This window comes from Pelobates fuscus, chromosome 5 (genome assembly GCF_036172605.1).
Source record: "Pelobates fuscus isolate aPelFus1 chromosome 5, aPelFus1.pri, whole genome shotgun sequence".
NCBI lineage: Eukaryota > Metazoa > Chordata > Amphibia > Anura > Pelobatidae > Pelobates > Pelobates fuscus.
The window spans coordinates 1,700,775-1,844,953 of NC_086321.1; the positions used below are offsets into that span (position 1 = coordinate 1,700,775).

The window sequence follows — 144,179 nt, forward strand, 5'->3', positions numbered from 1 at the left end:
TTTCATTGAGGCGTACGAACACCGGTCAGTTCGGGAGTTTCTATAATTCGTATGGACTTTACCCAGGTAGCCGTCCCATGGAGTCATTCGTATACCAAAGAACTTGTGAGAGACTTTGACTCCATGGCGATTGAACTATGCGTACTCCTTTTTTCTTTTTGTAACACGTGAGTAAGCACTATAATAAGTGGTAATACGTGAGTAAGCATTATAATAAATGGTAATACGTGAGTAAGCATTATAATAAATGGTAATACGTGAGTAAGCATTATAATAAGTGGTAATATGTGAGTAAGCACTATAATAAGTGGTAATACGTGAGTAAGCATTATAATAAATGGTAATACGTGAGTAAGCATTATTGTTACGACACTCACCGCCAGGTAAACGGAGCCGCCGTTTAGTAGATAACCCCCTTTCTCCAGAAATGCAGTTTTAGTCCAACCGATCGTAAAACTCCCGAACGGAGCATACGAATGCGGCAACTCCCGATCAGCAATCCATCGGAAATCCTTCCACAGCTAGAAATAAACGAAAACGCTGTCCCAATAGTAAATCCCTCCACAAACGAGACAAAGCTCTGTCTTGAAGGTCAAACAGGAATGTGTTTAATGGGGGCTACCTGCCCGGTATTTATGCGGGTCTCCACAAGGTGGACACTCCCCTAGGGGACCTTGTGGAAGACTGTAGAATATATTATAGAATTATATTTCAGTGTAATAGTTGCTTTGCATTTGTTTCACGTTCCACTTTTTGGAGGTTTGGTTGTTGTTTAATCTGTAGACAGTTCTCTATCTTGCGGCAGGAGATTGTATTTTTGAAGTCTGAGATTTGTAAATTATCTGGTAAACAAATTCAGGCTGGAACTGCTGCAAAGCCATTGCCGCAGAGACATACTAGGAATGGCAGATGGATTACTGTAGGATCTGGTAGACTTGGAGTTGTGGATAAAAGGCATATTGCACAGTCTGTTGTTCTACATAATTCATTTTCTGCACTTTCAGAGTGTAGTGGTGTCCTGGAGATAGGCACTGAGGCTAGTGGTGTTGTGCAGAGAGGTACTGAGGCTAGTGGTGTTGTGCAGAGAGGCACTGAGGCTAGTGGTGTTGTGCAGAGAGGCACTGAGGCTAGTGGTGTTGTGCAGAGAGGCACTGAGGCTAGTGGTGTTGTGCAGAGAGGCACTGAGGCTAGTGGTGTTGTGCAGAGAGGCACTGAGGCTAGTGGTGCTGTGCAGAGAGGCACTGAGGCTAGTGGTGTTGTGCAGAGAGGCACTGAGGCTAGTGGTGTTGTGCAGAGAGGCACTGAGGCTAGTGGTGTTGTGCAGAGAGGCACTGAGGCTAGTGGTGTTGTGCAGAGAGGCACTGAGGCTAGTGGTGTTCTGCAGAGAGGCACTGAGGCTAGTGGTGTTGTGCAGAGAGGCACTGAGGCTAGTGGTGTTGTGCAGAGAGGCACTGAGGCTAGTGGTGTTGTGCAGAGAGGCACTGAGGCTAGTGGTGTTGTGCAGAGAGGCACTGAGGCTAGTGGTGATGTGCAGAGAGGCACTGAGGCTCGTGGTGTTGTGCAGAGAGGCACTGAGGCTAGTGGTGTTGTGCAGAGAGGCACTGAGGCTAGTGGTGTTGTGCAGAGAGGCACTGAGGCTAGTGGTGTTGTGCCGAGAGGCACTGAGGCTAGTGGTGTTGTGCAGAGAGGCACTGAGGCTAGTGGTGTTGTGCAGAGAGGCACTGAGGCTAGTGGTGTTGTGCAGAGAGGCTTGAAGACTATGGTGAGGCCTAATAGAAAGCAGTTGTTGTTGGGGGATTCCATCATAAGAGGTGTGGAGATGGACAATGGTGGTCTTGTGAGGTGTCTTTCCGGAGCTACTGCTCACAGAGACAGGAGACGTATCTGTAATATTGTTAAGCAAGCAAAGCAGGAAGGGGAATTGGATGTACTTGTCCATTTAGGGACAAATGACTTGGCTTGCAATGAGGTTTCAGAGGTTAAGGAAGTTTTTAGTGTTTTTGCCAATGATATACGGCAGGTTGCTTCCACACTGTCATTCTCTGAAGTTCTGCCTGTGCATAACACTCAGAACGACAGGTGGATGCGTATTAGGGACTTTAACTTGTGGCTTGGTGAATGGTGTCGGGAGCAAGGATTTGGCTTTATTGCTCATGGTAGCTCTGTTTGGAATGGAAATAAACTGTACAAAAAAGATGGTTTGCATCTTTCTCAAAAGGGAACAAATGTTCTCAGTGAGCAGTTCAGAGGTTTTGCTAGGATGTTTTTAAACTAGGAGGGGGGGGCAAAAGGGTGATAAAACATCAATCCAATTGTCCCCCAAAACAAGGACAGAAGGTGCCTGTAGCAAGTGTGTTAAAAAATGATAAGCTTAGAGTCATGTCTACAAATGGTCGCAGTTTAGGGAATAAGATCCATGAACTTGTGGCAATAATGGCAACTGATAGTGTAGATTTATTCGCTGTTACTGAGACATGGTATAATGAGAAAAATGACTGGGACATAGCAATACCAGGGTACTCTTTATATTTTCAAAGACAGGGAAGGCAAGAAAGGGGGAGGGGTGGCCCTGTATGTAAAGGATAGCATAAAATCTAGCCTAATAAAGGTTAGTGAGGCGAACATAGAGTCCGTTTGGGTTACGTTAGAATTTGGTAATCACACAGTAACTCGTGTAGGTGTGATTTATAGGCCCCCAGGACAAATTGAAGAGTTAGGTAATCTACTAGTTGAAGAAATGGCTAAAATGACAATGAAGGGGGAAGTTATCATCATGGGTGACTTTAATCTTCCTGATGTGAACTGGAAAACAAAAATAGCTACTTGTGCCAGGAGCACACATATTCTAAACTCCCTACTGGGATTGTCTCTAAAACAAGTCGTTGAGGAGCCAACTCGTAAAGAGGCCATACTAGATTTAGTGTTAACAAATGGAGATTTGGTATCAGATATTACTGTAGGTGAAAGTTTAGGATCCAGTGATCATCAGTCAGTGTGGTTTAATATAAGAACAGTGCGAGTCACACCACACAAAAACCAAAGTTCTAGACTTTAGAAAAACAGACTTTTCCAAAATTAGAATATGTGTAAAGGAGTCATTATCAGACTGGAGCAATTTATATGGAGTCCAAAAGAAATGGGATTATTTAAAAGCTGCACTACTGAAGGCAACAGAAAATTGCATTAGGCTTGTCAGTAAAAGCAAAAAATTCAAGAAACCACTGTGGTACTCCGCAGATGTGGCCAAAATAGTAAAAAACAAAAAGTTAGCATTTAGTAATGATAAAAAAACCCAGAGTGAGGAAGACAGAATGACCTATAAGATTAGGCAGAAAGAGGCTAAGCAAGTTATAAGAGCTTCCAAATCCCACACAGAAGAGAAAATAGCACAGTCAGTAAAAAAGGGGGACAAAACTTTTTTTAGATACATAAATGAGAAAAGAAAAGTAAAACAAGGATTAGTTAGATTAAAAACAAAAGAAGGAAGGTATGTAGATGAGGATAAAGGTCTAGCTGACTGCCTCAATGAATATTTTTGTTCGGTATTTACAGATGAAAATGAAGGAAAGGGACCTCAGTTAAGAAAAAGGATAAATGAGTCATTTATTACACGTGAGTTTACAGAGGAAGAGGTTCTATTTCAACTGTCAAAAGTAAAGACAAATAAGTCAATGGGACCTGATGGAATACACCCAAAGCTATTAAAAGAGCTTAGTGGTGTACTAGCAAAACCATTAACAGATTTATTTAACCAATCATTGATAACAGGAGTAGTCCCAGAAGATTGGAAGTTAGCGAATGTTGTGCCCATTCACAAGAAAGGTAATAGGGAGGAGTCGGGCAACTATAGGCCAGTAAGCCTTACTTCAGTAGTGGGGAAAGTGATGGAAACCATGTTAAAGGATAGGATTGTTGAACATCTAAAAACACATGGATTTCAAGACCAGAGACAACATGGGTTTACTTCAGGGAGATCATGCCAAACTAATCTTATTGATTTTTTTGATTGGGTAACTAAAATTATAGATCAGGGTGGTGCAGTAGACATTGCTTACCTAGATTTCAGTAAGGCTTTTGACACTGTTGCACATAGAAGGCTTATCAATAAACTACAATCTTTGAGTTTGGATTCCAATATTGTTGAATGGGTAAGGCAGTGGCTGAGTGACAGGCAACAGAGGGTTGTAGTCAATGGAGTATATTCGAAGCTTGGGCTTGTCACCAGTGGGGTACCTCAGGGATCTGTACTTGGACCCATTCTCTTTAATATTTTTATTAGTGATATTGCAGAAAGTCTTGATGGTAAGGTGTGTCTTTTTGCGGATGATACTAAGATATGTAACAGGGTTGATGTTCCAGGAGGGATAAGCCAAATGGAAAATGATTTAGGTAAACTAGAAAAATGGTCAGAGTTGTGGCAACTGACATTTAATGTGGATAAGTGCAAGATAATGCATCTTGGACGTAAAAACCCAAGGGTAGAGTACTGCAAACAGCGTGGAGCTGGACTTGGGTATAAACTACAATAGAAAAACAATAAAAAACAACAACATAGTGTAAACTGTATAATAAAAAATGTGTAGTAGGTAAGTATGTGACTCTCACTCACATTCTCCAGAGCCGTACCAGGCTCTGTAAAACAGGCTCAGGGGTGCCAGTACTGGCTAACGATCCAGGTGATCCAGATAGATGCGACTCCAGAATTTGGATGCAAAATATATTTATTGTATAAAATTTTTTAAAAAGGTATAGGCACTAATGGGCACTATGGGGGTGGAACCCAAAACAGACAATAGTATATATAACAAAATTGGAGTTCCACTTACCCCTATCTTTTAGCAGCCCAGAGTGTCAAAAATACACATAAAATAACAAATGTAAATATGCAGTAGATTGAAGCAGACGCGTTTCGGCTAACAGCCTTCCTCCAGTGCTTGTCTTCATGTTCTGTTGGGTCTTCTTTTATAAGTCCTATCTGTCCCATTCACCTGGATTCAATTTCGTACCGGCGTCGCGTCACTTCCGGTTTCGCGGGTGACGTCACTTCCGGTTTTTCGGCCGGCTGGAACGCACGCTGAAACGCGGCGTTCAAGATATTGGTTGCTCGTAATTGTTATACTTGAGTCCCCATAGCAACCTTGACCTCCATATTTGCAGGATATCATAACAAAATGAGAAAAATAAAAATTAAAACGATGATCTATAAATGGCTTTCACATTGCAGATATTATATTAGCTGACATCAATCTCTTTGTGTTTAACAGTAGAGCAATGTATTCTTAGAAGAGCTATTTAATTACATATATTGAACAATGCTATGTATGACCTCAGAGACTTTACATTTAGATAGCAATTAAACAGAAAGCCAGTATAGCCTTCTAAACCTAATAATTCAAATAAAAAAGATTAAATAAATTCTAAAAAAATATATATAAAAAATATGTATGTATGAATTTTATAAAAAATGTATAAACTCAAAATCTAAATTTAACCCCTTTGGGGATAGGGTATTAACATCAAAAATCCACTTGCCCTCTATCTTTGCTAGCTCTTTGACATTGTTATCACCCCTCCAATTTTTAAATTTCTTGAAGATGACAGTATATGACAGTAATGAAGAATCACCGCCATGTTTCTCAGTGAAGTGTGCTGATACACTATGTTTCATATACCCCCTCTGGATATTGCCCACATGTTCCGCAACCCTGGTTTTAAATGCTCTGGTGGTCATCCCAATGTATTGCAGACCACATGGGCACCAGAGGAGGTATATGACATTAGTGGAGTTGCATGTTAAAACCTGATGGATTTTGAATATTCGATTAGTAGAGTGGGAAGTAAATTCTGTCTGTTTTTGTTTGCTAAATATTGTTTTCTTACAAGCTGAGCAGGACTTGCATGGATAGAAACCTTTTTCCAGTCCAAAGAGGTTTTTTCCTTCCCCTTTGTCCCTAATGAAGCTTGTAGTTAGATGTTGCTTTAGGTTTTTAGCCCCTCTATAGATAATACGTGGCTTGTCACCAACAATTTCCTTCAGATTCGGATCTGATTTTAGGATCCGCCAATGTTTGTTGATAATATGCTTAATTTGCTTGGCATCTTCACTATAATTTAAAATAATTGGTACTTGGTCTGTACCCTTCCTCCCCTCCCTAGACATCTTTTTCTTCAGAGTCTCATTTCGGTCCATCTTTTTAATAGAATTAATACAACTATCCAATTCCTTGGCGTCATATTTCTTCTCTACAAACCTGTCTCTCAGGCAGACTGCCTGTTCCTCAAACACTTCAGTGTCACTACAATTCCTGAACAGCCTAAGAAACTGGCCCTTAGGGATACTTCGTAGCCAGGATTCATAGTGACAGCTGGACATTTCTATGTACCCATTTACGTCGACCTTCTTAAAGAAAGTCTTGGTTTTAATGGCTTCATTGTCCACATAGATATTTAAGTCCAGGAAGTTGATATTGGATGTACTGTACTCACTTGTCAATTTAATGTCTGGATGTTGAAGGTTTAAGAATTCTAGGAATGGCTGCAGTGATTCTGCATCACCGCGCCAAATAAAAAAGATGTCATCTATAAAACGACGATAAAGGACCAGGTTACGCGCCCAGCTACCTTCCTCCGTTAGGAACGGGTTCTCCCAATGCGCCATAAATAAATTGGCGTAGCTGGGCGCGAACCTGGTCCCCATCGCCGTCCCCTTAAGCTGCAAAAAAAACTTGTGATCAAACCAAAAATAATTGTTACAGAGGATAAGTCTAATTCCATCTAGGATAAAGTCCACCTGTAATTCCTTCAATTCGCTTTGATTTTTAAGGAAATACTCGACTGCTTCGCAGCCGGACAAGTGTGGTATACTCGTATACAGACTTGAAACGTCGCAAGTCACCAATAGCATATTGCTATCCCATTTGATCTTTTCCAGGGAGTCCAACAGCGACATAGAGTCACGTAAATAGGATGGTTGTACAACCACCAAGGGTTGTAATTGCTTGTCTATATACTCTGACAAGTTACTCAGAAGTGACCCCACCCCTGACACTATGGGCCTGCCAGGCGGATTGTCCTCACTTTTATGTATCTTTGGCAGGGTGTAAAATACCGGGGTCCTACCTATGGTGGAGTCCAAGTATTGGAACTCATCCCTATTTAGGATTCCCAGTACCTTACCCCTGCCCAAGAGGGATGCGTACTCCTTTTTTATGGGGTCACCTTTTAGTTCTTTATATGTGTTTAGATCATCCAATTGTCTGTAGATTTCCTTCACATATTGGTCTCTCCTTTGTATAACCACCCCACCCCCTTTATCAGCGGGTTTTATGATTATTTCTTTATTTGTCTGGAGTTCCTTTAGCGCTTTCCTTTGAAGAAAATCCAAATTATTCCTTTTATAATTCCTCTTACTATTATTATTTAAATTCCTCACATCGTCCATCACTAGACGCTCAAATACCTTCATCCCCCCATTTATCAGGTGCCTGGGGAAAAATGTGGATGTCTTCTTGAGCTGGGTATGATGGAACTCTTGGAGGCCTTCTAAGGGCTCTGGAGGGGATATTTTATCAAAAAATAATTTGATACACATTTTCCGAGTAAATTTATTTAAATCAATAAATGTGTCAAATGGTTTATTAAATTCTGATGGAACAAATTTAAATCCCTTTTTTAAAACTTCAATTTGTGGTTTTGTAAGAATCATATCCGTTAGGTTAAAAATACCTATTGATTTAGTATCCTCCCCCTTTTCCTTTCTCTCCAAGATTCTTCCTGCTCTACTCCCTCTCCGATTTCCTGATTTCTCCTTTTTTGGGGAAAAACCCGTCATCTCCCTCCTCAATGTTACCACTTATTATAATGCTAACTCACGTATTACCATTTATTATAATGCTTACTCACGTATTACCATTTATTATAATGCTTACTCACGTATTACCACTTATTATAGTGCTTACTCACGTGTTACCACTTATTATAATGCTTACTCACGTATTACCACTTATTATAGTGCTTACTCACGTATTACCACTTATTATAATGCTTACTCACATATTACCACTTATTATAGTGCTTACTCACGTATTACCACTTATTATAATGCTTACTCACTTATTACCACTTATTATAATGCTTACTCACTTATTACCACTTATTATAGTGCTTACTCACGTATTACCACTTATTATAGTGCTTACTCACGTATTACCACTTATTATAATGCTTACTCACGTATTACCATTTATTATAATGCTTACTCACGTATTACCACTTATTATAGTGCTTACTCACGTGTTACCACTTATTATAATGCTTACTCACGTATTACCACTTATTATAATGCTAACTCACGTATTACCGCTTATTATAATGCTTACTCACTTATTACCATTTATTATAATGCTTACTCACGTGTTACCGCTTATTATAGTGCTTACTCACGTGTTACCACTTATTATAATGCTAACTCACGTATTACCGCTTATTATAATGCTTACTCACGTATTACCATTTATTATAATGCTTACTCACGTGTTACCGCTTATTATAGTGCTTACTCACGTGTTACCACTTATTATAATGCTTACTCACGTGTTACCGCTTATTATAATGCTTACTCACGTATTACCACTTATTATAATGCTAACTCACGTATTACCGCTTATTATAGTGCTTACTCACGTATTACCGCTTATTATAATGCTAACTCACGTATTACCACTTATTATAATGCTTACTCACGTATTACCATTTATTATAATGCTTACTCACTTATTACCACTTATTATAGTGCTTACTCACGTATTACCACTTATTATAATGCTTACTCACGTATTACCATTTATTATAATGCTTACTCACTTATTACCACTTATTATAATGCTTACTCACGTGTTACCACTTATTATAATGCTTACTCACGTGTTACCACTTATTATAATGCTTACTCACGTATTACCACTTATTATAATGCTTACTCACTTATTACCGCTTATTATAATGCTTACTCGCGTATTACCACTTATTATAATGCTTACTCACGTGTTACCACTTATTATAGTGTTTACTCACGTATTACCACTTATTATAATGCTTACTCACGTATTACCACTTATTATAATGCTAACTCACGTATTACCGCTTATTATAATGCTTACTCACTTATTACCACTTATTATAATGCTTACTCACTTATTACCACTTATTATAGTGACGAAAAGTATTTAACCCAGATAGCCTTCCCATGGAGTCAATCGCCTGCCAAAAGACTGTAAGAACTTTGACTCCATGGCGATTGAACTATACGTATGGGATCTGAGCGCTATTCGCCAATAATGTGCCCTCAGATCCCGGCTATCTGGGGATATGTGATGTGGATATAAAATGTACAGTTATTATAAAGTTATGCATTTTTATGTACTTTCTGGTTTTATAGTTAAAATGGCGATGGGTCTTTGTCCTGGAGATAATTGCATTTATTCCCAATTATCTCCAGGGCAGGGAGGAGGGAACCATATTGCATTGTGGGAAAAGTTTATGCCTGTATGTCTGGAATTTCCTCCTGTACTTCTGTAATTTCAGTCTTCCATTTGGTCCCCTAGGGGAGTGTCCACCAAGTGGGAGACCCGCATAAATACGGGCGGGTAGCCCACAGTAAATCCAGATCCTGTTTGACCCTCAATACGGAGCTTCTGTCTTGTTATTGGGGGGATTTATTATTCACGCTTAGAGACTGCTTGTGGGAAACGTATGCCGCTTGGTGGATGTCATGGTTCGGCTAGTAGCGGCAGTTCGTGGAGTTCTGTTCGGGAACCGGAGTCCCTTCACGGATCCCGTTCGGGAGATTACCGCTTCCCCTGGTTATGGTTCGTGGATTACAAATTATACAAACGGAGAATTGATACGGTGAGAGGGGAAGGTGAACTAAACGGCGCTTTTACTTATAGACACGGAGGGTGTCTTAACAATAATGCTAACTCACGTGTTACCACTTATTATAATGCTTACTCACGTATTACCACTTATTATAATGCTAACTCACTTATTACCACTTATTATAGTGCTTACTCACTTATTACCACTTATTATAATGCTTACTCACGTATTACCACTTATTATAAGGCTTACTCACGTATTACCACTTATTATAGTGCTTACTCACGTATTACCACTTATTATAGTGCTTACTCACGTATTACCACTTATTATAATGCTTACTCACGTATTACCACTTATTATAGTGCTTACTCACGTGTTACCACTTATTATAATGCTTACTCACGTATTACCACTTATTATAGTGCTTACTCACGTGTTACCACTTATTATAATGCTTACTCACGTATTACCACTTATTATAATGCTTACTCACATATTACCACTTATTATAGTGCTTACTCACGTATTACCACTTATTATAGTGCTTACTCACGTATTACCGCTTATTATAGTGCTTACTCACGTGTTACCACTTATTATAATGCTTACTCACGTATTACCACTTATTATAATGCTAACTCACGTATTACCGCTTATTATAATGCTTACTCACTTATTACCATTTATTATAATGCTTACTCACTTATTACCACTTATTATAGTGACGAAAAGTATTTAACCCAGATAGCCTTCCCATGGAGTCAATCGCCTGCCAAAAGACTGTAAGAACTTTGACTCCATGGCGATTGAACTATACGTATGGGATCTGAGCGCCATTCGTCAATAATGTGCCCTCAGATCCCGGCTATCTGGGGATATGTGATGTGGATATAAAATGTACAGTTATTATAAAGTTATGCATTTTTATGTACTTTCTGGTTTTATAGTTAAAATGGCGATGGGTCTTTGTCCTGGAGATAATTGCATTTCTTCCCAATTATCTCCAGGGCAGGGAGGAGGGAACCATATTGCATTGTGGGAAAAGTTTATGCCTGTCTATCTGGAATGTCCTCCTGTACTTCTGTAATTTCAGTCTTCCATTTGGTCCCCTAGGGGAGTGTCCACCAAGTGGGAGACCCGCATAAATACGGGCGGGTAGCCCACAGTAAATCCAGATCCTGTTTGACCCTCAATAAGGAGCTTCTGTCTCGTTATTGGGGGGATTTATTATTCACGCTTAGAGACTGCTTGTGGGAAACGTATGCCGCTTGGTGGATGTCGTGGTTCGGCTAGTAGCGGCAGTTCGTGGAGTTCTGTTCGGGAACCGGAGTCCCTTCATGGATCCCGTTCGGGAGATTACCGCTTCCCCTGGTTATGGTTCGTGGATAACAAATTATAAAAAATGGAGAATTGATACGGTGAGAGGGGAAGGTGAACTAAACGGCGCTTTTACTTATAGACACGGAGGGTGTCTTAACAATAATGCTAACTCATGTATTACCATTTATTATAATGCTTACTCACGTATTACCACTTATTATAATGCTTACTCACATATTACCACTTATTATAGTGCTTACTCACGTATTACCACTTATTATAATGCTTACTCACGTATTACCATTTATTATAATGCTTACTCACGTGTTACCACTTATTATAATGCTTACTCACGTATTACCACTTATTATAATGCTTACTCACATATTACCACTTATTATAGTGCTTACTCACGTATTACCACTTATTATAGTGCTTACTCACGTATTACCGCTTATTATAGTGCTTACTCACGTGTTACCACTTATTATAATGCTTACTCACGTATTACCACTTATTATAATGCTAACTCACGTATTACCGCTTATTATAATGCTTACTCACTTATTACCATTTATTATAATGCTTACTCACTTATTACCACTTATTATAGTGACGAAAAGTATTTAACCCAGATAGCCTTCCCATGGAGTCAATCGCCTGCCAAAAGACTGTAAGAACTTTGACTCCATGGCGATTGAACTATACGTATGGGATCTGAGCGCCATTCGTCAATAATGTGCCCTCAGATCCCGGCTATCTGGGGATATGTGATGTGGATATAAAATGTACAGTTATTATAAAGTTATGCATTTTTATGTACTTTCTGGTTTTATAGTTAAAATGGCGATGGGTCTTTGTCCTGGAGATAATTGCATTTCTTCCCAATTATCTCCAGGGCAGGGAGGAGGGAACCATATTGCATTGTGGGAAAAGTTTATGCCTGTCTATCTGGAATGTCCTCCTGTACTTCTGTAATTTCAGTCTTCCATTTGGTCCCCTAGGGGAGTGTCCACCAAGTGGGAGACCCGCATAAATACGGGCGGGTAGCCCACAGTAAATCCAGATCCTGTTTGACCCTCAATAAGGAGCTTCTGTCTCGTTATTGGGGGGATTTATTATTCACGCTTAGAGACTGCTTGTGGGAAACGTATGCCGCTTGGTGGATGTCGTGGTTCGGCTAGTAGCGGCAGTTCGTGGAGTTCTGTTCGGGAACCGGAGTCCCTTCATGGATCCCGTTCGGGAGATTACCGCTTCCCCTGGTTATGGTTCGTGGATAACAAATTATAAAAAATGGAGAATTGATACGGTGAGAGGGGAAGGTGAACTAAACGGCGCTTTTACTTATAGACACGGAGGGTGTCTTAACAATAATGCTAACTCATGTATTACCATTTATTATAATGCTTACTCACGTATTACCACTTATTATAATGCTTACTCACATATTACCACTTATTATAGTGCTTACTCACGTATTACCACTTATTATAATGCTTACTCACGTATTACCATTTATTATAATGCTTACTCACGTGTTACCACTTATTATAATGCTTACTCACGTATTACCACTTATTATAATGCTTACTCACATATTACCACTTATTATAGTGCTTACTCACGTATTACCACTTATTATAGTGCTTACTCACGTATTACCGCTTATTATAGTGCTTACTCACGTGTTACCACTTATTATAATGCTTACTCACGTATTACCACTTATTATAATGCTAACTCACGTATTACCGCTTATTATAATGCTTACTCACTTATTACCATTTATTATAATGCTTACTCACTTATTACCACTTATTATAGTGACGAAAAGTATTTAACCCAGATAGCCTTCCCATGGAGTCAATCGCCTGCCAAAAGACTGTAAGAACTTTGACTCCATGGCGATTGAACTATACGTATGGGATCTGAGCGCCATTCGTCAATAATGTGCCCTCAGATCCCGGCTATCTGGGGATATGTGATGTGGATATAAAATGTACAGTTATTATAAAGTTATGCATTTTTATGTACTTTCTGGTTTTATAGTTAAAATGGCGATGGGTCTTTGTCCTGGAGATAATTGCATTTCTTCCCAATTATCTCCAGGGCAGGGAGGAGGGAACCATATTGCATTGTGGGAAAAGTTTATGCCTGTCTATCTGGAATGTCCTCCTGTACTTCTGTAATTTCAGTCTTCCATTTGGTCCCCTAGGGGAGTGTCCACCAAGTGGGAGACCCGCATAAATACGGGCGGGTAGCCCACAGTAAATCCAGATCCTGTTTGACCCTCAATAAGGAGCTTCTGTCTCGTTATTGGGGGGATTTATTATTCACGCTTAGAGACTGCTTGTGGGAAACGTATGCCGCTTGGTGGATGTCGTGGTTCGGCTAGTAGCGGCAGTTCGTGGAGTTCTGTTCGGGAACCGGAGTCCCTTCATGGATCTCGTTCGGGAGATTACCGCTTCCCCTGGTTATGGTTCGTGGATAACAAATTATAAAAAATGGAGAATTGATACGGTGAGAGGGGAAGGTGAACTAAACGGCGCTTTTACTTATAGACACGGAGGGTGTCTTAACAATAATGCTAACTCATGTATTACCATTTATTATAATGCTTACTCACGTATTACCACTTATTATAATGCTTACTCACATATTACCACTTATTATAGTGCTTACTCACGTATTACCACTTATTATAATGCTTACTCACGTATTACCATTTATTATAATGCTTACTCACGTATTACCACTTATTATCGTGCTTACGCACGTATTGCCACTGTGAGCGTAAAGGTGGCATTGTGGTTGATGGAAGATACATCAGGCCTGATTTGCTAAACTGCGACCTGAGAATTTTCAGTTAAATGCCCCAGGGAAGATGTTAGCGTTTGCAATCTACATTGCTGAGGTTCTGCAAAACATGGTATGGATCCCAGGGGCAGAGTATTTGGAGAGTATGATGGGCCAATGCTCCAACAGCACTAATTACTGTGTAACAAACCACAATTTAGATTTGACTTAAGAGGTAACTAATTGACACTCACCTGTAGCTAGTCAATTAGTAGACAGGCCTTTAAATGAAGAGGGCAGCCTGCTGCAGAGTGAGGGAGAAAAAGACAGCTAGGAGAGTGAATGACAACTGTGTTCATTGCAAAGACATTTCTTTTGTTTGGAAATTGGTAAGTGGGAAAGCCACCCAATTGCAGATAGCAATTTCCTGTCTAGTAAGAGCTCAAGTATTTAAAGCACCTGTTTTCTTATTGAATAAAGAAAAAGGAAAACCGAGCTGACTGTGTCCTGGACTTTATATACCCTAGAAGGTGGTGGTTACTGCAAGATCTGTGACAGCCCTACCTGTAAAAGAGGTGGTTTGTTACATATGGTGGAGAATGCGGGCATAACCACGTAAGCCTGAGGGTAGGAGTCAGTTAAAGCTCAACATGGAGGATGTTATCAAGGCTCTGATCCAGTCCACCTCTGTGCAACAGGAGACTAACAGGAGAGCTGCAGAAAACAGTGCAGCCCTGCAGCAACTGGTGCTGGCCCAGGCAGATGGTGCTAAAGTCCTGGCCAAAACACAATTGGAGTGCACTGAGTCCTTGGTGAAACAGCTTGTTGTGACACAAGCAGAGATGTTTAAAGTAGCCCGTGAGGAGCAGCAAAAAGTCACCCAGGGGCTACAACAGGAAATCCAAGCTATCTTTGGAAAATTGAATGGAGACCCTGATGGAGGATACCAGGGTCAGCCAAAGGCGATTCGGGCGAGCCACTATCTTCAGAAAATGACCACATCCCATGATGTAGAGGCGTACCTTCTGGCATTTGAGCGCACTGCTGAGAGAGAGGGATGGCCGGCTGGTGAGTGGGCAAGCATACTGGCACCGTTCCTAAGTGGAGAGCCACAGAAAGCATATTATGACCTAGAACCAGCCGAGGCAAGTAACTACAGCAAATTGAAAGCTGAAATCTTGGCACGACTGGGTGTAACCTCTGCAGTACGTGCCCAAAGGTTCCACTCATGGTCATATTCTTCAGACAAAGCCGCACGCTCCCAAATGTTTGACCTCATACACCTTGCACGAAAGTGGCTACAACCTGAAATCCATTCAGCTAGCCACATTGTGGAAACCCTAGTTATGGACCGTTTTTTGCGTGGTTTACCAGCTGCCCTGCGTCGCTGGGTCAGCCAAAGTGACCCCCATACCGCTGACCAACTGATTGCCTTGGTAGAAAGATATGTGGCTGCAGGAGAACTGCTATCTCCTACTTCAAAGGAAAACCCGCGCAATCCTAAGCCCCATGATTCGGCAAGACCTGGTAAGACTGTTCAAGGTTTAAGGGGAGCTGAAGAGCGGCAGCTCTATACACAAAACACCAGGGGGGCATCCAGGTCTAATACGCCTGGGAGAGGAACTGATTGGTGGACAGATTTCACTGTCAAATGTTTCAGGTGCAAAGAGGCTGGTCATATGGCTAAAGACTGTCCATTGGGGGATGAACCTATGGAATGCAATATGGGCAAAGATGAGGGAGCCCGTTCATGTTTGTTTAACTGTTATGGTACTGTTACCAAAGACTATGATGATAACCCGCATAAATGCTGTGTAACTGTGAACGGAAAAATGTCTAAAGCATTACTTGATTCAGGCAGTATGGTAACGTTGGTAACAGAGTCTATAATACCTTGGGTAAAACCCGATCATGTACAGAAAATAGGCATTATCTGTGTTCATGGTGATAAAAAAGAATACCCCACTGCGGAAGTAAATATTGGAACCTAGTATGGGGATTTAAAGTACCGAGTGGGTGTTGTACCTAGATTAGACCATGAGGTAGTGATCGGTAGAGACTTTCCTCATTTTCTAGAATTATGGGCAGCTGTACAAAAGAGGAAACAAAATTTATCAGAAATTAGTCAATCGGCCGAGGATAATGTGTTCCCTTTTTCCGATATTGACTTGGGTTTTGACCACTGTGACGGAAAAATGAGAAAAAGGAGAAAGTACTGCCCTAAACCAGTATTAATAGGAGATAACCTAGCTCAAACTAGTGAGGAGTCTACCAATACTACAGACAAGGATAAGGACCTAATTGATATTGGAATTAGTCCAGGTAATTTTAAAAGTGCTCAGTGGGAAGATCCCACTTTAGTGACAGCTAGAAATGATATTAAAGTTGTGAACGGGGTTGCTAATCAGCCAGGAGAAGCCCTACCGTTCCCCTATTTTGAAGTACAAAACGACCTAATGTACCGTGTAGAAAAAAGGGATTCAGACGTTATTAAGCAGCTGTTGGTTCCTCAGGCTTACCAAGATATAGTACTAAAGTTGGCTCACAGCCACGTATTAGGGGGACATTTGGGAGTCGAAAAGACTAGAGAGAGAGTCCTTAGAAGGTTTTACTGGCCTGGAGTGTTTACTGCTATTACAAACTATTGCTCTTCATGCCCAGAGTGCCAGTACAGGGCTCCTTTCAAGACTTTTCGTAGTCCACTTGTACCCTTACCCATAATTGATGTGCCTTTTGAAAGGATCGCTATGGACTTAGTGGGGCCACTGGTAAGGTCTGCTAGGGGACACCAATATATATTAGTCGTCTTGGACTATGCAACTCGCTACCCTGAGGCCATTCCCTTGCGTAATACCTCTTCAAAGGTAATAGCTAAGGAACTTATGTTGATGTTCAGTAGGGTGGGTATCCCTAAAGAAATCCTGACAGATCAAGGGACCCCGTTCATGTCCAGAGTCACAAAAGAGTTGTGCAGGCTCTTACAGGTTAAACATCTTAAGACCTCAGTATATCACCCACAGACTGATGGTTTAGTAGAGAGGTTCAACAAAACCCTTAAGAGTATGCTACGCAAGGTAATTGATGCAGATGGAAGGAACTGGGATTTCTTATTGCCATATCTACTGTTTTCCATTAGGGAAGTTCCACAGGCCTCCACGGGCTTCTCTCCTTTTGAATTGTTATATGGAAGACATCCCAGGGGAATATTAGATATTGCTAAGGAGACCTGGGAACAGGAGACTACTCCCCACAGGAGTGTAATTGCAGGATAGAATGGCCACCATCATGCCTATTGTCAGGGAACACATGCTAGAAGCCCAGCAGGCTCAGAAAAGCAGCTATAACCGTAATGCTAGAGTCAGAGTGTTCCAACCTGGAGACAGGGTATTGGTTCTGGTCCCTACTGTGGAGAATAAGTTCCTTGCGACTTGGCATGGACCCTATGAAGTAATAGAAAAAGTGAGTGATGTCAATTATAAAGTCAGACAACCAGGGAGAAGAAAGCCTGAACAGTTGTATCATATAAATCTGTTAAAGCCATGGAAGGACAGGGAGATCCTGATTGCTTTAAAACCTTCAGACCCCCCTATAGCAGAGCCAGAGGTGAACGTATCTGAGACTCTGTCTGTGCATCAAAAGCAAGAGGTCAGAGATTTCATCAGAAGAAATAGGGATGTTTTCTCGGTAGTTCCAGGAAAGACTTAAGTGATCAAACATGATATAATAACCGAACCGGGGAAAAGAGTTAATCTCAAGCCCTATAGAATTCCTGAGGCCCGGAGGGAGGTTATAAACTTAGAAGTTGAGAGCATGTTAAAACTTGGAGTCATTGAAGAATCCCAGAGTAACTGGAGTAGTCCTATTGTATTGGTGCCAAAACCTGATGGCACATGGAGGTTCTGTAATGACTACCGCAAGTTAAATGCCATCTCAAAATTTGATGCCTACCCAATGCCCAGAGTTGATGAGTTAATAGAAAGACTGGGTAAAGCTCGTTATCTAACAACCTTGGACTTAACCAAGGGTTACTGGCAGGTCCCTCTCACCGAAAGAGCCAAAGAAAAGACAGCCGTTTCAACACCCAGTGGCCTATTTCAGTACACTGTATTGCCATTTGGGTTACATGGGGCACCTGCCACATTCCAACGAATGATGGACAGAATTCTTAGACCTCATGTTCGTTATGCTGCAGCATATTTGGACGATGTCGTCATCCACAGTACAGACTGGGAATCCCACCTCCCCAAAGTTCAAGCGGTGCTTGATGCTGTCCGCTCAGCGGGCTTAACTGCCAACCCTTCCAAGTGTACAATTGGTTTAGAGGAAGTAAAGTACTTAGGTTATTCTATTGGGAGGGGTTTGGTTAAACCACAGGAAGCCAAAGTAGAAGCCATACAAAAATGGCCACAGCCCCTTACAAAGAAACAAGTAAAGGCATTTTTGGGTTTAATTGGATATTATAGGCGGTTCATCCCAGATTTTGCTACCATGGCTGCACCTCTGACAGACCTTATTAAAGCCAAATCCCCGGTCATAGTTAAGTGGTGCCCTGAGGCGGAAGGGGCTTTTAAGAGTCGGAAGGAAGCTATCTGTAGCCACCCTGTCTTGGTGACCCCAGATTTTTCCAGGGACTTTATAGTTCAGACAGATGCTTCTGATATTTGCTTGGGGGCTGTTCTTTCACAGGAATACCAGGGTGAAGAACACCCTGTATTTTTTTTGAGCAGGAAATTAAACCCGCACGAGAAGAACTACTCTATTGTTGAGAAAGAGTGTCTTGCTATTAAGTGGGCATTAGACTCTCTAAAATACTACCTGCTGGGCAGAAAGTTCCGCTTGATAATGGACCATGCACCTCTGACATGGATGTATCAGAACAAAGAAAATAACTCCAGAGTAACCAGGTGGTTTTTGAGTTTACAGTCTTTTAATTTCACTGTGGAACACAGGGCTGGTCTGCGACAGGGTAATGCTGATGGGCTGTCGAGGGTACACTCTCTGATTTCCATGGTCGCTCAAACCAATAGGTATGAGCTGGGGGGGAGGATATGTGAGCGTAAAGGTGGCATTGTGGTTGATGGAAGATACATCATGCCTGATTTGCTAAACTGCGACCTGAGAATTTTCAGTTAAATGCCCCAGGGAAGATGTTAGTGTTTGCAATCTACATTGCTGAGGTTCTGCAAAACATGGTATGGATCCCTGGGGCAGAGTATTTGGAGAGTAGGATGGGCCAATGCTCCAACAGCACTAGTTGCTGTGTAACAAACCACAATTTAGATTTGACTTAAGAGGTAACTAATTGACACTCACCTGTAGCTAGTCAATTAGTAGACAGGCCTTTAAATGAAGAGGGCAGCCTGCTGCAGGGGAGGGAGAAAAAGACAGCTAGGAGAGTGAATGACAACTGTGTTCATTGCAAAGACATTTCTTTTGTTTGGAATTGGTAAGTGGGAAAGCCACCCAATTGCAGATAGCAATTTCCTGTCTAGTAAGAGCTCAAGTAAGAGCACGGGATTTTGTTTGTTTTTTTTATTTAAAGCACCTGTTTTCTTATTGAATAAAGAAAAAGGAAAATCGAGCTGACTGTGTCCTGGACTTTATATACCCTAGAAGGTGGTGGTTACTGCAATATCTGTGACAGCCCTACCTGTAAAAGAGGTGGTTTGTTACACCACTTATTATAGTGCTAACTCACTTATTACCACTTATTATAATGCTCACTCACGTATTACCACTTATTATAGTGATTACTCACTTATTATAGTGATTACTCACGTATTACCACTTATTATAGTGATTACTCACGTATTACCACTTATTATAATGCTTACTCACGTATTACCACTTATTATAGTGCTTACTCACGTATTACCACTTATTATAGTGCTTACTCACGCATTAACACTTATTATGGTGCTTACTCATGTATTACCACTTATTATAATGCTTACTCAGGTATTACCACTTATTATAGTGCTTACTCACGTATTACCACTTATTATAGTGCTTACTCACGTATTACCACTTATTATAGTGCTTACTCACGTATTACCACTTATTATAGTGCTTACTCACGTATTACCACTTATTATAGTGCTTACTCACGTATTACCACTTATTATAGTGCTTACTCACGTATTACCACTTATTATAGTGCTTACTCACGTATTACCACTTATTATAGTGCTTACTCACGTATTACCACTTATTATGGTGCTTACTCATGTATTACCACTTATTATAATGCTTACTCACGTATTACCACTTATTATAATGCTTACGCACGTATTACCATTTATTATAAAGCTAACTTACGTATTACCACTTATTATAGTGCTTACTCACGTATTACCACTTATTATAATGCTAACTCACGTATTACCACTTATTATAATGCTAACTCACGTATTACCACTTATTATAATGCTAACTCACTTATTCCCACTTATTATAGTGCTTGCTTACGTATTACCACTTATTATAGTGCTTACTCACGTATTACCACTTATTATAGTGCTTACTCACGTATTACCACTTATTATAGTGCTTACTCACGTATTACCACTTATTATAATGCTTACTCACTTATTACCACTTATTATAATGCTTACTCACTTATCACCACTTATTATAATGCTTACTCACATATTACCACTTATTATAGTGATTACTCACGTATTACCACTTATTATAATGCTAACTCACGTATTACCACTTATTATAATGCTTACTCACGTATTACCACTTATTATAGTGATTACTCACGTATTACCACTTATTATAGTGCTTACTCACGTATTACCATTTATTATAGTGCTTACTCACGTATTACCACTTATTATAGTGATTACTCACGTATTACCACTTATTATAGTGATTACTCACGTATTACCACTTATTATAGTGATTACTCACGTATTACCACTTATTATAGTGATTACTCACGTATTACCACTTATTATAGTGATTACTCACGTATTACCACTTATTATAGTGATTACTCACGTATTACCATTTATTATAGTGCTTACTCACGTATTACCATTTATTATAGTGCTTACTCACGTATTACCATTTATTATAGTGCTTACTCACGTATTACCATTTATTATAGTGCTTACTCACGTATTACCATTTATTATAGTGCTTACTCACGTATTACCACTTATTTTAATTCTTACTCACGTATTACCACTTATCTCTCTCTCTCACTTTTTACCTTGTTATATTACGCTTCTCTCTCTCATTACCCTCTTATTATCCAGCCTTTTCACTTATTACCCCCTTATTATTTTCTCCCTCTTTTCCCCTATCTCCACCCATTCCTCCTGTGCTGTGTATACCACTCTTCCCCTCTCTCCCCCTATTACTTTCAAATCTCTCCCCCTTTCCCTCTCTCTCCCCCATTCCACCCTCTGTCCCCCTATTTTCTTCCCGGTCTCCCCATTTCCCTCTTTTCCCGTTTCCTCTCTCCCCTCCCATTTCTTCCATCTTTCTATCCCTATTCCCCCTTCTCTCCCATGTTTCCCTCCCTCCCCCTGTTTGTTCCATCTCTCTCCACCTATTCCCCCTCTCTATCCCCTTCTCCACCTATTCTCCCTCTCTATTCCCCTTCTCCACCTATTCTCCCTCTTTATTCCCCTTCTCCACCTATTCCCCCTCTTTATCCCCCTTCTCCACCTATTCCCCCTTCTCCACCTATTCCCCCTCTCTATCCTCCTTCTCCACCTATTCTCCCTTTCTATCCCCCTTCTCCACCTATTCTCCTCTCTTTAACCCCCTTTACCCATCTCTCCCGCTGTCCCCCCTTTCCCCATCTCTATCCCTCTGTTTACCTCCTCTCTACCTATTCTCCTCTCTCTAGCCCATTTTCCCCTTCTCCCATGCATCCCTATCTCTCTTTCCCCCGTTTCTTCCATCTCTCTCCCCCTTTTCTCCCTCTCTAACCCCGTTTCCCCCTCTCCGCCTATTCTCTCTCTCCCCCATTTCCCCCTCTGTGCTGTCTCCCCCCCTTCCCCTATTTCCCTCCTCTCCACCTATTCTCCCCTCCCCCCTGTTCCCCCGTTCTCCCTCCTCTGTGCTGTCTCCACCCTGTGAAGAATCACCCTTTATTCATTCGACTATTTCCCTCCCTGCTACTGTATTCGTTGGATTTATTACTTTTATTACTAGTTCATTCGTTACTTTCTATTCGTCAAAAGCCCTTGTTCGGTAAAATAGCTATTTCACCGAATGAGGACCACCCTGGGTAGCAATTAGAACTTAGAATCTTGTGAAACCGCAAGTTAATTGAGTGCTCCTGGGTGGCCGCCATTACAGGACCCGAACACGTGGCAAGAACAATGAATGGCGGCCATGTTAAACTCCCAAACGGCCGGTCAGCGGGACTTAGGCGTCGAGCGCCTGGAACTATTTCCGGCATGGCCCTCCGGCATGACCTGGTCCCCCATGAAAGTCCCGTCTGACTTATTTCCACGAACGGCGTTCGGGAAATTCAAAGTACCGAATGAGGGGAGCACTTTCCACAAACTCTCTGCATTCTAAACCTGGTAGTTTTCGTGTAAATTGACACGAACGGAGACCGGCTCTTAGCCCCAATTTCATGGAACTCTAAATCGGATACCAACACGCGGTGAAATTTAAGTATGTTGCTCCCCAGACCATCAGCTACCCAGGGATGCAAAACGGAGAAAGACTCTTATAAAGAACGGACATGCCGCCTACAACTCTCAGCCTCCAACTGGATTCACAGCTGCCAGGCTACGACTACAGATGACATATTGCAGCTAATACTCCTGGAGCAGTTCTATGACCACATCCAGGCAGAGGTGAAATACTGGGTAAAGGACCGCAGACCCCTCTCCCTATCCGAGGCAGCCAAGCTGGCGGACGAGTATGCGGATACTCGGAAGACTCCACCGGTTACTCCAAAAGCCCAACCATCTCGTCCTACAGTACCCATCACACCACCAGCACCCAGGTACCAACCTCCTAGTCGACCCCTTAGCTCAACCCCGCTATCCCCGTCCCACTAGCAACGAGCCCCGCTGCTTCCGTTGTAACCAGCTGGGGCATCTCCGCAATAACTGTCCCCTAGAACCTCCCAGGTCCAACTGGACCCGACCAGGGTTCCCTCAACCCCGGGCTGCAGTCCATTGTGTAGACTACCAGGTGCCCTCTGCTTGGGATGCCAAGGAGCTGAGTCGGGCACCCTATATGAAGCCCTTATAGTCCAATCCATCATCGATGACAACAGGAAACATCATTGTCAGCTGGTGATGGTTAATGGGAAGACCGCCAGGGGACTTCGAGACAGTGGCGCTACCATAACTCTGGTGCAACGGCACCTTATTGATAATGCGGAAAGACCGGGGAAGTCTATTGCTGTGCGAGTGGCAGGGGGGTGTACCGGATTCCCACCGCCCAGGTACATCTGGGCTGGGGTGCCGGAGCGGGCAACGTGCAGGTTGGAGTAATGAAAGAGTTGCCCACCGAGGTAGTTCTGGGAAATGATATTGGCTGTTAAGACACTCACCGCTTAAATAGATGAAACCTCCGTTTAGCCGATAATCCCCTTTTATAGAAATGCAAGCTCTGCACGGCCGACCGCCAAACTCCCGAACCGAGTGTGAGGGAATGCGGTAACTTACGAACATAAAATCAGCCGAACTCCTTTCACGGCTAAAACAGACTAAATAAGTCCTTCCAAGTAGCAATCCCCCCAAACACGAGACCAAGCTCCGTCTTGAGGGTAAAACATGATTCTGTTTAATGGGGGCTACCTGCCCGGTATTTATGCAGGTCTCCCACTTGGTGGACACTCCCCTAGGGGACCAGATGGAAGACTGTAACACATATTGGACAGTAGCCAATCGCAGTGGCCCAGGTTAAGCACTCCCCTTTACATGCATAAATCCCTCCTCTCTATCCTGGAGATAATTGGGAAGAAACCTAATTATCTCCAGGGATAGAGGCAAATTGCCATTTTAAATGCAACTAAAAAAACACATAAAAATACATAAGTCTACAAATACCGAATACATGTGCTTCGTGTAACGTATCCCCAGATAGCCTGTATCTGAGTGCATATTTCTACCGAATAGCGCTCAGATCCAATGCGCACAGTTCAATCGCCATGGAGTCAAAGTCTTTCACATGTCTTTCGGTATAGGATCTGGGTTAAGTCCATGCGTACGTTCCAAACTCCCAAACGGACCGGTGTTCGTATGCTTTGACAAAAACGAAGCTTCAGCGGTGTTTGGCAGATAAAGTGTCCGTTTATAGTTCCATAGAATCCTCGCCGAACACCGCTGGTCTTTCGTGGTCGGCATACGAACGACGACCACCCTGAATACGGTTAGAATGGAGAGGTGTCTGCGGTTAGCCACAATGTTCTAATTGGGGCCAAGAGGTTAACCAGCAGCACACTTCTCTCCTGGGTGGCTGTCCGTTCGGTAGTTTCAATCGGTATTTCCTGAAACAAACGAACAGGGGCATACGGACAGGCAAATAAACGAAAAAGGGGCAAACAGACGAACCAGTAATCTGTCTATACAGATAGATCTGTCACATTGGCCCTTTGACTTCAGCTTTTGCGGCCGCTACTCCAAACGAAGTACAAGCGGTGACCACCCGATCCCAGAATCGTGCTGCCGAGAGCCACCCACCACCAACTGAGACCCAGGTAAGTCAACTGCCCCTGCCCCTGACCGCAGAACCCCTTCCCTGGGATAACCCAGAAGAGTTTAGGAAAGAAGTAGAGGGGGACCCCACTCTCAGTCAGTACAGGGAAAGGGCTAAAGGAGGGCTTGTGGGGTTAGAGAAGGAGCAGCTAATATGGGAGAAGGGCCGCTTACACCAACTTAGAGAGACCCGAGTTAATGCCCCCGGGTCCCGTCAAAAATGCCAGCTGGTTATACCGAGGAAATACCGGCGGGAGTTATTACAAGTTGGGCATGATGTCCCGTTAGCTGGACACCTAGGGATACGTAGGAGGTTACATCGGATGACCTAGAACTTCTTCTGGCCTGGGGTATCCGACGATGTCCGAGCGTATTGCAAGACGTGTGAAATATGCCAGAGGGTGGGTAAAAGGGGAGACCACCCGAAAGCTAAATTAGTTCCCCTTCCTATAATAGAGGAACCCTTTACGAGGGTCGCAGTAGACATTGTAGGACCCCTGGCTAAGCCAAGCCGCTCCGGTAAGCGATACATCCTTACTGTAGTGGACTACGCCACCCGCTATCCGGAGGCGGTAGCCCTATCTAATATCCAGGCCGAGACGGTGGCGGATGCTCTGGTCAAGATATTCTCTCGAGTGGGATTTACCAAAGAGATTCTATCAGACCAGGGCACCCAGTTCACTGCCGAGGTAACCCAGCAGCTATGGAAGGTCTGCGGGATTAAACCCCTGACCAGCTCCAGACTAATGGGCTCCGTGAGCGCTTCAACGGAACTCTGAAGCAAATGCAGAAGATGTTCATGGGCGCCTACAGAGACTGGGAGCGGTTCCTGCCGCATCTCCTCTTCGCATAGCGGGAGGTGCCCCAGGAATCCACCGGATTTTCACCCTTTGAACTCCTATACGGGAGGCGGTGAGAGGGCCACTAGACCTCATTAAAGATCACTGGGAGGGCCGCACAGAGATAGAGGGGACCCCGATTGTACCCTACATGCTAGAGCTACGGGACCGCATGGAGGAACTGGCTCAGGCAGTGCAGGAAAACCTCCAGGTGGCCCAACAGCGTCAAAAGGTATGGTATGACCGGAGGGCCAGGTACTGAAGCATTCAAGTCGGACAGAAGGTCATGGTGCTGAGGCCCGTTCACACTGACAAGCTTCAGGCTGCCTGGCAGGGACCCTATAAGGTTATAGGGCAGGTGTGTGATACCACCTACACGATAGCTAGCTGCGAGGATGAGGATGTGAAACGGATGTTTCACATCAACATGCTCAAAGCATACAACGAGAGGGCAGAGGAGGTAACTGCTATATGTGCTCCCGCCGGCGAGGACACAGAAGCTTTGCAATTACCGGATCTGTTAGGGGGTAAGCGGGAGACAAGGACCATAGAATTGGTCCAGTTAAGGGAACAGCTAGCACCCCACGAGAGGGCTCAGGCTATCTGCTTACTGGAGACCAAACACGCCACGTTCTCCCAGGAACCCGGGTAGACCCAGCTGGTTGTCCACAAAGTGGAAACCCCAGGGCAGGCGCCCCTAAGGCAACCACCCTACCGCATTCCCGAAGCTGTTAGAGATGGGATGCGGAAAGAAATAGAGGAAATGCTCCGGCTGGGGGTAATAGAGCATTCCGAAAGTCCTTGGGCTTCACCTGTGGTTCTAGTACTGAAGCGGGATGGTACAACCCGCTTCTGTGTAGACTACAGGCGGATCAATGACAAATCAGTCACATATACCTATCCAATGCCCCGGATGGACGAACTGCTTGACCGCATCTTCAAGGGGAGGTATCTGACCACGATAGACCTATGTAAGGGATACTGGCAGATCCCACTCGCGGAGGATGTAGTCCCCAAATCAGCGTTCATCACCCCGTTCGGCCTCTACCAATTCCGAGTTATGCCGTTCGGGATGAAGAACGCTCCGGCCACCTTCCAACAGATGGTGGACCGCCTACTAGAGGGTCTCCAGGACTATGCATGTGCCTACCTGGACGATATCACCATTTACAGCGTTACCTGGGAGGCACATCTGGAGCACGTAGGGTCAGTGTTAGATAGGATTAGGGGGCCGGTCTAACCTTGAAGCCGGACAAGTGTCACTTGGGTATGGCGGAGGTACAATATTTGGGCCACAGGGTCGGATGTGGTAAGCAACGGCCAGAGCCCGCTAAGATCGAGGCCGTTGCCAATTGGCCCACTCCCCGTACCAAGACACAAGTCATGGCTTTCCTGGGGACAGCCGGCTATTACAGACGCTTTGTGCCAGAATATAGCGCCCTAGCCAAACCCCTGACTGACTTAACCAAAAAGAAATTACCCGACAAGTCCTGTGGTCCCCGGAGTGTGAGGTGGCTTTCCAAGCGTTGAAAAAAGCTCTGATTAATGCTCCTGTGTTGGCTGCCCCAGATCCTAGCAAAAGATTTATTGTCCACACAGACGCCTCAATGTTTGGACTGGGGGCAGTATTAAGTCAGATCGGAGAGGATGGAGGAGAGCACCCGGTAGCATACCTGAGTCGGAAGCTGCTGCCAAGGGAGGTCAGTTATGCAGCTATTGAAAAAGAGTGCTTGGCATTGGACTGGGTGCTCAGAAAACTCACTCCCTATCTCTATGGCCGGGCCTTCACTCTCATTACTGACCACAATCCCTTGGTCTGGCTCAACCGGGTCTCAGGGGATAATGCCCGTTTACTGCACTGGAGTTTGGCTCTTCAGCCATACGATTTCACTATCCACTACCGCCCAGGCAAGCAAAACGGGAATGCGGACGGGCTGTCACGTCAAACTGACTTACTATCAGAATAAACATTGGACTTCCCGTCAGCCCCTACTGGACCAGGAAAGGTCCAACCGTGTCTGCCGGAGCAGGGAGTAAAAGGGGGGCCATTGTGAAGAATCACCCTCTATTCATTCGACTATTTCCCTCCCTGCTGCTGTATTCATTGGACTTATTATTGTATTACTAGTTCATTCGTTACTTTCTATTCGTCAAAAGCCCTTGTTCGGTAAAATAGCTATTTTACCGTATGAGGACCACCCTGGGTAGCGATTAGAACTTAGAATCTTGTGAAACCGCAAGTGCTCCTGGGTGGCCGCCATTACGGGACCCGAACACGTGGCGAGAACAATGAATGGCGGCCATCTTAAACTCCCGAACGGCCGGTCAGCGGGACTTAGGCGTCGAGCGCCTGGAACTATTTTCGGCATGGCCCTCCGGCATGACCTGGTCCCCCATGAAAGTCCCGTCTGACTTATTTTCATGAACTTGACACGAACGGCGTTCAGGAAATTCAAAGTACCGAATGAGGGGAGCACTTTCCACGAACTCTCTGCATTCTAACCCTGGTAGTTTTCGTGTAAATTGACACGAATGGAGACCGTCTCTCCCAATTTCATGGAACTCTAAATCGGATACCAACACGCGGTGAGCCGGTCAAACTTCCACACGACGCGACACAAAAACTACCAAACGGATTTTCGTGAAATTTAAGTATGTTGCTCCCCAGACCATCAGCTAACCAGGGATGTAATTTATATTTATATGTGATATGGAAAGTATTGTTTTAAAAAATTGTAAAACTGTAACATTTCTGGCCAGTAGATAATTGAGTTTAGCATGCTGCTCAAACCCAATGATCTAGCCTGGCCCAGAGGAGGAGTTTTTGTATTGTATAAATTGTGTGCTCTGTGTGCCAGTAAAACAGTCTTGTTCCAGCATTAAGCTTTGGCTCATGTGTGGATTATTTGGCGATACCAGCGATATTTGTTCCTGTGGATTATTGGAGTTATTCTGCTATTGGGAAAAGGAATACTAGACGGTGATACTAATTACTACCGTCACACACCCGTTCTCTCTCTCTCTCTCTCCCCCTGTCCCCCAATTCTCCCTCCTCTGTGCTCTCTCCACCCATTCTCCCCCTTCCCCTATTTCACCCCTTTCTCTCCCCCCTCTCCCCTCTGTGCTGTCTCCACACGTTCTCCCTCTTCCCCAATTTCCCCCCTCTCTCCCCGTTCTCCCCCTCTGTGCTATTTCCCCCTTCTCTCCCCCTCTGTGCTGTCTCCACACATTCTCGCTCTTCCCCAATTTCCCCCCTCTCTCCCCGTTCTCCCCCTCTGTGCTATTTCCCCCTTCTCTCCCCCTCTGTGCTGTCTCCACACGTTCTCCCTCTTCCCCTATTTCCTCCCTTTCTCTCCCCCTCTGTGCTATTTCCCCCCTCACTTCCCCTGTTCCCACCCCTCCCTCCTCTGTGCTGTCTCCACCCGTTCTCCCCCTTCCCCTATTTCCCCCTCACTCCCCCTGTCCCCACCCCTCCCTCCTCTGTGCTGTCTCCACCCGTTCTCCCCCTTCCCCTATTTCCCCCTCTCCCTCTCTGTGCTGTCTCCACCCGTTCTCCCTCTTCCCCTATTTCCCCCCTTTCTCTCCCTCCTCTGTGCTGTCTCCACCCGTTCTCCCCCGTCCCCACCCCTCCCTCCTCTGTGCTGTCTCCACCCATTCTCCCCCTTCCCACTTCTCCCCCCTCACTCCCCCTGTTCCCCATCTACCTCCTCTGTGCGGTCTCCACCCGTTCTCCCCCTTCACCTATTTCCCCTCTCTCCCCTTCTGTGCTATTTCCCCCCTCACTCCCCCTGTTCCTTCCCTCCTTCCTCTGTGCTGTCTCCATCCGTTCTCCCTCTTCCCCTATTTCCCCCCTTTCTCCCTCCTCTGTGCTATTCCCCCTCTCCCCCCTTCCCCTATTTCCCTCCTCTCCACCTATTCTCCTCTCTCCCCTGCCCCCCCTTCTCCCCCTCTGTGCTATTTCACCCTCTCTCCCCCTGCCCCCGTTCTCCCCCTGCCCCCCCGTTCTCCCCCTCTGTGCTATTCCCCCTCTCTCCCCCTGCCCCCGTTCTCTCCCTCTGTGCTATTTCCCCCTCTCTCCCCCTCTGTGCTATTTCCCCCTCTCTCCCCCTGCCCCCCCGTTCTCCCCCTCTGTGCTATTCCCCCCCTCTCTCCCCCTGCCCCCCCGTTCTCCCCCTCTGTGCTATTTCCCCCCTCTCTCCCCCTGCCCCCTGGTTTCCCCCTCTGTGCTATTTTCCCCCTCTCTCCCCCTGCCCCCCGTTCTCCCCCTCTGTGCTATTCCCCCTCTTTCCCCCTGCCCCCCCGTTCTCCCCCTCTGTGCTATTTCCCGACTCTCTCCCCCTGCCCCCCCGTTCTCCCCTCTGTGCTATTCCACCCTCTCTCCCACTGCCCCCCCATTCTCCCCTTCTGTGCTATTCCCCCTCTCTCCCCCTGCCCCCTCCCGTTCTCCCCCTCTGTGCTATCCCCCCTCTCTCCCCCTGCCCCTCGTTCTCCCCTCTCTGTGCTATTTGCCCCCCTCTCCCCCTTTCTCCCCTCTGTGCTATTCCTCCTCTCTCCCCCTGCCCCCCGTTCTCCCCCTCTGTGCTATTCCCCCCTCTCTCCCCCTGCCCCCCGTTCTCCCTTTTTGAGCTATTTCCCCCTCTCTCCCCCTCTGTGCTATTCCCCCCTCTCTCCCCCTGCCCCCCCGTTCTCCCCTTCTGTGCTATTCCCCTATCACCCCCGTTCTCCCCCTCTGTGCTATTCCCCCTCTCTCCCCCTGCCCCACCCCGTTCTCCCCCTCTGTGCTAGTCCCTCCACTCTCCCCCTGCCCCCCCGTTCTCCCCTTCTGTGCTATTCCCCCTCTCTCCCCCCCATTCTCTCCCTCTGTGCTATCCCCCCTCTCTCCCCCTGCCCCCCCCTCTGTGCTATTTCCCCCTCTGTGCTATTTCCCCCTCTGTGCTATTTCCCCCTCTGTGCTATTTCCCCCTCTGTGCTATTCCCCCCCCTCTCTCCCCCTGCCCCCCGTTCTCCCCCTCTGTGCTATTCCTCTCTCTCTCCCCCTGCCCCCCGTTCTCCCCCTCTGTGCTATTCCCCCCTCTGTGCTATTTCCCCCTCTCTCCCCCTGCCCCCCCGTTCTCCCCCTCTGTGCTATTCCCCCCTCTCTCCCCCTGCCCCACCCCGTTCTCCCCCTCTGTGCTATTCCCTCCTCTCTCCCCCTGCCCCCCCGTTCTCCCCCTCTGTGCTATTCCCCCCTCTCTCCCCCTGCCCCCCCGTTCTCCCCCTCTGTGCTATTCCCCCCTCTCTCCCCCTGCCCCCCCGTTCTCCCCCTCTGTGCTATTCCCCCCTCTCTCCCCCTGCCCCACCCCGTTCTCCCCCTCTGTGCTATTCCCCCCTCTCTCCCCCTGCCCCACCCCGTTCTCCCCCTCTGTGCTACCCCCCTCTGCCCCCCCCGTTCTCCCCCTCTGTGCTATCCCCCCTCTCTCCCCCTGCCCCCCGTCCCCCCCTCTGTGCTGCCCCCCCGTTCTCCCCCTCTGTGCTATCCCCCCCTCTCTCCCCCTGCCCCCCGTTCTCCCCCTCTGTGCTCTCTCCCCCTGCCCCCCTCTCCCCCTCTGTGCTATCCCCCCCTCTCTCCCCCTGCCCCCCCGTTCTCCCCCTCTGTGCTATCCCCCCTCTCTCCCCCTGCCCCCCTTCTCCCCCTCTGTGCTATCCCCCCTCTCTCCCCCTGCCCCCCGTTCTCCCCCTCTGTGCTATCCCCCCTCTCTCCCCCTCTGTGCTATCCCCCCTCTCTCCCCCTGCCCCCCCGTTCTCCCCCTCTGTGCTATCCCCCCTCTCTCCCCCTGCCCCCCTCTCCCCCTCTGTGCTATCCCCCCTGCCCCCCGTTCTCCCCCTCTGTGCTATCCCCCCCTCTCTCCCCCTGCCCCCCCGTTCTCACCCTCTGTGCTATCCCCCCTCTCTCCCCCTGCCCCCCTCTCCCCCTCTGTGCTATCCCCCCTCTCTCCCCCTGCCCCCCCGTTCTCCCCCTCTGTGCTATCCCCCCTCTCTCCCCCTGCCCCCCTCTCCCCCTCTGTGCTATCCCCCCTCTCTCCCCCTGCCCCCCGTTCTCCCCCTCTGTGCTATCCCCCCCTCTCTCCCCCTGCCCCCCCGTTCTCCCCCTCTGTGCTATCCCCCCTCTCTCCCCCTGCCCCCCCGTTCTCCCCCTCTGTGCTATCCCCCCCTCTCTCCCCCTGCCCCCCGTTCTCCCCCTCTGTGCTCTCTCCCCCTGCCCCCCTCTCCCCCTCTGTGCTATCCCCCCCTCTCTCCCCCTGCCCCCCCGTTCTCCCCCTCTGTGCTATCCCCCCTCTCTCCCCCTGCCCCCCTTCTCCCCCTCTGTGCTATCCCCCCTCTCTCCCCCTGCCCCCCGTTCTCCCCCTCTGTGCTATCCCCCCTCTCTCCCCCTCTGTGCTATCCCCCCTCTCTCCCCCTGCCCCCCCGTTCTCCCCCTCTGTGCTATCCCCCCTCTCTCCCCCTGCCCCCCTCTCCCCCTCTGTGCTATCCCCCCTCTCTCCCCCTGCCCCCCGTTCTCCCCCTCTGTGCTATCCCCCCCTCTCTCCCCCTGCCCCCCCGTTCTCACCCTCTGTGCTATCCCCCCTCTCTCCCCCTGCCCCCCCGTTCTCCCCCTCTGTGCTATCCCCCCTCTCTCCCCCTGCCCCCCTCTCCCCCTCTGTGCTATCCCCCCTCTCTCCCCCTGCCCCCCCGTTCTCCCCCTCTGTGCTATCCCCCCTCTCTCCCCCTGCCCCCCCGTTCTCCCCCTCTGTGCGGTCTCTCCCCTAGAAGGAGATATTCGGGGCTGGGCGGGGTCGCTGTCCCGGGATATAAAGCTCGGATTTCAGGGAGTTTCTCCTCCAGCTGCCAGTTCCCAACTCACCGACCGCCGAGCTCCAACCTACCGCCGCCCGGACACCTACCGCCGCCATGGACGCCATCAAGAAGAAGATGCAGATGCTGAAACTGGACAAGGAGAATGCGATCGACAGAGCCGAACAGGCGGAGGGGGACAAGAAACAGGCGGAGGATCGCTGCAAGCAGGTAAGTGTCCCCCCAAACTTCGTACTACAGCCCCCACAAACATCTTGCTAGACCCCTCCAAACTTCCTGCTACAGCCTCCCCCCCCAAACCTCTTATTACAGCCCCCCAAACTTCCTGCTACAGCCCCCCCAAACCTCTTATTACAGCCTCCCCCCCAAACCTCTTATTACAGCCCCCAAACTTCTTACTACAGCCCCCACAAACTTCCTCCTACAGCCCCCCAAAATTCCTCCTACCACCCCTCTAATCTTAAAACTACAGCCCCCTCAAACTTCGCACTAAAGCCCCCTCAAACTTCGCACTGCAGCCCCTCAAACTTTCCTTGGGCCCACTATAGCACTATAGCCCCCTCTCGAGACCCCTCTATCTACAACGACAACCATGAACCTGGTGTCATCAGACCATCACCCCTAGACAGAAACCTGGAAAAGAGCTGTACCCCAAAGCATCTAAAGAGTGCTTTAACAACAAGGGCTGCAGCCAAAGTAGAGCAGGGGGCTCTGTGCCCTCACACATGGAGGACAGTTAAATGAAAATAAATTCCTTGTCTGCACACAAACTGTCAATGTCCAACCTTTCAATCCCCCATGGTATCTCTCCAAAGAATCCAGCATAATGGAAATCTCTCCATCCATGCCATGAGGCACCAACTTCTTCTGTAAAACCGGACTCCCCCAACCACCTTTATGTCCTAATGCAATGGACTCTTCTGAACTTTGCTCAGGACAGAAGTCACCAACAGTTTTTGCCATCATCTCCAACTTCAAAACCATAAGGACCTTCATCTGGGTGTTGGGAACTGCACTGAGAACTCGCTCAAAAACCCGCACCCTCTTCCACTCCAGAACAATGAAAAAATGTATGTGTGTTTAATATATTTAGGATTTTTCATGGGCTGTGCTTAGTGAGAGCTGACATATCCTTTAACTAATTGTTGGCATTTTTACTGCAATGTGTTTTTAAAGGTCAGCTCAGTTTAAGATTCACCCCGCTCATTTAATCTGGAACCCTGTTTATTCATGTAGCTAAGCCCCACTCACAAAGCAGAGTTAGGGGACAGGATAATGTATAGTCAAAATCTAGGTGTACTGTCTATCTTTCTTGTAGGGGTACTGTCTATCTTTCTTGTAGGGGTACTGTCTATCTGTGTTATAGGGGTACTGTTTATCTCTCTTAGAGGGGTACTGTTTATCTCTCTTAGAGGGGTACTGTTTATCTCTCTTAGAGGGGTACTGTCTATCTAGCTTAGAGGGGTACTGTCTATCTGTCTTATAGGGGTACTTTTTTATCTAGCTTATAGGAGTACTGTCTATCGGTCCGCCCCCTCTCCGGGAACCTAACGCGGGGAAGGGCTTTGACACTTTGTCTCCAAAAGCCCGCCACCTAAACGTCATCCCATGAGCCTCTGTACCTGGGAGACCAAGCGTGGAAAAAAAGTCTGTCCCTTTGTCTCCCAGGCACCGAGAGCCCTTCTGTGGGAAAATAGCTAGGATTAGTCTTAGTGTGAAACTGGGCCAACTGGCTACTGCCTCAACTTTGGCTGGCTCGTGCTTCTGTGTCTCACACCCTACCTGGTGTCCTAGGTACTGCATTTCGGCTATTCCTAGGTGGCACTTACCGGGTTTTAGTGTTAATCCCGCCTCCCTAATCCAGTCTAGTACAGCTCCTACATGTGCCAGATGCTCCTCACAAGCGTTGCTGTATATGGCGATGTCGTCCAGGTATGTGCAGGCATAGACCTGGAGGCCATCTAACAGCCAGTCCACTATCATCTGGAAAGTTGCCGGGGCATTCTTCATCCCAAATGGCATTACCCTAAATTGGTACAGCCCAAATGGGGTGACGAATGGGGTTTTAGTGTTAATCCCGCCTCCCTAATCCAGTCTAGTACAGCTCCTACATGTGCCAGATGCTCCTCCCAAGCGTTGCTGTATGTGCAGGCATAGTCCTGGAGGCCATCTAACAGCCAGTCCACTATCATCTGGAAAGTGGCCGGGGCGTTCTTCATCCCAAATGGCATTACCCTAAATTGGTACAGCCCAAACGGGGTGACGAAGGCCGATTTAGGAACAGCATCGGCCGCTGGTGGAATCTGCCAGTACCCCTTGCACAAATCTATCGTGGTGAGGTACCGGCCATGAGCCATCCTATCTGGCAGCTCGTCTATACGTGGCATCGGGTACGCATCCGATCCCAGCTTGTCATTTAGCCTCCGGTAGTCTACACAGAACCTTGTGGTTCCGTCTCGTTTCGAGACCAAGACTACTGGGAGGACCAAGAATTTTTGGACGGTTCGAGTCTCCCGAATTATACTCTCCCGCACTGCCTCTGGTACTTGGTATTGGGTCTGCCGCAGAGGTTGTTGGCCCAGTGAGATATACCCGGGCAGGTTGGATAACGTCTCCCTCTTGGCCGACAGCATCTGCTGTGCCTGTGCCTGTGCTCCTTCTCGGTTAGTCGGTCCCCCAGGTGGACCTCATGTATGGATCCTGCTTGAGCTCCATCCTCCAGGAGGTCCAGCAGGGGAAGATTATCAAATTCTTCCAAGGCTGGTGGACAGATGTCCGCTCGTGATAGGACTTCAGCATGTTAACATGTAACTGGGACCCGAGCAAGGACCGATCACACAGGTAGTGTCACACTTCTGTTCCACTACCCGGTATGGGCCCTGCCAGGCAGTCTGTAGCCTGTCGTGTCAGAGGGTTTCAACACCAAAACCTTCTGACCGACTTGAAAACTACTGTTCCTGGCTCCCCGGTCATACCAAGTGCGCTGGCGCCTCTGGGCCGCCTGGAGGTTCCCACGCACCAGGTGAGTGAGTTCCTCCAGTCGGTCCCGAAACTCCAGCACATATGGGACGATGGGGGTCCTTTCCTGCTCCCCCACTTTCTCCCAGTGCTCCCTGATAAGGTCTAGGGGTCCTCTAACACTATGTCCTAACATTAATTAGAACAGAGAGAATCCTGTGGATTCCTGGGGTACCTCCCTATATGCAAACAGGAGATGCGGCACGAATCTTTCCCAATCCTTGCGAGTCGCTGCAAAGGTACAGAGCATCTGCTTCAACGTGCCATTGAGGCGCTCGCACAGTCCATTGGTTTGGGGGTGATAGGGGGAGCTTAGGATCGGTTTAATGCCGCAAAACGTCCACAGTTGGTTAGTCATCTCAGCAGTAAACTGGGAGCCCTGGTTCAAGAGGATCTCCCGGGGAAAACCCATCTGTGAGAATACTCGCATTAGGGCTTCGACCACAGTCTCTGCCTGAATGTTGCTCAGTGCGACTGCCGCGGGATACTAAGTCGCATATTCCTCAATGATCAGAATATACTTCTTCCCAGAGGGGCTAGGCTTACCCAGGGGACATATGATATCGACAGCTACTCTGCCGAAGGGGTCTTGGATGATGGGTAGGTGCCAAAGCAGGGCCTTGCGCCGATCGCCCTGCTTCCCTACTTTCTGGCAGACATCACAGGTCTGGCAATACTGCCTCAGATCCTTCGATATGCCGGGCCAGAAAAAGCTTTGAGTGAGCCGATGCTGCATACGACCCTTCCCCAAATGCCATAAAAGGGGAATATCGAGAGCTATCTTCAATATCTTGGGGGCCACCAAGTGCTTGGTGACAATAGGAGCTGTCCCTGACTTCCCCTTTTCCACTAGGTGGTATAAAAAACGCCTATCCCAGATAAATCGTTCCCCGTTCTTCCCCACCTGACCAGTGGCTGCCATATGCCTATAGGGCTGGAGGGTAGGGTTGGATGCTACCCCCTCCCAAACTCGGCAGGGGTATCCCAAGGCAAGGGGACCACGGGGCACCGGGGGGGTTGATGCGGCTAGCCGAGGTCTACAGGGACAACTGGTCTACGGGGCGCTGAGGCAGGGGGACTTGTGGGGGCGCTGGGGCAGGGGCAATTGTGGGGAACGATGTTATGGGAACGGGTACGTGAGCCTTAGAGTGTGAGCCATGCCGGGTGGTGCGGACTTGCTGTCGGGTCATCACTGGATTGACCTCCGCGCGGGGTCTGGGGTTTCACATAAGTGAAGGTGAGGTGGCCTAGGTCATTGCCGAGCAGCACTACTGCGGACAGTTCATCCATGAGCCCGACTTCCACCCTCTGGTCTCCAGGGCCCCACTCGAGGTGGACGTGGGCTCTGGGTACGTGGTAGATGTTTCCCACGGCTAAGTTCTTCTCTGCCTCTGCAATGAGCCGGCTTTTCACTAGAGTCAGGGTGGCTCCAGAGTCTTGTAGCCCCTGGACGGTGTGGCCGTTCAGCCGGACCGGCTGCCGTGACTGACATTCATTAATTGTTACTCTTGTGGCTTACGGTTTTGACACTTATGTTGCGAGGCGTGAACATTCTAACCTAACATTCTAAATGAGGGATTTGGGTGGTCCCTGTTCGGGAGGTAAATGGATTCCCTTTGTGGAAGACCTCCTGAACAGGGAGCAGGCACAATATATCTCCTCAAATGTTTCTTCTCGAACAAACTGACTACCTACTCCTAGCTGTTAATATTATTCCGAGGAGCTAGCAGTCTGTTAAATTGTTATGTTTTGTTTTTACGGCGGACTGCTAGTCTACCCCAAAGGGATTTCAATCTGATGTCACAAGGAGCTGCCAAGTGGCCAAGTGCTACTGCTGGCCATTGTAGTGTTAGTGAATCCCTCCCTTGGAAGCAGCCCTGACTCTCTGGTGCCATCTTGTGTCATTTATAACCAATGTCAGGTAATATTTTGTTAGATGTGCAGTAGTCAAACATAAAGCATACTTACAATATCTCCAATGTAATGTTTATTTTATTTTTTCAGTTCATGCATATTGACATTTTTGCCTACCTTTTCTCCTGCCCCTTTCTCCTGCCCCATCTTTATGCATCTTGGTTCAGATTGCCTATATCTCACTATTTTGCAATCTTCTGTTGCTTTACAGTTGCCTGGTGGATATTATTGGGACCACAAAGAACACACAATTTGCAACTGGCAGTTATAAACCTGTAAGAATGGGCAGGGATAACTGACAGCCCTCAGAGTGTTAACTGACAGTCTTACCCAGGGTGTATCAAGGGTTACCTGACAGCCCGACCCAGGGTGTATAAAGAGTTAACTGACAGCCCGACCCAGGGTGTATAACGGGTTAACTGTCAGCCCGACCCAGGGTGTATAACGGGTTAACTGTCAGCTCGACCCAGGGTGCATAAAGGGTTAACTGTCAGCCCGACCCAGGGTGCATAAAGGGTTAACTGTCAGCCTGACCAAGGGTGCATGAAGCGTTAACTGACAGTCTTACCCAGGGTGTATCAAGAGTTACCTGACAGCCCGACCCAGGGTGTATAAAGAGTTAACTGACAGCCCGACCCAGTGTGTATCAAGGGTTAACGGTCAGCCCGACCCAGGGTTTATAAAGGGTTAACTGTCAGCCCGACCCAGGGTGCATAAAGGGTTAACTGTCAGCCCGACCCAGGGTGCATAAAGGGTTAACTGTCAGCCTGACCAAGGGTGCATAAAGGGTTAACTGTGAGTCCGATCCAGGGTGTATCGAGGGTTAACTGTCAGCCCGACCCAGGGTGTATAACGGGTTAACTGACAGCCCGACCCAGGGTTTATAAAGGGTTAACTGTCAGCCCGACCCAGGGTTTATAAAGGGTTAACTGTCAGCCCGACCCAGGGTGCATAAAGGGTTAACTGTCAGCCTGACCAAGGGTGCATAAAGGGTTAACTGTGAGTCCGATCCAGGGTGTATCGAGGGTTAACTGTCAGCCTGACCCAGGGTGTATAACGGGTTAACTGACAGCCCGACCCAGGGTTTATAAAGGGTTAACTGTCAGCCCGACCCAGGGTTTATAAAGGGTTAACTCTCACCCCGACCCAGGGTGCATAAAGGGTTAACTGTCAGCCTGACCCAGGGTGTATCGAGGGTTAACTGTCAGCCTGACCCAGGGTTTATAAAGGGTTTACTGTCAGCCCGACCCAGGGTTTATCAAGGGTTTACTGTCAGTCCGACCCAGGGTGTATCAAGGGTTACCTGACAGCCCGACCCAGGGTTTATAAAGGGTTAACTGTCAGCCCGACCCAGGGTTTATAAAGGGTTAACTGTCACCCCGACCCAGGGTGCATAAAGGGTTAACTGTCAGCCTGACCCAGGGTGCATAAAGGGTTAACTGACAGCCCGACCCAGGGTTTATAAAGGGTTAACTGTCAGCCCGACCCAGGGTTTATAAAGGGTTAACTGTCAGCCCAACCCAGGGTTTATAAAGGGTTAACTGTCACCCCGACCCAGGGTGCATAAAGGGTTAACTGTCAGCCCGACCCAGGGTGCATAAAGGGTTACCTGACAGCCCGACCCAGGGTTTATAAAGGGTTAACTGTCACCCCGACCCAGGGTGCATAAAGGGTTAACTGTCACCCCGACCCAGGGTGCATAAAGGGTTAACTGTCAGCCTGACCAAGGGTGCATAAAGGGTTAACTGACAGCCCCACCCAGGGTGTATCAAGCGTTAACGGACAGTCTGACCCAGGGTGTATCAAGGGTTACCTGACAGCCCGACCCAGGGTTTATAAAGAGTTAACTGACAGCCCGACCCAGGGTTTATAAAGAGTTAACTGACAGCCCGACCCAGGGTGCATAAAGGGTTAACTGTCAGCCTGATCCAGGGTGCATAAAGGGTTAACTGTCAGCCTGACCCAGGGTGCATAAAGGGTTAACTGTCAGCCCGACCCAGGGTGTATTGAGGGTTAACTGTCAGCCCGACCCAGGGTGTATCAAGAGACTAACAGACTCATCCAAGGTGTATAGAGAGACCATGACAGACCGACCCAGGGTGTATAGAGAGACTGTAACAGTCTAATCCGAGGTGTATAGAGAGAATTACTGATCCTAGGTGTATAGAGAGACTGTAACAGTCTAATCCGAGGTGTATAGAGAGAATTACTGATCCTAGGTGTATAGAGAGACTGTAACAGTCTAATCCGAGGTGTATAGAGAGAATTACTGATCCTAGGTGTATAGAGAGACCGTGACAGACTGACCCAAGGTGTATAGGCAGACTGACAGACTGACTCAAGGTGTATAGAGTGACCGTGACAGACTGAGCCAAGGCGTATAGAGAGAATTACGTATCCTAGGTGTATAGAGAGACCGTGACAGACTGACCCAAGGTGTAAAGAGAGACCGTGACAGACTGACCCAAGGTGTAAAGAGAGAGCGTGACAGACTGACCCAAGGTGTATAGAGAGACCGTGACAGACTGACCCAAGGTGTAAAGAGAGAACGTGGCAGACTGACAGACTGACTAAAGTTGTATAGAGAGACCGTGACAGACTGACCCAAGGTGTATAGAGAGAGCGTGACAGACTGACCCAAGGCATATGGAGACCGTGACAGACTGACCCAAGGCGTATAGAGAGACCGTGACAGACTGACCCAAGGCGTATAGGGAGACCGTGACAGACTGACCCAAGGCGTATAGGGAGACTGTGACAGACTGACCCAAGGTGTATAGAGAGACCGTGACAGTCTGACCCAAGGTGTATAGAGAGAGCGTGACAGACTGCCCCTTGGTGTATAGAGAGACTGACAGACTGACCCAAGGTGTATAGAGAGACCGTGACAGTCTGACCCAAGGTGTATAGAGAGTGCAGAATTATTAGGCAAGTTGTATTTTTGAGGATTAATTTTATTATTGAACAACAACCATGTTCTCAATGAACCCAAAAAACTCTTAATATCAAAGCTGAATATTTTTGGAAGTAGTTTTTAGTTTTAGCTATTTTAGGGGGATGTCTGTGTGTGCAGGTGACTATTACTGTGCAGAATTATTAGGCAACTTAACAAAAAACAAATATATACCCATTTCAATTATTTATTTTTACCAGTGAAACCAATATAACATCTCAACATTCACAAATATACATTTCTGACATTCAAAAACAAAACAAAAACAAATCAGTGACCAATATAGCCACCTTTCTTTGCAAGGACACTCAAAAGCCTGCCATCCATGGATTCTGTCAGTGTTTTGATCTGTTCACCATCAACATTGCATGCAGCAGCAACCACAGCCTCCCAGACACTGTTCAGAGAGGTGTACTGTTTTCCCTCCTTGTAAATCTCACATTTGATGATGGACCACAGGTTCTCAATGGGGTTCAGATCAGGTGAACAAGGAGGCAATGTCATTAGATTTTCTTCTTTTATACCCTTTCTTGCCAGCCACGCTGTGGAGTACTTGGACGCGTGTGATGGAGCATTGTCCTGCATGAAAATCATGTTTTTCTTGAAGGATGCAGACTTCTTCCTGTACCACTGCTTGAAGAAGGTGTCTTCCAGAAACTGGCAGTAGGACTGGGAGTTGAGCTTGACTCCATCCTCAACCCGAAAAGGCCCCACAAGCTCATCTTTGATGATACCAGCCCAAACCAGTACTCCACCTCCACCTTGCTGGCGTCTGAGTCGGACTGGAGCTCTCTGCCCTTTACCAATCCAGCCACGGGCCCATCCATCTGGCCCATCAAGACTCACTCTCATTTCATCAGTCCATAAAACCTTAGAAAAATCAGTCTTGAGATATTTCTTGGCCCAGTCTTGACGTTTCAGCTTGTGTGTCTTGTTCAGTGGTGGTCGTCTTTCAGCCTTTCTTACCTTGGCCATGTCTCTGAGTATTGCACACCTTGTGCTTTTGGGCACTCCAGTGATGTTGCAGCTCTGAAATATGGCCAAACTGGTGGCAAGTGGCATCTTGGCAGCTGCACGCTTGACTTTTCTCAGTTCATGGGCAGTTATTTTGCGCCTTGGTTTTTCCACACGCTTCTTGCGACCCTGTTGACTATTTTGAATGAAACGCTTGATTGTTCGATGATCACGCTTCAGAAGCTTTGCAATTTTAAGAGTGCTGCATCCCTCTGCAAGATATCTCACTATTTTTGACTTTTCTGAGCCTGTCAAGTCCTTCTTTTGATCCATTTTGCCAAAGGAAAGGAAGTTGCCTAATAATTATGCACACCTGATATAGGGTGTTGATGTCATTAGACCACACCCTTTCTCATTACAGAGATGCACATCACCTAATATGCTTAATTGGTAGTAGGCTTTCGAGCCTATACAGCTTGGAGTAAGACAACATGCATAAAGAGGATGATGTGGTCAAAATACTCATTTGCCTAATAATTCTGCACTCCCTGTATAGAGAGACTCACACTTATTATATACAGGTTACTGTACTCACACTCCTAGATTAGATACGTTCGAACACTCACACTTATTATATACAGGTTACTGTACTCACACTCCTAGAATAGATACGTTCGAACACTCACACTTATTATATACAGGTTACTGTACTCACACTCCTAGAATAGATACGTTCGAACACTCACACTTATTATATACAGGTTACTGTACTCACACTCCTAGATTAGATACGTTCGAACACTCACACTTATTATATACAGGTTACTGTACTCACACTCCTAGAATAGATACGTTCGAACACTCACACTTATTATATACAGGTTACTGTACTCACACTCCTAGAATAGATACGTTCGAACACTCACGCTTATTATATACAGGTTACTGTACTCATACTCCTAGAATAGATACGTTCGAACACTCACGCTTATTATATACAGGTTACTGTACTCACACTCCTAGATTAGATACGTTCGAACACTCACACTTATTATATACAGGTTACTGTACTCACACTCCTAGAATAGATACGTTCGAACACTCACACTTATTATATACAGGTTACTGTACTCACACTCCTAGAATAGATACGTTCGAACACTCACACTTATTATATACAGGTTACTGTACTCACACTCCTAGAATAGATACGTTCGAACGCTCACACTTATTATATACAGGTTACTGTACTCACACTCCTAGAATAGATACGTTCGAACGCTCACACTTATTATATACAGGTTACTGTACTCACACTCCTAGAATAGATACGTTCGGACACTCACACTTATTATATACAGGTTACTGTACTCACACTCCTAGAATAGATACGTTCGAACACTCACACTTATTATATACAGGTTACTGTACTCACACTCCTAGAATAGATACGTTCGAACACTCACACTTATTATATACAGGTTACTGCACTCACACTCCTAGATTAGATACGTTCGAACACTCACACTTATTATATACTGGTTACTGTACTCACACTCCTAGAATAGATACGTTCGAACACTCACACTTATTATATACAGGTTACTGTACTCACACTCCTAGAATAGATACGTTCGAACACTCACACTTATTATATACAGGTTACTGTACTCACACTCCTAGAATAGATACGTTCGAACACTCACACTTATTATATACTGGTTACTGTACTCACACTCCTAGAATAGATACGTTCGAACACTCACACTTATTATATACAGGTTACTGTACTCACACTCCTAGATTAGATACGTTCGAACACTCACACTTATTATATACTGGTTACTGTACTCACACTCCTAGAATAGATACGTTCGAACACTCACACTTATTATATACAGGTTACTGTACTCACACTCCTAGATTAGATACGTTCGAACACTCACACTTATTATATACAGGTTACTGTACTCACACTTGCAATACGTTCCTGCCCCCTTGTACATTTACCTGTATTCTGTTCCCCACTCCCCATACATTTACCTGTATTGCATCCCCTTTCCCCTGTACATTTACCTGTATTACTTCCCCTTTTCCCTGTACATTTACCTGTATTACATCCCCCTTTCCCCTTTTACATTTGTACATTTATCTGTATTACACCCCCTCACCCTGTACATTTACCTATATTACATCACCCTCCCCCATACATTTACCTGTATTATATTCCCATACATCCTATATTACATTCCCTTCCCTGCTGGTGCACTTACCTGTATTATATTCCCCTCCACCCTGTCCATTTACATGTATTACATTACACTCCCCCTGTGCATTTACGTGTATTGTGTTCCCCTCCCCCATGTATGTTTACCTGTATTACATCCCCCTTCACCCTCTCCATTTACGTGTATTACATTCTACTCCCCCTTGTACATTTACCTGTATCACATCTCCCTCCCCGCGTACATTTACCTGTATTACATCTCCTTCCCCCTTGTACATTTACCTTTATTACATCCCCCTCCCCTGTACATTTACCTGTATTACATTCCCCCTTGTACATTTACCTGCATTACATCCCCCTCCCCTGTACATTTACCTGTATTACATCCCCCTCCCCTGTACATTTACCTGTATTACATTCCCCCCTTGTACATTTACCTGTATTACATCCCCCTCCCCTGTACATTTACCTGTATTACATCCCCCTCCCCTGTACATTTACCTGTATTACATCCTTCCCCTGTAAATTTACCTGTATTCTGTTCCCCATCCCCCATACATTTACCTGTATTATATTCCCCTCCTCCTGTACATTTATGTGTTTTGCGTTCCCCTCCCCCTGTACATTTACCTGTGTTACACCCCTTTCCCCTTGAACATTTACCTGTATTACATCCCCCTCCGCCTGTACATTTACCTCTATTACATCCCCTCCCCCTGTACACCCTTTTCCCCCTGTACATTTACCCTTGATTACATCACCCTGTCACGACAGTGACCCCTTCACGCAGAGTGCAACCTAACTATAGAACGTATACCGGACCTTAGAATGGCCGGGCTCACGTTAGAGTAGTCAAATGGGATAGCCAGAGGTCAAGGGATAACAGAAGACGGAATAACGATTAACAAGCCAAAGTACAGGGAACCAGAGAGTAGAATAGTCAAAGAGAGTAGCCAAAAGTCAAATACCAGGAGAGAATACCAATATTACATAAAGAGCACTATGGGAACCAGCAAGAACCACACTAGGGCGTCTTACTGCTGTCAAGACAGCCCTTTTATAGTGTGGTGTGTTTTGCTTTAAAACCACGCCCCCAAAAGGTCCGGGTGCGTGGTTGCGTCATGATCTTGTCGGCTTCCAGCCGACGGCAGTGGTGCGCATGCGCCGAACTTAGAAATTCCGCTCTGAGTGAGCGGCCGGCGTCAGAGGTGCCGTGCCGCTCAGTGAAGGAGGATGCTGTACTGCGTGGGTCCGAGGATGACAGGTAAGGTATCGTGACAGTACCCCCCCCACAAGGACCGCCCCCAGGGCGGTTAGAACGCCTCCTTTCAAATAAACGAATCAGGCGGGGGGCGTGCACATCAGAAGCGTCCACCCACGAACGATCCTCAGGACCATAACCCTTCCAGTCTAAAAGGTATTGAAGTTTACCCCTAGAAAAACGAGAATCCAGAATAGACCTCACCTCATATTCGTTTTGTCCCTCCACAACTTCAGGAAGAGGAGGAGGGGTATTACGAGTAAACCGATTACAAATTAATGGTTTGAGAAGTGAGACATGGAACGAATTCGGTATTTTCATATTAGAGGGCATACGAAGACTGTAACAAACAGGGTTGATACGCTTGAGAACCTGAAATGGACCAATGAATCTGGGAGCGAATTTCATAGATGGGACCTTAAGTCTAATGTTACGGGTACTTAACCACACTTTATCCCCTATCATGAACGTGGGAGCAGGTTTCCGATGCCTATCAGCATTGGCTTTGTACACACTAGCCCTTTGAGTCAATATTTGTTTAACCCCTAACCAAGTCTCCCTCATGTTCCTAACGGTGTCATCTACACTTGGCACTCCGGTAGAATGAATGGAACTCGGTAAAGTTGTAGGATTAAACCCATAATTTATCAAAAACGGGCTGTGTAAAGTGGATTCATGGACATGATGATTGTGAGCAAATTCTGCCCATGGTAACAAGTCCGCCCAGTCATCTTGATGAACCGAAGTGAAACAACGGATGTATTGTTCCAGGCATTGGTTCATCCTTTCTGTAACCCCATTAGATTGGGGATGATAAGAAGAGGAAAGGTTAAGGTTGATACCTAACTGTCCACAAAATGATTTCCAGAAACGAGAAATAAATTGAGGCCCTCTATCAGAGACAATATCATGGGGTACCCCATGTAAACGGATCACTTCTCTTATAAATATATACGCCAGTTCAGATGATGTAGGTAATTTATAAAGAGGAACCAAATGAGACATCTTGGAGAATCTGTCAATTATCGTTAATACGACAGTGTAGTTCTTAGAAGGGGGTAGGTCCACTACGAAATCCATAGCAATACTTGACCATGGAGTCTCTGGAATAGGTAAGGGCATGAGGAGTCCTATAGGACGACCCTTAGGCGATTTTGTAGTGGAACAAATATTACAAGCAAGGACAAACTCACGCACATCCTTCTTGTAGGAAGGCCACCAGAACCGTTCCGCCAGCAATGATGTGGTTTTATGTATCCCTTGATGCCCTGCCATTTTGGAGTCATGCATGAGGGATAGTACTCTATTCCGATAGGTCAATGGCACATATAGTTTTCCTTGTGGAACAGTCAAGGTAGTACGATCTTGGAATGTAGAGATCTCCTCTATTAATCCCGATGAAACTTTTGCATAGACAGTTGCTACAATACGATTATGAGGGATTAAAGAGGACATAACTTCATTGGAGGAAGTAACAGGTTCATATTGGCGGGATAGAGCATCAGCCTTAGTATTTTTTGACCCTGGCCTGTATGTAACAACATAATTGAAACGATTGAGGTATAAAGACCAACGTACTTGTCTGTCAGACATTTTCTTGGCTTCACTGAAGTAAGAGAGGTTTTTATGATCTGTAAAAATGGTAACAGGGATGCAATGGTTGATCATCCGAAGGTCTTTGAGATAGTATTGCTCCTATCCCTGACTCGGATGCATCTACTTCCAGTATGAAAGGACGAGAAGGATCAGGGTGTCTTAATACTGGTGCTGAGGAAAAGGCTTCTTTCAATAAATCAAAAGCTCTTTTAGCTTCAGTACACCATTCCCTGTGATTTCTTCCCTTCTTAGTCATAGCAGTAATAGGGGCTGTTATAGAAGAGAATCCTTTTATGAATTTTCTATAGTAATTTGCAAACCCCAAGAAGCGTTGGATTGCTTTAAGTCCAACTGGTAAGGGCCATTGCTGAATGGCTTCTAACTTTTTCGGCTCCATTTGGAAACCCGTACTAGAAATGATATATCCCAGGAAATGCACTTCTTCCTTGTGGAACAAACATTTCTCCAATTTACAATAGAGACCATTCTCTAATAACCTTGAAAGAACCAATCTGACATGTTCATAGTGTTCGTTCATGTTTTTAGAGTAAATCAGGATATCATCCAAATATACGATTACAAACATTTGTAAAAAGTCTCGCAACACATCATTAATGAAGTCCTGAAAGACTGCTGGGGCGTTGCATAAGCCGAAGGGCATAACTCGATACTCATAATGACCATAACGAGTATTAAAAGCAGTCTTCCATTCATGCCCTTCTTTTATTCTGATTAAATTATATGCTCCCCGCAAATCTAGTTTAGAAAAGACAGTAGCTCCTTTTAACCTGTCAAATAGTTCAGTCACTAAGGGAATAGGATAAGCATTACGGATAGTAATCTTATTCAAACCTCTGTAATCAATACAGGGTCTTAAATCCCCTTCTTTCTTAGATACAAAGAAAAACCCAGCACCCGCGGGCGATGAAGATTTAGTGATAAACCCTTTCTTTAAATTTTCGGCAATGTACTCCTCTAATACTTTATTCTCGGCCATCGACAGGGGATAAACCGTACCTCGTGGAGGCATAGTACCAGGCAACAATTCAATAGGACAATCATAGGGACGATGGGGAGGTAATTTTTCTGCCTCTTTAGGTTCAAAGACATCTTTAAGATCAATATATTGGTTGGGTATTTGGGTGGTCAATGGTTCCATAGTAGGTATATTGATTAAGCCTACTGGTTTAATCGGAGTAATGCATTTACTGTGACAAGAATCTCCCCACTTAATGATCTCCTTCTTTTCCCAGTCAATCGACGGATTATGCTGGACTAACCAAGGAAACCCAAGTATTACAGGAAAAATAGGAGATGTTATCTGTTGCAGAATGATAACCTCCCTATGAAGAAGACCTGTAGATAATACTAGAGGAATGGTCTCCTGGGTAATAAGAGGTATCGATAATGGTCTACCATCTATGGCCTCAACGGCCAAGGGTGCCGATCTTTTTTGGAATGGAAGGGTATTTTTCTGCCCGAATGAGAGATCTACAAAATTCTCAGCAGCCCCAGAATCAATTAAAGCAAGGGTGGATATTTTCTTTCCCTCCCATTCTAAAGTAATAGGTAGAAGAAGCCGGAGATCTTTTTTATCATTGAAGGAGGACATACACATAACACCCAAGGCCTGTCCCCCTTGTGAACTTAGGTGCGAGAGTTTTCCGGCCGGTTAGGACAATTCACTCGTGTATGTCCCTTCCTGCCACAATACAAACATAAACCTTCCCTCCTACGGTATTGTCTCTCTGTCTCAGACAATCTTGTAGCCCCTAATTGCATGGGTTCTGGAGGGGTTTCGGACGAGGGATAGGTTAGAGCAAGACGTTCCGGTACTCTCCTAGGTCTCTCTCTGGTATTCTGCCTATACCTAAGACGTTCATCAATATGAGCTAAATATGTTATTAGCTCCTCTAGAGTATCTGGTAAATCTCTTGTGGCCACTTCATCTAGGATTCTATCAGACACTCCATTCAGGAACACATCTACGAATGCTTGTTCGTTCCATCTGACTTCTGCAGCTAAAGTACGGAATTCCAAGGCATAATCAACTAGAGAACGGGTATTTTGTCTTAGACGCAATAAGGATTTGGCAGCGTTAGTCTTTCTGCCTGGGGTATCAAAAGTTCTCCTGAAAGCTGCAACAAAGTTAGTGTAATTAAAGACTATGGGGTTGTCATTCTCCCACAAGGGATTAGCCCAGGTTAAAGCCTTATCTACTAACAGGGTGATAATATACCCAATCTTAGCTCTATCGGTAGGGTAAGCTCTACGATGGAGTTCAAAATATATGCTTATCTGATTTAGGAACCCCCTGCATCCGTTAGGATCACCCCCATACCTGAGAGGTGCTGTAGCCTGATTGGAAGTGCCTGTAGGTAGCACTTCCATGGGATGTTCTTGGGGTCTCAGACTAGGAGTCTGCTCCTCCGGCTGGAGATAAGCAGTGCGGTTGATTAATGTCTGTACGGCGAGGGCGATCTGGTCCATACGATGGTCCAGCTCCTCAAACCTATTGTCCGCACCAAGCCCAAGAGGGTTAACACCTGCAGGGTCCATGGCCCTAGTGTAATGTCACGACAGTGACCCCTTCACGCAGAGTGCAACCTAACTATAGAACGTATACCGGACCTTAGAATGGCCGGGCTCACGTTAGAGTAGTCAAATGGGATAGCCAGAGGTCAAGGGATAACAGAAGACGGAATAACGATTAACAAGCCAAAGTACAGGGAACCAGAGAGTAGAATAGTCAAAGAGAGTAGCCAAAAGTCAAATACCAGGAGAGAATACCAATATTACATAAAGAGCACTATGGGAACCAGCAAGAACCACACTAGGGCGTCTTACTGCTGTCAAGACAGCCCTTTTATAGTGTGGTGTGTTTTGCTTTAAAACCACGCCCCCAAAAGGTCCGGGTGCGTGGTTGCGTCATGATCTTGTCGGCTTCCAGCCGACGGCAGTGGTGCGCATGCGCCGAACTTAGAAATTCCGCTCTGAGTGAGCGGCCGGCGTCAGAGGTGCCGTGCCGCTCAGTGAAGGAGGATGCTGTACTGCGTGGGTCCGAGGATGACCGGTAAGGTATCGTGACACACCCTCCACCTTGTACATTTACCTCTATTACATTCCCCTCCCCCTGTACATTTACCTGTATTACATTCCCCTCCCCCTGTACATTTATTACATTCCCCTCCCCCTGTACATTTACCTGTATTGCATTCCCCCTGTATTAAATTACCCTCCCCCTGTACATTTACCTGTATTACATTCCCCTCCCCCTTGTACATTTTCCTGTATTACATTCCCCCCTTGTACATTTCCCTGTATTACATTCCCCTCCCCCTGTACATTTACCTGTATTACATTCCCCTCCCCCTGTACATTTACCTGTATTACATTCCCCCTTGTACATTTCCCTGTATTACATTCCCCTCCCCCTGTACCTTTACCTGTATTACATTCCCCTCCCCCTTGTACATTTACCTGTATTACATTCCCCCTTGTACATTTCCCTGTATTACATTCCCCTCCCCCTGTACATTTCCCTGTATTACATTCCCCTCCCCCTGTACATTTATCTGTATTACATTCCCCTCCCCCTGTAATTTACCTGTATTACATTCCCCTCCCCCTGTAATTTACCTGTATTACATCCCCTCCCCCTGTAATTTACCTGTATTACATTTCCCTCCCCCTGTACATTTCCCTGTATTACATCCCCTCCCCCTGTAATTTACCTGTATTACATCCCCCCCTTGTACATTTCCCTGTATTACATTCCCCTCCCCCTGTAATTTACCTGTATTACATCCCCTCCCCCTGTAATTTACCTGTATTACATTTCCCTCCCCCTGTACATTTCCCTGTATTACATCCCCTCCCCCTGTAATTTACCTGTATTACATCCCCCCCTTGTACATTTCCCTGTATTACATTCCCCTCCCCCTGTAATTTACCTGTATTACATTTCCCTGTATTACATTCCCCCTTTTACATTTACCTGTATTACATTCCCCCCTTGTACATTTACCTGTATTATATTCCCCTCCCCCTGTAATTGACCTGTATTACATTTACTTGTATTATATTCCTCTTCCCCCCCATGCATTGTTTCCTTTTTCTCTATCCTATTTTATATTTCCCCATCTCTCCATTTTTTCTCTCTCTCCAGCTAGAGGAAGAGGTTATGGGTCTGCAGAAAAAGATGAAAGGCACAGAGGATGAGGTGGAGAAATATTCAGAATCGGTCAAGGATGCTCAGGAGAAGCTGGAAATGGCAGAGAAGAAAGCAGCAGATGTGAGTGAGCCTCGAGTTCAATATATTTAATTCTTACCATATCATCAACATTAGTGCCCCGTATCTGCAATGTACTAATAATGTAATCTATCACCGAGCTGTTACACTAGTGAACTCCCTCTCCAATGTACTACTAATGTAATCTATCACCGAGCTGTTACACTAGTTAACTCCCTCTCCAATGTACTACTAATGTAATCTATCACCGAGCCGTTACACTAGTGAACTCCCTCTCCAATATACTACTAATGTAATCTATCACCGAGCTGTTACACTAGTGAACTCCCTCTCCAATGTACTAATAATGTAATCTATCACCGAGCCGTTACACTAGTGAACTCCCTCTCCAATGTACTAATAATGTAATCTATCACCGAGCTGTTACACTAGTGAACTCCCTCTCCAATGTACTAATAATGTAATCTATCACCGAGCTGTTACACTAGTGAACTCCCTCTCCAATGTACTAATAATGTAATCTATCACCGAGCCGTTACACTAGTGAACTCCCTCTCCAATGTACTAATATTGTAATATATCACCAAACTGTTACACTAGTGAACTCCCTCTCCAATGTACTAATAATGTAATCTATCACCGAGCCGTTACACTAGTGAACTCCCTCTCCAATGTACTAATAATGTAATCTATCACCGAGCTGTTACACTAGTGAACTCCCTCTCCAATGTACTAATAATGTAATCTATCACAGAGCTGTTACACTAGTGAACTCCCTCTCCAATGTACTAATAATGTAATATATCACCGAGCTGTTACACTAGTGAACTCCCTCTCCAATGTACTAATAATGTAATATATCACCGAGCTGTTACACTAGTGAACTCCCTCTCCAATGTACTAATAATGTAATCTATCACCGAGCCGTTACACTAGTGAACTCCCTCTCCAATGTACTAATAATGTAATCTATCACCGAGCTGTTACACTAGTGAACTCCCTCTCCAATGTACTAATAATGTAATATATCACCAAACTGTTACACTAGTGAACTCCCTCTCCAATATACTAATAATGTAATCTATCACCGAGCTGTTACACTAGTGAACTCCCTCTCCAATGTACTAATAATGTAATCTATCACCGAGCTGTTACACTAGTGAACTCCCTCTCCAATGTACTAATAATGTAATCTATCACCGAGCTGTTACACTAGTGAACACCCTCACCAATGTACTAATAATGTAATCTATCACCGAGCCGTTACACTAGTGAACTCCCTCTCCAATGTACTAATAATGTAATCTATCACCGAGCTGTTACACTAGTGAACTCCCTCTCCAATGTACTAATAATGTAATCTATCACCGAGCTGTTACACTAGTGAACTCCCTCTCCAATGTACTAATAATGTAATCTATCACCGAGCCGTTACACTAGTGAACTCCCTCTCCAATGTACTAATAATGTAATCTATCACCGAGCTGTTACACTAGTGAACTCCCTCTCCAATGTACTAATAATGTAATCTATCACCGAGCCGTTACACTAGTGAACTCCCTCTCCAATGTACTAATAATGTAATCTATCACCGGGCTGTTACACTAGTGAACTCCCTCTCCAATGTACTAATAATGTAATCTATCACCGAGCTGTTACACTAGTGAACTCCCTCTCCAATGTACTACTAATGTAATCTATCACCGAGCTGTTACACTAGTGAACTCCCTCTCCAATGTACTACTAATGTAATCTATCACCGAGCTGTTACACTAGTGAACTCCCTCTCCAATGTACTAATAGTGTAATACATCACCGAGCTGTTACACTAGTGAACTCCCCATTTCACACTCCCCATGCTGTGTGTATTGTCGATCATTCGCACTCCCTATGCTGTGTGTATTGTCGATCATTCGCACTCCCTATGCTGTGTGTATTGTCGATCGCTCACACTCCCTATGCTGTGTGTATTGTCGATCACTCACACTCCCTATGCTGTGTGTATTGTCGATCACTCACACTCCCTATGCTGTGTGTATTGTCGATCACTCACACTCCCTATGCTGTGTGTATTGTCGATCACTCACACTCCCCATGCTGTGTGTATTGTCGATCGCTCACACTCCCCATGCTGTGTGTATTGTCGATCACTCACACTCCCCATGCTGTGTGTATTGTCGATCGCTCACACTCCCCATGCTGTGTGTATTGTCGATCGCTCACACTCCCCATGCTGTGTGTATTGTCGATCGCTCACACTCCCCATGCTGTGTGTATTGTCGATCGCTCACACTCCCCATGCTGTGTGTATTGTCGATCACTCACACTCCCCATGCTGTGTGTATTGTCGATCACTCACACTCCCCATGCTGTGTGTATTGTCGATCACTCACACTCCCCATGCTGTGTGTATTGTCGATCACTCACACTCCCTATGCTGTGTGTATTGCCGATTGCTTACACTCCCCATGCTGTGTGTATTGTCGACCACTCACACTCCCTATGCTGTGTGTATTGTCGATCACTCACACTCCCCATGCTGTGTGTATTGTGGATCACTCACACTCCCTATGCTGTGTGTATTGTCGATCACTCACACTCCCCATGCTGTGTGTATTGTGGATCACTCATGTTAAGACACCTTCCGTGTCTACAAGTAAAAGCGCCGTTAAGTTCACCTTCCCCTCTCACCGTATCAATTCTCTGTTCGTATACTTTGTAATCCACGAACCATAACCAGGGGAAGCGGTAATCTCCCGAACAGGATCCGTGAAGGGACTCCGGTTCCCGAACAGAACTCCACGAACTGCCGCTAACAGCCGAACCATGACATCCACCAAGCGGCATACGTTTCCCATAAGCAGTCTCTAAGCGTGAATAATAAATCCCCCCAATAACGAGACAGAAGCTCCGTATTGAGGGTCAAACAGGATCTGGATTTACTGTGGGCTACCCGCCCGTATTTATGCGGGTCTCCCACTTGGTGGACACTCCCCTAGGGGACCAAATGGAAGACTGAAATTACAGAAGTACAGGAGGACATTCCAGACATACAGTTACAGACTTTTCCCACAATGCAATATGGTTTCCTCCTTCCTGCCCTGGTGATACTTGGGAAGAAATGCAATTATCTCCAGGACAAAGACCCATCGCCATTTTAAATATAAAACCAGAAAATACATAAAAATACATAACTTTATAATAACTGTACATTTTATATCCACATCACATATCCCCAGATAGCCGGGATCTGAGGGCACATTATTGACGAATAGCGCTCAGATCCCATACGTATAGTTCAATCGCCATGGAGTCAAAGTTCTTACAGTCTTTTGGCAGGCGATTGACTCCATGGGAAGGCTATCTGGGTTAAATACTTTTCGTCGACGGTAAAACTCCCGAACAGCTGGTGTTCGTACGGATTTGTCGAGACAGCCAGGTGACCCATGGTTTCAGCGGTGTTCGGCAGAAAGAGTGTCCGTTTTTAGTTCCATGGAATCAGAGCCGAACACCGCTGGGCTTTCGTACGGTTTAAAATGGCCGCTGCCTCGTGGTCGACATACGAACGACGGCCACCCTGAAGTCGGTTTAATTGAGAAGTGTCTGCGGTTAACCACAACGTTCTAATTGGGATCAAAAGGTTAACCAGCAGCACACTTCTCTTCTGGGTGGCCATCCGTTCGGTAGCTTTATTCGTGACAAACAGTCATTCGTATGGCTATGATACTGGAAACAGTCATTTGGACGGACGGAATAAAATAGACGAATCCACCAAAAATAGACAGATGGATGGTTCTGTCACAACTCACATTCCCTATGCTGTGTGTATTGTTGATCACTCACACTCCCTATGCTGTGTGTATTGTCGATCACTCACACTCCCTATGCTGTGTGTATTGTCGATCACTCACACTCACCATGCTGTGTGTATTGTCGATCGCTCACACTCCCTATGCTATGTGTATTGTTGATCGCTCACACTCCCTATGCTGTGTGTATTGTCGATCACTCACACTCCCCATGCTGTGTGTATTGTCGATCGCTCACACTCCCTATGCTATGTGTATTGTTGATCGCTCACACTCCCCATGCTGTGTGTATTGTCGATCACTCACACTCCCTATGCTGTGTGTATTGTTGATCACTCACACTCCCCATGCTGTGTGTATTGTCGATCACTCACACTCCCCATGCTGTGTGTATTGTCGATCGCTCACACTCCCTATGCTGTGTGTATTGTCGATCACTCACACTCCCTATGCTGTGTGTATTGTCGATCACTCACACTCCCTATGCTGTGTGTATTGTCGATCACTCACACTCCCTATGCTGTGTGTATTGTCGATCACTCACACTCCCCATGCTGTGTGTATTGTCGATCACTCACACTCCCTATGCTGTGTGTATTGTCGATCACTCACACTCCCTATGCTATGGGCATTGTCGATCACTCACACTCCCCATGCTGTGTGTATTGTGGATCACTCACACTCCCTATGCTGTGTGTATTGTGGATCACTCACACTCCCTATGCTGTGTGTATTGTCGATCACTCACACTCCCTATGCTATGGGCATTGTCGATCACTCACACTCCCCATGCTGTGTGTATTGTGGATCACTCACACTCCCTATGCTGTGTGTATTGTCGATCACTCACACTCCCCATGCTGTGTGTATTGTCGATCACTCACACTCCCTATGCTGTGTGTATTGTCGATCACTCACACTCCCTATGCTGTGGGTATTGTCGATCACTCACACTCCCCATGCTGTGTGTATTGTGGATCAATCACACTCCCTATGCTATGGGCATTGTCGATCACTCACACTCCCCATGCTGTGTGTATTGTGGATCACTCACACTCCCTATGCTGTGTGTATTGTGGATCACTCACACTCCCTATGCTGTGTGTATTGTCGATCACTCACACTCCCCATGCTGTGTGTATTGTCGATCACTCACACTCCCCATGCTGTGTGTATTGTCGATCACTCACACTCCCTATGCTGTGGGTATTGTCGATCACTCACACTCCCCATGCTGTGTGTATTGTGGATCAATCACACTCCCCATGCTGTGTGTATTGTCGATCACTCACACTCCCCATGCTGTGTGTATTGTCGATCACTCACACTCCCTATGCTGTGTGTATTGTCGATCACTCACACTCCCTATGCTGTGTGTATTGTCGATCACTCACACTCCCTATGCTGTGGGTATTGTCGATCACTCACACTCCCCATGCTGTGTGTATTGTGGATCACTCACACTCCCCATGCTGTGTGTATTGTGGATCACTCACACTCCCTATGCTGTGTGTATTGTCGATCACTCACACTCCCTATGCTGTGTGTATTGTCGATCACTCACACTCCCTATGCTGTGTGTATTGTCGATCGCTCACACTCCCTATGCTGTGTGTATTGTCGATCGCTCACACTCCCTATGCTGTGTGTATTGTCGATCGCTCACACTCCCTATGCTGTGTGTATTGTCGATCGCTCACACTCCCTATGCTGTGTGTATTGTCGATCGCTCACACTCCCTATGCTGTGTGTATTGTCGATCGCTCACACTCCCCATGCTGTGTGTATTGTCGATCGCTCACACTCCCCATGCTGTGTGTATTGTCGATCGCTCACACTCCCCATGCTGTGTGTATTGTCGATCGCTCACACTCCCTATGCTGTGTGTATTGTCGATCGCTCACACTACATTCTCTCCCATACACAAACTCACATCTCTGTTCCAATGGTGACGTGTCGTGTTCCTGAATAAACACCCAGAGGATTAAACAGATGTTATTTATAAGGTGTGAAATGATCGTCTGTACAGCACAAGAAAGATCAGTTCAGGCCGAGTCATTACATTTTAGTAACCTATAAATACATCTCAACAGATTGTGTATCAGTGGAAACATTACCATATATTACACCTCGTTACATGCATAGTACACTATTTACCATGGTATATTACACCTCGTTATATGCATAGTACACATTACACCTCCTTCAGTATAATACACTATTTACCATGGTATATTACACCTCGTTACATGCATAGTACACATTACACCTCCTTCAGTATATTACACTATTTACCATGGTATATTACACCTCGTTACATGCATAGTACACATTACACCTCCTTCAGTATATTACACTATTTACCATGGTATATTACACCTCGTTATATGCATAGTACACATTACACCTCCTTCAGTATATTACACTATTTATTTACCATGGTATATTACACCTCGTTACATGCATAGTACACATTACACCTCCTTCAGTATATTACACTATTTACCATGGTATATTACACCTCGTTACATGCATAGTACACATAACACCTCCTTCAGTATATTACACTATTTACCATGGTATATTACACCTCGTTACATGCATAGTACACATTACACCTCCTTCAGTATATTACACTATTTACCATGGTATATTACACCTCGTTACATGCATAGTACACATTACCCCTCCTTCAGTATATTACACTATTTAGCATGGTATATTACACCTCGTTGCATGCATAGTAAACTTTACACCTCCTTCAGTATATTACACTATTTACCATGGTATATTACACCTCGTTACATGCATAGTACACATTACACCTCCTTCAGTATATTACACTATTTAGCATGGTATATTACACCTCGTTACATGCATAGTACACATTACACCTCCTTCAGTATATTACACTATTTACCATGGTATATTACACCTCGTTACATGCATAGTACACATTACCCCTCCTTCAGTATATTACACTATTTAGCATGGTATATTACACCTCGTTACATGCATAGTACACATTACACCTCCTTCAGTATATTACACTATTTACCATGGTATATTACACCTCGTTACATGCATAGTACACATTACACCTCCTTCAGTATATTACACTATTTAGCATGGTATATTACACCTCGTTACATGCATAGTACACATTACACCTCCTTCAGTATATTACACTATTTACCATGGTATATTACACCTCGTTACATGCATAGTACACATTACCCCTCCTTCAGTATATTACACTATTTAGCATGGTATATTACACCTCGTTACATGCATAGTACACATTACACCTCCTTCAGTATATTACACTATTTACCATGGTATATTACACCTCGTTACATGCATAGTACACATTACACCTCCTTCACCATAGTACACATTACACCTGCTCCTATTTACCATGGTATATTACACCTCGTGTACATGTATTTTACACTATTTACCATTGTATAGCATTACTCATTACACGTATATCACACTATTTACCATGGTATATTACACCTCGGTCCAACCGTAACACTATACGATGGTAAATAGTGTACTATATATGCAAAGAGGTATACTATACGATGGTAAATAGTGTTTGTAAAGAGGTATACTATATAATGGTAAATAGTGTAATATACATGTAACGAGGTATGCTATGCGATGGTAAATAGTGTACTTCATATGTAAAGATCTATGCTATATAATGGTAAATAATGTAATATCCGTGTAATGAGGTATACTATATGATTGTAAATAGTGTAGTATACATGTAACTAGGTATACTATACAATGGTAAATAGCGTAATATATGTGAATCGAGGTATGCTATACGATGGTAAATAGAGTAATATACATGTTACAAGGTATACTATACGATGGTAAATAATGTAATATCCGTGTAATGAGGTATACTATATGATGGTAAATAGTGTAGTATACATGTAACTAGGTATACTATACAATGGTAAATAGCGTAATATATGTGAATCGAGGTATGCTATACAATGGTAAATAGAGTAATATACATGTTACAAGGTATACTAGACGATGGTAAATAATGTAATATACGTGAATCAAGGTATACTATATAATGGTAAATGGTGTAATATATATGTAACAAGGTATACTATATGATGGTAAATAGTTTAATATACGTGTAGTGAGGTATGCTATACAATGGTAAACTGTGTAATATACTGAAGGAGGTGTAATGTGTACTATGCATGTAACATGGTGTAATATACCATGGTAAATAGTGTAATATATATGTAACAAGGTATACTATATGATGGTAAATAGTGTAATATACGTGTAATGAGGAATGCTATACAATGGTAAATAGTGTTATATACATGTAACGAGGTATGCTATGCGATGGCAAATAGTGTAACATACATGTAACAAGGTATACTATACGATGGTAAATAGTGTAATATACTGAAGAAGGTGTAATGTGTACTATGCATGTAACGAGGTGTAATATGCCATGGTAAATAGTGTAATATTTCTACGGTTCAACCGACTATCAGCACCGCACCAGACACCATAAGCACTGCAGACCCCACGAACCGCTGCAGCTTGGTTGGGGTCTCGCCGTCTCCTACCCACCCTGGACCTATGACAAGGCTCCAGGTTCCAGTGGGTGAACCTCTCTTCCTCTCAGAGATCGAAACAGGAACAGGAACAAGCTCCTGCAAGTGCTCAGTGAAGCCAAGGGAGTATGCAGAGCATAGCAATCCCTGTAGTGATTACAGCTGTCCCCTCCAAACACGAGTCAAAGCTGCGAGTTGAGGGTCAAGTAGAACTGGTTTAATGAGCACACATGACTTTCTTATATACAAATTTTCCCACAAGGTTACCACCCATGTGGACTTTGTGGTACACAGGACACAAAGTTACAACAGCCAATCAACACAGTACAGTACAGTCAGATACTCCCAGGTAAGGCACACAAACCCTCCCCTCTGCCTGTGATATAATTACTAAACACAGTGGGCTAACTTAATTACCACAGGCAGAAAATATACAGTTTTACCCAAAACACAGAAACACCGCAAAACAACGTATCCCCACTATTTACCATCATATAGTATATCTTGTTACATATATATTACACTATTTACCATCATGTACCATACCTTATTACACGTATATTACACTCTTTACCAATGTATAGTATAACTCGTTACATGTATATTACACTATTTACCATTATATAGCGTATCTCTTTACATATATAGTACACTATTTACCATAATATAGTATACCTCTTTACATATATAGTACACTATTTACCATTATATAGTATACCTTGTTACATGTATATTACACTATTTACTATTGTATAGTATACCTCTTTACATATATAGTACACTATTTACCATCATATAGCATACCTTGATTCACGTATATTACATTATTTACCATCGTATAGCATGCCTCGTTACATATATATTACACTATTTACCATTATATAGTATACCTTGTTACATGTATATTAGACTATTTACTATTGTATAGTATACCTCTTTACAAATATAGTACACTATTTACCATCGTATAGCATACCTCGAAACACGTATATTACATTATTTACCATCTTATAGTACACCTTGTTACATGTATATTACACTATTCACCATCGTATAGCATACCTCGATTCACGTATAATACACTTTTTACCATTGTATACTATACCTTGTTACATGTAAACTACACTATTTACCATTATATAGTATACCTTGTTACATGTATAGTACACTATTTACCATCGTATAGTATACCTCTTTACATATAGAGTACAATATTTACCATTGTATAGTATAGTTTGTTACATGTATATTATACTATTTACCATTGTATAGCATACCTCAATTCAGGTATATTACACTATTTACCATCGTATAGTATACCTCGTTACATGTATATTACACTATTTACCATTGTATAGTATACCTCATTACATGTATATTACACTATTTACTATTATATTGTATACCTCGTTACATGTATATTACACTATTTACCATCGTATAGCATTCTTCGATTCACGGATATTACACTATTTACCATTGTATAGTGTTATGGTTGCCCCAGGCTAGCTGAAGGTTGGACCGTAGAAAGGATGCTCCTAGTGCTCACCAAGGACCATCAGCACCGCACCAGACACCATAAGCACTGCAGACCCCATGAACCGCCGCAGCTTGGTTGGGGTCTCACCGTTTCCTACCCACCCTGGACCTATGACAAGGCTCCAGGTTCCAGTGGGTGAACCTCTATTCCTCCCAGAGATCGAAGCAGGAACAGGAACAAGCTCCTGCAAGTGCTCAGTGAAGCCAAGGGAGTATGCAGAGCATAGCAATCCCTGTAGTGATTATAGCTGTCCCCTCCAAACACAAGTCAAGGCTGCGAGTTGAGGGTCAAGTAGAACTGGTTTAATGAGCACACAGGACTTTCTTATATACAGATTTTCCCACAAGGTTACCACCCAAGTGGACTTTGTGGTACACAGGACACAAAGTTACAACAGCCAATCAACACAGTACAGTACAGTCAGATACTCCCAGGTAAGGCACACAAACCCTCCCCTCTGCCTGTGATATAATTACTAAACACAATGGGCTAACTTAATTACCACAGGCAGAAAATATACAGTTTTACCCAAAACACAGAAACACCGCAAAACAACGTATCCCCACTATTTACCATCATATAGTATATCTTGTTACATATATATTACACTATTTACCATCATGTACCATACCTTATTACACGTATATTACACTCTTTACCAATGTATACTATAACTCGTTACATGTATATTACACTATTTACCATTATATAGTGTATCTCTTTACATATATAGTACACTATTTACCATAATATAGTATACCTCTTTACATATATAGTACACTATTTACCATTATATAGTATACCTTGTTACATGTATAGTACACTATTTACCATCGTATAGTATACCTCTTTATATATAGAGTACAATATTTACCATTGTATAGTATACTTCATTACATGTATATTATACTATTTACCATCGTATAGCATACCTCAATTCAGGTATATTACACTATTTACCATTGTATAGTATACCTCGTTACATGTATATTACACTATTTACCATTGTATAGTATACCTCATTACATGTATATTACACTATTTACTATTATATTGTATACCTTGTTACATGTATATGACACTATTTACCATTGTATAGCATTCTTCGATTCCCGGATATTACACTATTTACCATTGTATAGTGTTATGGTTGCCCCAGGCTAGCTGAAGGTTGGACCGTAGAAAGGATGCTCCTAGTGCTCACCAAGGACCATCAGCACCGCACCAGACACCATAAGCACTGCAGACCCCATGAACCGCCGCAGCTTGGTTGGGGTCTCGCCGTCTCCTACCCACCCTAAACCTATGACAAGGCTCCAGGTTCCAGTGATCGAAGCAGGAACAGGAACAAGCTCCTGCAAGTGCTCAGTGAAGCCAAGGGAGCATGGAGAGCATAGCAATCCCTGTAGTGATTACAGCTGTCCCCTCCAAACACGAGTCAAGGCTGCGAGTTGAGGGTCAAGTAGAACTGGTTTAATGAGCACACAGGACTTTCTTATATACAGATTTTCCCACAAGGTTACCACCCACGTGGACCTTGTGGTACACAGGACACAAAGTTACAACAGCCAATCAACACAGTACAGTACAGTCAGACACTCCCAGCTAAGGCACACAAACCCTCCCCTCTGCCTGTGATATAATTACTAAACACAATGGGCTAACTTAATTACCACAGGCAGAAAATATACAGTTTTACCCAAAACACAGAAACACCTTAAAACAAGAATGTATCCCCATAAATCATACATCCCTGGATAGCTCTTATCTGGGCGAACAACATATCCAAAAATCACCCAGATCAGAGCAGGGGTTCACACATTCCATGGAAGTCATATTTGACCGACTGGAAGCATGGCTTTCATGCCCAAAAGAGTTCCACAGATTTAGGCTGTGCGGTCTCCTTCAAATAAAGTACAAATTGCACAAACGGAAACGCACGAACGGAACAATCGGAAGGTAGAAGTCTCAGCGGTGTTCGTGGAAATAGTAGCCGAAAACAGTTCAAGGCGTTCGACGACAAAACACCGGTGAGTGCGTCCGGCTAAACAAAATGGGCACGTGTTCGTTTGTACGAACGCCGGCCACCCAGCCTTGTTACACGTATAATACACTATTTACCATTGTATAGTATACCTCGTTACATATATAGTACACTATTTACCATTGTGTAGCATTCCTCAATTCACGTATATTACACTATTTACCATCGTATAGTATACCTCGTTACATATATAGTACACTATTTACCATCATATAGCATTCCTCAATTCACGTATATTACACTATTTACCATCGTATAGCATTCCCCGATTGACGTACATTACACTATTTACCATTGTATAGCATTCCCCGATTGACATATATTACACTATTTACCATCGTATAGCATTCCCCGATTCACGTATATTACACTATTTACCATCGTATAGCATTCCCCGATTGACGTACATTACACTATTTACCATCGTATAGCATTCCCCGATTGACATATATTACACTATTTACCATCGTATAGCATTCCCCGATTCACGTATATTACACTATTAACCATTGTATAGCATTCCCCGATTCACGTATATTACACTATTTACCATTGTATAGCATTCCCCGATTCACGTATATTACACTATTTACCATCGGATAGCATTCCCCTTTCACGTTTATCACACTATTTACCATCGTATAGAATTCTTCGATTGACATATATTACACTATTTACCATCGTATAGCATTCCCCGATTGACGGATATTACACTATTTACCATCGGATAGCATTCCTCGATTGACGGATATTACACTATTTACCATCGTATAGCATTCCCCGATTGATGGATTTTACACTATTTACCATGGATAGCATTCCTCGATTGACGGATATTACACTATTTACCATGCTAAGCATACCTCAATTCACGTATACTGCACGATTTAATATACACAGATGCACGTATTGCCACTTACATGCAGAATGTTACTCCCTCTGCTATACATCCACACATGATATTGCTCCTATTTTCATAGAAAGAAGTTTCTATATTTTTGACATTTATGTTTGCCTTTTTGCACAGGCTGAGTCAGATGTCGCTTCTCTGAACCGGCGTATCCAACTGGTGGAAGAGGAATTGGACCGGGCACAAGAGCGTTTGGCCACCGCCCTGCAGAAACTGGAGGAGACAGAGAAGGCAGTTGATGAAAGTGAGCGGTAAGTGTCCACTCAATGTACGGTTATGTTTATGCCAAAATTACTTATTGCTGATAAGGGCTAAGTTCAGAGTGTGTGAATGTTACATGTTGGGGGGACTGACAACCCATAGGGCCCCCAGGCAATAGGAGATCTATTGTGCCTGCCAATTTGCAACCTATAACCTTATAAGCCCCACCCACATGTGCGTCCTTGTGCTATAGAAATACTAAATACTTTAAAAAGGCTTTGTTTGTGCAATTGGGATTATATGGTTCGGGAACCGAACAGCCACACGAACCAGAGACCACCCGGGAGCTTGTTAAACCCCACTGTAGCGGGACCTGGGTAACCCGGCTGGTTACCCCCTTTTAGAGATAGTAGGTCAGACCCATTTCCCCAGTAACTGGACGTGACACAGTTCCAGGGTATAACTTTGACAATGTTTATTTGGGCACACAGCTTTTTATGCACAGACCCCCGCAGGAGGGGGCTGGGGAATAGATAACCATCTCCCGCTCTGGGATATACTAACAGGACACAGGGGCACGCATGAGTACACATTACAAGGGGGTGATCTTTGGTGCTCGGCGCCCGGGCACAGGAAGGGGGTACAGGGTTACTATTTATATGGATGAATAGCCCCGGGTGCCCCCTAGAATCCCTAGGCAATCAGATGTACAGAGCTGGAGATATCAGCGTCGAAAATCTGGGGCTCAAGGCTCTGTACATCCATGGTGTTGCTTGGTTTAGCCTGGCGAATTCAAACTTCGCGTCTAAACCAATCAGCCGAAAGGACGCAAACCAAATCACGCCAATCAGCGTTAGGGGGAGGAAGGAGTTTCGCCGCCCAATCCAAAGAAAGGGTGCGAAACTTGGCTACACCAATCGGTGCTCGGGGAGGAGAGGGGTTTCGCGGCCCAGTCAGAAGATAGGGCGTGAAACCCTGTTTGAACACACCTCGCTAATGAGGTGTGAACATTCTAAGTAAATGTTCTAAATTGGACATCGGGGTGGTCCGGTGCACGGGGCTCCGTGCGCGAGAGCGCCCCTGGATGGTCAAAAGGTATATTGCAGGATTTTATGGTCAAAATGACAGAAAGAGGAATATTAAAGAGGGGAAACACACATTCTAGGAGGGCACATCCACACATATAAAACAAGGCAATTCACAGTTAGGCAGCGTTCCCGCCACACCCATTAACACTTGGTAACGATTCTAACCGCAGTGTTCTAATTGTTTGTCTTGGTGGCCACTGTTCGCATGAACGACCACAAGGTGGTGGCCATCTTGTTCACATGAACTCAGGCAGCGGTGTTTGGTCCTGGAACTAAAATCGGACACAGAAACTTGCGAAAACAGCTGGACTTCCATCATCACCTGCGTTCGGTTCTACACAACTTAGAAGGGCACTGTTTGGTGGAATTGTTCGTCTGGATGAGGGGAACAAGCTCCAGGGTAAGACTCTTGAATATGTTCGGTAGTTTGTTTGGTTTTTAAACTACCAAACTAGACCGACCGCAAGCCCTGATTCTCTGGAACTGTTTTGGGCAGGAGCCTCGTGTGCAGTCGGTCAAATTACGACTTCCATGGAAATCCCGAACCCCTGAACCGATCTGATTTTTGGATATGTGGTCCCCCACATCGGGGCTATCAGGCAATATGACTTTTGTGGGGTTTCCATGTGTTTTGGGGGTACTTTCGGGTTTTTGTAAAATGTATGTTTTGAAGTAAAATGTATGAAGCTGGGTCCAGGGTGGGTGGAGGACAGCAAGACCCCAGCCAAACTACGACGGCTAAGGGTCTACAGTGCTTATGGTAACTGGTGGAGTGCTTGGAAGTACTCGGGATACTAGGAAGCATCTGTAACGGACCGTTTCAGCAGACAAGGGGTTAAAATCCATTTAGGCGATAATCCCCTTTCTGAGACAGGCACAGCAGAACACCAAACTCCCGAACTGGATACAAAATAGCACTCCAACTCCCGAACTGGAACCTCACAAATAGCTGCTAGCAGACGAACAGGAAAAGCTCCCAAGCGGCTTACACTCCTGGCAATCAGTCTCTATCAGCATACAGTGAATCCCCCCAAGAACGAGACAAGGCTCCGTGTTGAGGGACAAGCAGTGGTCTCAGGTGCTGGCAAACCCAGCCTGGTTTTTATTACAGTTGTTGCAAATACAGGACTGCCCACAGGGAGGGATAAAACAACCAATCACATCACAGTTACATCCCACAGATTCCCTCCCCTTATCCTGAGAGGAAACTCGATTACACATACAGTTAAAACATACTTTTTACCCAACTTTCATAACTCTAAAACCATCCAATCCATCCAATTCACATAAAAATTACATATTCACAATCAATCCATTCAGGGGAACAACATATTAAAACATGGCATGAATCAGACCAGGGGTTAAGAAGTTAGTAAAAGTATCTTTTGGGCCCTGGCTGGCACATGGCCATCTGGCCCAGACCGGTTTCAGAGTCTTCTATCCTGGAGATAATTGAGAAGTAATTCAATTATCTCCAAGGACAGAGACAAGACTCCATTATGCACATGGTGAGCACAAAGAATTAAAATACTATAAAATACACAAAGTCACATTTTATACATAAAACACAGACATGTCACATATCCCCAGATAGCTGGGATCTGAGCGCACAAAACTACCGAATAGCTCACAGATCCTATTCACACAGTTCAATTGCCATGGAGCCGAAGTCTTTAACTACACGAATGGCATAGCTATCTGGGTTAACACATTCACATAAAGTCGGGTCCATAGTCCAAAGGCAAGAGGCGGGAAAGCAGCCCCTTCCAAGGACACGTGGCGAGGTCGGTTTTGCCACAGCATCGATTGGCGGAGGCACTCAGGCGGGGTGCCAGGCGGTCCGTCACAGTGGTTGAGGGCTGGAATGGGGGAATAGGTGCTCTGATGGTGAGGTAGATGCTGCAGTGGGGAGACAGGGCTGTAGTGGGTAATTGAGGGCTGGAATGGGGGAATAGGTGCTGTGGTGGCGAGATAGAGGCTCCAGTTGGGAGACAGAGGCTGTAGTGGGTGGTTGAAGGCTGGAATTGGGGAATAGATGCTATGGTGGCGAGGTAGAGGCTGCAGTGGAGAGACAGATGCTGTTCACTGCAAAACAGACTGACAGGTGTCACACTGCAAAACAGACCGACGGGTGTCACACTGCAAAACAGACTGTAGCGGAGCCCTAGTCCTAGCAGAGACTCAACTCCACTGGTTACACCAGAGTACAGTCAGGAACAAGTCAAATAATCCAATGGAGCTGTCAGGCACAGTAAAATAATCTGCCACCTCCCCAGCAACTGTACAACACACAGTTCTGGGGGTATAACTGAATTTTATTGACACATACACAGCTTTTATGCCCAGTCCCATGCAAGGGGTTTCACAAGCAGAAAATGCAGGGGTATCAATCCCAAGATCCTCTGTCTCCGAGAGATAATTGCGTAAACTCTACTAATTTAATTATCTCCCAGGCACAGAAAATCCACAAAATATCCTGTACCCCAAAAGTGCCCCGACCATACAAAGGAACCCCACAAAAAGCACATTCCCTGATAGCCCCAATCTGAGTGACCAACATATCCAAGAATCACTCGGATCAGTTTGGCAGAACAGGAATGCCATCGTGATGCAGTTTTGACCGGCCAGTCACGAGGCACTAGCCCAAAAGAGTTCCAGAGAATTAGGTGTCCTGGCAAGTCTCCGTTCGTGAAACCATACAAGGGAATCTCTAGCTTTCGGGATACGAATGCTCCCCATGTTCAGTAATACCAATCTCCCGAACGCCGTTTGTGTAGGTGGTCGGGAACAGGAATGGGTAGCGGTCGAAAGTTTACCGCTGTTCACGCGAGAGCCTAGTCGAAAAGAGTTCCAGGCACTCGACGACCAAGTACAGCTGCCCTCGTTTGGGAGACAAGATGGCCGCCTTTCTCTCTGCCGTGTGTTCAGTTATACGAAATGGCGGCCACCCATGGGAAGCACTCATTAATTGTTTCCCTTGCGGTTTTCACACCACTGGTGTCAACGTTCTAATGGTGGTGGAACAAAAAGAGTTCCAGGCACTCGACGACCAAGTACAGCTGCCCTCGTTTGGGAGACAAGATGGCCGCCATTCTCTCTGCCGTGTGTTCAGTTATACGAAATGGCGGCCACCCATGGGAAGCACTCATTAATATTTTCCCTTGCGGTTTTCACACCGCTGGTGTCAACGTTCTAATGGTGGTGGTCCTCGTTCAGGAGACAAATGGATGCCATTTGTCTGAAGTCTCCCAAACGGCCAAAGAGGAACCACTTGAAATAACTGGGGAAAAGACACAGTACTGTAAAAGGAGGGGGGGGGGGGGGGGTACGGACATCCGAATACGGGAATAAACGTAGCTGGTAAGTGTCTAATCCGCTACACAGATCGACAGGTGTCGCACTGCAAGACAGACCAACGGGTGTCACACTGCGACAAACTACAAAATAAAATGACAGACCGTTTGATAAACCGTGACATGGGGGCTGAGGAGAAATTATATAAAAAAAAAAAACTAATCTGTAACGGATCACCTGGCACCCCGACTGAGTACCTCCGTTAATGGATGCTCCTAGTGCTTCCTGAGGACTCCAAGCACTCTGGCAGACACCACAATCACCGAATCCGAGAAACCTTTTAAATTCTCCCAAGCATATGAATGCTGTAGACCATTGAATAGGAACCATACGAATAGGCTTGTACTCCTAGCAGTCAACTGGAACAGCACTCAATAAATCCTTCCCCCCAATAATGAGACGACACATCACTTTGAGGGTTAAACAGGAACTCTGGACTGGCTCATCCAGCCTGGCTTTTATTACACTAATCCACATACAGGCCACACCCAGGGGGAGGCATAAAATAACCAATCACATACATGGTTCAGCCCACACATCCCCTCCCCTCAGATAACATTAAACTCAATTATCCGGTACACTTTTTCAGCCAAGTTCTGGATGTACCCCAAAACCCGGGGGTACACCTTTAAATCCAGCATCGCTGGATAGCCCTTATTCAGGGGGACAACATATCCAAAATTCAAGTAATTCGGATGAACGGTTCGTGAGATATGGGGTTCCAAAGATTTGACCGACCGCATGGGTAAAGTATCCGAAAACAGTTCCATGCATTTTGGCGGTCGGTCACAAACAAGGGAATGAAAACAGGCGAATTGCCTGTGTTATAGAGCCTGGAGAGGGTTTGAATGAATTCCCTTGTTTGTGGGGTTCTTTCTACCGAACGGCGGGTCATTCGGTAGTTTCTATACGAATTTCTGGAAGTATGGAGGTCTCAGCGGTGTTTGCCTAGTCAAGTGTCCGATTTTAGTTCCAGACACTCGACGGCAAAACACCGCTGTTCGGTAGTTTAAGATGGCCGCCGCCACGTGTTTGTTTCCCGAATGGCGGCCACCCAGAGGACAAAGAATACATTACACTGATTGCCAATTACCCGTTTGCAACATTGTTGCAAACTGTAATTGGAGGCACACTTAGTCCTGGGTGGTCTGGTTGTTCGGTAGTTTCACTCAATATAATGAATGGAGTGATTCTACCGAACAATCAGGTGAATGCTGCATACATATCACCCAGGTTAAACTTAACACATGAATACATATACAATATTACAGGCAGTACACTAGAATATGCTTCACAGTCTTAAAGGGACAGTAGTCCCAAAAGTCCCAATCTGTCCATCGCTGATTTTAAAGGGCCAGTAGCAGCAATATAAAGTACAATATGCCCCAAATAACCCAGGGGCCATAGTCAGCAGGTAGGAGGCTAGCAAACAGGCTTCTCCAGGGCCCAGTGGCGAGGTTGGTTTCTAATCTAAGTAAAGTTATAACACTTTAACCTATTTTGTGGCTGTGTACTTATACAGGGGAAAACGGTCCTCTCCTCATGGAACTGTATGCCATTAATATTATTGAGGTACAAGGTTTATAAAAGGAATTGCTTACTAGTATGTTTTATAAACCTTGTACCTCATTAAACCTCACCCAAAATGAATAATAGTTACAAAAAATGATATAGTCTCAAGGCGAATCTTACCTACTTTGGCTGTTCTGCTGATTCCCTTCCCTGACATCCAGGCCCCAGCGGCTCGCCTGCTTAAGACACCACTGGCACTTGCCACATTTAAATATGGATGCTGCTGCATCATCATCTTCTTGGTTGGTGCAGCTCCTCAAGCTGTAATGCTACATGGAGGAGTCCGTTGACAAACTGGAGCCCCTTCTAGTTTAAAGTATGTTCCCCAGGCCTGTATTTAATGAGAGAGGCAGGCCTCAGACCCCCGTCATAGTGGAGATGGCCACCGTGGTTCATGGTGCGTAGGGCACCAAATCACGGAACCCGGCCAGAGAGCCCATATGGTCAGTCCTCCCCTGGTTATATGGGGTATTTAGAGCTGGGTGTGATACCCCCATGAACTAAGTGCATTGTGTGGGAATATTACATGGGGTATGTAGAGCTGGGTGTGATACCCCATGAACTAAGTGCATGGTGTGTGAATATTACATGGGGTATATAAAGCAGGTTCTGATACTTGCAGTATAATATGTGATTGTTCAATATATTCCAGGGGGATGAAGGTCATTGAGAATAGAGCCTCAAAAGATGAGGAGAAGATGCATGATCAGGAACAACAACTGAAAGAAGCCAAACACATTGCAGAGGACTCTGACCGCAAGTATGAAGAGGTAAAACCTGAGGAACAATATCTGGGAGGGGCGGGGGTCTTCAATGGTTGAGAGATGATGGAGTGGCACAAGGGACGGAGGTGATGGAATGATACCTGGGGAGGAGAGGATGGAATGATACCTGGGGAGGAGAGGATGGAGTGATACCAGGGGAGGAGAGGATGGAGTGATACCCGGGGAGGAGTGATACCTGGGAAGGAGAGGATGGAGTGGTACAAGGCGTGGAGATGATGGAGTGATACCTGGGGAGGAGATGATGGAGTGATACCTGGGGAGGAGATGATGGAGTGATACCTGGGGAGGAGATGATGGAGTGATACCTGGGGAGGAGATGATGGAGTGATACCTGGTAAGAGAGGATGGAGTGGTACAAGAGTGGTAGAAGATGATGGAGTGATACCCAGGGAGGAGAGGATGGAGTGATACCCAGGGAGGAGAGGATGGAGTGATACCTGGGAAGGAGAGGATGGAGTGATACCTGGGAAGAAGAGGATGGAGTGATACCTGGGGTAGACATGTTGGAGTGGTACAAGGGAGTGATACCCGGGGAGGAGAGGATGGAGTGATACCTGGGAAGGAGGGGATGGAGTGATACCTGGGGTGGAGATGTTGGAGTGGTACAAGAGTGGTACAAGATGATGGAGTGATACCCGGGGAGGAGAGGATGGAGTGATACCTGGGAAGGAGAGGATGGAGTGATACCTGGGAGGAGTGATACCTGGGAAGGAGAGGATGGAGTGATACCTGGGAAGGAGAGGATGGAGTGATACCTGGGAAGGAGAGGATGGAGTGATACCTGGGAAGGAGAGGATGGAGTGATACCTGGGAAGGAGAGGATGGAGAGATACCTGGGAAGGAGAGGATGGAGTGATACCTGGGAAGGAGAGGATGGAGTGATACCTGGGAAGGAGAGGATGGAGTGATACCTGGGAAGGAGAGGATGGAGTGATACCTGGGAAGGAGAGGATGGAGTGATACCTGGGAAGGAGAGGATGGAGTGATACCTGGGAAGGAGAGGATGGAGTGATACCTGGGAAGGAGAGGATGGAGTGATACCTGGGAAGGAGAGGATGGAGTGATACCTGGGAAGGAGAGGATGGAGTGATACCTGGGAAGGAGAGGATGGAGTGATACCTGGGAAGGAGAGGATGGAGTGATACCTGGGAAGGAGAGGATGGAGTGATACCTGGGAAGGAGAGGATGGAGTGATACCTGGGAAGGAGAGGATGGAGTGATACCTGGGAAGGAGAGGATGGAGTGATACCTGGGAAGGAGAGGATGGAGTGATACCTGGGAAGGAGAGGATGGAGTGATACCTGGGAAGGAGAGGATGGAGTGATACCTGGGAAGGAGAGGATGGAGTGATACCTGGGAAGGAGAGGATGGAGTGATACCTGGGAAGGAGAGGATGGAGTGATACCTGGGAAGGAGAGGATGGAGTGATACCTGGGAAGGAGAGGATGGAGTGATACCTGGGAAGGAGAGGATGGAGTGATACCTGGGAAGGAGAGGATGGAGTGATACCTGGGAAGGAGAGGATGGAGTGATACCTGGGAAGGAGAGGATGGAGTGATACCTGGGAAGGAGAGGATGGAGTGATACCTGGGAAGGAGAGGATGGAGTGATACCTGGGAAGGAGAGGATGGAGTGATACCTGGGAAGGAGAGGATGGAGTGATACCTGGGAAGGAGAGGATGGAGTGATACCTGGGAAGGAGAGGATGGAGTGATACCTGGGAAGGAGAGGATGGAGTGATACCTGGGAAGGAGAGGATGGAGTGATACCTGGGAAGGAGAGGATGGAGTGATACCTGGGAAGGAGAGGATGGAGTGATACCTGGGAAGGAGAGGATGGAGTGATACCTGGGAAGGAGAGGATGGAGTGATACCTGAGAAGGAGAGGATGGAGTGGTACAAGGGGAGGAGATGATGGAGTGATACCTGGGGAGGAGATGATGGAGTGATACCTCGGGAGGAGAAGATGGGGAGAAGATGAGATAATGGGGAGTGATACCTGGGGAGGAGAGGATGGAGTGATACCTGGGGAGGAGAGGATGGAGTGATACCTGGGGAGGTGAGGATGGAGTGATACCTGGGGAGGTGAGGATGGAGTGATACCTGGGGAGGAGAGGATGGAGTGATACCTGGGGAGGAGAGGATGGAGTGATACCTGGGGAGGAGAGGATGGAGTGATACCTGGGGAGGAGAGGATGGAGTGATACCTGGGGAGGAGATGATGGAGTGATACCTGGGGAGGAGATGATGGAGTGATACCTGGGGAGGAGATGATGGAGTGATACCTGGGGAGGAGAGGATGGAGTGATACATGGGGAGGAGAGAATGGATGATGGAGTTATACCCGGGGAGGAGAGGATGGATGATGGAGTGATAGCCGGGTAGGAGAGGATGGATGATGGAGTGATAGCCGGGTAGGAGAGGATGGATGATGGAGTGATAGCCGGGTAGGAGAGGATGGATGATGGAGTGATACCTGGGGATGAGATGATGGAGTGATACAATAGTGCAGACAATTGAGTGGTGCCTCTGGATTTCAGGGCATGCTGCTTGAATATGGAATCCTGGTTTATGTTAATTTAGTCACTGCTCCTATATTTTCTGCACAGGTGGCCCGAAAACTTGTTATTCTTGAGACCGAGCTGGAACGATCTGAAGAGAGGGCTGAGGTAGCTGAAAGGTTAGTGAGCCCATCTATTATAGCAGGTAAATCAGGTGGCAAACAAATGGCTATCTGAAACTGGTTTGACCACAAATAGCCGCCAGGCTCATTGGCCAGTCCCTACTGCAGCAAGTTAGTACCGATAACCTAACCATTCATTACTGCTTGCCACACCCTCTGTATCACGTATTACTACTTACCACACCCTCTGTGTACCACTCGCCTAACCACACCCTCTGTGTACTATACACCCCAGCTAGCCAGGCCATCTGTGTACCACCCAACCGTGCACTTTTTGTTTAGAACATCCTAGCTGATCATACTTTCCTTGTACTGTCCCACCCATCCCATTAGGACACACCCTCTATACTACCCAACCCATCCAAACTTGCCACAACCTTTGTATACAGCTCACCCATCGCTGCTAGCCACATGTCCTGTGTACTACACCATCCATCCCAGCTATCCACTCGCCCTGTGTACTACACCATCCATCCCAGCTATTCACACTCTCTGTGTACTTCACCATCCATCCCAGCTATTCACACTCCCTGTGTACTACACCATCCATCCCCGCTAATCACACTCCCTGTGTACTACACCACCCATCCCAGCTATCCACACACCCTGTGTACTACACCACCCATCCCAGCTATCCACACACCCTGTGTACTACACCACCCATCCCAGCTATCCACACACCCTGTGTACTAAACCATCCATCCCCGCTATCCACACTCCCTGTGTACTACACCATCCATCCCAGCTATCCACACTCCCTGTGTACTACACCATCCATCCCAGCTATCCACACTCCCTGTGTACTACACCATCCATCCCCGCTATCCACACTCCCTGTGTACTACACCATCCATCCCCGCTATCCACACTCCCTGTGTACTACACCATCCATCCCCGCTATCCACACTCCCTGTGTACTACACCATCCATCCCCGCTATCCACACTCCCTGTGTACTACACCATCCATCCCAGCTATCCACACTCCCCGTGTACTACACCATCCATCCCAGCTATCCACTCACCCTGTGTACTACACCATCCATCCCCGCTAATCACACTCCCTGTGTACTACACCACCCATCCCAGCTATCCACACACCCTGTGTACTAAACCATCCATCCCCGCTATCCACACTCCCTGTGTACTACACCATCCATCCCAGCTATCCACACTCCCTGTGTACTACACCATCCATCCCCGCTATCCACACACCCTGTGTACTACACCATCCATCCCAGCTATCCACACTCCCTGTGTACTACACCATCCATCCCAGCTATCCACACTCCCTGTGTACTACACCATCAGTCCCAGCTATCCACACTCCCTGTGTACTACACCATCCATCCCAGCTATTCACACTCCCTGTGTACTACACCATCCATCCCAGCTATCCACACTCCCTGTGTACTACACCATCCATCCCAGCTATTCACACTCCCTGTGTACTACACCATCCATCCCTGCGATTCACACTCACTGTGTACTACACCATCCATCCCAGCTATTCACACTCCCTGTGTACTACACCATCAGTCCCAGCTATCCACACTCCCTGTGTACTACACCATCAGTCCCAGCTATCCACACTCCCTGTTTACTACACCATCCATCCCAGCTATCCACACTCCCTGTGTACTACACCATCCATCCCAGCTATCCACACTCCCTGTGTACTACACCATCCATCCCAGCTATCCACACTCCCTGTGTACTACACCATCCATCCCAGCTATTCACACTCCCTGTGTACTATACCATTCATCCCGGCTATCCACACACCCTGTGGTATCTACACAGTCTGTATATAGTGTATACAGTGTGAGAGAATGATATACATAGTTTGTATGCTTAGTATATAATTCTCTCACACTGTATATGCCATATACAGACTTTGTATATCATTCTCTCACAATGTATACACCATATACAGACTGTGTATATAATTATCTCACACTGTGTACACCATATACAGACTGTGTATGTCATTCTCTCACACTGGACACACCATATACAGACTGTGTATATCATTCTCTCACTCTGTATACACCATATACAGACTGGGTATATCATTCTCTCACTCTGTATACACCATATACAGACTGGGTATACCATTATCCCACACTGTATACTGTGGCAAAACCAGCCACTTCTGGACACTAAAGCCTGAGTGAATCTGTTAATTTTTCTATGTTCTGCTTTGTATGCGGTAGGGAGCATTCGTATGATAGCGGCACGAAAACCATGAGCATTCAAATGGCAGTTCCACGAACAGTATTGTAATCTACTGTTCGTGAAACAAATAAAACTACTGAATGGGAGACCACACCAGGAGGTTGTGTGTCTCCCATTAACGAGAGCAACAATGTATCCACAGTGATTTAATGGGTTTTGCGGGTGGCCGCTGTTCGTATACCGAACATGTGGCGGCGGCCATCTTTTCACACGAAAGCCTAGCGGTGTTTGGTCGTCGAGTGCCTGGAACTAAAATAGGCTACTCAACTTCACGAACACCACTGGACTTCCATGCCGTTCGGATAAAATATTATTTCGGTAAATTCGCGTACACAGTCTATTATCACATTGCAATGTATGTTGTAGTAAAGACAAATAAGTCAATGGGACCTGATGGAATACACCCAAAGCTATTAAAAGAGCTTAGTGGTGTACTAGCAAAACCATTAACAGATTTATTTAACCAATCATTGATAACAGGAGTAGTCCCAGAAGATTGGAAGTTAGCGAATGTTGTGCCCATTCACAAGAAAGGTAATAGGGAGGAGTCGGGCAACTATAGGCCAGTAAGCCTTACTTCGGTAGTGGGGAAAGTGATGGAAACCATGTTAAAGGATAGGATTGTTGAACATCTAAAAACACATGGATTTCAAGATCAGAGACAACATGGGTTTACTTCAGGGAGATCATGCCAAACTAATCTTATTGATTTTTTTGATTGGGTAACTAAAATTATAGATCAGGGTGGTGCAGTAGACATTGCTTACCTAGATTTCAGTAAGGCTTTTGACACTGTTGCACATAGAAGGCTTATCAATAAACTACAATCTTTGAGTTTGGATTCCAATATTGTTGAATGGGTAAGGCAGTGGCTGAGTGACGGGCAACAGAGGGTTGTAGTCAATGGAGTATATTCGAAGCTTGGGCTTGTCACCAGTGGGGTACCTCAGGGATCTGTACTTGGACCCATATATTGGACTAATATTTTTATTAGTGATATTGCAGAAGGTCTTGATGGTAAGGTATGTCTTTTTGCGGATGATATTAAGATATGTAACAGGGTTGATGTTCCAGGAGGGATAAGCCAAATGGCAAATGATTTAGGTAAACTAGAAAAATGGTCAGAGTTGTGGCAACTGACATTTAATGTGGATAAGTGCAAGATAATGCATCTTGGATGTAAAAACCCAAGGGCAGAGCACACAATATTTGATAGAGTCCTAACCTCAACATCTGAGGAAAGGGATTTAGGGGTGATTATTTCTGAGGACTTAAAGGTAGGCAGACAATGTAATAGAGCAGCAGGAAATGCTAGCAGAATGCTTGGTTGTATAGGGAGAGGTATTAGCAGTAGAAAGAGGGAAGTGCTCATGCCATTGTACAGAACACTGGTGAGACCTCACTTGGAGTACTGTACACAGTACTGGAGACCCTATCTTCAAAAGGATATTAATACCTTAGAGAGTTCAAAGAAGGGCTACTAAACTGGTTCATGGATTGCAGGATAAAACTTACCAGGAAAGGTTAAAGGATCTTAACATGTATAGCTTGGAGGAAAGACGAGACAGGGGGGATATGATAGAAACATTTAAATACATTAAGAGAATCAACACAGTAAAGGAGGAGACTATATTTAAAAGAAGAAAAACTACCACAACACGAGGACATAGTCTTAAATTAGAGGGACAAAGGTTTAAAAATAATATCAGGGGCGTGCAAAAAGGCAATTCGAGGGGGGCGGAGCCTGGCCGTCGAACTAAGCAGAAGCAGGGGACACGAGCTCCTGCTCAACGGGCAGGAAAATCGGCAATATCAAGGGCCAAACAGCCCAAGGACCCAGCGGGGTGCATTACCCAAGTCGGGGGTGCACCTCTGAATACAACGAGACTTTTCTGAAGCCCGTAGGAGCTAAAAAGGCGGAACAGCAAACGCGGCCTACAGAAGCCGGAGTTGGGGAGAGGCGGCCGCTCTCTCTGACACCGGATCCCCTCAGCAACGAAAGCGGTCTCCAATTCCCCCCCCCCCCCTTTGGACCGGTGGGGGATATCCCGGTCCTCCTGGACGGACAGACCAGGCAAGCTGACCAGCCCTAGGGCACACATAAACGGGAGAAGCACGAATCAGGTGGAGAGCGTCTAAGATGGCCGCCCGTCACAGTTCACAAAGGGGAGCCACGAGCACCCGCATGCAGCCTTCCTCCATGGAGGCCCTCGACAGGCTCTGCTCGGCCTTCTATGAGCTGCAGTGCAGCAGGGGTATGTCCAACCTACAAGCAGCACGAGCGGTGGCCATGTGGATCCGACCACTGACCCGCCGCCGCCATTATGGCGCCCCACTGCAGGCATTCCAAGCGGGCGCCCGTCCAAACAAGCACCGACAAGCAAACAGGAGAGAGACGGACCGCACCAACCTGAGCACACGCACCTACCCACACACAAGCGGCAAGGTGAACGCCGGGCAACCCCCAAAGCCCCAGCAACGTACCCCAGCACACCTCCGAAATGATGACCACCATGCGGCTACCTGGGACAGGAGCAGCACACCAAGCGACGGTACAGGAGGCCTCCACGCCTTACAGAGTTGGAGATGGAATCTCGGCGCCCTGGTGCAGAGACCTACAGACACACCGGCTGAAGCCTCACCCCTGCCAGCTAGAGGCATAGGATGACTCTTAATACCCCATTGCTGGATGGCCTAGTGCCACGCCACCACGTCCCTGCAGCTGCAACGGACTTTACCTCACATCAGCAGGGCACCGCAAGATAGACTCATACTGACATTACTATTTGCAGCATAGATTTCACCAGTTGCAGACTACAACACTGTAAGCGTACAATTTATGCTTCAATCAAGTGATCCTAGCCTAGACGGCATCGCCCACATAATGTTCACTCGATTTAGCAAGAAATGTCAGTACTGTGATATGGCTAAGGGTATGAGTTTCCTGCTACTGTTAACTTTGTTAACCCTTTGCTTTACTTTAGTCAAGATAACCTGAATGCTAGCCACAGAACTTAACCGTTAGTATCATAATGCTACCGCAACCTTTGTACTTTTGTCTCTCTTGCCTCTCTCTCTCACTCCCTGCTCTCCTCATGTACTCTCTTATCTCTTATAACAATTATTGAATAGAGCAACGCAAATCTCTCACCTGTGTAAGCTGAGTAATCTTGCTTAAGATATGAGACCTAACTGCTAATAGACTGTAAGTTGTGCCTAGTTAGATAGCCTGCTTCAGCGTGATTATATATAGGGCCGAAGCTAAAGAGACAACGATTAATGCACTTAATATCCATAAGCTACCGTTACCAAATGTCTGTGTAATTAATTTTAGACAGCCAGCATGTACTCAACCTGTTTTATCATTTATTGTTTAAAAACAAAAAAACATGTGCGCACCTTCTAAATGCTTAACAACTGTTTGAACTCTTGTATGTTTATATTACCTAAGAATGCTGTTGTGGCATTACAGTCAAGCGAATGTTATACATGCACATCAAAAATAAAGAATTAAAAAAAAAAAAAAATAATATCAGGAAGTATTACTTTACTGAGAGGGTAGTGGATGCATGGAATAGCCTTCCAGCTGAAGTGGTAGAGGTTAACACAGTAAAGGAGTTTAAGCATGCGTGGGATAGGCATAAGGCTATCCTAACTATAAGATAATGCCAGGGACTAATGAAAGTATTTAGAAAACTGGGCAGACTAGATGGGCCGAATGGTTCTTATCTGCCGTCACATTCTATGTTTCTATGTTGGTGTAAAACCATCATTTAAATGGCTTTCCCTTTCTAGTGTATGGATCTGAGCGGTATTTCACCAGATGGTACGCTCAGATCCCAGCTATCCAGTGAGGGGTCATTCGGATAAGTCATGCATTTTGTGTAAAATGGTGTATTTGGCTGTACGGAGAGATAATTCAATTAACAGTATATTCTTAGGTGATTATCTCTCCAGTACAGCATGGCATGATGGGAAATAGCCTTGCATGGTCAGTTTCCCACACAGTCCACCTGAGGAAAACCCCTGCAATGGCAGTTTGGAAACCCCTTGCATATATGGTGACCCCTTGTATAAATATGGTGACTGTGGAATAAAGGCTCAGTTGACTCCCAGACAATGTGTCGTCTAGTCCTTGGGAAAAAGGGATTACTACTACGCTACCTATATTTTGCATGCTGAATCCTGACTAGCAGAGATACAGCGGATTATACTACTACTCCACTACAGCTTGTGAGTCCCATAGTAGAGCAGGATGCATTATGGTAAGAGGCATTATGGTAATTATGCTCTGGGCAATATTCCACTGGCAAACCTTGGTTCCTGGCATTTATGTGGATGTTATCACATGAAAAAAGATAGAGGCTGGAGTTACCACAGCACTCCAAATAGGCAGTAAAATAAGAAGGTACAGGTGCTGCTATCCCACCTCATTGTGGCTCCTACAGTGATATATGCAAACACAATTTAGAAAAAAGTAGGTAAGCGCAACCAAAAGTGTGTGCAACAAGTGCTTTAGCTTTAACCTCTTAAGGACGGCAGGCGTGCTCTGCCGTCCTTAGGGACCCGGGGGGCGGCATAGCACGTCCCCGCCGTCCTATGTACTTACTGTATTTTTTTCATATTATATTTTGTTTCATACCTAAATAGTTGATGTTAACTGAAAGCCCTGTTTCCTCTGAATAAAATGATATATAATAAGGGGGATGCATTTAATATGAAAGAGGTGAATTACGGTTGGACAGACATATAGCGCAAATGCCAGGTTTTGTTTACGTTTTGTTTTGATCACAACGTGTACATTTGGCTCAGTCCTTAAGGGGTTAATTCAAGAACAAGCATCTATACAAACATCAAGGACAAGATGCATTGAGAAAGGGCTTTGCCCGAAACGCTTGTTCTTCAATTAAAGCTGTAGCACATGTTGCACACACTTGTGGTTGCGCTTCCCTCCTTCTTTTGAAATTTCATGTGGAGGTTACTTTGACACGTACCACCTACATAGAGATTGTTGCAGGACACGTACACCCTTTCATGGCAATGATGTTACCTGATGTCAGTGGCCCCTTTCAGCAGGATAATGCACCCCGTCACACTACAAAATTGTTCAGGAATGGTTTGAGGAACACAACAGAGTTCAAGGTGTGTCTTGACCTCCAAATTCCCCAGATCTTGAACTGATTGAGTGTCTATGGGATGTGCTGGAACAACAAACCAATCCATGGAGGCCCCACCTCACAACTTGCAGGACTTAAAGGATCTGCTGCTAATGTCTTGGTGCCAGATACCATAGGACACGTTCGGAGATCGTGTGGAATCCATGCCTCGATACATCACAACTGTTTTGGCAGCACAGGGGAGACCTTCAGGATATTAGGAAGGTGGTTTTATTGTTGTGGCTGATCAGTGTACATCAGGCATGTCGAACTCGCGGCCCACAATGGACATCTTTGCGAGCCGCGAGTACATGCTTAGTGTTAAAGTAGAGCAGCCACCTGCCCTCCCCACATTGCAGTGCCTACTCTGCTAAAATTTAGCTGGCCGGGAGAGGTCGCTGGAGAAGCTCAGTCTTCCTGCTCCCTCGCGCGCGCCCTCTGAAGTGATGCCGGCTGCCGGTGTTCTATCAAATTCCCCTACCCGTGAAAATCCCCTACCCTCGTCACTTCCGGTGAGGGGAATCAGCTGCGTGCTAGCACTCCTGCTACTCCTCCACAGTCAGGTCCTGGAAGGTAAGTAACACAGCCAGGTCCTGGAAGGTAAGTAAAACTAGTTTTACACTTTCATTATAGTTAGTGCACTCACTAAGCTTAGGACATGGGATATTTAGGGTTAATGTTAGGGTTCAAATTAGGGTTATGATTAGGGACTTGTTTATATTTAGTGATATTTCACATTAGGGGAATATCACTAAATTGTGCTTTTTCACACTTTATTTTAACCCTTACACCAAGGGTTAGGGTAAGAATAGAGTGTGAGAGAGGTTACAATCACTTAACTAACCCTAATTTGAACCCTCACTTAACCCTAAATGTCCCGTGTGCCTAAGCTTTGTGAATGCACTAACTATAATGAAAGTGTAAAACTAGTTTTACTTACCTTCCAGGACCTGGCTGTGTTACTTACCTTCCAGGACCTGGCTGTGGAGGAGTAGCAGAAGTGCTAGCACGCATGTGCAGCACAGGAGTCCCCTCACCGGAAGTGACGAGGGTAGGGGATTTTCGCGAGGTAGGGGAATTTGATAGAACAGCCGGAATATGATGTCATATTCCGACACCAGGCATCACTAAACTGTGCGCATGAGGGAGCAGTGAGCAGCAGGATGGAAGATCCCCACTGGACTCCACGGATAAATACAATGATGTGAGTGTGTGGAAGAATGTGTAAATGTGTGTCTGTCAGTGAGTATGTGTGTCTGTCAGTGAGTAAATGTGTCTGTCAATGAGTAAATGAGTATGTGTGTCTGTCAGTGAGTATGTGTGTCTGTCAGTGAGTATGTGTGTCTCTGTGTGTGTTAGTGAGTGTCAGTGTGTGTGTGTGTGTGTGTCGGTCAGTGAGTATGTGTGTCGGTCAGTGAGTGTGTGTCTGTCAGTGAGTAAATGAGTATGTGTGTCTGTCAGTGAGTAAATGAGTATGTGTGTCTGTCAGTGAGTAAATGAGTATGTGTGTCTGTCAGTGAGTAAATGAGTATGTGTGTCTGTCAGTGAGTAAATGAGTATGTGTGTCTGTCAGTGAGTATGTGTGTCTGTCAGTGAGTAAATGAGTATGTGTGTCGGTCAGTGAGTGTGTGTGTCGGTCAGTGAGTGTGTGTCTGTCAGTGAGTAAATGAGTATGGGTGTCTGTCAGTGAGTAAATGAGTATGTGTGTCTGTCAGTGAGTAAATGAGTATGTGTGTCTGTCAGTGAGTAAATGAGTATGTGTGTCTGTCAGTGAGTATGTGTGTCTGTCAGTGAGTAAATGAGTATGTGTGTCTGTCAGTGAGTATGTGTGTCTGTCAGTGAGTAAATGAGTATGTGTGTCGGTCAGTGAGTATGTGTGTCGGTCAGTGAGTGTGTGTCTGTCAGTGAGTAAATGAGTATGGGTGTCTGTCAGTGAGTAAATGAGTATGTGTGTCTGTCAGTGAGTAAATGAGTATGTGTGTCTGTCAGTGAGTATGTGTGTCTGTCAGTGAGTAAATGAGTATGTGTGTCTGTCAGTGAGTGTGTGTCTGTCAGTGAGTAAATGAGTATGTGTGTCTGTCAGTGAGTATGTGTGTCTCTGTGTGTGCTAGTGTGTGTGTCGGTCAGTGTTGCGTTGGGCGTGACTGGACAGTGGAGGACCTGGAGGTGCACGGAGGCACGCAATGCCACGTCACATTCCAATGTGACGTCGACGTGCTCCACCTTCACAGGGTTTCAAGAAATAGCGGGAGGATCTGCTTTGGCACAGGATGCGGACGCACCATTTGGGGTATACCAGAGGCCGGAGTCGCATACTGGTAGTGGCAATGTGAGTGGAGTCTGCTCGTTGGCTAGAGGGGGGGACTGGGATTTAGTAAATGGTGGGGGGGCTGGGATTAAGTGGGGCGGGGGACTGGGATTTATTGGGGGGTTGGGATTTAGGAGAGGGGGATGCTTTTTTTTTTTTTTTTTAAACTGTGCTTTTCAAAATAAACCTATGTTTCTATTAAAATTTAAGGTTTAGTTTTTTTTGTGGCCCACATAAACGTAAACTTTTTTTATTTGGCCTATGCTAGACTTTGAGTTTGACATACTTGGTGTACAGACACTGTATATTATCCTTCCTTTTTTTATATACTACACACACAAACTCTGTATGTTCTCACTCTTACTGTAAGGAGTATATACAGAACAACTCTGTATATTCTATTCTTATTGTATATTCGGCAAATACACTTTTTTATTACATCTCGAGTGAGCAGCTCTGCCATTATCCAATGTATTGATATTAATGTATAGAATATTACAATATAGCAGTTTCTAAAACTAATATCCTACAAAAAAAAGGTAAATCTTCACTCAGATATAGCCCTTAATCTTTAAACTTTCCTCTACAAGTCGAGCCAGACAGCTGGAAGAGGAACTCCGAACCATGGACCAGAGTCTGAAATCTGTAATTGCAGCAGAAGAAGAGGTATTGATGAGGAAGTAGCCTTTCCAATTTTTTGCCTCTGCTACTTCCTGTGCCTCAGCCCACCACTTCCATCTACCTATGTTCATAACTTCCTGATCCTATAATTATCACATCCTCTCTATGTTCAGAATTATCAGAATTTATATTTACCTATTCCTGTAGCTATGTTCACAACTTCCTGTGCCTATACCCACAACTTCCTGTGCCTACACCCACAGCTTTTGCTTGGTATCTTCATAGGCATCTGTGCCTATACCCACCCCTTCCTGTAGCTATGTTTATGGTTTCCTGTTCTTGTACCCACTCCTTCCTGTAGCTGTTTATGGTTTCCTGTATCCACCCCTTCCTGTAGCTATGTTTATGAATTCCTGTGCCTGTATCCACCCCTTCCTGTAGCAATGTTTATGATTTCCTGTTTTGGTACCCACTTCTTCCTGTTGCTATGTTTCTGGTTTCCTGTACCCACCCCTTCCTCTAGCTATGTTTATGATTTCCTGTTCTTGTACCCACTCCTTCCTGTAGCTGTTTATGGTTTCCTGTACCCATAGCTTCCTGTAGCTATGTTTATGATTTCCTGTTCTGGTACCCACTCCTTCCTGTAGCTATGTTGATGGTTACCTGTACCTGTAACCACCCCTTCCTGAAGCTTAGTTTATAATTCCCTGTTCTGGTACCCGCTCTTTCCTGTAGCTGTTTCTGGTTTCCTGTACCCACCCCTTCCTCTAGCTATGTTTATGATTTCCTGTTCTTGTACACACTCCTTCCTGTAGCTGTTTATGGTTTCCTGTACCCATAGCTTCCTGTAGCTATGTTTATGATTTCCTGTTCTTGTACACACTCCTTCCTGTAACTGTTTATGGTTTCCTGTACCCATAGCTTCCAGTAGCTATGTTTATGGTTTCCTGTGCCTGGACCCACTCCTTCCTTTAGCTATGTTAATGATTTCCTGTGCCTGGACCCACCCCTTCCTCTAGCTATGTTTATGATTTCCTGTTCTTGTACACACTCCTTCCTGTAGCTGTTTATGGTTTCCTGTACCCATAGCTTCCTGTAGCTATGTTTATGATTTCCTGTTCTTGTACACACTCCTTCCTGTAGCTGTTTATGGTTTCCTGTACCCATAGCTTCCTGTAGCTATGTTTATGATTTCCTGTTCTTGTACACACTCCTTCCTGTAACTGTTTATGGTTTCCTGTACCCATAGCTTCCAGTAGCTATGTTTATGGTTTCCTGTGCCTGGACCCACTCCTTCCTTTAGCTATGTTAATGATTTCCTGTGCCTGGACCCACCCCTTCCTCTAGCTATGTTTATGATTTCCTGTTCTTGTACACACTCCTTCCTGTAGCTGTTTATGGTTTCCTGTACCCATAGCTTCCTGTAGCTATGTTTATGATTTCCTGTTCTTGTACACACTCCTTCCTGTAGCTGTTTATGGTTTCCTGTACCCATAGCTTCCTGTAGCTATGTTTATGATTTCCTGTTCTTGTACACACTCCTTCCTGTAACTGTTTATGGTTTCCTGTACCCATAGCTTCCAGTAGCTATGTTTATGGTTTCCTGTGCCTGGACCCACTCCTTCCTTTAGCTATGTTAATGATTTCCTGTGCCTGGACCCACCCCTTCCTCTAGCTATGTTTATGATTTCCTGTTCTTGTACACACTCCTTCCTGTAGCTGTTTATGGTTTCCTGTACCCATAGCTTCCTGTAGCTATGTTTATGATTTCCTGTTCTTGTACACACTCCTTCCTGTAGCTGTTTATGGTTTCCTGTACCCACTCCTTCCTGTAGCTATGTTTATGATTTCCTGTTCTTGTACACACTCCTTCCTGTAGCTGTTTATGGTTTCCTGTACCCATAGCTTCCTGTAGCTATGTTTATGATTTCCTGTTCTGGTACCCACTCCTTCCTGTAGCTATGTTGATGGTTACCTGTACCTGTAACCACCCCTTCCTGAAGCTTAGTTTATAATTCCCTGTTCTGGTACCCGCTCTTTCCTGTAGCTGTTTCTGGTTTCCTGTACCCACCCCTTCCTCTAGCTATGTTTATGATTTCCTGTTCTTGTACACACTCCTTCCTGTAGCTGTTTATGGTTTCCTGTACCCATAGCTTCCTGTAGCTATGTTTATGATTTCCTGTTCTTGTACCCACTCCTTCCTGTAACTGTTTATGGTTTCCTGTACCCATAGCTTCCAGTAGCTATGTTTATGGTTTCCTGTGCCTGGACCCACTCCTTCCTTTAGCTATGTTAATGATTTCCTGTGCCTGGACCCACCCCTTCCTCTAGCTATGTTTATGATTTCCTGTTCTTGTACACACTCCTTCCTGTAGCTGTTTATGGTTTCCTGTACCCATAGCTTCCTGTAGCTATGTTTATGATTTCCTGTTCTTGTACACACTCCTTCCTGTAGCTGTTTATGGTTTCCTGTACCCACTCCTTCCTGTAGCTATGTTTATGATTTCCTGTTCTTGTACACACTCCTTCCTGTAGCTGTTTATGGTTTCCTGTACCCATAGCTTCCTGTAGCTATGTTTATGATTTCCTGTTCTTGTACACACTCCTTCCTGTAGCTGTTTATGGTTTCCTGTACCCACTCCTTCCTGTAGCTATGTTTATGATTTCCTGTTCTTGTACACACTCCTTCCTGTAGCTGTTTATGGTTTCCTGTACCCATAGCTTCCTGTAGCTATGTTTATGATTTCCTGTTCTGGTACCCACTCCTTCCTGTAGCTATGTTGATGGTTACCTGTACCTGTAACCACCCCTTCCTGAAGCTTAGTTTATAATTCCCTGTTCTGGTACCCGCTCTTTCCTGTAGCTGTTTCTGGTTTCCTGTACCCACCCTTCCTCTAGCTATGTTTATGATTTCCTGTTCTTGTACACACTCCTTCCTGTAGCTGTTTATGGTTTCCTGTACCCATAGCTTCCTGTAGCTATGTTTATGATTTCCTGTTCTTGTACACACTCCTTCCTGTAGCTGTTTATGGTTTCCTGTACCCATAGCTTCCTGTAGCTATGTTTATGATTTCCTGTTCTTGTACACACTCCTTCCTGTAACTGTTTATGGTTTCCTGTACCCATAGCTTCCAGTAGCTATGTTTATGGTTTCCTGTGCCTGGACCCACTCCTTCCTGTAGCTATGTTGATGGTTACCTGTACCTGTAACCACCCCTTCCTGAAGCTTAGTTTATAATTCCCTGTTCTGGTACCCGCTCTTTCCTGTAGCTGTTTCTGGTTTCCTGTACCCACCCCTTCCTCTAGCTATGTTTATGATTTCCTGTTCTTGTACACACTCCTTCCTGTAGCTGTTTATGGTTTCCTGTACCCATAGCTTCCTGTAGCTATGTTTATGATTTCCTGTTCTTGTACACACTCCTTCCTGTAACTGTTTATGGTTTCCTGTACCCATAGCTTCCAGTAGCTATGTTTATGGTTTCCTGTGCCTGGACCCACTCCTTCCTTTAGCTATGTTAATGATTTCCTGTGCCTGGACCCACCCCTTCCTCTAGCTATGTTTATGATTTCCTGTTCTTGTACACACTCCTTCCTGTAGCTGTTTATGGTTTCCTGTACCCATAGCTTCCTGTAGCTATGTTTATGATTTCCTGTTCTTGTACACACTCCTTCCTGTAGCTGTTTATGGTTTCCTGTACCCATAGCTTCCTGTAGCTATGTTTATGATTTCCTGTTCTTGTACACACTCCTTCCTGTAACTGTTTATGGTTTCCTGTACCCATAGCTTCCAGTAGCTATGTTTATGGTTTCCTGTGCCTGGACCCACTCCTTCCTTTAGCTATGTTAATGATTTCCTGTGCCTGGACCCACCCCTTCCTCTAGCTATGTTTATGATTTCCTGTTCTTGTACACACTCCTTCCTGTAGCTGTTTATGGTTTCCTGTACCCATAGCTTCCTGTAGCTATGTTTATGATTTCCTGTTCTTGTACACACTCCTTCCTGTAGCTGTTTATGGTTTCCTGTACCCATAGCTTCCTGTAGCTATGTTTATGATTTCCTGTTCTTGTACACACTCCTTCCTGTAACTGTTTATGGTTTCCTGTACCCATAGCTTCCAGTAGCTATGTTTATGGTTTCCTGTGCCTGGACCCACTCCTTCCTTTAGCTATGTTAATGATTTCCTGTGCCTGGACCCACCCCTTCCTCTAGCTATGTTTATGATTTCCTGTTCTTGTACACACTCCTTCCTGTAGCTGTTTATGGTTTCCTGTACCCATAGCTTCCTGTAGCTATGTTTATGATTTCCTGTTCTTGTACACACTCCTTCCTGTAGCTGTTTATGGTTTCCTGTACCCACTCCTTCCTGTAGCTATGTTTATGATTTCCTGTTCTTGTACACACTCCTTCCTGTAGCTGTTTATGGTTTCCTGTACCCATAGCTTCCTGTAGCTATGTTTATGATTTCCTGTTCTGGTACCCACTCCTTCCTGTAGCTATGTTGATGGTTACCTGTACCTGTAACCACCCCTTCCTGAAGCTTAGTTTATAATTCCCTGTTCTGGTACCCGCTCTTTCCTGTAGCTGTTTCTGGTTTCCTGTACCCACCCCTTCCTCTAGCTATGTTTATGATTTCCTGTTCTTGTACACACTCCTTCCTGTAGCTGTTTATGGTTTCCTGTACCCATAGCTTCCTGTAGCTATGTTTATGATTTCCTGTTCTTGTACCCACTCCTTCCTGTAACTGTTTATGGTTTCCTGTACCCATAGCTTCCAGTAGCTATGTTTATGGTTTCCTGTGCCTGGACCCACTCCTTCCTTTAGCTATGTTAATGATTTCCTGTGCCTGGACCCACCCCTTCCTCTAGCTATGTTTATGATTTCCTGTTCTTGTACACACTCCTTCCTGTAGCTGTTTATGGTTTCCTGTACCCATAGCTTCCTGTAGCTATGTTTATGATTTCCTGTTCTTGTACACACTCCTTCCTGTAACTGTTTATGGTTTCCTGTACCCATAGCTTCCTGTAGCTATGTTTATGATTTCCTGTTCTTGTACACACTCCTTCCTGTAACTGTTTATGGTTTCCTGTACCCATAGCTTCCTGTAGCTATGTTTATGATTTCCTGTTCTTGTACACACTCCTTCCTGTAACTGTTTATGGTTTCCTGTACCCATAGCTTCCTGTAGCTATGTTTGTGATTTCCTGTTCTTGTACACACTCCTTCCTGTAACTGTTTATGGTTTCCTGTACCCATAGCTTCCTGTAGCTATGTTTATGATTTCCTGTTCTTGTACACACTCCTTCCTGTAACTGTTTATGGTTTCCTGTACCCATAGCTTCCTGTAGCTATGTTTATGATTTCCTGTTCTTGTACACACTCCTTCCTGTAACTGTTTATGGTTTCCTGTACCCATAGCTTCCTGTAGCTATGTTTATGATTTCCTGTTCTTGTACACACTCCTTCCTGTAACTGTTTATGGTTTCCTGTACCCATAGCTTCCTGTAGCTATGTTTATGATTTCCTGTTCTTGTACACACTCCTTCCTGTAACTGTTTATGGTTTCCTGTACCCATAGCTTCCAGTAGCTATGTTTATGGTTTCCTGTGCCTGGACCCACTCCTTCCTTTAGCTATGTTAATGATTTCCTGTGCCTGGACCCACCCCTTCCTGTAGCTATGTTTATGATTTCCTGTTCTTGTACACACTCCTTCCTGTAGCTGTTTATGGTTTCCTGTACCCATAGCTTCCTGTAGCTATGTTTATGATTTCCTGTTCTTGTACACACTCCTTCCTGTAACTGTTTATGGTTTCCTGTACCCATAGCTTCCAGTAGCTATGTTTATGGTTTCCTGTGCCTGGACCCACTCCTTCCTTTAGCTATGTTAATGATTTCCTGTGCCTGGACCCACCCCTTCCTGTAGCTATGTTTATGATTTCCTGTTCTTGTACACACTCCTTCCTGTAGCTGTTTATGGTTTCCTGTACCCATAGCTTCCTGTAGCTATGTTTATGATTTCCTGTTCTTGTACACACTCCTTCCTGTAGCTGTTTATGGTTTCCTGTACCCATAGCTTCCTGTAGCTATGTTTATGATTTCCTGTTCTTGTACACACTCCTTCCTGTAGCTGTTTATGGTTTCCTGTACCCATAGCTTCCTGTAGCTATGTTTATGATTTCCTGTTCTTGTACCCACTCCTTCCTGTAGCTGTTTATGGTTTCCTGTACCCATAGCTTCCTGTAGCTATGTTTATGATTTCCTGTTCTTGTACCCACTCCTTCCTGTAACTGTTTATGGTTTCCTGTGCCTGGACCCACTCCTTCCTTTAGCTATGTTAATGATTTCCTGTGCCTGGACCCACCCCTTCCTGCAGCTATAAGTTCCCTGTGCCTCAGTCCAGTAATCCCTTCATGTAATGTTGCCCACCACTTTATGTACCTAGGGCCCTGACCTTCATGTGTCTGTTCAATTGCACCATAGTTACAGTCCCGAGGTTCTGCTTTCAGACTTGCGCAAAACAAACTTGCCGACCTTATGTATGAACAGCAGATATTTACATAGGCAATTTAATATTGTTGAATAAACTTTTCAAATTATTTAATATTTTTTGGATAAATATAATTATTTAATTTTAAATGTTTATCCCAAAATATTAAATAATTTGAAAAGCTTTTCCAACAATATTAGACTGAGGCCTTAGTCCTTTTATTAAAATCTGGGCCTGTGCTGTACACAATTCAGTATGTAGAGAGCTGGAGAATGTTGAATATAAAATTGTAAGTCATTCGTTTCAGTTGCCTTTGTTTCTCTAAATTCTTTACTTTTTCATTTCCTTCCCTTCCCATGCCAATCTTCTGCAACCCCTACCATGCTCAACTCATGCCCTCCTTTATCTCCCAACTGCCATTTTCTCTTATACCAACCCACTCCTGCCATCCTCTCACATATCCTGATCCATGCCTTCTCCTGCCATCCTCACATATCTTGACCCATGACTTCTCCATTTATCCTCTCATATCCCGATCCATGCCTTCTCTTGCCATCCTCACATATCCCGATTCATGCCCTCTCCTGCCATCCTCTCACATATCTTGACCCATGACTTCTCCATTCATCCTCACATATCTTGACCAATGACTTCTCCTGTCATCCTCTAATATTCCAACACATGCAAACCTCTTATATTCTAACTCATACCCTCTAATTGCATGCTTCATATCCTGACCCACGCCCTCTCCTGTCATTCTCTCATATCCCAACACATGCAAACCTCTCATATTCCAACTTATGCCCCCTCCTTTCATTCTTCAAATCCTGATTTACACACTCTCCTGTCATCCTCACATATCACCTTTCATGCTCTCATCTCATATCCCAACCCATGCTCCCTTCTTGCATTGTCTCATAAACTGTCCCACAACCTCTCCTGCCATTCTGACCTATGCCATTTTCTCATATCCAAACCCACTCTTGACATCCTCTCATATCCCGACCCATGTCTTCTCCTCCATACTCTCATATGCCAACTTATGCTCTCTCCTGCTCTTCTCTCATATAATGACAAATTCCCTCTCCTGACATCCTCTTATATCTTGACCCACACTCAGTTCTGTCAACCTCTCATTACCTGACCAATGCACTCTCGTGCTATCATCACATATCTTGACCCACTGCCTCGCCTACCAACCTCTCATAACTACCTATCATGCCGTTATAACATATCCTAACCCACAACCTCACATGCCAAACTCTCATATCCTAAGCCACCCTCTCCTGCTAACCTCTCATATCCTGACCCACCTGCTCCTGCCAACCTCTCATATCTTGACCAATGTCCTCTCATGCCAACCTCTCAAATCCTGACCCACGACCCTCCTGCAGACTTTCACCTCCCCCTACTACTCTTCTCTACTGTTCTTCTCCTCTCCCAGTTCCCTCCCCATCCTACTTTTTGATTATGTCTTGTCTTGTACCCCACATGCTCTTCTATCCTCCATTCTCATCCTCCCTTTCTCTAATCTATCCTCTACCTACCCGACAACTTTCTATCCTCTATTCTGTCATCTGACAATAATTAACTCTTCCTTCCCCTCTGTTCTGTCCACCAGCCTTCCCTTCCACCTAGCATTATGTCATCTCATTGCCATAACGTATCTCCAACTTTAATAAATGGTCATATTTACTATCCGTATGTTAATTCTTTGCCATTGTCTTCTATCATTTTGTAATTACACTTTTGAGGATTCTTGTATTTCATTTTCTATCGTTTTCTTTTCTCCTTCCACCTTTCCCTTCTCTCTCTCTTTCCATCTTATTCCCTGTCTGCCATCTTGTATTCCTCTGGGGCAGTAAATGTGGTGACTTGGAGGAGGAGCTGAAGAATGTCACCAATAATCTAAAGTCAATCGAGGCCCAGGCTGATAAGGTACCATGTGTCTGAGCTCCCTGAGAAATGGTCCCAATCATTGTCCAGGCTGATATCATAGTGTACTAATGAATCCTCTTCTTGTTTATGCACATTCCTCCATATAATTAGATACACAACCAGATCTACTTTCTCCCATACATCCTGATTGTAATATGTATCCCACCATCCAATGGCTACATCTCACATATTCTTCCCTCTGACACCTCCGTGCTCCCCACTGTCTTCCATTGACTTTTACTCTTACCTCCACTGACTCTGACCTCCATGCTCCCTGCTGTCTTCCACTGACTTTCACGCTATCCTCTACTCACTCTGACTTACTTGCTCTCTGATGTCTTCCACTGACTTTCACTCTTACCTCCACGCTCCCCTCTGACTTTCACTCTTACCTCTACTCACTCTGACCTCCGTGCTCCCCACTGTCTTCCATTGACTTTCACTCTTACCTCCACTGACTCTGACCTCCATGCTCCCTGCTGTCTTCCACTGACTTTCACGCTATCCTCTACTCACTCTGACTTACTTGCTCTCTGATGTCTTCCACTGACTTTCACTCTTACCTCCACGCTCCCCTCTGACTTTCACTCTTACCTCTACTCACTCTGAACTCCGTGCTCCCCACTGTCTTTACTGACTTTCACTCTTACCTCCCTTCACCTCCTAGGAGAGAATTATTCCACCACAGTGGAGTTTTAACCTATGTAGGTCTTTGTCAAGCCTGACTTCACCACATCACGTGCAGCTTAAAAGGCCTCAGTGATTTAATTATATTCACAAACACCCCCTACGTAGGTGGTAGAAAAAAATTAACAATGGTGCAAGATACTAAAAATTACAAAACTAAAACAAGTAATAATTAAATGGTAGTGAATTAGGGATAACAAGACACGAGAAGGATTTGGGAATTGTTATAGACAACAAATTAGGCAGCAATATGCAATGTCAATCTGCAGTTGCTAAGGCCAGTAAGGTTTTGTCATGTATAAATAGGGGTATAAATTCTCGAGATGAAAATATAATTTTGTCTCTTTATAAATCGCTGGTAAGACCACACCTTGAATATGCTGTGCAATTTTGGGCACCTGTTCTAAAGAAAGATATCATAGCACTAGAAAAAGTGCAGAGACGAGCTACAAAATTGATAAAAGGAATGGAGCATTTTATTTACGAAGAAAGGTTAAAACCTTAAAATCTCTTTAGTTTGGAAAAACAGCCCCTCAGAGGGGATATGATAACATTATACAAATATATTCGGGGCCAGTACAAACCTTTATCTAGAAATCTATTCATAAACAGGGCTATACATAGGACACGAGGTCACACATTTAGGCTGGAAGAAAGGAGATTTCATCTAAGGCAAAGAAAAGGTTGTTGTTTTTTTTAAATTAAGAGAAATAAGGATATGGAATTCGCTGCCTGAAGAGGTGGTTTTATCAGAGTCCATACAGATGTCCATACAGACTGCAATAGGATAAATACTTCCAAAAACATAACATACAGGGATTCACTTTCTAATTAGTGGGGTAATAGCTGCTTGATCCAAGGAGACTCTGACTGCTATTTTGGGCTCAAAACGGATTTTTTTCCCTTAGTTTGTTGCAAAATTGTTTTGGATCAACATCAAAAACAAATGTGAGGAAAACTGAACTTGATGGACGCAAGTCTCTTTTCAGCTATGTAACTATGAATCTAGAAGTAAAGCTGTACAGATAAACTCCAAAGGGCAAAATATATGAGAGTTCCTCCATATAGACGGCATGTAACTGAGCTTACAAGCATCATATTAAATAAAGAATAAGAAAGTCATCTGGCAGTGCCAGAAAAAAAAACATTCCCAGTATTATATATCATTCATATACCATCTATATTGAGGAACTCTGGCTTGACAAAGACCTACATGGTCGAACGGATGCAGGTCCATTTTGGTGGAATACATCTCTCTTGAAATAAGTCTGGTGAAACGGCTTTCTGATTTTGTTCTCATGTTACTGGGGACATGATACACTGTTAGCACGCACCCAGCTATCACCTTTGGAGTGCTGGGCTCTCCCATTTTTCTTCCTAACTCTGTTGTCCTCCTTAAATATATTTCTGATGTATTCCATACCCGTAATAGGCTAATTGGGAGCTTTTTTCCGTCGTTCTGCTCGACCGTTATTCCTGCTGATGGCTTACTGCCATTTGTGTCTGACTGTTAGATTTTCCCATTTTTGCTCTGTCTCACTCATTTTTGATATCTTTTCATATTACAGTATTCTTCAAAAGAAGACAAATATGAGGAGGAAATTAAACTTCTGACTGAAAGACTAAAGGAGGTAAGAGTGTTTTTTGTCATAGTAATAGGAAGAGCCCGAGAATACCAGGATACTGAGAATAACTGTTCAGGGTTGTTGGATGTCACCAGTGCTTTTCATATGTGTGTTTCCATTGTGTAGTGTGTGTCTGTGCTAATTGCTTTGTGTCTGTTCGTTTGGGTGACACCATACATGAGCATTTTTGTGGAGCTTTCTTTGCTGCCTATCAGAGGCTTTGGTTTCTGCGATATTGTATAGTTTGGCTTCACCAGTGAATCTGTATATGGTTTATTATTAATTGAGCTCTGTGGGATGGTTTATGACACACAATTATCTGTGATTTGTCGTTATTCCCACTGGAACAAAATCTGATGGGATTTACCCTTTCATTGGATACTATTTCTCTTTCATCGGATGGTTTTTCCCTTTCATCGGATGTTTTTTTCCCTTTGTAAGGATATTGTTTTCCTTTGATATGATGGTATTTTCTTTTGGGAGGATCAAATTTCTCTATGATAGAATAATTTCTTTTAAAAGGATGTTTTTTCCTTTTTTGGAGTAATCCCATTAATGTGGGGCTATGCGTGGATAGTTGGTGGGTTTTGGTGGTGCTGTATATCAGAGATCCTAAAAAGGTAGATGGCCAAATGTTGTAGAACTACATCTCTCATGATTATTTGTATGATTTTAGAATTATTCAGTTTTACCTTGATAGGATAAATGGAACACTTCTGTGACCCAGAAATACAGTTTTAAATATTTAACTGTGCTTTATGACTAATGTTCGTACTATTAATTTCTCCTCAGACCGAATCACGAGTGGAATTTGCAGAAAAATCAGTTGCTAAGTTGGAGAAAACCATTGATGATCTGGAAGGTAAAATAAAAATCTACCTTTCCTATTGATTCTGTTACATGTCTGACCCTTTTCATATTATAATTTGCAGCTCCTTCTTCCAGCTCTTCCTAGATATAACCTGTAACTCCTTACTCTTCCTCCAGCTCTTCCTAGCTATAACCTGCAACTCCTTACCCTTCTTCCAGCTCTTCCTAGATATAACCTGCAACTCCTTACCCTTCTTCCAGCTCTTCCTAGATATAACCTGTAACTCCTTACCCTTCTTCTAGATCTCCCTAGATATAACCTGTAACTCCTTACTCTTCCTCCAGCTCTTCCTAGCTATAACCTGCAACTCCTTACCCTTCTTCCAGCTCTTCCTAGATATAACCTGCAACTCCTTACCCTTCTTCCAGCTCTTCCTAGATATAACCTGCAACTCCTTACCCTTCTTCTAGCTCTTCCTAGATATAACCTGCAACTCCTTACCCTTCTTCTAGATCTCCCTAGATATAACCTGCAACTCCTTACCCTTCTTCTAGATCTCCCTAGATATAACCTGCAACTCCTTACCCTTCTTCTAGATCTCCCTAGATATAACCTGCAACTCCTTACCCTTCTTCTAGATCTTCCTAGATATAACCTGTAACTCCTTACTCTTCCTCCAGCTCTTCCTAGATATAACCTCCAACTCCTTACCCTTCTTCCAGCTCTCCCTAGCTATAACCTGCAACTCCTTACCCTTCTTCTAGATCTTCCTAGATATAACCTGTAACTCCTTACTCTTCCTCCAGCTCTTCCTAGCTATAACCTCCAACTCCTTACCCTTCTTCCAGCTCTTCCTAGATATAACCTGCAACTCCTTACCCTTCTTCTAGATCTCCCTAGATATAACCTGTAACTCCTTACTCTTACTCCAGCTCTTCTTAGATATATATAGTTCCAGCTCCTACCCCTGCTTAGAATATGACTACTGATAATCTTTGTTTTTGTTTGTTTGCATTATGCTCTGTGTATTACTCAGGAATTTGCTAATTTATATTTTTCTCACCAATCCCTTCCCCACCCCCCACCCCCCACACTTTCTATATTTTGCATTCATTTGTACATGTGTGATTGTCTTTAAATGTGTCTGTCTATACAATATTCTGCTGTTATCCCTGTCTCTTCATTCGCTTTACCCGCCCTTCTGTCTCTTGCCATCACTGTTTGTCATCCTCTCTACGCCTGCTTTTTCCATTTGGTCTGCCTATGCCTATATCTCCTCCGTGGTCACCCTGTGTCTTCTCTATATTAATTTGTGATCTTTCTGTGTCTTTCTGTCTATGCATATTTCCCTCTGTGACCACTCTGTGTCTTCTCTATATCCATCTGTGGTCACTCGGTGTCATTCTATCTATGCCTATTTCCCTCCGTGGTCACTCGGTGTCATTCTGTCTGTGCCTATTTTCCTCCGTGATCACTCTGTGTCTTCTCACTCTATATCCATCCGTGGTCACTCTGTGTCTTCTCTATATCCATTTGTGGTAACGCTGTGTTTTTGTGTCTATGCCTATTTCCCTCCGTGATCACTCTGTGTCTTCTCTATATCCATCCATGGTCACTCGGTGTCATTCTGTCTATGCCTATTTCCTCCGTGGTCAACCTGTATCTTCTCCATACGTGTATCCCTTTACGGTCACTCTGTGTCTGCTGTATCCCTGAACTCTCTCTTTCCACGTTTCTTCCTGTGGTTTCCCTGCATGGTCTCTGTCCTCCTTTTCTCTCTCTAGATGAGGTTTATGCCCAGAAGATGAAATATAAGGCAATCAGTGAGGAGCTGGACAATGCTCTCAATGATATCACATCACTCTGAGCCCTGACTTCACAAGCTGTCTCTCTTCTGCCATCTTCACACCTGTCTTCTCTTGCGACCAGTATAGTGCGTTTTCGCTGCAGCAAAAGACTTCTTGGTGCATCCATTTTCTCATTATTTTGTGGGATTTTTCTCTGTCTGACATTTGATGCATGTTGTGTGAGTCTCTCTGTTTCTGTCGGTGCTTGTTTTTGCTTGTTACATAATTTCTTGGTCCTTTCGTCTGTTACCTGGGTCTGTGGATTGCTTTCTACCTAACTCTTCCTGTCTTATCCTGTTATCCTGTCTCTATACAAGCCCTGTTCCTGTGTGTCACAAGCCCTGTTCCTGTGTGTGAGTGCAGGTTTGATTGGAGGTCCCTGGTGGTCTGCAGTATTGATGTGTAAATGGCAGAAGTTTTATTCTCTCTCTGAGATACCTATCCATTGTCTTTGTTCCTGTGCTGCTAACTTAATAAAACCTTCTTCTTCTCTCAAACTTTTGGCTTTTCATTCTATTTTCTGAAAGTTTTACAATCTTATTTGTTCCACAGGACAGTTAGCATATGTTTGAGCTTTGTTTTATAAAAAAATATTTTAATAACTAGAGCAATGCAAATAATTCACCTCTATCCCAATATATATGAGCTGTCTCCTCACTCATTTATAAGTCAGGTGTCTGAGAACAGTCACAATAGGGCTGTTGAAAGAAAGAGACCTTGATTAGGAAATAAGACTGAGTCATTTATTACGCGTGAGTTTACAGAGGAAGAGGTTCTATTTCAACTGTCAAAAAGTAAAGACAAATAAGTCAATGGGGCCTGATGGAATACACCCAAAGCTATTAAAAGAGCTTAGTGGTGTACTAGCAAAACCATTAACAGATTTATTTAACCAATCATTGATAACAGGAGTAGTCCCAGAAGATTGGAAGTTAGCGAATGTTGTGCCCATTCACAAGAAAGGTAATAGGGAGGAGTCGGGCAACTATAGGCCAGTAAGCCTTACTTCAGTAGTAGGGAAAGGGATGGATCTTCTCTTTCTCTAACTCTCACTAAAATTCTCAATTTTTCTCTCTCCTCTGGCATATTTCCATCGCCCTTCAAACATGCAACTGTAATCCCAATTCTAAAGAAGCCCAACCTTGACCCCATCTCCCCGCCCAACTACCGTCCTATCTCGCTACTGCCTTTTGCGTCCAAAAGAGTTGTGTACGCGAGATTGACAGACTTCCCCAAGTCCAACTCTCTGCTAGACCCGCTTCAGTCTGGTTTCCACACTAAGCACTCTGTGGAAACGGCACTGACCAAAGTATCCAATGATCTCTTCGCTGCAAAATCTCGTGGTCACTATTCTATCCTAATTGCTCTCTGCTGGTGCTCCTCCTTCCTCTCCCAGCGCTCTTTCAGTGTTTCTTTCTCTGGCTCTGCTTCTACTCCCAACTCCTCTCCGTTGGTGTCCCCCAAGGATCAGTCCTTGGTCCCCTACTGTTCTCTATCTATACTGCCTCCCTTGGTAAACTCATAGTTCCCCTTTAAGAAAGTTTTACCTGAGCTTGGTCACATGACTCCTGGTTACCATATTAATTTGATGACAAAATGTCACCCCATGTAGGGGTAGACACTGTCACTGTCCATAAAGTCTAAACGTGTAACAGTGGAGACCCTCACTGTCCATGAAGTCTAAACCCGTACCAGTGGAGAACCTCACTGTCCATAGTCTAAACCCGTACCAGCGGCTCACTGTCCATAAAGTCTAAACCCGTACCAGTGGAGAACCCCTGAACCGATCTGGGTTATCAGGGGGTGTTATGTATTTTTAAGGTACTTTTGGGGTGTTTGGGAAATGTATGTTTTCTGTGCCCGGAGATAATTGAGTTTAGTACAGTTCCTAACCCAATTATCTCTCAGGCACAAGGGAGGGATTATCCTATTTTGTATGGGAGTGTCCTGGACCTGAGAGCCAAGGTGATCACGTGTATATTTTTACAGTATTCTACTCTCAGGTCCAGAGGGGAGTGCCCCTTGCATGGAGACCTGCATATAAGGCCAGTTGTGGCTGCTAATAAATGAGTTCCAGTTTACCCTCAACACAGGCTATTCATTGAGTACTTTTCTTCCGGGCTTCCTCACTTCCTCTCATCTAGCACTCCTTCCCTTATACTTGGGGATTTCAATATCCCAATCAACAACCCCAACTACACTGATGTCTCTCGTCTGCTCTCTGTAACCTCCTCCTTTGGTCTTACGCAATGGTCAAATTTAGCAACCCATACAGCGGGAAACACTCTTGATCTCGCCTTCACCAATCTCTTTACCGTCTCTAATCTCTCAAATATTCCTTTTCCTCTATCTGACCACTATCTGCTGACTTTTGACATCGGCATACCCAAGACCCAACTGACACCACTAAACATTAAACATTAATCTCACAGAAACCTCCAATGTCTTGACCTAGAGCATTTCTCAACTAATCTCCAAACTCTCCTTTTACCAATCTCAAACCTCACATGTCCTAGCTCTGCAACCTCCTTCTACAATTCCACCCTCTCCTCTCAACTAGACATCATGGCAACCTCCTACATTTAAATGCAGCAAGCGCCCCCAACAACAACCTTGGCACACCAAGCTGACTCGATACCTCCAAAAACGCTCCAGAAATGCTGAACGCCGTTGGAGAAAGTCTTACTGTGCGTCGGACTTTCTCCACTATAAATTTATGCTGCGCTCATACAGCTTGGCTCTTTCCTCTGCAAAAGTAAATTACTTCAATACCCTCATAACCACACTCTCCCGTGAACCCAAATGACTATTTCACACATTTAACTTTCTTCTTCACCTTATTGTTCCTCCTCCACCTACTAACTTGACCGCCTCAGACTTTGCAACTCACTTCACTGAAAAGATCTCTCCAATCACGGAAGAGATCTCTCATCTTTATTCTTCCCCTTACAATACTATCCATAACCTTATTCCCTCTGCTGTTCTATGCAGTGGTGTATCCTGGTTTTGTGCTGCCCTAGGCAGGACAAAACTCAGGCGCCCCCCCCTCTGCCCCGCGCCACCCCCACCCAACCATTCCCCCCGCCCCGCATTCTAAATACACACACATTCACTGACAGATACGCATACACTAGCTAACAGAAACACACACACACTAACAGACTCACTCACACTCAGTAACAGACAAACACACACACTAACAGACACACACTCACTAGCAGAAACACACACTCACTAACATACACACACACTCAGTAACATACACACACACTCACTAACATACACACACACTCACAGGCAAACACACACTAACAGACACACACACACTAACAGACACACACACACTAACAGACACACACACACTAACAGACACACACACACTAACAGACACACACACACTAACAGACACACACACACACACACACACACTAACAGACACAAACACTAACAGACAGACACACTGACACACACACACACTAACAGACACACACACAATAACAGACACAGACACACACTCACCCACATTAACACATTTTTTTAAAATTTATTTTTAACACTTTTTTTTTTATTTATTTTAACACATTTTTTTTAAATTTATTTTTAACACATTTTTTTTTATTTTTTTTTAACACATTTTTTTTACATTTATTTTTAACACATTTTTTTCTTTTTATTTAACACCCCCCCTCCCCCCATATTCCGGCTCCGCCTCCCAGCCTCACTCTGCGGCTGGCGAGGGAGCTGAGCAGACAGCTCAGGGGAAGTGCTCCCTCGCCGGCCGCCCGCCCAGCAGCCCGCCCAGCAGCCCATCCGCCCGCCCGCCCAGCAGCCCATCCGGCATGTCTGTTAGCCGCAAGGCTAACAAGACATTTGCCTTGGGCATTTGGGGGGCGGCTTTTTTTGCCGCCCCCTGGAAAATGCCGCCCAAGGCAAATGCCTTGTTTGCCTCGCGGCTAATACGCCCCTGGTTCTATGTTCATTCGCACGCGCTACAGCGGAAGAGGTTTCTGCTCTGCTCCAGTTCTCCCGCCCCACCACCTGCTCCCTAGATCCAGTTCCCTCACCTCTCATCCGTACTCTGTCTTCTCATTTTCTACCTCTCACTAAAATATTCAATCTCTCTCTCCTTTGGCATATTTCCATCGCCCTTCAAACATGCAACAGTAACCCCAATTCTAAAGAAGCCCAACCTTGACCCTAACTCCCCGTCCAATTACCGTCCTATCTCGCTACTGCCTTTTGCATCCAAGATTTGTGTATGCGTGATTTACAAACTTCCCAACTCTCTGTCCAACTCTCTGCTAGACCCACTTCAGTCTGGTTTCTACACTAAGCACTCTGTGGAAACGGCACTGACCAAAGTATCCAATGATCTTCTCGCTGCAGAATCTTGTGGTCACTATTCTATCCTAATTCTCCTTGACCTCTCTACGGCTTTTGACACAGTTGATCATTAACAGCTTCTTCTCATCCTCCACAATATTGGTCTACAAGATATTGCTCTCTGCTGGTTCTCCTCCTTCCTCTCCCAGCGCTCTTTCAGTGTTTCTTTCTCTGGCTCTGCTTCTTCTCCCTAACTCCTCTCTGTTGGTGTCCCCCAAGGATCAGTCTTTGGTCCCCTACTGTTCTCTATCTATACTGCCTCCCTTGGTAAACTCATTAGCTCCTTTGGCTTCCAATATCATTTCTATGCAGATGACACACAAATCTATCTGTCCTCTCCTGATCTCTCCCCATTCCTCTTGACTAGTGTCTCTGCCTCTCTATTTCTAACTGGATGGCTGCCCACTTCCTTAAATTCAACTTGACCGAAACTGAAATTCTGGTCTTTCCTCCCTCAAGTGTTGCTACTCCTGTGTCTGTCTCCCTCCAAGATGTTCTCTTTGACTCTGACCTCTCCTTCACGCTTCATGTTCAGTCTATTGCCAAATCCTGTCCCTCCCATCTCAAAAATATTGCATGCAGCCGACCCTACTTAACGCCAGATGAGACTAAGGTGCTGGTCCATTCCACTGTCCTTTCTCGCCTTGACTACTGTAATCCGCTTGTCAGTGGTCTTACGTGTTCCCAACTTGCATCATTACAGTCCATAATGAATGTGGCGGCGAGGCTCATCTTCATGTCCGCCCGCACCTCCCATGCCTCACCCTTCTGTCAGTCCCTACATTGACTTCTTGTAAGATATAGGGCTCAATTTAAAATTCTGGTTCTTGCTTTCAAATCTCTACATAATCCCCACCTCTCTATCCTCCCTTATACACAAATATGTCCCGTCTAGGCCCTTACGCTCTGCTGAAGACTTACGTCTATCTTCTGTCTGTACTCCAACCTCTGATGCTCACCTTCAAGACTTCTTGAGGGTTGCACTGTTCCTGTGGAATTCACTTCCCTCCTCCGTTAGATGCTCACCCAGTCTCCACTCCTTCAAAAAAATCATTAAAAACCCACTTCTTCATAAAAGCATATAAATTAAACTGTTAATATATCCCGACTGATTCCTCTCCTGCAACTGTCATTAGTCTACTACTATCCTTACCTTTTGTGTCACTTTACCCCACTCCCTCTAGCATGTAAGTTGTTACTGTGTCAGTTTACCCCACTCCCTCTAGCATGTAAACTCACTGAGCAGGCCCTTGTTACTGTCACTATACCCCACTCCCTGTAGCATGTAAACTCACTGAGAAGGGCCCTCAATCCCTCTGTTACTGTATCACTATACCCCACTCCCTCTAGCATGTAAACTCACTGAGCAGGCCCTCAATCCCTCTGTTACTGTGTCACTATACCCCACTCCCTCTAACATGTAAACTCACTGAGCAGGCCCTCAATCCCTCTGTTACTGTGTCACTATACCCCACTCCCTCTAGCATGTAAACAAACTGAGCAGGCCCTCAATCCCTCTGTTACTGTGTCACTATACCCCACTCCCTCTAACATGTAAGCTCACTGAGCATGGCCCTCAATCCCTCTGTTACTGTCACTATACCCCACTCCCTTTAACATGTAAACTCACTGAGCAGGACCCTCAATCCATCTGTTACTGTGTCACTATACCCCACTCCCTCTAGCATGTAAACTCACTGAGCAGGCCCTCAGTCCCTCTGTTACTGTGTCACTGTACCCCACTCCCTCTAACATGTAAACTCACTGAGCAGGGCCTCAATCCCTCTGTTACTGTGTCACTATACCCCACTCCCTCTAACATGTAAACTCACTGAGCAGGCCCTCAATCCCTCTGTTACTGTGTCACTATACCCCACTCCCTCTAACATGTAAACTCACTGAGCAGGGCCCTCAATCCCTCTGTTACTGTCACTATACCCCACTCCCTCTAACATGTAAACTCACTGAGCAGGGCCCTCTGTTACTGTATCACTATACCCCACTCCCTCTAGCATGTAAACTCACTGAGCAGGCCCTCAATCCCTCTGTTACTGTGTCACTATACCCCACTCCCTCTAACATGTAAACTCACTGAGCAGGCCCTCAATCCCTCTGTTACTGTGTCACTATACCCCACTCCCTCTAGCATGTAAACTCACTGAGCAGGCCCTCAATCCCTCTGTTACTGTGTCACTATACCCCACTCCCTCTAACATGTAAACTCACTGAGCAGGCCCTCAATCCCTCTGTTACTGTGTCACTATACCCCACTCCCTCTAACATGTAAACTCACTGAGCAGGGCCCTCAATCCCTCTGTTACTGTGTCACTATACCCCACTCCCTCTAACATGTAAACTCACTGAGAATGGCCCTCAATCCCTCTGTTACTGTGTCACTATACCCCACTCCCTCTAACATGTAAGCTCATTGAGCAGGACCCTCAATCCCTCTGTTACTGTGTCACTATACCCCACTCCCTCTAACATGTAAACTCACTGAGCATGGCCCTCAATCCCTCTGTTACTGTGTCACTATACCCCACTCCCTCTAGCATGTAAACTCACTGAGCAGGGCCCTCAATCCCTCTGTTACTGTGTCACTATACCCCACTCTCTCTAACATGTAAACTCACTGAGCAGGCCCTCAATCCCTCTGTTACTGTGTCACTATACCCCACTCCCTCTAACATGTAAACTCACTGAGCATGGCCCTCAATCCCTCTGTTACTGTCACTATACCCCACTCCCTTTAACATGTAAACTCACTGAGCAGGACCCTCAATCCATCTGTTACTGTGTCACTATACCCCACTCCCTCTAACATGTAAACTCACTGAGCAGGGCCCTCAATCCCTCTGTTACTGTCACTATACCCCACTCCCTCTAACATGTAAACTCACTGAGCAGGGCTCTCAATCCCTCTGTTACTGTGTCACTATACCTCACTCCCTCTAACATGTAAACTCACTGAGCAGGCCCTCAATCCCTCTGTTACTGTGTCACTATACCCCACTCCCTCTAGCATGTAAACTCACTGAACAGGGCCCTCAATCCCTCTGTTACTGTGTCACTATACCCCACTCCCTCTAACATGTAAACTCACTGAGCAGGCCCTCAAACCCTCTGTTACTGTCACTATACCCCACTCCCTCTAACATGTAAGCTCACTGAGCAGGCCCTCAATCCCTCTGTTACTGTGTCACTATACCCCACTCCCTCTAGCATGTAAACTCACTGAGCAGGCCCTCAATCCCTCTGTTACTGTGTCACTATACCCCACTCCCTCTAACATGTAAACTCACTGAGCAGTCCCTCAATCCCTCTGTTACTGTGTCACTATACCCCACTCCCTCTAACATGTAAGCTCACTGAGCAGGACCCTCAATCCCTCTGTTACTGTGTCACTATACCCCACTCCCTCTAACATGTAAACTCACTGAGCAGGGCCCTCAATCCCTCTGTTACTGTGTCACTATACCCCACTCCCTCTAACATGTAAACTCACTGAGCAGACCCTCAATCCCTCTGTTACTGTGTCACTTTACCCCCACTCCCTCTAACATGTAAACTCACTGAGCAGGGCCCTCAACCCCTCTGTTACCCTGTCACTATACCCCACTCCCTCTAACATGTAAACTCACTGAGCAGGGCCCTCAATCCCTCTGTTACTGTGTCAGTATACCCCACTCCCTCTAACATGTAAGCTCACTGAGCAGACCCTCAATCCCTCTTACTGTGTCACTATACCCCACTCCCTCTAACATGTAAGCTAGTTGATCAGGGCCCTCAATCCCTCTGTTACTGTCACTATACCCCACTCCCTCTAACATGTAGGCTCGCTGAGCAGGGCCCTCAATCCCTCTGTTACTGTCACTATACCCCACTCCCTCTAGCATGTAAACTCACTGAGCAGGGCCCTCAATCCCTCTGTTACTGTGTCACTATACCCCACTCCCTCTAACATGTAAACTCACTGAGCAGGCCCTCAATTCCTCTGTTACTGTCACTATAACCCACTCCCTCTAACATGTAAACTCACTGAGCAGGGCCCTCAATCCCTCTGTTACTGTGTCACTATAACCCACTCCCTCTAACATGTAAACTCACTGAGCAGGGCCTCAATCCCTCTGTTACTGTCAATATACCCCACTCCCTCTAACATGTAAACTCACTGAGCAGGGCCCTCAATCCCTCTGTTACTGTGTCACTATACCCCACTCCCTCTAACATGTAAACTCACTTGAGCAGGGCCCTCAATCCCTCTGTTACTGTGTCACTATACCCCACTCCCTCTAACATGTAAACTCACTGAGCAGGGCCCTCAATCCCTCTGTTACTGTGTCATTATACCCCACTCCCTCTAACATGTAAACTCACTGAGCAGGCCCTCAATCCCTCTGTTACTGTGTCACTATACACCACTCACTCTAGCATGTAAACTCACTGAGCAGGCCCTCAATCCCTCTGTTACTGTGTCACTATACCCCACTCCCTCTAACATGTAAACTCACTGAGCAGGGCCCTAAATCCCTCTGTTACTGTCACTATACCCCACTCCCTCTAACATGTAAGCTCACTGAGCAGGGCCCTAAATCCCTCTGTTACTGTCACTATACCCCACTCCCTCTAACATGTAAGCTCACTGAGCAGGGCCCTAAATCCCTCTGTTACTGTGTCACTATACCCCACTCCCTCTAGCATGTAAACTCACTGAGCAGGCCCTTGTTACTGTCACTATACCCCACTCCCTCTAGCATGTAAACTCACTGAGAAGGGCCCTCAATCCCTCTGTTACTGTATCACTATACCCCACTCCCTCTAGCATGTAAACTCACTGAGAAGGGCCCTCAATCCCTCTGTTACTGTGTCACTATACCCCACTCCCTCTAACATGTAAGCTAGTTGATCAGGGCCCTCTGTTATTTTGTGCCCAACTTGTCTGGTTACAATTACATGTTTGTGCGTCCACCCATTGTGAAAGCGCTGAGGAATTTGTTGGCGCTCTATAAATAATAACATAATAATAATAAGGCCAGTTGTGGCTGCCAATAAATGATTTCTAGTTTACCCTCAACACAGAGCCTTTTCTCGTGATTGTATGGGAAGGCTATACCAGCTATAATAAACTTATAGAAAACGGTACATGCAGTGATAACACCACAAATAAATCAATAAATGAATAAAAAAGAAGAGTAGCAGCTACACACCCACTCTAGCGACTTAATGAGTTATATACTCAGAAATGGAAAATAGGGTGTGTGCGCTTAAGAATATAAAACTAGATAAATAGTATAAAAATTATCAAAAATAATATATTAATTAAGTAAAAAATAAATCAGCAAAGGACTAATTCCGATCACCACTGTTATACCTTAACCGGACAATTAAATACAAAAATATCATAAAACAGAATAACAAAAAAATTAAATGACACCAAATGTATCCACAAGCTAACTGCACTGAATGGCCGAAAAGATGGAATAACCTCAATATAAAGAATATATATATAGAGGTCCGATCACTAAGTGAAGGTAGGGTGGATACAAAAAAGCAAAAAAATGATATACCAATTGTGGCGAAACCGACCTCGCCACGTGTCCTTGGAGGGGGCTGCTTGCCCGCCTCTTGCCTTTGGACTATGGCCCTGCAGGTTAAACTGTTTATTTTCCCTGCAGAAAGGCGTATTCGTGTGATCTGAGTGCCATTCATCTAATAATGTGCAGTCAGATCAAAGCTATCTGGGGATATGTAGAAATGTGTGTTTTATGTACTAAATGTATCAGTATGTAATTTTATGTCTTTTACTGTCTTTTTGTCTGCCATGTGGGTAATGGAGTTTGGCTCTGTCTTTGGAGATAATTAGATTCCTTCTCCAATTATCTCCAGGGCAGAAGGGAGGAAGCCAGGATGCATTGTGGGGATGTTTGACTTTTACTGTTTGAGCCAGATTAAAATACAATCAGCCAGGGTGAACAAAAGATACTTTTACTAACTTTTGAACCCCTGGTCTGATTCATGCCAGGTAGATAATATAGAGAAGCACAGATATAATATAGAGGGGCACAGGTGTAATACAAAGATTAACGGACATAATATAGAGAGTCACGGATGGATATAATATATAGAAACATAGAATGTGACGGCAGATAAGAACCATTCGGCCCATCTAGTCTGCCCAATTTTCTAAATACTTTCATTAGTCCCTGGCCTTATCTTATAGTTAGGATAGCCATATGCTTATCCCACGCATGCTACTCCTTTACTGTGTTAACCTCTACCACTTATATATAGAGTGACAGGTAGATAATATAGAGAGTCACAGATATAATATAGAGGGGCACAGTGTAATGGAGCTCCCTGTACCCTGGTGGGTACCTCCGCCAAATGACTGCTTCCTATCTGGGACAGGGGACAAACCGCAGCACTTCTGCCCACAGTTGCCGTGGCTTGACTGGGGCCCTGGAACCGCTCCTTCCTGGAGCCGAATGGGGAATTAGCTCTAGTCCTTACAAGCACTTTCCCCATTGAATCCCCTGCAAGCTGGAACAGCAGACACAGGAGTAAATCTTCTTTCCTCCAATAACCGGACGACACACAGTTTTGGAGTGTAAGCTGGAATAGCGTTTTAATGGAGGCACGCTGGCCTTTTATGCAAGTTTCCCAACCAGGTGGACCTTTTTGGGCACAGGGACATAAAGTAAACAAACCAATAAAAACAGAGTCATACAGTGAGACACTCCCATACACAAACAACAGAATCCCTCCTCTGTGCTTGGGAGATAATTGAATCCGGAACTTTACTAATCTAGTCTAATTATCTCCAAGCACATTTTATGAAACCCCAAAAGGTACCTTTAAACCACACAAAACCACATAAAAAGTCACATCCCCTGATAGCCCTGATCTGGGTGAACAACATATCCAAAAATCACCCAGATCGGTTCAGGCGTTCAGGAATTTCCTGGAAGTCATAGTTTTAACCGACCACAAGCATGGCCCCATGCCCAAAACAGTTCCAGGGAAATCAGTGCTAACGGTCGGTCAAGTTTGGTAGTCTTTTTCAGGTTTCCCTGCAGGGCCCATAGTCTGTGGGCAGGAGGCTGGCAAGCAGGCTCCTCCAAGAGCTTGTGGCAAACTCAGGTAAAAAGGGGAGTTTGCCACACACGGATATAATAGTATAATATAGAGAGGTACGGGCATAATACAAAGAATAACGGATATAATATAGAGAGTCACGGGTGTAATATAAAGTAGCAGTGACACAATATAGAGAGGCGAGGATGTGATATAGGGAGGCGGGATGTAATATAGAGAGGCGGGGATGTAATATAGGGAGGCGAGATGTAATATAGGGAGGCGGGATGTAATATAGGGAGGCGAGATGTAATATAGGGAGGCGGGATGTAATATAGGGAGGCGAGATGTAATATAGGGAGGCGGGATGTAATATAGGGAGGCGGGATGTAATATAGGGAGGCGAGATGTAATATAGGGAGGCGGGATGTAATATAGGGAGGCGGGATGTAATATAGGGAGGCGAGATGTAATATAGGGAGGCGAGATGTAATATAGGGAGGCGAGATGTAATATAGAGAGGCGGAGATGTAATATAGGGAGGCGAGATGTAATATAGGGAGGCGGGGATGTAATATAGGGAGGCGGGGATGTAATATAGGGAGGCGGGGATGTAATATAGGGAGGCGGGGATGTAATATAGGGAGGCAGGATGTAATATAGAGAGGCGGGGATGTAATATAGAGAGGCGGGTGTAACGGCTACCCTGGTAGTGAGAGGCTATCAGCCATTGGAGACGTCCTTTTCCCTGGCAAGTTGCTGTATAAAAGTAGAGCTGGTAAAATCCCATCCACAAGATCCAGATGGAGAGTCAGGTTCAGCTGTAGAAAAAAACCAAGGTAATAATCCAATATAATCCCCTTCCAAGAACGAGACGAGGCTACGTTTTGAAGGGTCAAGAAGAACTGAGATTTATTGACAGGGGTCTCCTTTTATGCAATACTGCCCTGGGAAGGGCTACAACTACAATAACCAATCACATACATGGTACAACCCCCACATCTCCTCCCCTCAGATAAACATGTAACAAAATTAAAACATACACAATTTTACTCAAGTTCTGGATGTAACCCGAAAACAGGGGGTACACCTTTAAATCGGGGATGTAATATAGGGAGGCGAGATGTAATATAGAGAGGCGGGGTGTAATATAGGGAGGCGGGGATGTAATATAGGGAGGCGGGATGTAATATAGGGAGGCGGGGATGTAATATAGGGAGGCGGGGATGTAATATAGGGAGGCGGGGATGTAATATAGGGAGGCGGGATGTAATATAGGGAGGCAGGGATGTAATACAGAGAGGCGGGATGTAATACGGGGAGGCGAGATGTACCGTATTTTTCGCTCCATAAGACGCACTTTTTTCCCCTCAAAAGTGAGGGGAAATGTCTGTGCGTCTTATGGAGCGAATATGAAGTTTTACTTACCTGTCTTGTAGCGTTTCCCGGCAGCACAGGGCGCACCGCGGTACTGGAACTTGAATTTAATGTTCCGGTTTCCGGCGGGACTGAAAGGAAGTGCTCACTCAGCTCAGTGTGCGCACTTCCTTTCAGACCCGCCGGAAACCGGAACATGAAATTCAAGTTCCAGTACCGCGGTGCACCCTGTGCTGCCGAGAAACGCTACAAGACAGGTAAGTAATTATGGGACAAGGGGAGGGGGACAGTATGGGAGAGAAGAGAAGACTATGGGGAGGGGAGGGGAGGGGGGATGAAGACTATGGGGAGGGGAGGGGGGATGAAGACTATGGGGAGGGGAGGGGGGATGAAGACTATGGGGAGGGGAGGGGGGTATGAAGACTATGGGGAGGGGAGGGGAGGGGGGATGAAGACTATGGGGAGGGGAGGAGAGGGGGGATGAAGACTATGGGGAGGGGAGGAGAGGGGGGATGAAGACTATGGGGAGGGGAGGGGGATGAAGACTATGGGGAGGGGAGGGGGGATGAAGACTATGGGGAGGGGGTGGGAGAAGACTATGGGGAGGGGGGGAGAAGACTATGGGACAGGGGAGAAAAAAAATATTCTGAACAAACTGTCCCATAGTAAGAAACACTATGGGACAGTTTTGTTCAGAATATATTGTTTTCTGGGTTTCTTCCTCTAAAAACTAGGTGCGTCTTATGGAGCGAAAAATACGGTAATATAGGGAGGCGAGGATGTAATATAGGGAGGCGAGGATGTAATATAGGGAGGCGAGGATGTAATATAGGGAGGCGAGGATGTAATATAGGGAGGCAGGGATGTAATACGGGGAGGCGAGATGTAATATAGGGAGGCGAGGATGTAATATAGGGAGGCGAGATGTAATATAGGGAGGCGGGATATAATATAGAGAGGCGAGATGTAATATAGGGAGGCGAGATGTAATATAGGGAGGCGAGATATAATATAGAGAGGCGGGGATGTAATACAGGGAGGCGGGGATGTAATATAGGGAGGCGGGGATGTAATATAGGGAGGCGGGATGTAATATAGAGAGGCGAGATGTAATATAGGGAGGCGGGATATAATATAGAGAGGCGGGGATGTAATACAGGGAGGCGGGATGTAATATAGAGAGGCGGGGATGTAATATAGGGAGGCGGGATGTAATATAGAGAGGCGGGATGTAATATAGAGAGGCGGGATGTAATATAGAGAGGCGGGGATGTAATATAGGGAGGCGGGATGTAATATAGAGAGGCGGGGATGTAATATATGGAGGCGGGATGTAATATAGAGAGGCGGGGATGTAATATAGGGAGGCGGGATGTAATATAGAGAGGCGGGGATGTAATATAGGGAGGCGGGATGTAATATAGAGAGGCGGGGATGTAATATAGGGAGGCGAGATGTAATATAGGGAGGCGGGATGTAATATAGGGAGGCGGGATGTAATATAGAGAGGCGGGGATGTAATATAGGGAGGCGGGATGTAATATAGAGAGGCGAGATGTAATATAGGGAGGCGAGATATAATATAGAGAGGCGGGGATGTAATATAGGGAGGCGGGATGTAATAGAGAGGCGAGATGTAATACAGGGAGGCGGTGTGTAATACAAAGAGGCGGGATGTAATACAGGGAGGCAGGGTGTAATACAGAGAGGTGGGATGTAATAGAGAGGCGAGATGTAATACAGGGAGGCAGGGTGTAATACAGAGAGGCGTGATGTAACACAGGGAGGTGGGGTGTAATACAGAGAGGCGGGATGTAATACAGGGAGGCAGGGTGTAATACAGAGAGGCGGGATGTAATACAGGGAGGCAGGGTGTAATACAGAGAGGTGGGATGTAATAGAGAGGCGAGATGTAATACAGGGAGGCAGGGTGTAATACAGAGAGGCGGGATGTAATACAGGGAGGCAGGGTGTAATACAGAGAGGTGGGATGTAATAGAGAGGCGAGATGTAATACAGGGAGGCAGGGTGTAATACAGAGAGGCGGGATGTAATACAGGGAGGCAGGGTGTAATACAGAGAGGCGGGATGTAATACAGGGAGGCAGGGTGTAATACAGAGAGGTGGGATGTAATAGAGAGGCGAGATGTAATACAGGGAGGCAGGGTGTAATACAGAGAGGCGTGATGTAACAAAGGGAGGTGGGGTGTAATACAGAGAGGCGGGATGTAATACAGGGAGGCGGGGTGTAATACAGCGAGGTGGAGATGTGATATAGGGAGGCGGTGACCATTCTAAAAGGGAGAATTATGCAGTAAGACTGCAGAGTTCACTCTCCATTATAGATTTGCACTTATAAGAAAGGATTATGGGAAGTGGAAGAGCCAGTATATTGAAAGCTATAAGAGAAAGAACAGAGGATTGTGGGATGTGGAAGAGTATATTGAAAGGTAAAGGGGGAGTATGGAGAGGTGTGAATAATTTGTGTAATGCTCTTCTTTGGTTTTTAACTCTGTATCTAGTTTCTCTTGATATTATTTTGCTCTCCTTGTGCTGAATTTTGTTTAATAATATCCCTGGTCATCACTGTTTACAGAGAACCTGGCATCTGCAAAAGAGGAACACATTGAGATCCAGACAACTCTGGATCAAACTCTGGTGGAACTGAACAACATGTAGATCTTCTGTAGATGGTTCCTGTCCAGTCTGGTGGCTGCTTCACCCCATCGATGATTACACCCGGTTTCACTGCTTTTCAATTTAATCATCGTATCACTTAATGTAGTATTAATTATTTTGTTTACCGGCACAAAGGATCCCAATGCAGTATTGCTGACCCCACAGAATGACCTGCTCTTCACATAGCACAGCATCCGTTTCACCGACATTGAAACTTAGAAGACATTTTCCAATGTTCACTGAACAATCACTTTTAAGATTTTGCTTCTGCAGCCATCAGTGAGAGGCAAATCAATAACTAATTAGGAACTTAATGAAAATTCACTAGTTATTTGACTACTGAGTTCCAGTAGACACTTTATGCCCTGAAGTGACTTTTGAGATTCAGATGAGCACACTGATGTCTATCTTGTCTTTTCCAAAGCCAAACCATCATTCGGAAGAACTGAATTCAGACCACATAGCAGCTTAAGCCTTAACTGAAAGCAACCGTTCACTCACTCGAAGCTTTTTATCCGTCTTTTAGTGCTATGGACAGCATTTGAAAGAGCATTCAGGGAACCAATTAGGCCTCCATCCAGGCACATAATGGATCGAAGTGCCTCACTAATAAAAGGCAGCACTGTTATCTATTGCTTGATGTTCTTTATTTTGTGTTCTGCCCAGTATAAACTACAATGAAGTTGTGTAACGAGTAAAATAGTTTTGTTAATGTTGTTCCAGGTTGTGACAAACAATATCACTTGGGTTTCAGTATCAGACTTTATTTTGCGTGTCAGCAAAACAAAGTCCAGCTACATATCTCTACATATAGAATGGAAAGTGAAACGTGGTGGGAAGTGTCAGCTCTCCGTGGTAAAGAACATGTTCAGCGATGTTTGAGGAAAGACAGGAGTATATGTAGCACAGAGAGATTTATGTATTAGTGTAGAGCAAGACACGCATACCAGCCCAGGAATTAGGGATTACCCAGTTGTGTCAAGGTGTTTTGTTTCTTTTCTAAAAACACCTTTAGGGCTTGGTGAGAGGGCGTGGTGAATGATGAAAAGCTGAAATCCTGTGAGGTAGTGATGGTGGAGGAGAAGTAGTGGAGGGCATTGTACAAGGATTCTGTTCAGACAATGGTAGTGCCAGGCTGGGGGAAGTCTGGTAGAGAGAGTAAATGGTGCTTAAAGTGAATTTACAGTTCTTTGGCAAGTGACAAGCTTGGGTCCTACCTTTAGAAAGTTAAGGAAAGGGAGCGGGAATGGTTGGAACCCTTTTTGTGACTCCTTATAGGAAAGCACATGTAGCAATGGGCATGGTGCCAGGGTATGATAGTCTGGCTCAACTAGCGGGCTGAGCAGCCAAAAGTATCCTAACTTGGAATGAGCCCCTGCTAATCACCTAGTGGTAAGAAGAGGCAATTTTAATATTTGGTCTGTGGTGCACCAGAGAGGGAGGTAGGTAGGTGATTATAACAGGACAGAGGTGAGGACCTGGTGAACTATAGATGGATGTGATTGTGAGCTGTTACCCATTAATGGTAAAATGATAATGGCCTTCTTAAACTTACTCCTAACACCTATGGTTTGGGACAATGAACGTATCTCCTCCATGAATGTGGGACTTGGACTCACAGTGAAACGTCTACAATGGCAACCTATCAGTGGATAGAAGTAAAAGCTTCCCTAGCAGCCAGACCAAATCTAGAAGGTCTGGACAGGTTTTTGTAGGCCAAGACATAAAACTAACTGATAGGACAAATAGCATGCCACAGAATAGGACAATGTATAGAGCACGAAAAATCATTGCCAGGGTATAGAGCAAGACTGTATAGAGCAATGTAAAGCATTGACAGGGCAAAGAGCAAGACAATGTATTGAGAAAGACAAAACAATGTCGGCATTGAGCAAGACCTTGTATAGAGGAAAACCATGCATAGACAGGGCATTAAGTTCGACAATGTATAGAGCAAGACAAAGCAATGGCAGAGCATAAGGGAAGACAATATATAGATAAATACAAAGCAATGTCGGCAAAGAGAAAGACAAAGCAATGGCAGGGCATACAGCAAGACAAAGCAATGTCGGCATAGAGCAACACAAAGCAATGTCGGCATTGAGCAAGACCTTGTATAGAGGAAGACCATGCATAGACAGGGCATTAAGTTAGACAATGTATAGAGCAAGACAAAGCAATGGCAGAGCATAAGGGAAGACAATATATAGATAAATACAAAGCAATGTCGGCAAAGAGAAAGACAAAGCAATGGCAGGGCATACAGCAAGACAAAGCAATGTCGGCATAGAGCAACACAAAGCAATGTCGGCATTGAGCAAGACCTTGTATAGAGGAAGACCATGCATAGACAGGGCATTAAGTTAGACAATGTATAGAGCAAGACAAAGCAATGGCAGAGCATAGAGGAAGACAATATATAGAGAAATACAAAGCAATGTCGGCAAAGAGAAAGACAAAGCAATGGCAGGGCATAGAGCAAGACAAACTATAGAGCAAGACAAAGCAATGTCGGCATTGAGCAAGACCTTGTATAGAGGAAGACCATGCATAGACAGGGCATTACGTTAGACAATGTATAGAGCAAGACAAAGCAATGGCAGAGCATAGAGCAAGATAATGTATAGAGAAAGACAATGCATAGTCACTGTAGTGAGAAATACAGTTTTATTGGAAAAAAACAGCAAACACAGCAACGTTTCGATCCAAACTCGGATCTTTGTCAAGCCAGCTTGACCCACCATGATGTCCCATCCCCCCTCCCGGTGGCTAGTGACCTAATGAGAGGGCCCCAATAAATCTAATACTTGTAAAGTAAAACATCATACCTTCAGAATTCTTGTTTTCTTCAGCAACACAATAGGCAAAATGAAAATATATTAAAAATAAAAATGACAAACAAAATCTGTGATGCAATAAAAAAACAAAAAATATTCCATCTCTGCCTTTGAAGGGCTCCACGCCTTGACTGTATTCACTTTCGTATAGCCCCCTGTGTAGACCCCTTTATTCCCAATAACACAACATGTAGCGGAACTGGTAAAAAATAGGCCAGAGCTTTTATTAAAATGATTTAACCAATAAATATTGCCAATATTTAACTTGATATATTAATCTAATATATTATTAACTTCAAACATAATTACAACATAACTGCAGAACATACCCGTCCTTGCCAACCAATGAAGGATTATTCGAGCCTCGTGAGGGAATAATCTAAATTTTATCAAAGACAGGAGGCGAATATTAGCTTAACCTTCTTTACTGAAAACCTCCAGCAGCAACAAAATGGTTAACAGAACTTTTCAGAACAAAATAACAGCAGTGTGAAATCCCTCGGTCAGACCTGCCCACTTCCTCGTTCTTTGATGAGGTGGAGTAGGAGAGCATGAAGACCAAACCAATCCAACCGTAGCAGAAACATCTAGAGAAGAAACCGCCAGAACCAGAATAAATCCCGATTACACTGCAAGAAAAAGAAACACTATGAAAGTGAACTGCCAAGGCAGAATGTCATACCATATACATCCGCGAAATATGACGAATAAATTCACACGAAGGACCAAAACCACATCACAGAAAATGTGTTTATTAATCAAACATGAGACCATACATTACAAAGAATATAGCAATACCCCCAAAAACTAGAAAAAACCTCAATCCAAGGAGGGAAACGTCAAGGGGGTGGGTAAAATATTTCCATCACCAAGGCTAGAATAAACATTTGCTATTTTTTTAAAATATTTTTTATTTTAATAATCTTTGAGATTTTTTCCCTGATTTTCCAAAAAGACAGAGCATATATCATCAAATATACATTATAAATATTGACCAGCTTCTTATAACAAGTTATCCTTATATAAGCACAAATAAACATATAGAAACATAGAATGTGACGGCAGATAAGAACCATTCAGCCCATCTAGTCTGCCCAATTTTCTAAATACTTTCATTAGTCCCTGGCCTTATCTTATAGTTAGGATAGCCTTATGCCTATCCCATGCATGCTTAAACTCCCTCACTGTATTAACCTCTACCACTTCAGCTGGAAGGCTATGCCATGCATCCACTACCCTCTCAGTAAAGTAATACTTCCTGATATTATTTTTAAACCTTTGTCCCTCTAATTTAAGACTATGCCCTCTTGTTGTGGTAGTTTTTCTTCTTTTAAATATAGTCTCCTCCTTTACTGTGTTGAATCCCTTTATGTATTTAAATGTTTCTATCATATCCCGCCTGTCTCGTCTTTCCTCCAAGCTATACATGTTAAGATCCTTTAACCTTTCCTGGTAAGTTTTATCCTGCAATCCATAAAACCAGTTTAGCAGCCCTTCTCTGAACTCTCTCGAAAGCAGGGGTCCTCAAAATACGGCCCGCGGGCCGAGTCCAGCCCGCCAGGTTCCAAAACCCGGCCCAAGTACTCAGGGCCACCCGATGGGCCCTATATCTTCGGGGGCCTGGTCAGCACTGCGGCCGTGCATTAGCGCGACCGGGCCCCTTTTTAAAAAATCGCAGCCGCAAAGTAGTGCTGGGAGGAAGTGACAGCCGGTGGTCACTTCCTCACACCTCCCTCCGCACAGGAGGGAAGAGAGCCAGGCCACGGGAGCCATGCCGACTCCCATCAGCCACAGCCAACCTCCTGCAAAAAAAGGTAAGCAAAATTAGCACACAAAATGTGTGTATGTCAGTATGTATGTGTGTGTATGTATGTCAGTATGTATGTATATATGCGTGTGTATGTATGTCAGTATGTATATATATATATATGTGTGTGTGTGTGTGTGTGTATGTATGTGTGTGTATGTCAGTATGTATGTGTGTATGTATGTATGTCAGTATGTGTGTGTGTGTGTATGTATGTCAGTATGTATGTATCTGCATGTATGTGTATGTATTTCAGTCTGTATGTATGTGTGTGTGTGTGTGTATGTCAGTATGTGTCTGTCTGTATGTGTATGTATGTCAGTATGTGCCTGTCTGTGTGTGTATGTCTGTCAGTATGTGTATGTGGCAGTATGTGTGTGTGTGTATGTATGTCAGTATTTATGTATCTATAAACCAAAGAAAAAAAAAAGTTACCTGCGCTCTTTCTCATCTACATCTCTATGTATTTTTAAACAAATGGAGGTTTTTAGTTACCTCCAATGGCCATGAGAGGGTATGCCCACCTGCTATGTCAAGGCAGACCTCTTAGGTGGGTCCTAACTCTAACCATTCACCTTGCTTCCTTGAACTTCTGGCAAAGAGATCTCTAATGAGAGAGAAAGGGGTATTTTTTATTTACATCCCTACATGCTTATTAACCCTTAATAGGGAACACATGGGATGGGCAGCAGCATTGTTTTATATAAATCCCTACATGCTTAACCCTTAATAGCGAATGTAATGGATCACCTGGCACCCCGACTGGGTACCTCCGTTGATGGATGCTCCTAATGCTTCCCGAGGGCTCCAAGCACTCAACTTGACACCATAAGCACTGCAGAACCCACAAACCGCCGCAGCTTGGTTGGGGTCTCACCGTCTCCTACGCACCCTGGACCTACGACAAGGCTCCAGGTTCCAGTGGGTGAACCTCTTTTTCCCCAGAGGGTGAAGCAGGAACAAGCTCTTAAAAGAGCTTAGTGATTATCCAAGGGAGTATGAAGAGCATAGCAATCCCTTGTAGCAGATTTCCCCAATAAGAGACAGGACTCTAGATTGAGGGTGAAGTAGAGCTGGTTTAATGAGCACAAAGGCATTTCTTATATACAGTTTTACCCACAAGGTTATCACCCACGTGGACTTTGTGGAGCACAGGACACAAAGTCACAACAGCCAATCAACACAGTATTGTACAGTTAGACACTCCCAGCTAATGTACACAAACTCCCCCCTCTGCCTGTGATACAATTACCAACACAATGGACTAACTCAATTACCACAGGCAGAAAATATCCAGTTTTACCCAAAGTCCAGAAACACCCGAAAACAACAACATATCCCCACAAATCCTACATCCCTGGGCAAACAACATATCCAAAAATCACCCAGATCAAATCAGGGTTCCCAAATTCTATGGAAGTCACATTTGACCGACAGCAAGCATGGCTTTCATGCCCAAAATAGTTCCACAGATTTAGGCTGTGCGGCCGGTCTATCTTCTCCTCTATCCTGGAGATAATTGGCTTAAATGGATGTGGTAACTTAATTATCTCCAGGTACAGGAAATATCTCTAAGTCAAAAACTGTTACAAAAACCACATAAAAATGCATAACTCGTATAATACAATGTTTAACCTATATGTCCAACATATCCCCAGATAGCTTGGATCTGAGCGCTCAATATGTCTCATGTTAAAAGTGCCCTACAGTACAAGGAAGGGTGAGATCAGAAAATAGCAAGGGCTGATGGGAGATTGAGGAGTGACAAAGCAGCCAATTCAAACTGGTCTGGCAGTGTCCCTGGGACAACGCCCTGCTGGAGAAACAATATGACAGGAAAAAGGGAGAGGGGAAGAGGCACATTTTCCCCTGGAAGTCACTTTTTAGCCTGTCTTTTTGCAGAGCCCATAGTCTTGGGGCAGGAGGCTACCAAGTAGTCCCCTCCAAAAACTCATGGCAAACTCCCTAAAAAAGGGGAGTTTGTCACAGGGAACACATGGGATGGGCAGCCGCATCACATGTGTTCCCTGTTAAGGGTTAATAAGCATGTAGGGATGTATATAAAAAAATACCCCTTTCTGTCTCATTAGAGATCTCTTTGCCAGAAGTTCAAGGAAGCAAGGTGAATAGTTAGAGTTAGGACCCACCTAAGAGGTCTGCCTTGACGTAGCAGGTGGGCATACCCTCTCATGGCCGTTGGAGGTAACTAAAAACCTCAATTTGTTTAAAAATACATAGGGATGTGGAAAGAGCGCAGGTAACTTTTTTTCTTGGTTTTTACTATATGTATTTTGGCTGATGTGTACTATGGTCGTTGCTGCCGCCCCTCAGGGCACTATAGTGCCAGGAAAAGAGTATGTTTTCCTGGCACTATAGTGGTCCTTTAGGTCTAGGATAGCCTTATGCCTATCCCACGCATGCTTAAACTCCTTTACTGTGTTAACCTCTACCACTTCAGCTGGAAGGCTATTCCATGCATCCACTACCCTCTCAGTAAAGTAATACTTCCTGATAATATTTTTAAACCTTTTCCCCTCTAATTTAAGGCTATGTCCTCTTGTTGTGGTAGTTTTTCTTCTTTTAAATATAGTCTCCTCCTTTACTGTGTTGATTCCCTTTATTTATTTAAATGTTTCTATCATAACCTCCCTGTCTCGTCTTTCCTCCAAGCTATACATGTTAAGATCCTTTAATCTTTCCTGGTAAGTTTTATCCTGCAATCCATGAACCAGTTTAGTAGCCCTTCTTTGAACTCTCTCTAAGGTATCAGTATCCTTCTGAAGATACAGTCTCCAGTACTGCGTACAATACGCCAAGTGAGGTCTCACCAGTGTTCTGTACAATGGCATGAGCACTTCCCTCTTTCTACTGCTAATACCTCTCCCTATACAACCAAGCATTCTGCTAGCATTTCCTGCTGCTCTATTACATTGTCTGCCTACCTTTAAGTCATCAGAAATAATCACCCCCAAATCCCTTTCCTCAGATGTTGAGGTTAGGGCTCTATCAAATATTCTGTACTCTGCCCTTGGGTTTTTACATCCAAGGTGCATTATCTTGCACTTATCCACATTAAATGTCAGTTGCGACAACTCTGACCATTTTTCTAGTTTACCTAAATCATTTGCCATTTGGCTTATCCCTCCTGGAACATCAACCCTGTTACAAATCTTAGTATCATCCGCAAAAAGACACACCTTACCATCAAGACCTTCTGCAATATCACTAATAAAAATATTAAAGAGAATGGGTCCAAGTACAGATCCCTGAGGTACCCCACTGGTGACAAGCCCAAGCTTCGAATATACTCTATTGACTACAACCCTCTGTTGCCTGTCACTCAGCCACTGCCTCACCCATTCAACAATATTGGAATCCAAACTCAAAGATTGCAGTTTATTGATAAGCTAATCCTTGTTTTACTTACCTTTTATCATTTATGTATCTAAAAAAAAGTTTTGTCCCCCATTTTTACTGACTGTGCTATTTTCTCTTCTGTGTGTGATTTGGAAGCTCTTATAACTTGCTTAGCCTCTTTCTGCCTAATTTTATAGATCATTCTGTCTTCCTCACTCTGGTTTTTTTTATAATTACTAAATGCTAACTTTTTGTTTTTTACTATTTTGGCCACATCTGCGGAGTACCACAGTGGTTTCTTGAATTTTTTGCTTTTACTGAGAAGCCTAATGCAATTTTCTGTTGCCTTCAGCAGTGCAACTTTTAAATAATCCCATTTCTCTTGGACTCCATTTAAATTGCTCCAGCCTGATAATGACTCCTTTACACAAAAAAAGTCTGTTTTTCTAAAATCTAAAACTTTTGTTTTTGTGTGGTGTGACTCAGTCACTGTTCTTATATTAAACCACACTGACTGATGATCACTGGATGCTTGACGGAGTAACGGATTGTACCGTCACAACTGGTTGGCAGCGGCGGGATTTTCCCTTCTACTTTCCTCTACACCAGGATTCCAAGCAGACACTGGGAACAGTGAATGGAAGGCTGGTACACCCTGCTTAAAAGAAATACACTGAAAGAACTACTGGAAGTCCGTGGAAGGATAGTTAGCAACAAAACCAAGCGGGTCATCATAGCAGAATTAATGGAGCTAGACCAGGAGAACTTGGTTGCAGCAACGCCAGCAGTACAAGAGATGGAGACACCAGTGATTCAGGAGGAGGAATCACCAGCCAACAAGGCAATGAGAGAGAAGCTAGCATGGTTCGGTCTGAACCCAACGGCGGATGTGGTGCTGAAAGTGATGCTCTGCGTCTCTTATTTGTTTAGCCTCCTCCGCTAACAGGATCAACAGTTAAAACTGGCAGCAGTTTAACAAGCAGCCACACATTCTCCAAACAGTGAGTACAGCACAGCAGACACAAGGAAGATTCCGTTTAGCGCTTTTAAAGCTTTTAATGAAAAAGACTGTGAAATTGATAATTACCTGGCAGATTTTGAGCGACAATGTAACCTGCACCGAATAGATAGAGGAGAGTGGGTTTCAATATTGTCCGGCAAACTGTCAGGCAAAGCTTCTGATGCTTTCCGGACCGTGCCAGAGCAGGAGATCCATAGCTACGCCAGGGTTAAAGAAGTGCTCCTGGCTCATTATGCAGTAACCCCAGAGTCCTACCGACAAAAGTTCAGGGACTCACGCAAAACCACGAAAGACTCTTACGTGGAATGGGCATGCCAGTTATCCCTGTCGGCCTCTAACTGGGTTAACAGCAGCCAGGCCACCACCGCCTGGCTGCTGTTAACCCAGTGGATTATTCGGCGAGACCAGCAAGTTATTATTCTGTGGATTACTTGGTGATTTTATTTTATGGGAAGAAGGGAATGCTTGACGGAGTAACGGATTGTACCGTCACAGTTGGGTATTGAGTGGTATTTTCAGTCTAGATCAATTATTATTACAAGATAAAATTTTACATTTTGAATTATTGTACCAAAGATTTAAACTATCTAGCTCCAAAATTATTACATATCTTAGAGTCAAATATTTTTTAGAAAAACCCCTGTTCCAAATTAAAGATTACAGGATTAAGATTCTAAAGATATTATTTTCCAATGAAAATTAGCTAAAGCGATAAAATTAATAAATACTATAAATTATATGGATGCATTTCCTCAAGTGACAAAATGGGAAAAGGAGCTACAATTGTGTGCTAGACCACCAGGAATGGTGTAATGCTTTTAACTCTACCCGCAAACAAGGTCAATGTTTAAATTTAGTGTGATCTAGTACAGCCCAGATTAACACAGATGTACCAAAGTGCCTCTCCATGGTGTTGGCGGTGTAGGTTCAAAGTAACACTGAAGAAGCCATGCACAGAGAGTCCGGACACAGGTCTGTTCAGGAAGAGTCCACACACAGGTCTGTTCAGGAAGTAAAGGTCTTTATTCTCACGGAACGGGTCTCAGCTGAACTCCTGTTCAAAATGTCTGATGCCTGAGCACATGGTGTAGAGGCTTTTTATAAGCTATGCATCCCCATCTGTACCCTTTCACCAATCAGCAAACAGGATACACAGGATTACCTTATTTGGACAGGCAACATGGTCCTTTAGTCGAATGGAATGGAATGGAAGTTCTTGCACATGCTCAGTACATTGATGACAGTATCTTAGCTACATGTAACTGACTAACAGATACAACAGACACTTGTACTTGTATATGCCACATGGAGATTTTTAGGCCTACTGAATTTTGGGCCTAGTTGAAATCCTATCACAGTATGGCAGGTTGCTCATAACACTCAGAACGACAGGCGGATGCGTATTACGGACTTTAACTTGTGGCTTGTTGAATGGTGTCGGGAGCAAAGATTTTGGTTTATTTCTCATGGTAGCTCTGTTTGGAATGGAAATAAACCGTACAAAAAAGATGGTTTGCATCTTTCTCAAAAGCGAACAAATATTCTCAGTGAGCAGTTCAGAGGTTTTGCTAGGATGTATTTAAACTAGGAGGGGGGGGGGGGCAAAAGGGTGATAAAACATCAATCCAATTGTCCCCCAAAACAAGGACAGAAGGTGCCTGTAGCAAGTGTGTTAAAAAATTATAAGCTTAGAGTCATGTCTACAAATGCTCGCAGTTTAGGGAATAAGATCCATGAACTTGTGGCAATAATGGCAACTGATAGTGTAGATTTAGTCGCTGTTACTGAGACATGGTATAATGAGAAAAATGACTGGGACATAGCAATACCAGGGTACTCTTTATATACTTCACAATGGCCCCCCTTTTTCTCCCTGCTCCGGCAACTCGGTTGGACCTTTCCTGGTCCAGTAGGGTGGACGGGTTCAGAGCTTTTAGTCCGAGGTTAAATCTGTTTGGCGTGACAATCCATTGGCATTCCCATTTTGCTTGCCTGGGCGATAATGAATCATAAAGTCATAGGGCTGTAAGGCCAAGCTCCAGCGTAGCAACCGGGCGTTGTCCCCTGAAACCCGGTTAAGCCACACCAAGGGGTTGTGATCGGTGATGAGAGTGAAAGCCCGGCCATAAAGGTAAGGTGTGAGTTTTTTGAGTGCCCATACTAAGGCCAAACACTCTTTTTCAATGGTGGCATAACTGACCTCCCTTGGTAACAGCTTCTGACTCAGGTATGCCACCGGGTGCTCTCCTCCATCCTCCTTGATCTGGCTTAGTACTGCCCCCAGTCCAAACACTGAAGCGTCTGTGTGGACAATAAATCTTTTGTTAGGATCTGGGGTAACCAACACTGGAGCATTAACCAGAGCAGTCTTTAGTGCTTGGAAAGCCACCTCGCATTCCGGGGACCACAGGACTTGTCGGGGTAGCTTCTTTTTGGTCAAGTCGGTCAGGGGTTTGGCCAGAGTGCTATAGTCGGGTACAAAGCGTCTGTAATAGCCGGCTGTGCCCAAGAAAGCCATGACTTGTGTCTTGGTGTGGGGAGTGGGCCAATTGGCAACGGCCTCGATCTTAGCCGGCTCCGGCCGTTGCTTACCACATCCTACTCGGTGGCCCAAATATTGTACCTCCGCCATACCCAAATGACATTTGTTGGGTTTCAGGGTCAGCCCGGCCCCCCTGATCCTATCTAATACTACCCCTACGTGCTCTAGGTGCGCTTCCCATGTATCGCTGTGGATGGTGATGTCATCCAGGTAAGCGCATGCAAAGCTCTGGAGACCCCCATGTAACTGTTCCACCATCCGTTGGAAGGTGGCCGGGGCGTTCTTCATCCCAAACGGTGGGTGGATGGTGGGTGGGAGGGCACCGTTGGTCGTGGAGGTTGTACCCGTGGTGTGACTGGGTTTGTCTTGCGGGTATCCTCATATTCATCCTCCAACTTAGCGGCCTCTGGTAGAGTCATGGGCCTGTGATCTCTCACCCAGTCTTTGACATCCGTCTGGATGTTATCGTAAAATTGCTCCAGGAGCATTAGTTGCAAAATGTCCTCTGCGGTGGTGGCCTGGCTGCTGTTAACCCAGTTAGAGGCCGACAGGGATAACTGGCATGCCCATTCCACGTAAGAGTCTTTCGTGGTTTTGCGTGAGTCCCTGAACTTTTGTCGGTAGGACTCTGGGGTTACTGCATAATGAGCCAGGAGCACTTCTTTAACCCTGGCGTAGCTATGGATCTCCTGCTCTGGCACGGTCCGGAAAGCATCAGAAGCTTTGCCTGACAGTTTGCCGGACAATATTGAAACCCACTCTCCTCTATCTATTCGGTGCAGGTTACATTGTCGCTCAAAATCTGCCAGGTAATTATCAATTTCACAGTCTTTTTCATTAAAAGCTTTAAAAGCGCTAAACGGAATCTTCCTTGTGTCTGCTGTGCTGTACTCACTGTTTGGAGAATGTGTGGCTGCTTGTTGGACTGCTGCCAGTTTTAACTGTTGATCCTGTTAGCGGAGGAGGCTAAACAAATAAGAGACGCAGAGCATCACTTTCAGCACCACATCCGCCGTTGGGTTCGGACCGAACCATGCTAGCTTCTCTCTCATTGCCTTGTTGGCTGGTGATTCCTCCTCCTGAATCACTGGTGTCTCCATCTCTTGTACTGCTGGCGTTGCTGCAACCAAGTTCTCCTGGTCTAGCTCCATTAATTCTGCTATGATGACCCGCTTGGTTTTGTTGCTAACTATCCTTCCACGGACTTCCAGTAGTTCTTTCAGTGTATTTCTTTTAAGCAGGGTGTACCAGCCTTCCATTCACTGTTCCCAGTGTCTGCTTGGAATCCTGGTGTAGAGGAAAGTAGAAGGGAAAATCCCGCCGCTGCCAACCAGTTGTGACGGTACAATCTGTTACTCCGTCAAGCATTCCCTTCTTCCCATAAAATAAAATCACCAAGTGTGGCAGAAGCAGCCACCAGAGACTCTTAGTTATAATGCCGTTGTACTTAGCTCTATATGTCTATGTATATAATGTATGTTGTCCAGCAGGTTTATGTAATCGGTCCCCGAGCCAGATATACTTACCCGGTTCGGGAACCGATTAAAAGTACCGAAATGCCAGACCACCCTGCTGTGGTCGTGTGTCTCCTGTTCCGAGAGACACAATGTTGCACGTATTGTTAACTGGGTCCGTGGGTGGCCGCCGTTCGCCTAATCTCCACGTGGCGGCGGCCATCTTAACTGCCGAACAGCGGTGTTTGGTCGTCGAGCGTCTGGAACTAAAATCGGACGCTCGACTACCCAGACACCGCTCAGACCTCCAGGATCACCAAACCATATGATCCAAACTACCGAACGGCCCGCCGTTCGGTAGTTTGCATTCCCCAGTCTAGGGGATCCATCCGAACCAAAGATTGGGGTCGGATGGCTGAGCCGTTCGGCACTTTTTATTCAGTGAAGTAGACCGACTACAGGGCCAGGATCTATGGAGCTGTTTTCGGCTACTGTGTCCCTGCAGTCGGTCAAATCTTAAAATCTTTGTAACTCCCGAACCCCTGGTCTGATCTGGGTGAAATTTGAGTATGTTTCTCACCCAGAGCAGACCCCTCATTTATCCTCGTACCCCCCGTATTTAGGGGACATTCAGAAAGTGGGGAAAACTCGGTTCCCTCTAATTAATTTACCTGCTAATCTAAGGGGAGGAGAGGGAGGGGAGGGGATTGTGAGGTGATTGGTTGTTTTGAGTTACCGCCCTTGCATGGGAAAAAGCCATAAAAGAAATTGTGTGAATAAAGCTGACAGTTGACCTCCAAGCTATGTGTCGTCTAGTTCTTGGAGGGAAGGGATTGTAACCACGCTACCCGTTTGATACCTGTATTGGATTGCTGTTCCTGTCTACCAGCGGAGCTACCTTGGATCGTACCTCTACTCCGCTACAATTGGTGGCAAGCGACGGGATCGTACTACACAGCAAGAGGCATTCAGCAAGAATTAAAAAGGACTGAATGGAAACAGATTATACCCTCTTGAAACGGGACACGCTAAAAGAGTTACTGGAAGCGAGAGGGAGGATAGCAAGCAACAAAACAAAGGCTATCCTAATCGCAGAACTCATGGAAGGAGACAGAACCGCAGCTGCTGCAGCACCTCCAAGGGAGGGGGAAGAAACTGAGTTTACCAGAGAATATAGGGCCAGGATGGCTCTATTCTCACCAGCCATGGCAGCACAGAAAGCAGACCAGGTGTACAATGATGTACAGGCTCTCTTTATGCAGCGATCAGCGCAGGGAAGCGCAACAGCGGCCCCCACCCCGCCAGCGAAAGCTAAAATACCGTACCAGGTATTCAAAGCATTTAATGATACCGAGGGGGACATTGATGGCTATTTACAGAACTTTGAACTTTTGTGCCAGCTACATGCCATTAGCACTGAAGAACAAGTACGAGTGCTAGCGGGTAACCTATCCGGCCGCGCAGCAGATGCCTACCGAGCTATGCCGGCAGAGGATATCAGGGACTATCAAAAGGTAAAACAAACCTTGCTCGCACGGTATGCCCTTACACCTGAAGCATACCGAACACAGTTCCGGGAATTACCCAAATCAGAAAAAGACTCACATGCAGAATTTGCACACCGCCTACAACGGGCAGCTGACGGGTGGCTTGAGGCAGCCAAAGCCGTCACGGCCCAAGAGATCAAGCAATTGATGATGCTGGAGCAGTTCTACCGACGTTTGTCTCCACAGTTACAGATCTGGGTAAGAGAACGTAAGCCCCATACTCTGCATGAGGCCGCTCAACTAGCAGATGAGCATCAGGACTCCCGACGGGAACAGCATGTATCCAGTAGAGTGCAATCTACGCCAGCTGTTCCCCAGCTTACCCCAGTAAATACGCCCCGACCAGGGGGGACCTACCAGTCTCAAACCCCCCGGTACAACAACCGGGCATCTGTCCGGTGCCATGCATGTAACCAGCTGGGTCACATGCAACGAGACTGTCCCCAAAACCGGGCCAGACCAGCCTGGACCCCTCAACGACCACCAACCACCCCCCGAGCCGCGGTACACTGCTATCAGGGCAGGCCCTGGGCTCAACCTTTCACCCCTACCCAAATAGCAGAACCCTTGGGCACCCTCCATGAGGTAAACCCGGTCCAGGCGGCCTCAGACAACCGCCAGGGCCACCGACAAGTGGTCCATGTGGAGGGCAAGCGGCTGGAGGGGTTAAGAGATTCTGGGGCCACCATCACTCTGGTACGGAACCATTTAGTGGCCCCGAACCATCTCACTGGGGAGTGCATTGCAGTTCGAGTGGCAGGGGGAGCTATATACAAGGTACCCACTGCTAAACTACATTTGGACTGGGGAGCGGGGGCAGGACAAATTGAAGTGGGGATGATGCAGGACCTACCTGCCGATGTGATTTTGGGGAACGATTTGGGGGAGCTAACTTCCGCGTTTGTTACCCGGCCTCCTCCACAGGAAGCTTACCCGGTCGTCACCCGCCAACAGGCTCGCACCACGGCACCCCACCTTGACTCTGAGGCTCAGGTAAGCACAAACCCCCCTGATCACACTGTACTACCCTGGGCTGCCCCATTAGAATTTGGTAGCGAGGTCGCCCTGGACCCGTCCCTACAGGTTTACAAGGACAGAATAGATAAAGACCAGACTGGCAGAGAGGGGGAGAGATATGCTTGGGATAAGGGGTTATTATACCGGTATGCAGAAAAGGTAGTAGCCGGGTCGATTCCTGTACCCATTAAACAGTTAATTGTGCCTCGAAAGTATCGACAAGAGTTAATGCGAATCGCCCACGACATTCCCCTGTCTGGACACCTAGGGATCAGCCGAACCAAACATCGGCTGCTACAGAACTTCTTCTGGCCAGGGATATCACAGGATATTAAGCAATACTGTAATACTTGCGATACCTGTCAGAGAGTGGGAAAGCGGGGGGACCGATACAAGGCCAAACTACACACCCTGCCCATTATTGAAGAACCCTTTAGCCGAGTAGCGGTAGACATTATCGGACCACTGAAACAAAAAAGCCCGTCTGGTAAGAAATACATATTGACCGTGGTAGATTATGCCACTAGATACCCCGAAGCAGTAGCCCTAACGAATGTACACGCAGAGACCATAGTAGACGCCCTCATGCGTATCTTTACCCGTATGGGGATCCCCCGGGAGATCATTTCAGATCAGGGTACCCAATTCACGGCCGAGGTCACGCAACAGCTTTGGAAAGTATGCGGGGTCCGACCTATCCTTAATTCCCCATACCACCCCCAGTCCAATGGCCTCTGCGAACGGTTTAATGGGACCTTAAAACAAATGATCCGCACGTTCGTAGCCACTCAGAAGAACTGGGAGCGGTTCTTACCCCATCTCCTGTTCGCCTACCGAGAGGTGCCCCAAGAGTCCACTGGGTTCTCTCCCTTCGAACTGTTGTTCGGAAGGAGGGTAAGGGGACCCCTAGACCTAATAAGGGAACACTGGGAGGGGGGGACGACCATTGACGGCACCCCTATCGTACCCTATGTGTTGGAGTTTCGGAACCGCCTGGAGGAATTGACCCGAGCTGTGCGCAACAACCTCCAGGCGGCCCAGACACGCCAGCGCCACTGGTATGATAAGGGAGCTAGGGACCGCAGCTTTCAGGTCGGCCAGAAAGTACTAGTCTTACGCCCCGTCCCTACTGACAAGCTGCAGGCTTCCTGGCGGGGCCCATTCAAGGTGGTAGAGCAGGTCTGCGATACCACCTATATAATCGGCCCCTGCGCCGGGACCGGGGACCGACGCATGTTCCATGTGAACATGCTGAAGCCCTACCACGAGCGCACAGAGGAAGTATCCGCCATCTGCGCCTCGGCTGCAGAGGACACAGATAACCTACCCCTCCCTGACATGCTGGCCCGAGAAACGCTACAAGAGGATCTCGCAGCCGTACAGCTAGGAGACCGCTTGAATCCCCAGGAAAAAGCTCAGGCCCAAAGTTTAATTAGGGAAAAAGGAGCCACTTTTTCCAACCTCCCGGGATATACCCCGTTAGCTACCCATCGGGTAGAAACCCTAGATCCGGTCCCACTCCGTCAACCGCCCTACCGCATTCCCGAAGCAGTGAGGGGGAACATGTACAAGGAACTGAAGGAAATGTTGCAGTTAGGGGTAATTGAGCATTCAGATAGCCCCTGGGCATCCCCCGTAGTACTCGTGCCAAAGCGGGATGGAACTACCCGCTTCTGTGTAGATTACCGGAGGCTCAATGATAAAACCATATCCGATGCCTATCCCATGCCCCGGATAGACGAGCTATTAGACAAAATGGCTAGGGGGAAATACTTAACCACCATTGACCTTTGTAAAGGATATTGGCAAATTCCTCTAGCCGAGGACGCCATTCCCAAGTCGGCCTTCGTCACCCCATTTGGCCTGTACCAATTCCGGGTCATGCCATTTGGGATGAAGAACGCCCCGGCCACCTTCCAGAGGATGGTGGACCGACTATTGGACGGGTTTCAGGAATACGCTTGCGCCTATCTAGACGACATAGCCATCTTTAGCTACTCCTGGGCCGATCATCTAGACCATATCGGAGCAGTACTAGACCGCATCCGGGAAGCCGGACTGACCCTCAAGCCCAGTAAATGCCATATAGGGATGGCCGAGGTCCAATACCTCGGACACCGAGTAGGCAGCGGCCACCAAAAACCCGAACCAGCCAAAATAGAGGCCGTAGCTAAATGGCCAACTCCCCGCACTAAAACCCAGGTACTCGCCTTTTTGGGGACGGCAGGATATTACCGAAAGTTTGTACCTAACTACAGCGCCCTAGCCAAGCCCCTTACCGACTTAACCCGCAAAAACCTTCCCAAATTAGTAGTATGGGCCCCAGAGTGTGAACAGGCCTTCCAACTCCTAAAAAATGCCCTTGTTAATGCCCCTGTGTTGGCTGCTCCCGATCCGACTAAACGCTTTCTCGTCCATACAGACGCTTCAATGTTCGGATTGGGAGCAGTACTGAGCCAGATCGGAGCCGATGGCGGTGAACACCCCGTAGCTTACCTCAGCCGAAAACTTTTACCCAGAGAAGTAAGCTACGCCGCCATCGAAAAGGAATGCCTTGCCGTGGTGTGGGCCCTCAAGAAACTACAGCCCTATTTGTATGGACAAACATTTTCCCTGCTCACAGATCACAACCCGTTGGTCTGGCTGAACCGGGTGTCAGGAGACAATGCCAGACTGCTGCGCTGGAGCTTAGCGCTTCAGCCATTTGATTTCAATATCCAATATCGCCCGGGGAAGCTCAATGGAAATGCTGACGGGTTATCTCGACAAACAGAACTGGACAAGTGATCTGTGGGTACTCCTCCAGACATCCCCAAGCCGATCCGTTGGGATCAGACTGTGTATGCTGGCTTGGTTCTGGGGGAGCATTGTGGCAGAAGCAGCCACCAGAGACTCTTAGTTATAATGCCGTTGTACTTAGCTCTATATGTCTATGTATATAATGTATGTTGTCCAGCAGGTTTATGTAATCGGTCCCCGAGCCAGATATACTTACCCGGTTCGGGAACCGATTAAAAGTACCGAAATGCCAGACCACCCTGCTGTGGTCGTGTGTCTCCTGTTCCGAGAGACACAATGTTGCACGTATTGTTAACTGGGTCCGTGGGTGGCCGCCGTTCACCTAATCTCCACGTGGCGGCGGCCATCTTAACTGCCGAACAGCGGTGTTTGGTCGTCGAGCGTCTGGAACTAAAATCGGACGCTCGACTACCCAGACACCGCTCAGACCTCCAGGATCACCAAACCATATGATCCAAACTACCGAACGGCCCGCCGTTCGGTAGTTTGCATTCCCCAGTCTAGGGGATCCATCCGAACCAAAGATTGGGGTCGGATGGCTGAGCCGTTCGGCACTTTTTATTCAGTGAAGTAGACCGACTACAGGGCCAGGATCTATGGAGCTGTTTTCGGCTACTGTGTCCCTGCAGTCGGTCAAATCTTAAAATCTTTGTAACTCCCGAACCCCTGGTCTGATCTGGGTGAAATTTGAGTATGTTTCTCACCCAGAGCAGACCTACCAGGGGACCCCTCATTTATCCTCGTACCCCCCGTATTTAGGGGACATTCAGAAAGTGGGGAAAACTCGGTTCCCTCTAATTAATTTACCTGCTAATCTAAGGGGAGGAGAGGGAGGGGAGGGGATTGTGAGGTGATTGGTTGTTTTGAGTTACCGCCCTTGCATGGGAAAAAGCCATAAAAGAAATTGTGTGAATAAAGCTGACAGTTGACCTCCAAGCTATGTGTCGTCTAGTTCTTGGAGGGAAGGGATTGTAACCACGCTACCCGTTTGATACCTGTATTGGATTGCTGTTCCTGTCTACCAGCGGAGCTACCTTGGATCGTACCTCTACTCCGCTACACCAAGTAATCCACAGAGTAATAACTTGCTGGTCTCGCCGAATAATCCACACATGAGCCAAAGCTTAATGCTGGAACAAGACTGATTTACTGGCACACAGAACTCACAATTTATGCAACACAAAACTCCTCCTCTGGGCCAGGCTAGATAATTGAGTTTTAGCAATATACATAGCTCAATTATCTGCTGGCCAGAACATTTACAGTTTAACATACTTTTTACCTAACAGTCATAACTCTAAAACCATACATCACATTCACATAAAAATTACATATTCACAATCAATCCACTCAGGGGAACAACATATTAAAAAATGGCATGAATCAGACCAGGGGTTCAAAAGTTAGTAAAAGTATATTTTGGTCCCTGGCTGGCCGCATGGCAATCTGGTTTAGACAGGTTTTACAGAGGCCTCTATCCGGGAGACAAAGGGGAAAGTAATCCAATTATCCAGGGCTAGAGGCAGACTCCATTAACCACATGGTTGAAAAAAGACATAAAACACTTTAAAATACATTCATTCTTGACATTTGGAACCGAACAATATAGACATTAAAATAGCAGGGAGAGATTTAAACTGAAGCATATAGGCAATTGCATAAAAGTCCTTCACACCAACTTTTCAAGGATAGATCAGAAATGTTATCTTCTATTACGGAAAGCCTTAGAAAGTCTAAAACACAGTCTTTTAATATTATACCACCCGGGGATAACATGATTTATAATTTTGTTCTTTTCTATAGACATCTTTTTTCAGGCTTTTTATATTCCATATGAGGCCTCTTTTGGGGAAACACGAGTCCCCAATACCCCCAACGTTTCGGCACCAACTGGGTATTGGGGACTCATATTTCTGCCAGTGTAGACATGTGAGAATTTTGGTAATTATTACTGTTTTATGTTTGTGCTATAGTATACCAATTGTTGGTTTATTAAAGTATTTGCATATCTTTCTTTGTTGTTTATCTTTTTGTATAATTTATGATTGCCTGGTACTTGAGGGAGTACCTGTGAATAATAGCACCTAGTAGTATATGTTTTCTATATGTTCTCTATATACGGTGTTATTGTATTAGAGCATCTTCTATCCCATGACCCATAACTGTGGTTTTATCCTTATTCAATTTATAGTTTGAGACTAAACTATACTCGTTGAATTCATCCATGAGAGGATCCATTGAGTTCTTAGGGTCATTTATAGTAAGATGTCATCTGCGTACATTTCGTTTTAAATCCACCAATTTTATCGTTATTTCTGATATTTAGAGCCAAAGGTTCAATAGATAATATATATAGGATAACAGGTAACAAACATAAGTGACATAAAACAAAATGTGCATTTAAGTAAGAAAGATAATCAATGACTCACGGTTCAACTGTGGATGGGGCCAGCATTCCTGCTTCCCGGGTGAATGAGCGAGTCTCCATGTGATTTGTGTCATGTTAATCACCTTAATCCTACCCATGTGGGCCAAGGGTCGCCATAGTGATCAGGACGCGGTTCCCTCAATCAGAACTTCCTGGAGATCAGCATTCTCCGTTCCCTAGGAGACGCTGACGCATGCGTGCTGAAACAACTATATGATATAATAGGCATAACTGAAACATGGTGGGATGAGACACATGACTAGGCAGTTAACTTACATGTGTACATGTTATTTAGGAAGGATAGGAAAAACAAGAAGGGTGGTGGGGTATGTTTGTATGTCAACCATGAGTTAAAGTCAAATCTTAGGCATGTGGAGTGTGACGAGGAAAATGTGGAAGCTTTATGGGTAGATATCTGCTTGGGGCAAACAAAGGGAAATACGTTATTGGTTGGGATATGTTATAAACCACCAAATGTAAATATTAATGAGGAAGAACTGCTGTTAGAGCAAATTGGTGAAGCTGCAAATCGGGGGAACACATTAATTATTGGAGATTTTAATTACCCGGACATAAATTGGGATAGAGGAACTAGTACTTCAGCTAGGGGAATCGGGTTTTTGAATGTGTTAAATTACACCTTTATGTCACAACTGGTACAAGCACCAACTAGAAAGGATGCTTGTCTGGATCTCGTTATAACAAACAATGTTGATCTTTTAACCAACATTCAAGTAAGGGAGCATTTGGGAAATAGTGATCACAATATGGTAACTTTTAAAATAAACTCAAAAAAGCACGTGGGGTATATTAAAACGTATAATTTAAATAAAGCCAATTTCAATAAGATTAGGGCAGCTCTACAACATATCGACTGGCATGAACGCCTTAGTAATAAAAAACACTGAGGATAAGTGGAAACTATTCAAACACATATTAGAAAGGTACATTTCTCAGTATGTACCATTGGGTAATAAATATAAAAGAAACAAATTAAAACCAATGTGGCTTAGTAGAGAAGTAAAACAAGAGATTCAAAATAAGAAAAGGGCATTTAAAGCATTTAAATCAGACAAATCAGAGGCATCTTATTTAAGATATAATGAAGCCAATAATACTTGCAAAAAAGGCAATTCAAGTGGCTAAACTAGAAAAGGAGAAATTGATAGCCAAAGAATGCAAAACCAACCCCAAACATTTTTTTCAAGTACATCAATTCTAAAAAAAAAAAAAAATGAAAGTGTAGGTACACTGGAAACAGAGTTGGGTTTATTAGCTAATGAAGACCAGGAAAAAGCAGAAATTCTAAATAACTATTTTTCTTCAGTATATATTAATGAGGATCCAATGGTGTTACAATCTGCCATTTGTAACTGTCCCTTTAAATGACAAATTGCCCTGCTTCCCTGGGTTGTGGAGAAGCCTGTTTGCCAGCCTCCTTCCTCATGACTATGGCCCCTGGGAGATTGTGCCCCTGAAAACGTATGGACTTTTATTGGGTGTGTATGGCCCTTTAAGAACCGTCTGGGGACATATTGTGACTTTGTTGAACAATGCCCCTTTAAGACTATGTCCCCAGACCTGTAAAATAACTTGCCCCTGGCTTTCTCCCACTTGGTTCAGTAAATAGGGCTTACTGAACCAAGTACCACACAGGCGGACCTCCCAGAAGCTAAAGTGTGCAGGCAATTTACCTCCCAGGCTGTGAGGTTACTGCCGGTTAATTGCCGACCGCTGGGTGGCCGCAGTTCGTGCAAACGAACACGTGGCGGCGGCCATCTTGGTTCTTCAAACGAGGTCAGCGGTATGTGTAGCCAAATTCATGGAACTAAAATCGGCTACACATTTCCACGAACACCGCTGACCCTTACCTTCTCCCATACTGAACTTTCAGCTGCAGAGTCGAAATGGGACTTAGTCGTTTTTCTGCATGAAATTGACTGACCGCACAGCCCAAATCTATGGAACTGTTTTGGGCAGGAAAATGTGCTTGCGGTCGGTCATAAAGGACTTCCACTTAACTTTTGATCTATTGGATGGATTGGCTGATTTTTTAGAGTGTTTATGTTTAAAGTGTGCTGATTAATAATATGTAATTTATATGAAGATTGGATGTATGGTTTTAAAGTTACAGGGTATGTGTAAAAACTGCATTTTTACTGTCTGTGATAATTATTTTAATCCCTTGTGTAACATAATTATATCACAGGCAGAGGGGAGGATTTTGTGTATAATTACGGGAGTGTTTTCTGTAATGTACGTGTGTTATTGGTTGTTTTGTAACACCCTGTGGGTCGTCCTATCTAAGGGGATCCTGCATAAAAGAAGGTTCTTTTCGTGCCAATAAAACAGAATGACTTGACCCTCTAACTTGCAGCCTTGACTCATGTTTGTAGGGGACAGCTATAATCACTACAGGAATTGCTATGCTCTTCATACTCCCTTAGCTACTGAGCTCTTGTAAGAGCTCTTGTTCTTGATCCTGCTTCGCTTTACAGAAGGAAGAGGTTCACCTACTGGAACCTGGAGCCTGGTCGTAGGTCCAGGGCGCAGAGCAGACAGCGAGATACCAGCCCAGCAGCGGTTGTTCATGGAGTCTGCAGTACTTATGGTGGCTACGCAGTAGTTATGGTGTCTACGGTGCTGATGGACCTTTGGTGAGCGCTAGGAGCATCCTTCCCACGGTCCAACGTCCAGCCAGCCAGGAGGCAACCGTAACATATGGCAAGAGAGATGCAAATGCAACAGTACAAAAAAATCAAGTAAAAAAATGGCGCTATACAATTAATGAAAATAATTAAAATATCACAACAAAGGCTAGCAAGCACTAATAGAAGTGAAAATAACTCTAAAACTACTCAAATAGTATGTGCAGAAAAAAAGTGCGCTGTGCCTTTAAGTGCTAATTTAACAATTTTAAATCAGTCTGTACATAAATTTAATAAAAGGATAATGAATAAAGTGCAAATACAATAGGTTATATACTTAAAGTGCAAATATATTAATTCCAACGTTATATATTGAGTGAATTTGTGCTTTAGTGAAATATGACCAAAGGAACAACTTACTCCTCACAATATTGAAACGGCTGCAGATGAAGGAGTAATTTTTAAAACGCTCCACATATAAATAAAGGGAATAAAAAGACAATATAGTGTAAATCCATATGATGAATATAAATCAGAATAAGAAATAGATTGGCAACTCACAATGGTAGAGCAGAAGAAAGTCTGCTCTAGCTTATGATGCTTTGAAATCCTTTCTGTAGGATTCTGTAGAAGTCGGATGGTGTGCTTTAAAACAAGCAGGACGGCACCAAAATCAAAAAAGGACCTTTATTGGTTCAAAACAATATAAAATTAATCACCCCTCTCCCTGGAAAGCTTTGATAGATCTCCACACACTTTAGACTCGCGGCATGCACTTGCGGTCTTTCCGGTGTTAGAATGCTTCCGGGAATGGGAGGTGCTAGTAGCACGTACTGACGTCGTGCATCCAAAAAACGTGATCACGTGATCACGTTGCTAGGAAGGAGGAGAGGAGGAGGAAAGCTCCCTGCCCGGCGCTGGAGAAAGGTAAGATTTTAACCCCTTCCTCTCTCCAGAGCCCGGCGGGAGGGGGACCCTGATGGTGGGGGCAACCTCAGGGCACTACAGTGCCAGGAAAACGAGTATGTTTTCCTGGCACTATAGTGGTCATTTAAGGAGCTAAGTGGGGAAATAAGTGAACCTCTGTATTTAGTTTTTCAATATTCTTTTGTTTCAGATATTGTACCGGAGGATTGGAAGAAGGCAGATGTTGTTCCTATATTTAAAAAGGGTTCAAAATCCTTGCCTAGAAATTATAGACCTGTGAGCTTAACTTGTGTAACTGGGAAAATATTTGAAGGGCTATTAAGGGATAATATTCAGGAATTCATTGGGAAGAACTGTGTTATTAGCAATAATCAGCATGGTTTTATGAAACATAGGTCATGTCAAACTAACCTAATTGCATTCTACGAAGAAGTAAGTAGAAGTATAGATCAGGGTGTTGCAGTGGATGTGATCTACTTGGATTTTGCCAATGCATTTGATACGGTTCCTCACAATAGGTTAGTCTTCAAACTAAAAGAAATTGGTCTAGATGAATATTCTTGTTCTTGGGTAGAACATTGGCTTAAGGATAGAGTACAACGAGTTGTCATAAATGGTAAATTTTCAGGCTGGACAAAAGTGGTAAGTGGTGTCCCTCGGGGTTCTGTTTTGGGACCGCTTCTATTTAACATATTCATAAATGATCTTGAAATAGGCATTGAAAGCCATGTATCAGTGTTTGCAGATGACACAAAACTTTGTAAAGTAATAAAATGTGAGCAGGATATTGCCTTGCTGCAGAGGGATTTGGATAGATTGGGGGACTGGGCACTAAAATGGCAGATGAAATTTAACGTAGAGAAATGCAAAGTTATGCACTTCGGGGTTAAGAATGCACAAGCAATTTACACCCTAAATGGTAGTGAACTAGGGATAACCTCATACGAGAAGGATTTCGGAATTGTTATAGACAACAAATTAGGCAGCAACATGCAATGTCAATCTGCAGTTGCTAAGGCCAGTAAGGTTTTGTCATGTATAAATAGGGGCATAAATTCTCGGGATGAAAATATAATTTTGCCTCTTTTTAAATCGCTGGTAAGACCACACCTTAAATATGCTGTGCAATTTTGGGCACCTGTTCTAAAGAAGGATAATATGGCACTAGAAAAAGTCCAGAGACGAGCTACAAAATTGATAAAAGGAATGGAGCATTTTAGTTATGAAGAAAGGTTTTTAAATCTCTTTAGTTTGGAAAAACGGCGCCTGAGAGGGGAGATGATAACATTATACAAATATATTCGGGGCCAGTACAAATCATTATCTGGAAATCTATTCATAAACAGGGCTATACATAGGACACAGGGTCACACATTTAGGCTGGAAGAAAGGAGATTTCATCTAAGGCAAAGGAAAGTTTTTTTCTACAGTACAGTAAGAGCAATAATGATATGGAATTATCTGAGGTGGTTTTGTCAGAGTCATTACAGATGTTTAAACTGCAATTGAATAAATACTTCCAAAAACATAACATACAGGGATATCATTTCTAATTAGTGGGGTAATAGCTGATTGATCCAAGGAGACATCTGACTGCTATTTTGGGGTCAAGAAGGAATTTTTTCCTAGTTTGTAGCAAAATTGGAAGCGCTTCAGACTGGGTTTTTTGCCTTCTTTTGGATCAACAGCAAAAGCATATGTGAGGAAGGCTGAACTTGATGGACGCAAGTCTCTTTTCAGCTATGTAACTATGTAACTATGTAACTATGTAACTATGTAACTATGTAACTATGTAACTATGTAACTATGTAACTATGTAACTATGTAACTATGTAACTAGTTTGTAACTTGTAAATGCTTCCCGTCCAGGAGACTGCCGCCCACTTCCTAAAGATAGATAGCATATTGGAAACAGGCTACATATTAACACTGCATCTTGATACACTGTGTAGCACCAGATAAACCCAGACGAAGACGATACTTCTGAATGCCCAGGCTCTAATAACATAAATGTAATCTCTATACATAGCTCTACAAAAGAATGTATATATAAGAAAATCATTCATACAGATAAAAAAAAGCTTATACAATAGCATTCATCTTGTGTCTAACCTTTGCACAATGTCTATACTGTAAATCATTGAACATTAATTCTTAAAGAAACAGTGTATGTTGAACTTCAACATAAAAGCATAGCCCCTCAGTAATAGACTATTGAAAAAGTCCACGTTATAATAAATTCTATATACAAACTTTGAAGTTATAAGAGTGAACAAACAGTGAAGCACATCTGCATACTCCTCCTACCAATAACTATTGTAGCTGGCTGTGAGACTATAGAAAATCCTGCATAATTGAATGTATGTAATCTATGAAAACTGTGAAAAAAAATTGATAAAAAAAGTCCAAAAAATCTTATCAAACAATGTGAGTGCTAATATCAAATAAAGTGCCTACCGTGCTAAGTATTGTGACCTCCAAGTTATTAAAGCATTCGAGCATAGAGGGCTCACCTGCATATATTCAATAAGGAGAATGCAAAAAGACATACTCTCTGAGTCTTATATAAAGTGAATACTAGTGCAGAAAGATGGGCATATCCACAATCAAAAAAATGATATATAAAAAATACCCATCTCTTTTATGTATAGAATGAAAGACTTAATCCATACAAAAATGAAAGATATGAATTGAATAAGGGGCATCTAGTTGCCAGTCCACCATAATGTATCTTCTCTAAGTTTTAAGAAGAAACTGTGGTCAATTGATCAATAATAGAGTGCATATGTACCCCAAAAAACGAATAAAAAAATAAAAAATTAAAATCTATATGAAAGGCTGAGCATTACTGTGGGACCTAATTGTCCCTGTATACACATAACTAAATCCTAAATAAATCATAAATTACGATTATATTCAAAAGCAACCTGTTAAATAAAATAATTGTACGTTAACTTTTCATTGAGTCCGTTAGGGGCCAATGTTCCCAATTTATGGATCCACCAAGTCTCTTTTTGTAAGAGTAGTTCTTGCCTGTTTCCACGCCGTCTCAAAATTGGAAGGTTGTCAATAGCCACACATTTCAGTGATGTCAATGGATGACCTTTTTCCAAAAAGTGTCTTGCCATCGGTTTGTCAGACTTATTGTCTCTATAGGCCAATTGGATGCTAGACCTATGCCCCCTTATTCTTTCACATAGAACTGTTTCTGTTTTCCCAACATAGTTGAGACCGAAGCTGATGCGGCAGCTGATTCTGTGTTGGATTTTGAAGGATTGTCCCGTATGTGGATGATTGAAACTCTTACACGGAATAAGGTGTCCACAGGTCACACAGCCCAGACATCTCATGCACCGATTATTGACCACATTCTTGGTCACCGGCATGTAACTTTGAACTGGATCTGTATGGACCAAAAAGTCTCTAAGGTTTTTACTATTTCTGTAGGAGAACATGGGTTTATGGTGGAGACTATCCAGAAGACTGTTATCGCTTTCCAAAATGTGCCAATTTCTGGTTACTGACTGGCATAACTCAGGGGTGGCAGTGTTAAATGTCATCGGAAAAAGTATTCTCATGCTCTTAGTTTGTTACTGTTGCACCGTTCCAGATGTATGATCTCTGGCTTTTCTGAGCGATCTATCAAGTACTTTGCACGTGTAGCCTCTTTGTAGAAATTTGTCATACATAGCACGTAATTGTATTTCGCATTGGGCCTCCCTCGAGTTGTTTCTTAGAACTCTCAAAAACTGAGAGTATGGTAGAGAGTCTTTCATGTGCCTAGGATGTGCACTTTCATAGTGGAGCAAGGTATTTCGATCTGTTGGTTTGGAGTAGAGTTGATATTCAATTCTTCCTTGCTCAAGTAAAATCTCCAAATCCAAAAATTGTATAGTGTGAGCATTGATGTTAGAAGTAACCCATATGGGTGTTGCTAATCCATTAATGTAATCAACAAACTAAGATGCTTCATCTGTATCTCCTTTCCACAGGATCAGAATATCATCGATGTAGCCAAAGTACTTTACGATACATCCGGAGAACTTTTTCAGAATGTGCTCTTTTTCAAAGTGGTACATGTAGGCGTTGGCATACATGGGGGCCATTTCCGCCCCATGGATGTCCCTGCTTTCTGTAGATACCATTTGGTTTCAAACCTAAAGTAATTATTGCTCAATGCCAGAGACAGGAGTTCTAGAGTATATTCGATGGGTGGCCCCTGGTAATGCTCTGTTCCAACAAGAGTTCCCTCATGGCTTCGATACCCCCTTCATGGGGTATCACTGTATATAGACTTATATAGGTTTATAGACATCTAAAGTGATCAAAGTAGTACATTCTTTGGTCTGTTGCAAGTTTTTCAATTCCTCTATGAGCTGTACCGTATCTTTAATGCATGTTGGAATACCAATAACTGGCTGTTTAAATAAAAAGTCCAAATATTTTGCATATATATATATATATAGTAACGGCGACAGGGTACATCCCCGTCTAACACCGCTACCTATATTGAACCAACTTGAGCAAACATTAGGCCCAACCATTCTAGCTTAAGGATTTCTATATAATGCCATGATTGCGTCTAATATCCAGCCCTTAATATCGTAGGAAACTAAAACATGTCCCAGAAATTTCCAATTTAAAAGGTCAAAGGCCTGACCATCTTCCGCGCACAAAACCTATTTGATCTGTATGGATCCATTTTTTAATGACGCTGTAGCGGGGCTCCCTGTACCCCGGCTGGGTACCTCCACCAGACTGGTTGCTTCCTAGCAGTACCAGGGGAAATGGTTGGGGAACTAGCTATCTTAGTCCTTACAAAGACTTTCCTTGTTGCATTTCCCTGCAAGCTGGAACACCAGACACAGAGGTTAAATCTTCCTTTCCTCCAGTAACCAGATGACACACAGTTCTGGAGGTTAAAACACTGACAATCTTTATTTGGAACACACAGCTTTTATGCACAGATCCCAGCAGGGTGTCTCCACTCAGTACAACACAATCCCAAACATGTAGAAACCCTAAAAATAAACCAGGGAAATCACACAAAATGCATAACCAATACATGGAGAAACACAGAATGCAAGGGGAAACCACACAACTCAATGGAAAAACACACAAGTAAGCAGTGGGCATGGTACGTAGTGACGGTGGTTTGTCACACATCTCCCCCTTGTCCACCTCCGGCAGCCACAGCATGACTCACACGGTTCAGCTTGCTGCTGCCAGAAGGGGACACATAGTCCTTTAGTGCCATGCCCACAACATTAATTGTACCATCTGTTACCTGGGTCTCCTTGGTTTCTCCGACGACTGGCCGAGGATGATGGGAGTGGCCGCTGGGCCCGTCGTGGTTCTGCTGCTCGGGAACTGGCTATCTTCTGGGGAGTAGAGCCGACTGTGTTCTCCCCCTGGCACTTTGGGATACTGGGGAGGGGGCGAGCCATCCTATAGCTCCCCGTGGATCTCACTCAGCTGCTGGGGAGTGATACTGGCTGCACCTGGCTTGGAGGCCTGTGCCTCGGCTCCTACTTGCTCCTGGGGTCCTGCATGGCTGCCAGGGCCTGGTTTAGGCAAAAAGGGTGCCCTATGCCCGGAGGTCCTTGCTTCCGCGCTCATCGGTTCCTGGGGTTAGCATGGGCTACCTGCCCTCTGCCCGGAGGCATGCACCTCCACACCAACTTGCTCCGGAAAAGGAGTGAGCAGAGTCTGGGTGCGTTCTGATCAGATACTGGAGCATCATTAAGGGAAGGGGTAGTGGGGGCAGTCGCTTCGCCCGCTACCTGCTGACCCGGCTGAGCTCCAGGGAGAGTCGGAAGGAGCCAACTATTCTACCTGCCGGGTGCCCGTGGCAACCGGAGTCCCATCCACGGCACCCTCTTGGGGTGGGCAGAAGCTACCTGCCCTCTGCCCGGAGGCCCATGCATCCACACCAACAGGAGCGAGCAGAGGCTGGGTGCACTCTGCTTGGATTCCGGAGCATCCTTAAGAGAGGGGGTAGCGGCCGTTTCTTTGCCGGCTACCCGCTGACCCGACCATACCAGGTCTCTGGGCTCAGGAAGACACTGGCCTTTTATACAAGTTTCCCAACAAGGGTGACACCCACATGGACCTTGTTGGGCACAGGGACACAAAGTTAACAAACCAATAAAAACAGAGTTATACAGTGAGGCACTCCCATGCAGTATACACAATCCCTCCCCTCTGCCTGGGAGATAATAAAGGCATATAATGCATTAACTTAATTTTATAACATGACAGGAGGCGAGTATTTTGCATAATCTCTCTTTACTAAAACTCCAGCAGCACAGATTTAACAATAAAGTTTAGTAAAAAAAAATTGCAACAGAGTAGAAAAGGCCCCTCCCCCTGTATCACTCCCTCTTTGCAGCTCCAGCCTGGCACAGGTCAGAGTAATTCCCTGAGGTGAGTGCACAATGGGGGTATAAATAGACGTACAGGATGTGTTTACTCCATGATTGTGGATTATAGGCGCTGCATAAAAGTGTTCAGCTCTATCCTACACTCACTAGTGTTCACCTTCATGGATATAAGCCCTCTCCATTGGGACAACAGTATTCAAATATCATATGTGGGTGCACATAATTGAATATATTATAGGGGCGACCCCCCTATGCTGGGTGACCCTCAAGCGAGTGTGGCACCAGTCCTAAGTGACATACGTATACAGGGGTGATCCCCTTACGCTGGGTGACCTCCAAGCGAGACCTGCACAGGCCTTTCAATGGCAAACATACTACAGGGCTGACCCCCAAGCGAGAACTGCACAGATCTTTTCGGTGGCAGGAATACTACAGGGGTGACAACCCTACGCTGGGTGACCCCCAAGCGAGACTTGTACAGACCCTTCAGGGTGAACATTCTATAGGGGTGATCCCCCTTACCGCGGGGGTGACCCCCCACGCCTTACCAAGGCCCTACATATATATATATAACTTTGTGTGGGGGACCCCACCTTCTCTATGCCATGACAATTTAGGGACTGCATTGAACAGAATTCAATATTCTATATATATATATATATATATATATTTAAGGATACCATATGACACCTTAATAGGAATACCCTCATGATATCATTACCAGCCACCAGTGAATACTTTGTATTAAGGGTGACCCCCTTACTTCTACTGGGGTGACATCCCATGTACTGGAGTGCCCATGTTTATGTGTTCCTGTACTCAAGTGACAGGAATACCTGCATTATATCGTTACGAACCACCCGTGGCCACATTATATTAAGGGTGACCCCCTTACTGCTATTGCATTTACTTATATGTGTACAAATATAAGTTAATTGATGCAGAGGTACAGCTCCGCTGTCTAACTGGGATGCACCACACATCCACACGCCCTGACCAGTCGGCGGGCAGTTTTTATGAGGGTGACCCCCTCCATAGTACCCGTCCCATCCTACGGGACAATACAGGGATGACCC

General features: G+C 44.9%; 1 protein-coding gene across 4 annotated transcripts; it reads left to right on the forward strand.

Annotated features, from left to right (window-relative positions):
• The first annotated feature begins 32,363 nt into the window (after positions 1–32,363).
• On the forward strand, positions 32,364–112,970 carry TPM2 (tropomyosin 2). 4 transcript variants are annotated; one of them, XM_063453524.1, is made up of 9 exons: positions 32,364–32,560; positions 50,442–50,567; positions 63,544–63,677; positions 70,294–70,411; positions 73,035–73,105; positions 83,399–83,474; positions 94,109–94,171; positions 94,958–95,027; positions 112,254–112,970. In XM_063453524.1, exons 1-9 carry the CDS (start codon positions 32,447–32,449, stop codon positions 112,334–112,336), a joined length of 855 nt encoding a protein of 284 aa, XP_063309594.1. In that variant the 5' UTR covers positions 32,364–32,446; the 3' UTR covers positions 112,337–112,970. The 4 variants fall into 4 exon arrangements, with proteins under 4 accessions (XP_063309594.1, XP_063309592.1, XP_063309593.1 ...); XM_063453522.1 differs by lacking the exon at positions 83,399–83,474 and adding an exon at positions 91,778–91,853; XM_063453523.1 differs by lacking the exon at positions 112,254–112,970 and adding an exon at positions 96,761–97,153.
• Positions 112,971–144,179: the final 31,209 nt, after the last annotated feature.

What these genes read in the sequence shown, in the direction of transcription:
- TPM2 (XM_063453524.1), top strand. Translation starts at nt 32,447, where the DNA reads ATGGACGCCATCAAGAAGAAGATGCAGATGCTGAAACTGGACAAGGAG. An exon ending in CAGAGAAGAAAGCAGCAGAT is followed by an intron (nt 50,568 to 63,543) that starts GTGAGTGAGCCT and finishes CTTTTTGCACAG; the next exon opens with GCTGAGTCAGATGTCGCTTC. An exon ending in AACCATTGATGATCTGGAAG is followed by an intron (nt 95,028 to 112,253) that starts GTAAAATAAAAA and finishes CACTGTTTACAG; the next exon opens with AGAACCTGGCATCTGCAAAA.